Source organism: Zea mays, chromosome 5, assembly GCF_902167145.1.
Source record: "Zea mays cultivar B73 chromosome 5, Zm-B73-REFERENCE-NAM-5.0, whole genome shotgun sequence".
Taxonomy (NCBI): domain Eukaryota; kingdom Viridiplantae; phylum Streptophyta; class Magnoliopsida; order Poales; family Poaceae; genus Zea; species Zea mays.
Genome location: NC_050100.1, coordinates 152,583,733 through 152,727,911, shown reverse-complemented (window position 1 = coordinate 152,727,911; position 144,179 = coordinate 152,583,733). Strand labels below are relative to the sequence as shown.

At 42.7% G+C, this 144,179-nt stretch overlaps 1 protein-coding gene and 1 long non-coding RNA gene across 2 annotated transcripts; one reads left to right on the top strand and one right to left on the bottom strand.

Moving 5' to 3' along the window:
• The first annotated feature begins 40,789 nt into the window (after window positions 1-40,789).
• Window positions 40,790-107,003, top strand: LOC103628558 (endoplasmin homolog). The gene is made up of 6 exons (XM_020538128.2): window positions 40,790-41,016; window positions 106,254-106,298; window positions 106,391-106,544; window positions 106,625-106,705; window positions 106,792-106,903; window positions 106,965-107,003. Exons 1-6 carry the CDS (start codon window positions 40,790-40,792, stop codon window positions 106,991-106,993), a joined length of 648 nt encoding a protein of 215 aa, XP_020393717.2. The 3' UTR covers window positions 106,994-107,003.
• A 28,852-nt stretch (window positions 107,004-135,855) lies between these two features.
• LOC109939544 (uncharacterized) lies at window positions 135,856-136,227 on the bottom strand. Its single transcript, XR_002262025.1, has 2 exons — window positions 136,175-136,227; window positions 135,856-136,087 (listed from the first exon to the last, which is right to left on the bottom strand). It is a non-coding gene; the product is annotated as an uncharacterized lncRNA (long non-coding RNA).
• Between the last annotated feature and the right edge of the window lie 7,952 nt (window positions 136,228-144,179).

The following is a 144,179-nucleotide window of genomic DNA, read 5'->3' as shown; positions in this document are numbered from 1 at the left end:
ACTTCAATTTTGAAATTGGTGGTGGTGCGGTCCTTTTGCTTTGGGCTAATACTTTCTCCCCCTTTGGCATGAATCACCAAAAACGGATACTTGTGAGTGAAATATAAGCCCTTATTATCTCTCCCCCTTTGGCAAACAATATATAAGAGAAGATTATACCAAATTGGAGAGCTGGTGGAATACCGACAAGGAAGGATAATACCGAAGATGTAGAGTGGAAGCGATGTCTTTGCCGAATACTCCATTTCCCTTTCAATCTAAGACTTAATACACGAGATACTCATGAAAACATATTAGTCTTAGCCTTGGCACAGTAGAGATAGGAAATATGCAAATGTACCAAAGGAAAGAGACATGATTAATATGATATGTCAATTAAGCTTAAACAGTTCTATATAATATAGATTGCTCCCCCTAAATATGTGTCTTGAGGGAATACAGATTTTGGCCTTAAATGCCAAGTGCACATAACTAGGTTAATGAGAACATATCTTTATCATAGAAACTGTGAAGTGCAATGTGTCATAAGAAAAGTGTGATGCTCACGACAGACTATGCACTTATGAAAGCATGTTGGAATCTTAAGCATTTACCCTTAAGGATTTCAAAGAGACTTAAGGACCTTCCACCTTTGAAACAAAGGTAGCTTATCCTCGTTACAAGGTTAAGCTTTAAGCTCTATGACAATAAAATCACTTCACCTAGTTGCAACAAAAGTGCATTAATGCAAGAATGAAAATTTTGAGATGCTAAACTAGGTATGAAGCAGGGATATGCATGGACATGCTTTCTCTTCCTTTTATACAAGATATGCAAAAAATGTATAGAAAAGGAAGATTTAGGTACATGTAAAAATAAGAGGAAGTAGTTTTACCCTTATGTATCTTCACATAGAGACGCTCTCTTCAATGTGCTTTGTCCTTAGTCTTAGTTACTTAAGACCTAAATTCAAGATAGTGTATGGAAATATTTTGCACAAGAGAGGGTTCTACAACTAGTGATCCTTTTTAAGTCATTGTTATTATATATCAAGTAGATCACAAATTGCATAAATATATCATGAATTCTCCTTTTAACTTAGTGCATATCAAGAGAGATATCGATTGAAATTACATGAGGCACTAAGAAACATAAGTGTTAATTGAAGTCATTCAATGATCAAACATTCAACAGATGCGATCAAAAGAACATCATAGGCATTAGATCATTTAAACAAGCTTAAAATGGGAGAATCCAGTAAATATGCTACTTTAACAATGAAAGCTACAATCCTTGATAAAGGTGGCATTAATTTACCAAGAAGGATTGATATGTAGTAGCATACTTCATGAGAAAATTGTTCTCATACATGAGACTATATGAGATTACTAAGATAAAGTGTTAGTCTCAATATAATCAAGATATAGAAATATGCTCCCCCTAAAGACATGCATCAAGGTTTGAAAGAATTGGACTTACTTTTAAAGACAAATAGGGAGAAGCATTATTCATCTTGATCAAGGCTTATAAGATTTGCAATAAATAACTTATGCCTAGTTATTCTCACAATGAAAAAGATTTAGAATGCTTACAACCACACCATGATTGTTTTGAAGGTCTCATTATCCAATTTGGTGTTGTTGCTCTTGATGTCTTCCCTTTTCATTTGAGTGTCCTCCCTTTGTAGTTGTCTCTTTTTCCTTCCAAACTTATTGAAAATACTCAAGAGAGATGTTAATAGTACAAGGGAGTATATGATGAAGAATGATTTCTTTTAGATAAAGAATATAAACATTTCATCATTCACAAGTCATACAGACATGAAGTAAAATCCTTAACATTAGTGCACAATATTAGAAAAGAGGAATAAGCATCTTTTAAATATTTTGATCAATCATAGGAATTTTACTTCTTCATATTGAATTTATTATCATGACTTAAAAGCATATCAATATGAGAACAGATATAGCAAAGGCATGAATTAGATTCTAATGAACAAGTGCATTTTATGAGAATGAGATTGAATGCACATCTGGCTGACTTAAGTCCAATAAAGAATCTATTCTTCATAGGTAGAATATGATAATTTAGAGTAAATAACCATTGATGGGAACTATATTTGATTAAGAAGATAAGTTCACATACCTTTGCTTTTACCTTTCTTCCTTTGGGTGAAGATTAACCCTTGAGGCTTGTGGCTTGCATTTACTTTCTTGTAGATTTTCATAAGTAAGCTCAAGAGATATGTCATTAGTAACACAAGCACTAGTTTCCCTTTTTGTAATCATTTTTGACAAGGAATGGAAAGTAGATTACTAAAGCAAGGAAACTTTATAGTATGAACTAGATTCTTCCATGATGTATGCTCAGTTTTAACTTACAAAACAAGCATAGTTAATTCCTTAAGATTATGGAAACAAATCTAATTCATAACATGGAGAGCGATGAATGAAGAAGAATCATATCCAATTTAAGCAGGAGGCAAAACAACAAATCATTGGATTGACTTTTCTTCTCATGTTAGATTACGCATCTCCAAAGAGAAACTTATTCTCTACATGTGAGACTACTTAGGTTATTTAGACAAAAACATTAGTCTCATGATTTCTAGATATAAAGAGAGATTCCTTTTATAAGTGTCCTAATGAATTGAATTCCTTATGTGACACCTTATTCTTTTAAGAACATGGAATATCTCTCTATATCTAGAACATGGCAATAATAGGATGATTAGTGAAAAGCATGCCATGAGATACTTACAACAATTTAAAGCATGTAGATTGCCATGGTATAGAAATGATGAATATACAATCTACCATATGAGAGGAATTTCTTCAAAGAATGGTGACATAATTTAAAAACATTTGAAGTGCTTTCTTTTTCTATGTGACTACACAAGACACATAAGAAATGATAATTTAAGATACTTGCACTTAAAAGCATAATTGTTACCATCCTTTGGCTTCCTTCCATGTTGTAGGCCTTGACTTTTCGGCATAGGATTAATTCTTTATTTCCTAAAACATTGATATCTTCCCCGAGATGATATGAGTTTTAGATATAACAATTCAAAATAACTTTGGGTCAATCTTGGATATAGATCATTGAAGATTGATAGCTTGAGTTAATTGAATTGATTCTCTCAAGCACCCCAAAGCTTCATACCATCTCCTTTTCCTGCAAAGCTTGTCAAGCATATTTTGGTACCCATCGCTTGATGGGTCCATCAAGGTTCGTCAACAGAGATCTAGAAACCCAAAAGTCCTTTGTGTTAGCGCTTGGTAAACTCATTACCTTTCTAGCACAAGTTGCAATTTTGGGTTGCCTAGTTACATGTGAAATAATTGACAAGCTAGAAGTGGGTTTGTTACCAATGGGACAATCCTTGCATTGATGTCCCTTCTTTCGGCATATGTAGCAAAGGCGATCTTCAAGTCTTGAAGATTTCTTCTTTCCTTGTTTCTTGCTTGCTACATGGTTAGTTAATATTGTCTTTTCTAACACTATGCCTTTTTGTTTCAAATATGGACAAGTCTTAATTAAGTGTCCCTCCTTTGAGCATTTAAAACAAAGTTTATCATCCTTGTTAATAATCAAGTTATTTTTACTATAGGGACATGACTTAATCGAGTGTCCCTTTTCAAAGCATTCATTACACTTCTTACTTCTCTTAGTGTGAAGTGTGACTTGATTATTACCTTGGATGTTACCTTTTATGGAGGCATGGTTGAGGCTTTTGGAAGAGGTATTGATTTTCTTCTTTTGTTCCCTCCTCTTGGCAATCCTCAAGTCCTTGACATTTTCTTCAAGGGATTTAGTGCATGCCTCGGTTGTTCCCGTCTCAAGCTTCTTCACCATGTGATCACGGTTATCTTGAGAAGGTTGAGCAATGCACTTCCCTTTTAGTTGTGTCAAGCTCATTTTTAGCCTCTCATTTTTTTCTTTGAGCTTTTGATATGTATCTTCTTTTGTTCCTGCAACTTTTATCTCAAAGGAAGATTTGCTTGTCGATGGACAACAAGCATTAGCACATGGTAATATAGTTTCAATTTGAATACATGTGCATGATTGAGGTGGTTGTGATTTTAAGTTTTCTATTGCAACCTCATGAGCAATGTTTAATATGATATGATCATCCATAAGATTTTTATGAGAACATAGAAGCATATCATATTTTTCTTGAAAAGCTAGATTTTCATCTTTTAGCTTTTCTACTCGGTCCTTAAGCAAGGCATTCATACTTACTAATTGAGCGATACAATGTAAAGAGTTATCTTGCTCAATTGAAATAGTTTCATACCTTTGGACCAAATCAACATGAGAGCACTTTAACTCCTTATGTTCTTTAGTCAACTCGTCAAAGCTTAGCATTTTCATGGAGAGAACATCTTCTAGCATTTGACGAGCTTCGCTTTGCTCTCTCGCTCTTTTTAGAAGTTTGAGCATGACCACCTTATCTTCTAGGCTTAGATGAGCGTAGAGTTGCATGAAGCTTCTTTCATCCTCCTCATCCTCATTTGTGCTTCCGCTATCATTTTCATTAGCCACACAACATATGTGGGAATCGAAATGGGAAGACAAACCTTTTGGAGAGGTGGATTCATCGTTTGGTCTCCAACGTTCATTATCTTCTTCTTCCTTCAAAGGGTTAGTTTCACAAGGACTAAGGGAAGTAGAATCACAAAATGAACTATCTTGTTTGGACTCATCAAATTTATTTTTAATTCTAGTCCAAATATCATGCGCATTAGGAATATTTTCATTATAATTTATTATGAAGGCATGATAATCTTCTTTGCTAAGTGAATTACCTAAGATGTCAAAAGCAAGGTAATTTAAGCGAATACATCTTTGATCTTCCTCGGAAATATTTTTCTTATCGTAATTAGAGGGTATAATACTCTTATCTAGAATTTATTCCAATCGTGGGTCTATGGTCCTAAAAGCATTTATCACACTAGTAGACCATGAAGCATAATTGGAACAATCATTGAATAAAATCTCAAGAGTTACCTCCTTGATTTTCTTCGGAGGTGTCTTCTTGTTCTTTTGGGATCTTCCTTTAGCCATCACTTCGAGTTGTTAGACTCAATATGAAGTGCCTAGCTCTGATACCAATTGAAAGTCGCCTAGAGGGGGTGGATAGGCGAAACCTGAAAATTATAATTCTAAATACAAACTAGATCCCTTGATTAGTGGTTAGAACAAGATTCACAATTATCGGAGTACAAAACTAAGTCCTTTGCTTGCAACGAGTATTGTTTTCAAAGAGTGCGGAATTTAATCAATAGCAATACTACTAGAAATGTTAGTGGAGAATAATGCAAGAGGACTTAGATAATAAGAGAATAAACTCAAGTTCTTTCTTGCAAGGAGTTGCTTCTCTAAAAGAGAATTTAACTTGAAGCAACATAAAATAATATTAGCAAAAAGTAGCGCAAGAGAACTTAGAAAGGGAGAGAACAAACAAATCACAAGCAATAAACACAAGAGACACGGGTGATTTGTTTTACCGAGGTTCGGCCCTCGAAGGCCTAGTCCCCGGTGAGGAGTCCACTAAGGACGGGTCTCTTTCAACCCTTTCCCTCTCTCCACCGATCCCAAAGATCGATGAGCTCTTCTTCTTCTCAAGGATCAATTAAGATCCCGCAAGGATCACCACACACTTAGGTGTCTCTTGCTAGCTTTACAAGCCTCCAAAACTTTGGAGGATGTTCAATGGGAGTCAAAACTCCACGCACAAATGAACACAAGATGTAGCACACACTTTCTCTCAATGAATCTCACAAGGCACTAGAGCTAAACTCTCACACGAGGCTTTCTTTTGCTTGTTCTCTCTTTTGTGGCACTTGTGTGGTTTGTAGTGGTCTAAATCTTGTGTATAGGATGGATCAATGAATAGAGGTGGTTGGGAGGGCTTGGATATGTCAACTATATGACTTGGAATGTTGCTTGGGCTCCCGCACCTTGAAGTGGCCGGTTAGGGTGGTATTTATAGCCACCAACCAAATTGTAGCCGTTGGAGAAGGCTGCTGGCGAAGGGCGCACCGGACAGTCCGGTGCGCCACCTGACAGTGTCCGGCGCGCCGCCACGTCATCCTGTCGTTAGGGCTTGGAGCTGGTCGACCGTTGGAGGCCCTGTCCTCATGTGGCACCGGATAGTCTGGTGTCGCACCGGACAGTCCGGTGCCCCTCTGACCTGCTGCATTGACTTCTACTGCGTTCACTGTTCTGTACTGTTTACTGTCAGAGTCGACCGTTGCACGCAGAAAGTTGTTGCTCCACTGGTGCACCGGACAGTCCGGTGGCACATCGGACAGTCCGGTGAATTATAGCGGAGCTCCGCCTGGGAAACCCGAAGCTAAGGAGTTTGAGCTGATTCACCCTGGTGCACCGGACACTGTCCGGTGGCACACCGGACAGTCCGGTGCGCCAGACCAGGGAACACTTTGGTTTCCTTTTTGCTCCTTTCTTTTGAAGCCTAACTTGTTCTTTTTATTGGTTTGTGTTGAACCTTTGGCACCTGTAGAATGTACGATCTAGAGCAAACTAGTTAGTCCAATTATTTGTGTTGGGCAATTCAACCACCAAAATTATTTAGGAAAAGGTTTGACCCTATTTCCCTTTCACTCCGGCACCGAAGGTTCCCCAGGATCCATCACAGAACATCATCCAAGCTTCGGCGTCTTTGTTTATTTCTTCTTCCTGAGCCCCTGGCGTCCAATCAGCGATGAAATCTGCTAACGCTTGGGACTGAATATAGGATCTATGCACATAGTCAAGGGTGAATTCATTAAGTTCTGCAGCCCATTTCCTAATCCTTCCAGTAGCTTCTTTGTTCCTCATAATGTCCTTCAAAAGCTGTGACGAAGGAATAATTATATGATATGCTTGAAAGTAATGCCGAAGCTTTCTGGAGGCCATTAACACAGCATATAGCACCTTCTCCAATTCTGTATAATTTTTCTTTGACAGACTTAGAACTTCGGAGACGAAGTACACTGGAGCTTGCTTTTTGACTTGGTCATCTAGCTTCTCCTGTACAAGTGCCGCACTCACTGCAGAATGTGAAGCTGCAACATATAAAAGCAATGGAGCCCCTGGCGAAGGTGGAGTTAATGTTGTTAAATCAATCAAATACTGCTTCAACTCTTCGAAGGCTTTTTGCTGAGCTGGGCCCCATTGAAAGACTTCGACTGACTTCAGTATTTCAAAGAATGGGAGATTTCTTTCTGCCGATCTAGATATAAATCTGTTTAATGATGCTAGTCTACCTGCCAGTCGTTGAGCCCCTTTCTTTGTACTTGGCGGTTCCATCCAAAGGATAGCTTCAATCTTGCTTGGATTAGCTTCAATTCCCTTCGTTGATACTAGACAGCCAAGGAACTTGCCCTTCTTTACCCCAAAAACACATTTTTTGGATTTAACTTCAAACCAGCTTGCCTGAAATTGGCAAATGTCTCTTGCAAATCAGCAATGTGGTTTTCTTGCTTCATGCTTTCAACTATGATATCATCAACATAGGTCAGCACATTCCTACCTATTTGAGAATGAAGGACTCTGGCTGTCATTCTGCTGAAGCTTCCTCCAGCATTTTTAAGCCCCTCCAGCATCCGAAGATAGCAATATGTGCCACTGGGGGTTCTGAAGCTAGTCTTCGGCTCATCTTCCTTCTTCATTCAGATTTGGTGGTAGCCCGAGTAACAATCTAGTAGACTCATGAGCTCTTATGAAGCTGCTGCATCTACTAGGGAATCTATTCTTGGCAATGGAAACTCATCCTTTGGACAAGCCTTGTTAAGATCTGTAAAATCAATGCACATTCTCCATTTACCATTGGCCTTCTTCACCATAACCGTGTTGGCTAGCCACTCTGGGTATTTGACCTCTCCGATAACGCCAGCGCTAAGAAGCCTCTTCACTTTATTCCGAGCACCTTCAGCTTTGTCATCGGACAATTTCCGAAGCCTTTGTTTTGTTGGCCTGAAAGATGGATCCACATTGAGTGAATGCTCAATGACATCTCTGTTGACACTGCAAAGATCATTGGCTGACCAAGCGAAGACATCTTTATTGTTAAATAGAAATCTTAGCAAATTCTTTTCATGCTCTTCAAATAACTGAGACCCCAACAGTTCCTTTTGTTCTGCTATATCTTCACATAGAAGCATAGGCTTCGGCTGATCCGCCGAAGCAGCCTTCTCTCTTTTGTATCTATACTGCTCACAGGCTTCGGCTCCATCTATGTTATGGATTGCCTTTGAATCTGTCCAGTTTCCTTCGGCCTTCCGGGCAGCTCCTTGACTCCCATGAACAGCGATTGGCCCTTGTTCCGAAGGTATCTTTATGCATAGATATGCTGGATGAAGTATTGCTTCGAAAGCATTAAGTGTCCCACGACTAATGATTGCATTATAGGAATACTCCATGTCAACAATGTCAAAGACAACCTGTTCAATCCTTGTGTTATGAACAAAGCCGAAGGTCACTAGCATTGTGATTTTGCCGAGTGCTACAATCTGTCTTCCTTCGAAACCACATAGAGGATCATCATGAATCTTATCCTCTGGTTCTTGCATCTATCTGAAGGCCTTAGCAAATATAATATCCACTGCGCTGCCTGTATCAACCAGAACATTATGGACTAGAAATCCCTTGATGACACAAGATATGACCATAGCATCATTATGAGGATAATCTTTGAGCTGAAGGCCCTCCTGGGAGAAGGTGATTGGGATGTGGGACCATTTTGACTTGATGAAGGGTCCTTGCACCCCAACATGTTGTACCCTTCTCTATGCTTCCTTCTTCCGCTTCTTGTTAGCCGGCTCTGAACCTGAGCCACCTGTTATCGGAAGCACCAGCTTCGTAGCCGAAGATGCTTCGGCTTGGTTGCTGAACGAAGCCATCAGCTTAAAAGTGGAAGTGAGTTCACTAGAGGTGGGCGCCAATGTTGGGGACTTGTTCTCAAATGCTATGAATTAAGAACAAGGCAACACAAAAGTAGGTTAATGGTTAATGCCCTTCGTCCTTCGAAGTATTATTTCCCTAAGGATATAACAATCTTCGAACGAAGGTTATGAAGGACATACCTTCATCATCACAGCATATATCAATGAAAGATGGAGCATATGAAACATGAGAAATAACATGGATAATCATATGACATTATAATATATTTCTTATTATATAATCATGAACGAATAATAATAATACAAGGTTACATTTGTACCTTCGGCTTGACAGAAGGTATGAGAACAAGCGTGACGCACAAACAAGTATCAATCAGCGTGTATAGTACGGGGGTACTGTTCATCTATTTATAGGCGCAGGGCACAGCCTGTGTGAAATTACATTTATACCCTTTACAATTGATTACAATCATGACACAAACTTTCATGGGTCAATCTGTCTTTTCATCTTTAAGTCGGTGCAACCCTTCGTCTCAAGGCATGTCATTATGCCAAAGTTCCCTGGAAGGTAGCTTCGGCGTTATTTCTGTGCTGATCTTCCTAAGGTGTTTCTTCTTACAGGACCTTCGGCTACGAAGTAGACCCCCAACAGTATGTACAGGTACCTTCGGACTCGGAATAAAACTGTACACAATATGAAAAGCTTGGTCGAGACGAAGGTTGATGCTGCTCTGAAGCTACGCGCAAAGGAGCTTCGGCTCAGCGGCAAGAAAAGGATCCGACTTAAAGGGGATAAGGCTATCTAGTCCTCGTTGGATTGTCCTTAAGTCATTAGTAAACATAAAGGGCATGAATGTAATTTTACACAGGTTGTGCGTTGTGCCTATAGATAGATGAACAATACCCACGTACTGTTCATGCTGACTTGTATTCGCTCGTTCGTCACGCTTGGACTTTTACCTGCGGGTCTCTGATGCTCTACCTTGATCCTCTAACAACTGTCGCATATAGCCACATACTCTGCTTTCTCCCTTTTTATACTGTACCACCAGAATCTTTTCTTCAGGTCTTGGTACATCTTCTCACTACTAGGGTGTATAGAATATGTTGTCTCATGAGCTTCATTGAGAACCAGTTCCTGGATTGATTTGATGTGGGAACGCACAGTCTATCCTTGAACCATACAACTCCTTCTACGTCTTCACGAAAATCTGGGCCTTTCCCTTCTATGATCAGCTGTCATATCTCATTTGTTGGGGGCCTGCTTCTTCGTCGACGGTCCTCTAAGCAGAAACACCTTCTAAAGATCGGCATATAAGAAAACACAACGCGAAGGTACACGCCGAAGCTACGACCCAGGGAGCTTCGTCATAGTGACATGCCTTGAGACGAAGGGCTGCAACGACTTAAAGAGGAAAAGACTGATCAGTCCATGATAATTTGTGTCATGATTGTAATTAGTCATCAAGGACATAAATGTAATTTTGACCAGGCTGCGTCCCGTGCCTATAAATAGGTGAACAGTACCCCCGTACTGTTCACGCTGACTTGTATTCATTTGTGCGTCACACTTGGACTTTTGCCTTCTATCAAGCCGAAGGTACAAATGTAATTCAATACTATTCATGTTCATTTATGATGATATAGAAAAGATATATTAATGATATCATATGATTATTTATGTTATTTCTCATGCTTCATATGCTTCTGCTTCTGCTTTCATTAATATATACAGCTATGATGAAGGTACGTCCTTCATGACCTTCGTCTGAAGATCATTATATCCTAAGGGAAATAATGCTTCGAAGGACGAAGGATTTTAACCATTAACATTTTGTGTCGCCTTGTTCTTAACTCATAGCATTTGAGAACAAGTGACCAACATCGTTGATCTTCTCATCATCCTTTTGACCCTTCCTGATATCTTGCCCTAGAGTGGGTTCCATCTCGATTGTCACTCCTTGAGTGTTGTTCAGAAATTCGAGACTCAGCCTGTCGAATTCCTTTGCTAGCTCGTACGACATCGGGTGAGCAGCCAACATATTGACTTGACTCTTTTGGCTCTGAGCATCTACAACCACATTTGCTTTGCTTAGGTGATAATGTATCTCCAACTCATAGTATATGATTAGCTCTAGCCATCTTCGCTGCCTCATGTTTAGCTCTAACTAGGTGAATATGTACTTGAGACTCTTGTGGTCCATGTAGATATCACACTTCTGCCCATACAAATAGTGCCTCCAGGTCTTCACTGTATGAACCACTGCTGCTAACTCCAGATCATGAGTGGGGTAATTCTTCTCATGAATCTTCAACTGTTGAGACAAGTACGCCACTACTCTCCCTTCTTGCATTAGCACACATCACAGACCAGTGTACGAAGCATCACAATACACTGAGAACGGCTTGTGAATATCTGGCAGAATCAATACCAGTGTTGTTGTCAACTTATTCATCGTCTCAAAGGATTCTTGGCACGCTGGGGTCCAGTTGAACTCAACCTTCTTTGCCAGCAAAGTTGTGATTGGCTTGGTAATCTTGGAGAAACCTTCAATGAAACACCGATAATAGTCGACCTTTCCAATGAAACTCTTGATTCTCCGGACATCTTTTGGTGCTTTCCAATCTAGAATAGCTGCTACCTTCTTCGGATCTATAGCTAATCCATCTCGGTTTATAATATGACCCAAGAACAGGACTTCACTGATCCAAAACTCATACTTGCTCACCTTGGCATACAACTGACAATCTCGTAGCCTCTGTAGTACTTTCTTCAAATGCTCTTCATGCTCTTGCTCATTATGGGAATATACGAGGATATCATCAATGAACACCCCTATGAATTTATCGAGGTAGTCCATGAACACGCTGTTCATCAAGTACATTGTTGGGTCTATGCTTCGTCGCCGAAGGTCTTCAAGGGAGAAGCAGCTTTCGGCTGAAGCTGTTTGCATGAGATGGCCGAAGGTTCCTTTCCATGAAGCTTCGACAGTATAAACCGACTTAAAGATAGAATGACTTTTTAGTCCATGAAGGTTTGAGTCAATGTTGTAAGCTTTTATAAGGGGCATACTTGTAATTCCTCATAGGTTGCATCCTGTGCCTATAAATAGTGAACAGTATTCCGTTGCTGTTCACGGATTCTGGTAATTGCAATCACATATTCGGGAATTCAACCTTTTGCCAAGGCAGAGGTATTATTGTATTTAATGATTAAATATAAGAAGTAAATATAATATAATTCGTTCATGATTTATTTACCTCTTTTGTACCTTTTATTTTATTTTATGTCGTCTTACAATATCTATTGAAATTTTATTGCGAAGATTTAGGCTTCGTAATTTTATTCTCATCAACCTTCGTCCGAGGCCCATTATCCTCAAGGGAATAATGTTTCATGGACGAAGGACGTTAACATTTAACACTTTATGTTGCCTTGTTCTTAATTCATAGCACTTGAGAACAAGTTCCCAACATTGGCGCCCACCTCCGGTGAACTCACTTCCACTTTTTGAGCTGATGGCTTCGTTCAATGATCGAGCTGGGGCTGCTTCGGACCCGAAGCTGGTACTCCCGATTACAGGCGGTTCGTCCTCAGAGCCAGCCAATAAGAAGCAGAAAAAAGAAGCACAGAGAAGGGTACAGCATGTTGGGGTGCAAGGACCCTTCATCAAGTCAAGATGGTCTCACATTCCTATCACCTTCTCCCAAGAGGACCTTCAGCTCAAAGATTACCCACACAACGATGCCATGGTTATCTCTTGTGTTATCAAAGGATTTCTGGTTCACAATGTCTTGGTTGACACAGGCAGTGCAGCTGACATCATATTTGCTAAAGCCTTCAGGCAAATGCAAGAGCCAGAAGATAAGATTCATGATGCTACACATCCTCTTTGTGGCTTCGGAGGGAGACAGATTGTAGCACTGGGAAAGATCACCATGTCAGTGACCTTCGGATTCATCAATAACACTAGAACTGAGCAAATTGTGTTTGACATTGTTGACATGGAATACCCTTATAATGCAATTATTGGTCGTGGTACCCTCAATGCCTTCGAAGCAATCCTTCATCCTGCTTATCTTTGCATGAAGATACCTTCGGATCAGGGACCCATCGCTATTCATGGAAGCCAGGAAGCTGCCAGAAGGGCCGAAGGAAACTGGACTGATTCAAAAGCAATCCATAACATAGATGGAGCTGAAGCTTGCGAGCAATACAAATTCAGAAGAGAGAAAGCAGCTTCAGCAGATCAGCCGAAGCCCATGCTTTTATGTGAGGATGTAGCAGAACAGAAGGTGCTGTTGGGCTCTCAGTTATCCGAAGCACAAGAGAAAACCTTGCTAAGGTTCTTGTTCAACAACAAAGATGTTTTTGCATGGTCAGCCAATGATCTCTGTGGAGTTAATAGAGATGTTATTGAGCACTCGCTCAATGTCGATCCATCCTTTAGACCCAGAAAGCAAAGGCTTCGGAAAATGTCAGATGATAAAGTTGAAGGTGCTCGCAACGAAGTCAAAAGACTCCTCAGTGCAGGAGTTATCAGAGAAGTGAAGTACCCAGAATGGCTAGCTAACACTGTTATGGTAAAAAAGGCCAATGGCAAGTGGCGAATGTGCATCGATTTTACAGATCTTAACAAGGCTTGTCCGAAGGATGAATTCCCATTACCAAGGATAGACTCTTTAGTTGATGCAGCAGCTTCTTCAGAGCTCATGAGTCTGTTAGACTGTTATTCAGGCTATCACCAAATTTGGATGAAGAAGGAAGATGAGCCGAAGACTAGCTTCATAACTCCAAGTGACACGTATTGTTATCTTCGGATGCCTGAAGGGCTAAAAAACGCTGGAGGAAGTTTCAGCCGAATGACTGCGAAGGTTCTCCAATCTCAAATAGGCAGAAATGTGCTAACTTATGTTGATGACATCATTGTAAAAAGCACGAAGCAGGAAAATCATATTGCTGATCTGCAGGAGACCTTCGCCAGTTTCAGGCAAGCTGGCTTAAAGTTAAATCCAGAAAAATGTGTCTTCGGAGTGAAGAAGGGGAAATTTCTTGGATGCTTGGTTTCAACAAAGGGAATTGAAGCTAATCCAAGTAAAATTGAGGCTATACTTCGGATGGAGCCACCAACTACAAAGAAGGGGGCTCAAAGATTGACAGGGAGATTGGCATCTCTCAATAGATTCATATCTAGATCAGCAGAGAGAAACTTACCATTCTTCGAAGTGCTGAAGTCAGCTGAAGTCTTCCAATGGGGACCAATCCAGCAGAAGGCTTTCGAAGAACTGAAACAGTATTTGATAGACCTAACAACATTGACTCCACCAATGCCAGGGGCTCCTTTATTATTATATGTGGTAGCTTCGCACTCAGCGGTAAGTGCAGCACTTGTCCAGGAAAAGATCGATGGTCAAGACAAGAGGCAGGCCCCGATATATTTTGTTTCCGAGGTTCTTAGCTTATCAAAGAAAAATTATACAGAGTTGGAGAAGGTACTGTATGCTGTCTTGATGGCTTCCAGGAAGCTTCGGCACTATTTCCAAGCTTACAACATAATTGTTCCTTCTTCACAACCTCTGAAGGATATCATGAGGAACCGAGAAGCTACTGGAAGGATTGGAAAATGGGCTGCAGAACTCAACGAATTCTGCATTGAATATGTTCATAGATCTTCGATTCAGTCTCAGGCATTAGCAGATTTCATTGCTGACTGGACGCCAGGGGCTCAGGAGGAAGAAACAAATAAAGATGCCGAAGCATGGACAGTGTTTTGCGATGGATCTTGGGGAACCTTCGGAGCAGGAGCGGCTGCTGTGTTGGTTTCACCTTCCAAGGTTAAAACTTGTTATGCGGCAAAGCTTGACTTTAGTTGCACAAATAACATTGCCGAGTACGAAGCCTTGCTTTTAGGTCTTCGGAAGTTAAAAGCAATGGGAATAAGAAGGGCCATACTTAAAACTGATTCCCAGATTGTTTCGGGTCATGTTGACAAGAGTTGCAAGGCTAAGGACCCGAAGCTTGAAAAATATCTGGATATGGTTCGAAGAGTTGAAGCCTCCTTCGAAGGGTTTTCTGTCAAAAATATCCCTCGAGGACAAAATGAGCATGCTGATTTGCTAGCTAAGTCAGCAGCACAGGGGCTGCCTTTACCTTCGGATGTGTTCTTCGAAACAATAAAAGCACCTTCGGTGGAACTTCTTGAAAGAGCAGTCCTTAATATATCTCCTGTTTTTAGCGAAGATTGGAGAACTGAGATCATCTCTTACCTTCAGGGTAAATTCCTTTCAGATGACGAAGCTTACAACAAGAGGATAGAGGCAAGAGCTCGTCCATATGTCATAATAGAAGGGGAGCTGTACAAGCATGGAGTTTGTGCTCCGCTACTCAAATGTTTATCCAGAGCCGAAGGTATAGAGTTAATGAAAGAAATACATGCAGGCCTGTGTGGATCTCACATCGGATCTAGGCCGTTACTTGGAAAAAATTTTCGCCAAGGATTTTATTGGCCGAAGGCGGCTTCGGATGCAGCGGAGTTAGTTCAAAAGTGTGAAGGTTGTCAGAAATGTGCACGAGATCAAAAACAACCTTCGTCCTTAACACAACTCATACAATCCATTTGGCCATTGCAAAGGTGGGGCCTTGACTTGTTAGGTCCGTTACCGCCGGCCCAAGGGAACCTAAGATACGTTGTAGTGGCGGTGGAATATTTTTCTAAGTGGATTGAGGCAAAGCCTTTAGCTACAATAACTTCGGACACCGTCCAAAAGTTTTTCTGGCAGAATATTGTTTGTCGTTTCGGGGTACCAAAGGCTATCACTGTGGATAATGGAACACAGTTTGACTCCGAAGCTTTTAGGGATTTCTGTGATCAAATTGGTACGAAGATCCATTTTGCATCAGTTAGACATCCGGAGTCAAATGGACTTGTTGAAAGAGCCAATGGTATTATAATGACAGGAATAATGAAGTCAATTTTCAATCAACCAAGGGGAAAGTGGCCAGATCAGTTAACCAAAGTGGTGTGGAGCCATAATACAACAACATCAAGATCTACCGGCTTTACCCCATTCAAGTTATTATTTGGTGACGAAGCAATAACTCCAGAAGAAGCTAAAACCGGATCAATAAGGGTAATAGCTTCGGCAGCATCAGGTTCCGAAGCTGATTATTCTGTGGAAAAAGATGCTTTAGAAGGGATCAGGTTGCAAGCCGTGGAAAACATCAACAAATATCAAGCCGAAACAATTAAATGGCGAGATAGAAGGGTTCGACTAAAGAATATTGAGCCAGGACACTTGGTGCTTCGAAGAGTGGCCAACCCAGAAACAGTGGGCAAGTTACAATTGAAATGGGATGGACCTTTCTTAGTAGCATCTTCGTCAAGACCCGGTTCATACAGATTGAAGGATATGGACGGCAACGACATTCCTAGATCTTGGAATGCGGATGAGCTTCGGCGATATTATGTATAATTCGATGTAATTTTTCATATTTTTTATTTTTTTTCATTTTTTCTTTCATGGCACCCTTTTCCTTTTCGAAGGGGGAGAAAGGTTTTTAATGGGGCCATCACGTGTAATTTTCTTTTTTAGTTCTATAAGAGCAAAATCCCCCAAAGAATGTAAATGTAAAAGCTGAGAACGCACCATCGAGTGCCAAAAGTAAAGGCGAAGAAGCTCCAAAGTCGTTCCTAAGGGAATGCAGAGCTTACAGCGAAAAGTCAACGCTGATTCCGCCAAAAGTAAAGGCGAAGAAGCTCCAAAGTCGTTCCTAAGGGAATGCAGAGCTTACAGCGAAAAGTCAACGCTGATTCCGCCAAAAGTAAAGGCGAAGAAGCTCCAAAGTCGTTCCTAAGGGAATGCAGAGCTGAGGTGTGATTGTTCTTAAAATGGTTACGAATATGACTTCGGATACGTGTTTGGCCATGCATTTGCACATCACATTACATCATAACATTTGCATTCATAAACATTCATCTAGGCATAAGTAGGATAGTCATCTTCATGGCATAAATGGTTGCTTCAGCAAAAAGAGGAAAAAGAAAAAAAAGAGCTTCGGAAAGAAGGGAAAATGTTGTTCTCTATGCTTCGCTGCGTACGAAAAGAAGGGAAGGTGTTTTTTCGCCGACGGCTCAAAAAAGAAAAATTTCGTCCACATCAAAGCATTTCCTATACAGCAATGGGAGGGTAAGGATATATAATAAGGTATGAACAGAATTCATTAAAGACCTTCGGCATTGTTTACATTTACAAAAGTTACGTTTACAAAAGCTCTCAAAAGTTTCTCAAGCATTGTTTACAGTCTACTATCTAATCCCCAAGGAGCTTCGGCTTCGGCATCATTTTTGAGCTTCGACTTCAGCTTCGTCATCCTACATGAATAAGATCGTTGTAAGTCAAAATCGAGCTTACAAGAAAAGGTAAGCACAAGGTATGGTTTCTTACTGATTCAAGGTGGCTACGAGCTTCGTCTCCTGCTTTTTCTCGCCCACCTTTTGTCCATATCATTTTTATAAATCTATTCGAGATACTTCGGGCAAGATCAGGAATGTCGTCCAGGATTGATGGCGACAAAGTGAAATTTGGCCTATTCACAATCCTTCCATGCTCGCAGCCAGCCTTCAGGAAAGCCGCAGCAGTGCCTCGAGAAGCCACCCAGGCACAGAAGTCACCATGCCCAGCTATGACTTCGTCGAGCTCGTCAATCTCCCCCTCAATATGTTCGAAGGTTTTTGGTAGATCTTCAGCTGAGGGGGTAAATTTTCCACTGCTGGCTCCAACTGAGTAAAAAATCTTTTTTAACCGATGAATGCATCTGTGGCTGAATTCCAGGCAGTTTTCTTGAAGACTTGCCAGTAGTTTTTTCAAATCTGAATTATTTTGAGCTTCGGCTTTTAGTTTTGCATTAAGATCTTGTTTTTCTTGTTCGAACTGCTCAGACTGGCGGAGAAGCTTCGTATTCAGTTCTGTTATTTTTGCTTCAGCTTCCGCCAAGAGTCCTTCGGTTGCCTGGAGCTCAAAGTTCTTTTTCTCGAAGGCATCTGATTGTTCCTTTATTTTGCTTTCCAAATTTTCAATTATGACTTCGTGCTTTTTATCTTCAAAATCTTGTTGCATCTGCAAGGCTTTGCTCAGAAGCATACTCTGCACGAAAACAACCTTCGTCAGACATGTTTTCGTTCTTAGAAACAATAAAGGTTAAGGGAAAAGCAGTTCACCTTGAAGTTGGAATAAAATAAGCTGCCAACGACATGTTGTCGTCGGTAGCGGCTGATGTCCGTTTCTAGCTTCGGAAATCCGATATTCTTGGACAGAGTACTGATAATTTTGGCTCCAGTTTGATCTCGGATACAGCCCAATTTTTCATCATCAACGCCTCCGAAGAGGAGCGCTCCAGGCTGGTATCCGCAGGATTTGGCGTATTCTTTAAGCTCTTTTATTTCCGCTTTTGATAATTGTTCTCCGATTAAATTCCGGAACATGAAAGTTTCGTTCTCCGAAGCTTCATCAGCAATTTCTTTCCCTTTCGCCGACGCTACGGTCGCGGCCTCTTCGGCGGTGGTGGTAACTTCTTCTGTAGTCATGTCTAGCAGTATTTGGTCAATATGTTCAAATGTGCTCTCTAGGTTCAGATCTTCAACTGAGGCAGCTTCGGCGGCTGTGACCTCCGAAGGTGCAATTTCAATATTTGTCTCTTCCGCAGCCGCTGGTATTTTTTGAGCTGAAGCTCTTGGCGGTGTCTTGTCGATAACTTCTGTCACACCGATCATCCTCTGTCTTTTTACTTTAGATGTTTTCTTCATTCTTTCGGGCTCCTTTTCCTTCGGAAAAAATTTTGTCAGTCGAGGCCCTAGTGGACTTAGCTTCGCAGGCATGGATTCAGTCATTACCTGCAGAATGGCCTCTACATCAGTGGTAGAGGGTGATGCGGGGGATTTTTCTTCTTCAGATATTTTTTGTTTTGGAGAAGATGCTTTCTTCTTCTTTGGAATCTTCTTCTTCGGTGTCTCTTCTTCATCTTTGTTTGAAGCTTCGGTCATCCTCTTCCTTTTTTGGCCTCCGGCATTTTTGTTTAAATTTTCATAGTCTGGGTATTCAAACTTCAGAGCGTCCAACACTCGGTTTAGCCTTCGCTTCGGACGGGTGCCGAAGGCCGCAGTCATCAATTGATCTTCTTTTTTAGAGTAATTGCCAAGTATTTCATTGCACATTGCTTCAATCGTATCTAGCCATTCTTGGCAAGGTGCTTTAAAGTACTTTTTAAACTTGAAATAGTAAGGTAAACGTACGAGTTCACCTTCTTTCTTTTCCCCCTGTAGCTTCGGCATTTCCCATTCTTTTAAACTGGGAAAAACTTTGAATGCTAAAAACTCTTGAACCAGGTCCCTTGTGCTGATATGCTCTGCAATAATTCTGAATTCACTCATTGCTTGTTGGGTTGGACCTTCGGGTGTCATGTTGCAGCGAGGTCGGGTTTCTCCGAAGATTAATTCTAGCAGGCTTTGTACAAGCTTTTCCTTGTCGTCATCAACCTTGACATAGAACCACTCTGATTTCCAGCCTGCTGCCCACTTGCTTCGGTAGCTAATTACAGGGAACTTTGTAGTTTTCCTATAGGCGAAGTTATAGCAACCAAAATTATCGTGCAATCCATCTTTTCTAGCCTTTGTTTGATAATGCAGCTCATGAACCCGGCAGAAGCTGTCCGCAAATGGTTCCACTGCTTGGCTTCGGAGTGCCCAGATATAAACAATAAGCCTAACGATAGCGTTAGGGGTCAGCTGATGAAAATAGATACCGAACCTCTTCAGCACCTCTCCAATGATCCCATGTAGGGGGGAATCTTAATCCAGCCTTTAAAAAGCTCTTGAAAATAACAATTTCATCTTTCTCCGGTTTTGGGGTAGTCTCTTCTCCCCCGAAGCGCAAAAGCTTCTTCTGATTTTCAGTGAAAAAGCCCGATTTTACCATCTTGGACAGATCAGCCTTCGAAACAGTAGATTTCCCGAAGTCCAAGTGGCTCGGCTTGCTTGGCATGGCAATGCGATAATCATCTTCGGAATCAGTTTCCTCAATATCTTCTTCCTCTGCTTCAGCGATTGCTTGTTCTGCTTGTTCTGCATCATCATGAGGGATCTTTTCCGAAGTCACTAGACCCGATCGTTGCATGGCTTCGGAGATGGGGAGAGTCTCCGAAGCTTCAGTTTCCTCCCCCTCGCGCTCAACCCTGGCGGTAGAGCGGACTCTGGCCATTCAATTATGAACTTGTGAAACTTTAATATTTTCTTCCTCCGAAGCAGGTTTCAAACTGGAGCTTCGTTCGATTCTAACAGACAAGCTTCGGTGATGGTTAAAAATTTTGGCAGGAAAACAGTGCAAATAGCAATGAATGCTGTGGTAACTTCACACCTACTCGTCTGTTTATATAGTGCTGCAGGTAAGAAGGCGAAGTGCCAGAGTTTTTACACCAGGCGCACACCCGCTTGCGCTCGCTGCGCGGTGGACCGCAGGGACAAACAGTAAACTCTGCAAGGTGGGACCGCTACGAGCTGGGAAATTAAATCGTTTCTCGGCAACGAGCTCAGGGAAGGTGTTTTTTGGACCTTCGGCTCCCCGAAGCTTAAGAGACTTTTTTCACGGATCAAGCTCGTTACGAAAAACGATCTAGCACCGCGAAAGGGGCTACTGTTGGGTCTATGCTTCGTCGCTGAAGGTCTTCAAGGGAGAAGCAGCTTTCGGCTGAAGCTGTTTGCATGAGATGGCCGAAGGTTCCTTTCCATGAAGCTTCGACAGTATAAACCGACTTAAAGATAGAATGACTTTTTAGTCCATGAAGGTTTGAGTCAATGTTGTAAGCTTTTATAAGGGGCATACTTGTAATTCCTCACAGGTTGCATCCTGTGCCTATAAATAGTGAACAGTATTCCGTTGCTGTTCACGGATTCTGGTAATTGCAATCGCATATTCGGGAATTCAACCTTTTGCCAAGGCAGAGGTATTATTGTATTTAATGATTAAATATAAGAAGTAAATATAATATAATTTGTTCATGATTTATTTACCTCTTTTGTACCTTTTATTTTATTTTATGTCGTCTTACAATATCTATTGAAATTTTATTGCGAAGATTAAGGCTTCGTAATTTTATTCTCATCAACCTTCGTCCGAGGCCCATTATCCTCAAGGGAATAATGTTTCATGGACGAAGGACGTTAACATTTAACACTTTATGTTGCCTTGTTCTTAATTCATAGCACTTGAGAACAAGTTCCCAACATACATGAAATAAGCTAGCGCATTCGTCAAACCGAATGACATGATCGTGAACTCATACAGTCCATACTTGGTGATAAATGTTGTCTTTGGTATATCCGAAGGTTGGATTCTTAGCTGATGGTAACCTGACCTCAGATCTATCTTCGAGAACACATTGGCTCCTCTCAATTGATCGAACAGATCTTCAATTCTGGGCAGGGGGTACTTATTCTCGATCATGACTTCATTCAAAGATCTGTAATCGATGCACATCCTCTTTGTCCCGTCTTTCTTCTCCACAAATAGCACTGGGGCTGCTCAAGACAAAGTGCTTGGTCTGATGTGGCCTTTCTATTAGGGGCCTTCTTCCTCCAAAGGTCCTAAAAAATGTGACTGACCATGTGTTTTCAGTATGATATGGATTATTACAAGGGGGCTTCGGCTCCGGGATGAGGGGTTTCTCTTATAATAGGGTAAAGGTGTAGCCCGAAGGTGATAAGAATGGACGACGAAGCTGTAGCCTAAGAGCGTCGGTTTTGATATGATGACGAAGATCAAGTATGATAATGACTAAAAAGGGACAAAGACTATTCAGTCCTTAATGTTTTGTGTTATGATAATAGATGACTGTTAGGGACATGGATGTAATTTTACGTGGGCTACGTCTCGTGCCTATAAATAGATGAACAGTAACACCGTACTTTTCACGCTGATTGTATTCACTCTCTTGCATCCACACCTACAAGCAAGCCGAAGGTACCAATGTAATGTTAATCCTGTTATTATTCATACATGTTCTTATGGAATACAAACATGAATGAATTAGTAAAATGCAGTTACTATCTTCATCCTTATGCACTCTTATTCACATGTTAAATGATGAAGGTATGTCCTTGACCTTTGTCTGATGAGCATTATGCAGAAGTGGAGATAATGCTTTGGAAGACGAAGGTCCTTAATCTCTGACAATTGTGTTGCCTTGTTCTTAATTAACAGCATTTGAGAACAAGTGACCAACATTGGCGCCCACCTCCGGTGAACTCAAACGACCACCTTCGACAAGCATTCAACTTCACCATGCCGCCGAAGAAGACAACAGCGCCAGGGGCTGCTCTACAACCATTGGACACAAACCAGGAGACACTCTACCTGCGAGAAGCTAGAAGCCAGAAGAGAAAGGCTACCAGCCCAACACCTCAGGAGGAGGAATTGGATTAGGAGATCAGGGATCTAGAAGCCATTCACCAGCAAGTACAAAGGAAGAAGGAAAAGTTGCTTCGGCTAGCCGACCTTTAGAGGAAGATTGATGAAGCAGCTGAGGAAATGCGTCATCTCACTCAGGATGACCAAGACCGAAGGCCCCAATACACAGAGCTTCGTCAAGAGAGCCCATTCAATGAAGACGAATGGTACGACAATTTTCATCATGGTAACTTTGCTTTCGATGATGCTTCTCCTTTGGCAGCAGAGTTGCAGGCTACCCCGTGTCCACCATCTTACAAGCCACCTCAGCTCCCCATGTATGCTGGGAATTCAGATCCAAAATAGCTTCTGATGAGCTACGAGGCAACAATATCCTCGTATGGGGGCAATACTATTATCATAGTGAAGTCCTTCGTCATGGCAGTTAGAAGTGTGGCTCAGACTAGGTATTCTTCTCTTCGGCCAGGGATAATTATGTCATGGCAGAAGCTGAAGGACATGCTAGTACCCAGCTTCTAGGGCTTCCAAACGAAGCCAGTCACTGCCCAAGCTTTGTTCCAATGCACATAGGAACATAACGAGTACCTACAAGCATACGTCCGAAGGTTCTTGCGACTGAGAGCTCAAGCGCCTACAGTTCCCAATGATATTGTCATTGAGGCCATGATCAAGAGGCTTCGACCAGGACCCACAACTCAATATTTTGCAAGGAAGCCACCACAGACCTTGGAGAAACTCCTCCAAAAGATGGATGAATACATCCGAGCCGACAATGATTTCTGCCAAAGAAGGGAGGAAGCATACATGTATTCTGAGATGACTAGGGGCTTCAAAGGAAGACTTCACCCTAGGCATGTTAGATCAATTCAAAATCCCAATGCAAACGATGACAGGGCCAATAACGCTTAGAGTAGCCAGCACAGCTCAGAGTCTTTGGGCATGCAACAAACATCCTATAGGCCACCAGCCCCGAGAGGCAGAGGGGGATAAGCTTTGGAGGAAGGTATGGTATTCAGCCTAGGAAACTGTTCTACTTATTCTATGGAGAAGACAAGGGACACACCACAAGGACGTGCCAAGTCACGATCCAGAAGCAGAAGGAAACCGCTGAAGCCGAAGCACGACAGAATCAGTCGAAGTACGTGGGCAATCAATAGCCTACAACCTCTGTTGCTTCGGCAAGTCATTCTCAAGCTTCCTGGGCTTAGTTGCCACCACCACCACTGGCGCCTGCCCCAACTCATAATCAACAGCCACAAGGGCATCGTCAGGTTCAGCAACAGCATGACCTTCGGGACGAGTCCGAAGCTCGCATAGTTAACAGTACTGTGCCCGAGTCAAGGCATATCTACTGAAGGTGGCACAATGTTTCGGCCAAAAGAGAGCTTAGATTCAATATATTTTTAATTTTTTGCCTTTATATTTTCTTCTAAAAAGACAACACTGGGAAGTTTAACATTCAACTTGATGTAATAAGCTTGTGGTTGCACAATCGAGTGTGACAAGAATGAGTCAAGAAGCTCCAAAGTTGTTCCCAAGGGAGCGCAGAGTAAGTTTCAAAGCTCCAAAGTCGTTCCAAAGGAAATGCATAGCTAAAATGCCACCTAAATCAAAGGTGAAGAAGCTCCAAAGTCGTTCCTAAGGGGATGCAGAGCTTAAATGCCACCTAAATCAGAGGTGAAGAAGCTCCAAAGTAGTTCCTAAGGGGATGTAGAGCTTAGCTCCAAAGTCGTTCTTAAGGGAATGCAGAGCTGAAAACCCACCTAAGTAAAAGGTGAAGAGACTCCAAAGTCGTTCCTAATGGGATGCAGAGTCTGGGTGCGTATTTGAGTGGGTTTTTATCTTCAGTATAAACATCATTTTGCATCATACCATTGCATCATATCGCATACCATCCCATCATACATCATTTTGCATGAGCAAAAATATACGTCGAATCATGAAAGAAGGTGTTGTAGCACAAGGTATGCCTCCGGCAAAAATACTTCCATACAGGAAGGAAATCTTCAACAGTAGTATTACCATGTAACAACAGTGGCAAAATACTCAGTATTGAATTGATAAAAGGGGAATCTTTTCCTTCATGAAGCATGAAAAGAAGGGAAGGTGTTTTTCGCAAGCGGCTCAAAAACGGTATGTACGAAAAGTTTCATGCATCACAAAGAAGTATATTGCATTAATAAAAAGTGTTTACACATGTTTCTCACAAGACTACATTCAAGGACAGTGTGCTAGCAAAAAATACAAAGTTCTAATCTTCCTTTAGAACCTTTTCAGCAACTTCGTTTAGAAGCCCATTGACAAGTTCGTCAACAGCCTCATTGGCAATCCTAATGTACTCAAGTGACTCCCGCAGGGACGGGTCAGCCTCCGGATTGTATGGCTCCGGTGGGGGAGATAATTCAGCTGCACCAAAATACATGTTTATTAGTTTCGAAGCTAAAATAGTTCATGAAGATAAATCACATCAGATGTACCTATAAGTCTAGCGCGCTCTACAGCTTCTTCAGCTCTTTTGGCCTCTTCTTGAGCGTCGTGAGATTCTTTTTCATTTTTCCTAATATCTTCGTCAGCTATCTCACGTCCGCCCTTCATCCATACCTTGGAGTAAAATTTACCGCTTAACAAAGAGGCTGAAGGATTCTTAATGTCGTCGGCTGAGATAACAAATTCTGGCTGAACAACATCCTTCGCATGGTCAGAGTCGACCTTTTCCAAAATTGATACAGCCCCGCGAGCACCAGCAAAAGCACAAAAATCCCCTCGATCGCTAAGTATCTTGTAAAAAGCTTCGGCCTCCCCGCTGATCCACTGGATAACCCCGTCAGGGTCACTATGGATGAACTTCTGCTCAGAAGAGTATGCACCAACCTTTGCAAAGCTGTTCTTTAGATTCTTGGCACATTCCAAGGATATTTTGTAGCATCTCTCTTTGGAGGCACGGAGCTCTTAGGCATTCTTTTGTGCCCTTGATTTTTCAATTTCGCTTATCTTGTGCTTCACCATTGCAACTTCAAATATTACGGTTGCTTCTGTAACCTTCTTTAAATCTTCAACTTCGACTTTATGAGCTTCGGCTTGTGGAACAAGTTTGGCTTCGCTAGACTTTAGCTTCTCCACCAAGGAATGTAATATCATATCCTTTTCAAGATCTTCATTTCTCAAGGCTATAACTTTGGAACGAAGGTTCCCAAGATCTATTTGGCAGCTCTCATCATCTGCATCTTTTTGGGCCTTTAAAGCCTTGCTCAAAATCAAGCCCTGAAAAACGAAGAATGAGCATGAAGTGATGATAAGAAAAACCATAGAAACGGTTCATTGTAGAATGACAAACTAAAATATACACACCTTCAGACTATTCTAGGCAAGGCTGTCTGCGAGTTGGTCCTTCGATATTGCAGATAAGCCGAGTTCAAGCTTCGAATATCCTATACTCTCCTTCATTACCCGGCATACATGTATCTCTTTGTTGTCTAGCAGACAATAAAGAAAGTCTTCTTCATCATCGCCCCCAAACACCAAGGACCCTTGGGGGTACTTCAGATCCTTGGCATAATGTTGCACTTCGGCAACTTGCTCTGCTAATAACTGCTTCCCCGAAGCATGTCGCACAATGAATCCCAGCTCTTTGGCAGGTGCTTCAAAAGCAGGAGATTTGGATTTCTTAGAAGCATCCTCTTTTCTAGGATTATCGTTGTGCTCTTCGAAGGTCTGGCTTCGGCACGAACTTCTGAGGGTCCAGCTTCAGAAATAGTCTGCTCCATTCCGGCCTCATCAGATTTCTTTGAAACTTTAGCCTCCGTGCTAGGCGCTTTGGTAGAAGTAGGGGTTGATGTTTTTATAGACTCCATAATAGTATCTAGCACACTGGCCATTCTTCTTTTCCTTGGAGTTGTTGTGGGGATGTTTGATGCCTTCGGCAGTTCCATTGTGCATGATGGACTAAGTATTTTTTAACTGCTCTGCCATCATCTTCAGTTTCGACTCTTCAGCCGGTTTTGTCCTAGCTTTGACTGGCATACGACGACCTGGTTCTATGATAGGAGCAACCCCATCAATTAGCTTTGGCACGTTGGCCGTCTCAATATGCCTGGGTCGGTGTGTCAAAACTTTAACTTTTTTGACCTCGACGCACAAGAAGTTGCCGAGGTAGCAGCTTTCCTCTTTTCCCTTACTTTCATGAGGGATAAGAATAATCTAGGTATACAAACCCGATAACACCCTATTCAATCTCCTTTTGCCTCGAGCCTCGAATGCAGTTGTCATGGCTTCATTTTCGGCCTTTGAATATGCTCCAAGCAGCTCATCACTAGTCGCCTCTATAGCATCTAGCCAGTCATCGTTCGGTTCAAAAACTGGCTCCTATATCGAAAGGTGTACTTCAGATACACCAAACCATTTTGGCTGGAGCCAGCGGCAGCCCCCTTCAGCATTTCCCATCCATGAGAAAGTGGCCACTCTGTAAGCAATATGCTCTTGGACCAAGTCTCTTGTGCCAATGTAAGTACACACTGTATTAAAAGCTGTCTGGCATGCTTGCACGTCGTTTCCAACTGCAATGGCCGGCCTCCTGATGCCGAAGCGCGACCATATAGGGCATTGAATGACCCCTTTTATATCTTCCCTCTCACTCAGATCAACCTTCACATATAACCATTCTTGCATCCAGGAGCCTGACCACTTTTTCCGAAATGTCGAGACAGGATAGCTGGCTTTGGCACGATGTACGAAGCTGTAGCAGCCAAAATTGTTGTGATATTGCTCTTTCCTAGTTGCCTTCGTCTGATATAATAGCTCGTGCATATTGCAGAAACACCTAACATCTGGCTCTAATCCTTGGCTCCTCATGGCCCATATAAAAACCCCTACTTTGAAAATAGCTTTGGGGGTATGTTGATGAAGATAAATTTCAAAAGTTTTCAGAACCTCGACCAACATTTTGTCCAGAGGGAACCAAAGTCCGGCTTTCATGAAGCTTCTGAAAATCACCACTTCGTCAGCTTTGGGAAGAGGAACATTATTCTCCCCTCCAGCTCTCAGGATTGAAATATCACGAAAGTATCTTCCTCTCATTGCTTCAATCTGCCCTTGTTTAATAGTCGATTTTCCGAATACAACATGGCTCGGTCTCCATGGACGATCTTCGGCATCTTCATTTCCACTTTCTACATCGAAGCTCTGACTATAGCTAGAGTTTTCAGATATTCCATCTAACATCTCATTAGCGATCTTCTCCATATTGGTTTTTTCCATAGCTTCATAAAATCTGGCCAACGCCGGGTCAATGATCTTCTCCTCATCAGCCATTTGGACAATGATTGCTAGAATGCCGAAGCTCAAAATCCAATCAAACTCGACGAAGCAAGGAAGGTTAAAATGGAAAACACAATGCAAGCAAATAAAATAGCACGAAAAATACTCACAACACAGGCTTCTATTTATATACTCAGAACCCTGCAGACTAGTGGGTCCCGCAGGTCAGTGAAATTCTCTATTCTAGCGAAGGGAAGGTGTTTTTTCGAACCTTCGGCTAAAGGCCTTCGTTCACGTCACAGCCTAAATTTGTTACAAACAAACAAATTAATACTGCGAGGGGCTACTGTTGGGGCCTTCTTCCTCCGAATGTCCTAAAAAGCGTGACTAACCATGTGTTTTCAGTATGATATGGATTATTACAGGGGGGCTTTGGCTTCAGGATAAGGGGTTTCTCTTATAACAGGGTAAAGGTGTAGCCCGAAGGTGATAAGAATGGACGACGAAGCTGTAGCCGAAGAGCGTCAGTTTTGATGTGATGACGAAGATCAAGTATGATAATGACCAAAAAGGGACAAAGACTATTAAGTCCTTAATGTTTTGTGTTATGACAATAGATGGCTGTTAGGGACATGGATGTAATTTTACCCGGGCTACGTCCCGTGCCTATAAATAGGTGAACTGTAACACCGTACTGTTCACGCTGATTGTATTCACTCTCTCGCATCCACACCTTCGAGCAAGCCGAAGGTACCAATGTAATGTTAATACAAACATGAATGAATTAGTAAAATGCAGTTACTATCTTCATCCTTATGCACTCTTATTCACATGTTAAATGATGAAGGTATGTCCTTCTTGACCTTCGTCTGATGAGCATTATGCCCAAGTGGAGATAATGCTTTTGAAGACGAAGGTTCTTAATCTCTGACAATTGTGTTGCCATGTTCTTAATTCACAGCATTTGAGAACAAGTGACCAACACTTTCTCTAACAACTCATCAATCTGCTTCTTGAGTTCCACCAATTCTGGTCCGGACACTCGATAGGCTTTCTTGGAAATAGGGGTGGTGCCAGGTATAAGCTCTATGGCAAATTCAACTTTCCTTTTAGGTGGCATGCCTAGTAACTCCTTGAGAAACACATCTAAGAATTCTGGTACTACATTGATATCTTTTGATGGCTCGATTTTCTCAAGATGGGTGGTGATCTGGTGGCAGCTTCCTTTCCTTGGTTTAGACAATACCAACTCCACTAACACTTCATCTCCTGATATGGACACTAACTTCACCGTCCTCTTGTCACAGCTAAGACTTGCTTGATATTTGTTTAGCCAATTCATCCCTAGGATGACGTCTATAGTCGCTTCCTGGTTACCCATTATTATTAGGTCAGCGAGGAACTCAATCCCCCTTATTTGAACTATTGCACTGGGGCAAAATCTATCTGTTTGGGTTCTCCCACCAATTGAACTAACCCTCATAGGTGGATACATGGGTGCTACTGGTATATTGTGTGAATCTACCCATGATGCAGTCACAAAAGAATGTGTTGCTCTAGTATCAAATAACACATTTGCAGAATGGTACTCGATTGAGAACGTACCAAGTGCCACTCCTGTGGTCTCCTGGAATGTGTCGGCCTCCAGGTGGTTCACCTTTCCATACTGGGCACGAGGCTACTCACGGTTGTTGCCTCCATGTTGCGATGCATTCTGCTTGGCAGGGGCATTGGGAGCTGGTTGTTGCTGAGCTGCCTTCTTTGGGCAATGATTCGCCCAGTGGCCCAGTTCCCCATAGTGGAAACATGCATAGCCTCCTCCTTGCACTGGAGCTACTTGGTTGTTCTGGTTGGTTGTTGGGGCAGGAAGGTGAGGCACCTAGTTGCTCTGATGCTAGTACGGATTTCCTCCTTGCTGGTTGTTCTGACGGTACTGCTACTGCTGCTTAGGAAAATGCCTTTGGTACTGCTGCTAGTGTTGATGCTGATGCTGGTGACCTTGCTTGAACTGCTGAGGTGGGTTGACTGAGTAGCGGGGACGACTGCTACTCTCGGCTTGAGATCCACCAATCTTGTGTTTCCTGTCCTCCATCTCCTAGCTCTTCCTTTCAGTCATTATGGCTCTGCCGGTCAAATGCTGGAAAGTAGGGAAAGTGTGGTTCATCAGCTGATAGTGAAGGGGATCAACCAAACCTCTCAGAAAGCGGTACTGCCTCTTAGCATCCGTATTGACATCTTCTGGCACATAACGTGACAACTGCAGAAACTTGTCCATGTACTCACTGACAGACAGCGAACCTTGCTTCAATGCTAAAAGTTTCTCCTTCCTTACTATCATCAGTCCTTCAGGCATATGGTAACGGTAGAAGTTGTCCCTGAACTCCTCCCAGGTGATGGCTTTAGGGTCAGCATGGTTGGTGAGATAAGACTCCCACTAGGATTGTGCTACTCCCCTTAGCTGTCGGGGACCATACAACACCTTCTCACGATCATTGCACTAGGTAGTATGCAATTCACGCTCCATGGTACGCAGCCAATTCTTGGCGTCCATGGGGTCAGTAGAATGGGCAAAGACATGGGGGTGGCCCCTCATGAACTCTGTCCACTTATCTCTAGGCACCTATAGCATTTGGACTTGCACTTGAGGTTAAGGTGGGGGTTGCTGCTGCTGCACCTGCTGCATTGCTGCTAAAGTCTGACCAATTGCTTGGATTTCTTGGGTTTGCATCAGGAACATCTACTCAATGGTCATCTCGGGTGGCGGTGGCAACTGCTGCTGGGCTGCCTCCTCTTGGGGTGCCTGTTGCTCTTGCTGAGCACGCCTTCCACCTCTGCGCCTGTTCTCAGACATCTGTAGAAAGCACACACACATCAGATCTGATTCCATAGTCTTTTAGCATAAGAAAAGATATATGGAAATCTTCATAGCATTGAACAATTTATCATCTTCACTGACTCTCAACACAGCCAACACAAATTTTTAGATAAATAGGAAAGTGGGAATAAATAGGTTGCCCAACTAAACAACTGACTTTATTAATAACTACACCAAGTTGCAAGGGATGCCCACACCTTGGTGACAATCATTACAAAGATCCAAATTCATTACAAGTTCATCATGACAAGCATCAAAACAAATGATAAGCAAACTAACTCTAACTAAGACTGACTAAGACTAAAACATTGAATTAAGCATTATTATAGACTCCGACTCTGTTGATCTATGTCTCCAAATCTATCTGGGTCCTGCATTCAGGGTGTTGGGGGCCTTCGGCTTCCGAAGGTCCTCAAAAACGTAATTGACTATGTTCTCCAAAAGAAATATGTGAACAGGTACCTTCGAAGTCAAGTTGCGAGTATACAAAAGCATGGTTAAGACGAAGCTTAACTGAGCCGGCAATCACGACGAAGGATAAGACGATCACGAAGCTATGCGCAGAAGAGCTTCGACATAACGGCGGAAAGGGAAACCGACTTAAAGTGAAAAGCCAGATTAGACCTCGAAGAATTACTATAGAGTTATTGATAAATGTAAAGGGCATTAATGTAATCTTGCATGGGCTGCGACCCGTGCCTATAAATAGGTGAACAGTATTCCCGTACTGTTCACGCTGACTTGGTATTCACTTTTGCGCCACGCCTGTATTTTCTTTCCTTCAAGCCGAAGGTACATTTGTAATTTATCTTTGTTTACAAAAGTAATACAAATAGAAATAGATTAATAATAATGTTTATAGAAATTATGTTACTTTCTGTATTTTGTTTGAATGTTCTCCATTTTTTATCATGATCATAAAGGTACGTCCTTCATGACCTTCGTCCTAAGTTCGTTATATCCGAAGGGAAATAATGATTTGAAGGACGAAGGGCTTTTGATATTTAACATTTTATGTTGCCTTGTTCTTGATTCATAGCATTTGAGAACAAGTCCCCAACAAAGGGGTGCCGTAATCAAAGCGACCACCGGGCGGCGAGTGGTAAGGGTGCTGAATCTCGACGGGAGCGGGAGAAGCACCATCTTGATAGTGGCGCGCTGCACGCTCAGCACACAATTCCACAACCTCCACCCAAACCTTGCCCAACTCATCAAGGGCGTGGTCCAGCTCGGTGTTGAGCATGGCGACCAGCTTAACCATGCAGCTCAACCTGGGATTGCCCTCACCAATGGGCGAGACAATGACACCTCCAGCACTGTCGGTCGAACAACGAGGATAGTACTTCAGGTTGAGGCCGTCAGCTACCCCGCTGAACAAAGAGCAGTAGTATAAAAGTGCACGTCGTTGTCACACCCGGTTTTAGAAGGCAAACCGAATGTGAACCATGTACGTGCCAGGATCAGCAATTCACGTACACAGCAGTTACATAACTGGACATCATCACACAGTGCTCAAATAATAATATAAAGGGAAATAATAGTCGATTACATCACATGTCTGAGACATCCACATAGTCTTTAACAATAATCAAAGTGCGAAAACGAAACGTAGATACACGCGGCCTTCACAGGCAGCCGACTGAGGGTTGCCGCTAACCCACGCCTAGAACTCATCGTACTCTTGGAACCTCTGGAAGTCTTCCTCCACGGCTTCATCTTCTCCTGAGCAGTGGTTGCAACGTGGACAACCTGGGGAAGGGGGGTTTGGTGTGTAGAGCAAGGGTGAGTACACATCAACATACTCAGCAAATGTCCTGTTTGGCTGTAGTGGACTAGCTTTATGTGGGGGTAAGTCATGCAGTTGCTTTTAGTTGGTCAGATTATTATTACTAGTAGAGAGAGCCAGATTTAAGTATTAACCCAAGTTGTTAACCCAAAAGTACCCTTTCCAAACGGAAAGAATACCACTTACCATTACCATAGTCTTCTCATCACCACCTGTAATCTGAACATCTCTGATCAAGTATCTCTAATCAAGTATCTCTAATCAATGGAGCTCCCTTGGCCGCTCATAACCTCGAGCATGGCTGATATATCAGTTTTCATAACACTCTGCAGAGGTTGCGCACTTTACCCATAAGTCGTGATTCCCTTTCTGCCCGGAGATCATGACTCTCCATTGATCACTACTGAGGTGACCCAACAGGGTACCACTACGTAGCCTTTACAAAGATTCCCCGGGGCTATAGCCGCCCGTTAGGTTTCCTAAATGTACCGCACTCCTCCCCAAGGGGTAAAACCAACCTTGGCAGAGCGAGCCGCATATACCGAGCCCCATTAACGGCCCGACGACGAAGCGAACTACACCCCGGTTCCTCTAATTATTAAGCTAAGGGCGTCCCAATCCACCCTCATGGTTGCACTGTTTTCCTGGGCGGTCATCCAATGAATAGGTCCTTACGGAGAGGCACTCGAGAAACCGCTCGAGTCCCCTTAAATGCCACAAATATATCATCATAATAAAGAAGGGAAACAACGTATCATTGATAAATCTCATCATGTTCATTGATTAATGTGAAGCACTAGCATGAAGCTAAACCAGAATAATCCAACCCAAATAGGTAAGCAAGGACATGATAAACAAAAGCTAGTCAATCCTTAGGTATAAACTGTGTAAATGCGGAAAGTGAATTAAGGAATGTATAGGACATTAGTGGGTCAAGGGACACTTACCTCCACCAACCAACTGCTGCTCAGGGTCTTCTCCTGCGATCTCTTCGGACTCTGCAACCGGACCATTATCTATGCGAGCACAACCATACATTCACATCTCAAATCAGAAAGTAAACAGTACACCATACAAAGAGATGAGTCCAATAATCATACACCCGACATATGGCTAGCGCTTACGACTGTACGAGAAGTAAGTAAGAATAACATAACTGTTGGGGGCCTTCGGCTTCCGAAGGTCCTCAAAAACATGATTTAACAATGTTTCTGGAGTATAATACATGAACAGGTACCTTCGGACTTGGATCCTTCGGACTTGGGTCAAAACCACAGTGTAAAGAAGCACAAAGAATACGAAGGATGGTGCAGAGCCGAAGCTATGCGCAGGGGAGCTTCGACGTAATAGCAGATAAGGAAACCGACTTAAAGGGGAAAAGGCTATTCAGACCCCGATGGATTACTATAGAGTTATTAGCAAATGTAAAGGGCATGGGTGTAATTTTACATGGGCTGCGTCCCGTGCCTATAAATAGATGAATAGTGCTCCCGTACTGTTCACGCTGACTTGGCATTTGCTTTTGCGTCACGCTTGTACTTTTTCCTTCCCTCAAGCCGAAGGTACATTTGTAATTTGATATCATTCCTATTTTTCCATAATGATGAAATATAAATGATTTAATAATAATATGTAATATAATTGTTTATGTTGTCTCTTATACTTCGTATGATTTCTTCTCCATTTTTATGTTGTGCTTATGAAGGTATGTCCTTCATAACCTTCGTCCAAAAATCATTATATCCCAAGGGAAATAATGCTTCGAAGGACGAAGGACTTTACCGTTTAACATTTTCTATGTTGCCTTGTTCTCAAGACGAAGCATTTAAGAACAAGTCCCCAACATTGGCGCCCACCTCCGGTGAACTCTTCTCGACCACCTTCGGCAAGCATTGACCTTCGTCATGCCACCGAAGAAAGCTTCAGCGACAGGGGCTGCCGCTCTGCAGCCGCTAGATCCAAACCAGGAGACCCTTTCTCTTCGATAGGCCCGAAGCCAGAAGAGGAAGGCCACTAGTCCAACGCCCCAGGAGGATGAGTTGGACCAAGAAATCAGAAACATGGAGATGCTTCATCAACAAGTACAAAAGAAGAAGGAGAAGATGGCTCGACTAGCTGACCTTCAGAGGCAGATCGACAAAGCTACAGAAGAAGTACGCCATCTTGCTCAAGATGAGCAAGAGCGAAGGCCCCAACATAGGGAGCTTCATCGAGAAGGCTTCTACAACGAGGATGAATGGTATGAAGATTTCCATCATGGAAATTTTGCTTTTGATGATGCTTCTCCTCTGTCAGCAGAACTGCAGGCTACACCTTGGCCCCCATCATACAAGCCACCCCAGCTCCCCATGTATGACGGACACTTAGATCCAAAGCAGTTTCTGAGGTGAGCTACGAAGCCACCTTATCTTCATATGGAGGCAATACTGCAGTCATGGTGAAATCTTTCGTCATGGCAGTCAAGAATGTTGCACAAACCTGGTACTCCTCTCTTCGGCCAGGAACAATCACATCATGGCAGAAGCTGAAGGACATGCTGATCACCAGTTTCCAAGGGTTTCAGACGAAGTCGGTTACTGCTCAAGCTTTGTTCCAATGCACGCAAGATCATGAAGAATACCTTCAGGCGAATGTCTGAAGGTTCTTGCGTCTAAGGGCACAAGCGCCAATAGTGCCCAATGAAATTGTCATTGAGGCCATGATCAAGGGGCTTCGGCCAGGACCTGCAGCCCAATACTTCGCTAGGAAGCCCCCTCAGACCCTGGAGAAGTTGCTTCAGAAGATGGATGAATACATCCGTGCTGATAATGACTTTCGTCAAAGAAGGGAGGAAGCTTATAGATTCTTTGAGATTACCAGGGGCTTCGGAGGGAGGATCCATCCAAGGCATGTCAGATCAATCCATTCCACCCAGAATGACGACAAAGGAAGCCAGCAACAGAGGCAATAGTGTTCCTCGCAGGCTTCGGGGCAGCAACAAAGCTACCTTCGGCCGCCAGCTCCAAGGGGCAGAGGCGCCAGGGGCTTCGGAGGAAGGTTTGGGGATCAGCCCAGGAAGATTTATTGCCTATTCTGCGGTGAGGACAAGGGCCATACTACAAGGATGTGCCATGTCACCATCCAAAAACAGAAAGAGATAGCAGAAGCTGCAGCCCAACAGAACCAGCCGAAGCAAGTCATGCATACTGCTTCGTATCATTCACCGTACATACCAGAGTATGTGGGTAACCATCCTGCAGCTTCTGTTGCTTCGACAAGCCAACCTTAGGCATCTTGGCAACAGCCCCTACCTCCACCACCAACGCAACCCGCGTATCCCCGAGGCCAGCAGCCAGAAGGGAGCCAGCACACTCACCAGCACCGAGACTTCAAGGAGGAGTCCGAAGCTCGCACAGTCAACAGTACTGTGCCAGAATCGAAGCACATTTACTAAGAGATATCCTACCTCTGAAATAGTTTTTATCATTTTCTTTTTCAATAAGGAACAATCATTGAAAGCCTAGTTCTTTTGTTGTTTTCAATTTCTTGTAATAGCTTCGTTATTTTCATGATATAATATACCTTCTTCACAAACTGACGAAGTTTCAAAAGTTTTGCCGAAGAAACAAAAAGTCATTCTAAGGAACGCAGTGTAAGCTTTGCTGAAGCAACAAAAAGTCGTTCTTAAGGGAGCGCAGCGTAAGTTTTCTGCTCAAAAGTCATTCCAGAGGGAATGCAGAGCTTACAGCGAAAAATAAACGCTGATACCGCCGAAATATAATGCGAAGAAGCTCCTAAGGGAGGCTTACAGCGAAAAGTCAACGCTGATACCGCCGAAATAGAAGGCGAAGAAGCTCCTAAGGGAGGCTTACAGCGAAAAGTCAGCGCTGAGACACCGAAAAATAAGTGGTGAAGCCAAAAAATAAACAGCAAAGAGATTATGTGTTCTACTGTGGGAATGTGTGTGTATCTTCGGCACAAATATCATTTTGCATAGCATAACATCATCACATCATTCGCATAACATGATATCATACATCATATTGCATCAATGGCACAAGAAGGGGATACAATGTTGATCTTCGGAAATTGTTTCGAAGAAGTTGTGCCAAGGCACAAAATAAGTTTTGAAGAAGTACAACTTCATCAACTCTAATATGAAAGGAGATCTATTGCTTAAAAAATATAATGTTTTTACGGAGATTGGATGTATTTACGGAATATGGATATTCTTCACGAAGCATGAAAAGAAGGGAAGATGTATTTTCGCTAAAGGCTCAAAAAACGGTATGTACATAAAGTTTCATACATCGTAAAGAATTGAATTACAAACAGCTTATATATTACATTCAAAACTATAAGATATTACACACTTTGTTGAACAAAAATTACATTAGTATTTCAAGTGTTTTTACAATAATAGCTATTCTTCTTTTAAAACTGCTTCTGCAGCTTCGTTTAGTAGTTGAGTAACAGCTTCATCCATAATAGCTTCGGCCATCTTAGTAATTTCATCTTCCTTTTTTGCTTCGGGATCGGCCAGTGACTCGAAGGGCTCCGGGGGAGGAGATAGTTCGGCTGCGATAAAAAACATAAATAAGTCTGAAGTCACAAAAATAAAACATAAAGTCAAAAGCAATTAAGCAATACCTATCCGCCTTTCAAGTTCTGCAGACCTTTCAGCTGCCTTTGTTGCTTCTCTAGCATCATGAGTATCTTTTTCACTTTTCTTTATAATTTCATGAGCCATCCCTCAGCCGCCATTTTCCCAGATGTCGGTGAAAAACTTTCCACCAACTAAGCTTGCTTCGGCCGAGGGGTCTTTTGTATCTTCAATAGATAAGGCAGCTTCTGTTTGCGCCAAGTATTTTACATGTTCGCAACCTATCTTCTCCAAGATAGTTGCAACTCCCCTCGCGCCAGAGAAGGCGCAAACGTCTCCACGGCCATTTAAAATTTCCTCGAAAGCTTCGGCTTCGTTGCTGATCCAGTCAATTGGGCCCTCAGGATCTCCTCTCACGAAGTTGTCTTCGTTGGAGTATGCGCCAACATTGGCGAAGCTAGTCTTTATTTTTCCCACACATTCTATGGATTTTTCATAACATTTTTCTTTTGAAGAGCGAAGTTCTACAACTGTCTTCTCCCAATAATTCTTCCCGTAATCACTGGCGTCTCGGTCAGCTTCGGCGATAGCACATTTTAATTTTGCTTCAGCCAGCTGTTTCCGAAGGTCCTCAATTTTGCACTTCTGGGCTTCAGTTTGGGCTTTGGAAGTAGCTTCGTCTTCCTTTATTTTATTCACCAATGAGTGTAATATTTTATCTTTTCCAAGACCTTCATTCCTTAGTTCAATTACTTCGAAATGAAGGTTGTTCAAAGCTATAGTGCATCCTTCGTATTCAGCACTTTTTTGCGCCGTGAGGGCGTTGCTAAGAATAAGGCCCTGCAAAAAAGTGTGGTATTTAGTGTAAGCAAATAAAACAGATCTTGGTTTTTTAATACAAAAAGTTTATTCTCATACCTTTAAGCTATTATATGCTAAGCTGTCCGCCAGTTCATCTTTTGATAGCACCGAAAGTCCATCTTCTAGCATCGGGAATCCGAAGCTTTTGCCCATCTCCCGACAGACAGAAATCTCCTTGCTGTCTGGGAGACAATACAAGAAATCTTCTTCCCCGCTGCCGTTGAATATCAATGCCCATCTCCCGGCAAATTCGGGCACTATGGCTGGTTCAATATATTGCGGTCGGTGAGTAAGAACCTTCGCCTTTTTCCTCTTCGGCGCGGGCTCGCTTGGAGCAGCTGACGCAGCATCCTTCCCGGAAGTGGTACTCTTCCTCTTTTGCTCCCGTGGCGGGTAGCGGTAATCAGGGTACATGAACCCAATAGCATCAAAAACTCTATTTAACCTTTTCTTCTTCCGGCTTCCGAAGGCCGCAGATAACGCATTATCTTCTGCCTTTGAGTATGGCCCAAGCAGTTCATCGCTTGTAGCTTCGATGCATTTCAGCCAATCATCATCTGGCTCAACAAACTTACCTTCATACCTGAAGGTGAACTTCAGCCTAATCAACCCACCTTCGTCAGACTTGGTGATAGTCTCCTTTGGCATTTCCCACTTTTCTACAAGTGGCCACACTCTGAAGGCTATGTGCTCCTGGATTAAATCCCTTGTCCCGATGAAAGAGCAAACTACGCCGAAGGCCCTTTGGCATTCTTCAGCTGCCTCGTCAATATCCACCTTCGATTTCCGGAGGTCGAAGCGCTGCCAGATAGGGCGCATGATGATATCTTTAATATCTTCTTGTGCCTTTAAATCTTTTTTCATATAGAACCATTCCTTCATCCAATCTCCGGGCCATCTCTTCCAAAAAGTTGGCACGGGACAACTTGACCAGAGCGAGCACCGAAGCTATAGCAGCCAAAATTGTTATGATATTGCTCTTTGCCCCAGGGTTTCGTCACATATAATAGTTCGTGCATACTGCAGAAACTTTTTGCATTTGGCTCCAAGCCCTAGCTCCTCACGGCCCATATGAAGATTCCCATTCTTATGATTGCTTCGGGAGTAAGTTGATGAAGGTAGACCTGATATATCTTCAAAACTTCAACCACAAATCTGTTTAAGGGGAACCGAAGCCCAGCTTTAAAAAAGCTTCGGAAGATCACAACTTCATTCTCTTCGGGAGTAGGAACAGTCCTGACTCCATCATCTGCCCTCACAACAGACATATTTCGAAAATATCTTCCTCTCATGTTATCAACATGACTCTGTTTAATACTTGATTTTCCGAAAACTGTATGGCTTGGTCGCCAGGGTCGATCTTCGGAGTCTTCGCCGCCACTTTCCACATCATAATTGTCACTATCACCGGTATCTTCAGATAAGCCTTCTAAAATTTCTATAGTAATCTTCTCTGTATTTGTTTTCGCTATTGATTCAAGAAAGCCAAGATTCTTCTCCTCAGAAAGGCTCAGTTTCATTTTAGCAACAACTTTCTTATCTTGAGACATCTCTTCGAAAATGCTGAAAATGTGCTCTTAAGGCTGAAGCTAAAAAAATTTAAAAAGCTAGGCAAGCGTTTGTAGGCAAGAGCTAATTGAGCAGGCAGAGCAGATGGCAAAAAGCGTGCCAAATGAGCTCGCGGTGTGCTCTTATTTATACGCCTAGTGCGTTGCAAGTGGGAGGGTCCCGCTTGTCATTGACTATTGCTATTCTAGGAAAGGGAAGGTGTTTTTTCGGACCTTCGGCTTAGGGCCTTCGTCCATATCGCAATCTGAATTTATCATTCTAACAAATTAATGTTGCGAGGGGCTACTGTTGGGGGCCTTCGGCTTCCGTAGGTCCTCAAAAACATGATTTAACAATGTTTCTGGAGTATAATACATGAACAGGTACCTTCGGACTTGGATCCTTCGGACTTGGGTCAAAACCACAGTGTAAAGAAGCACAAAGAATACGAAGGATGGTGCAGAGCCAAAGCTATGCGCAGGGGAGCTTCGGCGTAATAGCATAAAAGGAAACCGACTTAAAGGAGAAAAGGCTATTCAGACCCCGATGGATTACTATAGAGTTATTAGCAAATGTAAAGGGCATGGGTGTAATTTTACATGGGCTGCGTCCCGTGCCTATAAATAGATGAACAGTGCTCCCGTACTTTTCAAGCTGACTTGGCATTTGCTTTTGCGTCACGCTTGTACTTTTTCCTTCCCTCAAGCCGAAGGTACATTTGTAATTTGATATCATTCCTATTTTTCCATAATGATGAAATAGAAATGATTTAATAATAATAATATATAATATAATTGTTTATGTTGTCTCTTATACTTCGTATGATTCCTTCTCCATTTTTATGTTGTGCTTATGAAGGTATGTCCTTCATAACCTTCGTCCGAAAATCATTATATCCCAAGGGAAATAATGCTTCGAAGGACGAAGGACTTTACAGTTCAACATTTTCTATGTTGCCTTGTTCTCAAGCTGAAGCATTTAAGAACAAGTCCCCAACAATAACCATTATTACGGTCGATAACTCATTATACTCATGCTAAGTGAAAGAATGAACTTAACCACTTAATTTAATGTAGTTCTACTAACAGACGTTTAATGTAGGTGTAAATAAATTTATCATCTAATCACAATTAATTCCACGCTTAGTTAACATGTCGCTTCCTGACACAATTCAATTAGCACTAGCACTTTTAAATGGTGAGGGGTGTCGTCGTGCGACAATTTGCACACAAAGGAAAGTAAACATGTGTGGCGTTATGCGCCATATGGGCGAGCGAGCAAGTCTCCATGCTAGCCGCGCTCATGCCGCAGGCGGGCTAGCTGCGCAGGCAGCGCAGGCGGGCTAGCCGCGCGCCATGGACGCGCCGGGGGGCGACTGCGCGCCATGGTCGCGAGCCAGGCCGTAGGGGACCACGCCGGGCCAGGGGGCGCTAGGGTGTGCGCCAGGGGCGCGCTATGCCGTCGCCAGCAGCGCCGGGCAGGGGCCGCGCTGGGTGCCACCGCGAGTAGCCACGCCGGGGGCCGAGCTGCGTGCCATGGACGCGCCAGGCAGCAGGGAGCCACGACGGGCATGGATGTACGCCGCACGGGGCCGCCGCGAGCAGCAGCGCAGGCGCGCCGAGAGTAGGCCGCGCGGAGCCGCTGCAAGCAGCCGCGCCGGGGATGCCGCGAGCAGGCCGCACGGGGCCGCCGTTAGCAGCCGCGCAGGGTGCGCGCCGCGGGCCGAGCGACACGCCAGGCCACGCGTGACCACGCAGAGGAGGTGAGGGGGAAAGGGAAGAGGAAAGGAGGGGGAGGATTCACCTCGACGGCGCAGGCGAGCTCCGCGGCGAGCTCCGGCAGGGAACGTTTTCGAAGCTCGATGCCGTGCGGTTTGGGGAAGAGGGTAAAACGCTTAGGACTCGAATGGGATTGTTTTGGGTGGATTGGCACTGCACAGCGAGGTCGTGGGCGATACTCCCGTCATGGGCGCGATTATCGCGGGTGACGGTTGAAGAAACGGCGGCCGGGACGCATGGCGGCTGTGCCAACCACGCGCCCATGCCTGGCTTCCATGCCGCGCCGCGCCTGGGAGGAGGCTGGACCGCACGGGGGGGGGGGAAAGGGGGTGGCTGGGCTGCGCCGAGCTGGGTCACCCAGTGGGCCCGAAGCGGTGAAAGGGGGGGCACTCTGAACCGGGCCGCCACGACGCCGGCCCACGACGCGAAGGGGAAGGGGAGGGAAAGGGGGGAAGCAGGCCACGGGGGAGGGGGTGTGCCAGGTGGGCCGCGGCTGCCCAAAATGGCCCAAGACGAGAGGGGGAGAGGGAGGAAGGGGGGCGGCTAGGTGGGCCGCGTCGCGGTCCCAAAGAGGCTAGGGCCGCACCACGGGCCAAAAGGCCAGCAGGAAATGGAGGGAGGGTCTTGGGGTTTTTTTCCTATTTTCTATTTAGCTCCAAACTCTTAATAAATGAATACTTCACGGAAACCAAGCAAATACACACAGAGGAATAGATACGTGGCTCAGCATGATGCAACAACCAAAGAAAAATCCCCTTCTAGGATTTATTAATACACGACATAGAGTTAACTCTCTTTAGAATTTCGAAAAGGGGCAAGGCATAATGAGAAGAAAAAAAGATAAAAGGAAGGTAACGCTCGAATTTGGGGAGTGCTGGAGAAAGAAAAATTTAACTCTCAAACTTAGGGCATTATAGTCGTGCAGCGTCTTGCATGGCTGCCTTGACAGAATCCCTCTCAGTAATAGAATAATGCTCTGAGAAGGCCTCTGCACCCCGGAGATGATTGTCCGGACGACGCGCCAAGCAAGTAGCCTCCCACTAGTCCAGGTATAACCCACGACGATGCTGGTAGACTACACAACGGTACTGAAAGGGAAATGTGCCCTTGGGCCATTTCTAAGTATTTTGGTGATTGAATGTCAACACAAGTGCTTAAATGTGCCCATGGTTGAACAAAGTGCAAATCACAAGTAAAGGTATGTTTCTAAGCCTTAGTACATTGGTTTTGTGTACTAATATCTTGTCTAAGTGTTAGAAACAGGAAGAAGAAGAAAAGAAAAGAAGTGGAGAGTGGCTGTGTACAGCCAAAGGCTGTTTCGGGCTGGGGCACCGGACTGTCCGGTGTGCACCGGACAGTGTCCGGTGCGCCAGACCAGCGTGGAGCAAACCAGCCGCTCTCGGGTTTTTCTCCGGCGACTTCGGCTAAAATTCACCGGACTGTCCGGTGTGCACCGGACTGTCCGGTGAGCCAACGGTCGGCCGGGCCAACGGTCGGACGCGCGATCGGCGCGCGACACGTGGCCGAGCCAACGGTCGAGAAGGGGCACCGGACTGTCCGGTGTGCACCAGACATGTCCGGTGCGCCAACGGTGCGCAGATCTGACTCAGACAGCAACGGTCGGATGCGCTGTTTATGGAAACAAATCGGGCACCGGACAGTGTCCGGTGTGCACCGGACTGTCCGGTGCGCCACGAGACAGAAGGCAAAGATGGCCTTCCAGATTTGTTCCCAACGGCTCCTAGCTGCCTTGGGGCTATAAAAGGGACCCCTTGGCGCATGGAGGAGTACACCAAGCATTCCTACAACTCTTCTAAGCACCAAGACATCAATCTCACGCATTCGTTTCATTGTGATAGCATATAGAGCTCTTGTGGAGTTGTGAACTCTTTGTGTTGCATTGCGAGCTCTTGTTGCGACTTGTGTGCGTGTTGTTGCTCTGATTTTCGAGTCTTGTGTGCGTTGCTCATTCCCACCTTACTCCGTATTTCTTTGTGAACTCAATTGTAAGGGCGAGAGACTCCAAGTTGTGGAGATTCCTCGCAAACGGGAAAAGATCAAAGGAAAGAAAAACACCGTGGTATTCAAGTTGATCATTGGATCACTTGAGAGGAGTTGAGTGCAACTCTCGTCCGTTGGGACGCCACAACGTGGAGTAGGCAAGTTTTGTACTTGGCCGAACCACGGGATAACCACCATGTCAACTCTGTGATTGCTTTCTTGTGGTTATCGTGTTTTGAGTTCTCTCTAGCCACTTGGCAATTACTGTGCTAACGCTTAATCTAAGTTTTGTGGCTATAAGTTTAAGTTTTTACAGGATCACCTATTCACCCCCCCTCTAGGTGCTCTCAATTGGTATCGGAGCCGTTCTCTTCACAAAGGGACTTACCGCCCGAAGAGATGGATCCTAAGGGGAAGGGAATTGTGATCAACGACAAGGAGAAGGAGTCCTTCGTGAACGAGCCAAGGGATGACAAGTCCAACGACTCGGGCTCGGGCCACAGGCACAAAGATGGGAAGAAGAAGAAGACAAGGCGCATCAAGGAGATCGTCTACTACGACAGCGACGAGTCCTCTTCTTCTCAAAAGGACAACGACGACCACGACAAACAAAAGACGGTTAACTCAAACTTTTCTTTTGATTATTCGCGCATTCCACATAGCTCAAATGCTCATTTGCTCCCCATTCCACTTGGCAAGCCTCCTCACTTTGATGGAGAGGACTACGGATTTTGGAGTCACAAAATGCGTACTCACCTATTTTCTCTCCATCCAAGCATTTGGGAGATTGTAGAAAGTGGAATGAAATTTGATAGCTCGGATAGCCCTTCATTTATTAATGAACAGATCCATAAAAATGCACAAGCTACTACTGTGTTGCTAGCCTCTCTGTGCAGGGATGAGTATCACAAGGTGAGCGGCTTGGACAATGCCAAGCAGATTTGGGACACCCTCAAGATCTCTCATGAGGGGAATGATGTCACCTTACTCACCAAGATGGAGTTGGTGGAGGGCGAGCTCGGACGATTTGCGATGATAAGGGGCGAGGAGCCGACACAAACATACAATAGGCTCAAGATCCTTATCAACAAAATAAGGAGCTACGGAAGCACGCGATGGACGGATCACGACGTCGTCCGCCTAATGCTAAGGTCATTTACCGTTCTTGATCCTCATTTGGTGAATAATATTCGTGAGAATCCCAGGTACACCAAAATGTCGCCTGAAGAAGTCTTAGGAAAATTCGTCAGCGGGCGAATGATGATCAAGGAGGCAAGGTACGTGGACGACGCCTTGAATGGACCGATCAACGAACCACAACCTTTTGCTCTCAAAGCAACAAGAAGTAAGGAGGCGCTACCTAGCAAGGTGGCACAAATTGAGGCGGTCGGACTTAATGATGAAGAGATGGCTCTCATCATCAAACGCTTCAAGACGGTGCTGAAAGGTCACAAGGGGCAGCCGAGCAAGACCAAGACGAAGGGGAAGCGCTCATGCTTCAAGTGCGGTAAGATTGGTCATTTTATTGCTAACTGCCCCGATAATGACAGTGACCAGGAAAAGGGAAACAAGAGGGAAAAGAAGAAGCACTACAAGAAGGCAAAGGGCGAGGCGCATCTAGGCAAGGAGTGGGACTCGGACTGCTCCTCTTCCGACTCCGACAATGAAGGACTCGCCGCCACCGCCTTCAACAAATCAACCCTCTTCCCAAACGAGCGTCACACATGCCTTATGGCAAGGGAGAAGAAGGTATGTACTCGCAACTCTACCTATGCTTCTTCAAGTGAGGACGAATCTAGTGATGGGGATGAAGTAGATTATTCATGTTTGTTCAAGGGCTTAGATAGATCTAAGATAGACAAAATTAATGAATTAATTGATGCCTTGAATGAAAAGAATATACTTTTAGAAAAGCAAGAGGATTTGTTATATGAAGAACATGATAAGTTTGTAGAGGCTCAAAAATCCCTTGCATTAGAAATTAAGAGAAATGAAATGCTTGCTTGTGAAGTGTCAACATGCCATGATTCTATTTCTAACTTAAAGAGCATAAACGATGATTTAAATGCTAAACTAGTAGAAGCAAATAAATCCAACTCTTGTGTTGAATATGTTGAAATTTGCACTAGGTGTAAGGATATTGATATTAATGCTTGTAGCGAACACTTAGTTTCTATTTCAAAATTGAATGATGAATTAGCTAGTCTTAATGCTCAACTTAAGACTAGCAAGAGTAATTTTGATAAACTAAAATTTGCTCGGGATGCCTACACGGTTGGTAGACACCCCTCAATTAAGGATGGGCTTGGCTTCAAGAGAGAAGTCAAGAACTTGACAAGCCATAAGGCTCCTATCTCCGCCAAGGAGAAAGGGAAGGCTCCTATGGCTAGTAGCACTAAAAAGAACCATGCTTTTTTGTATCATGATAGAAGTGCTTATAGGGGTTATAATGCTTATGATGATTTTGATGCTCATAGTTCTTCCTTTATGCATGGTAGAAATATGTCTAGGAAAAATGCTATGCCTAGAAAGAATGTTATTCATGCTCCTAGGAAAGTAGTGAATGAACCTTCTACAATTTATTGTGCTTTAAATGCTTCCTTTGTTATTTGTAGAAAGGATAAGAAAATTGTTGCTAGTAAGTTAGGGGCAAAATGCAAGGGAGACAAAACTTGCATTTGGGTCCCTAAGGATATTTGCACTAACCTTGTAGGACCCAACATGAGTTGGGTACCTAAGTCCCAAGCCTAAAATTGCCTTGCAGGTTTATGCATCCGGGGGTTCAAGCTGGATTATCGACAGCGGATGCACAAACCATATGACGGGGGAGAAGAAGATGTTCACTTCCTACGTCAAGAATAAGGATTCCCAAGATTCAATTATATTCGGTGATGGGAATCAAGGCAAGGTAAAAGGATTAGGTAAAATTGCAATTTCTAATGAGCATTCTATCTCTAATGTATTTTTAGTAGAGAGTCTTGGATATAATTTACTATCTGTTAGTCAATTATGTCATATGGGATATAACTGTCTATTTACAAATGTAGATGTGTCTGTCTTTAGAAGAAGTGATGGTTCACTAGCTTTTAAGGGTGTATTAGACGGCAAACTTTATTTAGTTGATTTTGCAAAAGAAGAGGCCGGTCTAGATGCATGCTTAATAGCTAAGACTAGCATGGGCTGGCTGTGGCATCGCCGCTTAGCACATGTGGGGATGAAGAACCTTCACAAGCTTCTAAAGGGAGAACACGTGATAGGTTTGACTAACGTGCATTTCGAAAAAGATAGACCTTGTGCAGCTTGTCAAGCAGGTAAACAAGTGGGAGGAGCGCATCACAGCAAGAACGTGATGACCACTTCAAGACCCCTAGAGCTGCTGCATATGGACCTCTTCGGACCCGTCGCCTATCTGAGCATAGGAGGGAGTAAGTATGGTTTAGTTATTGTTGATGACTTTTCCCGCTTCACTTGGGTATTCTTTTTGCAGGATAAGTCTGAAACCCAAGGAACCCTCAAGCGCTTCCTCAGGAGAGCTCAAAATGAGTTTGAGCTCAAAGTGAAGAAGATAAGGAGCGACAACGGGTCCGAGTTCAAGAACCTTCAAGTGGAGGAGTTCCTTGAGGAGGAAGGGATCAAGCATGAGTTCTCCGCTCCCTACACACCACAGCAAAATGGTGTGGTAGAGAGGAAGAACAGGACGCTAATCGACATGGCGAGGACTATGCTTGGAGAGTTCAAGACCCCCGAGCGTTTTTGGTCGGAAGCCGTGAACACGGCTTGCCACGCCATCAACAGGGTCTACCTTCACCGCCTCCTCAAGAAGACGTCGTATGAACTTCTAACCGGTAACAAACCCAATGTATCGTACTTTCGTGTATTTGGGAGCAAGTGCTACATTCTAGTGAAGAAGGGTAGAAATTCTAAGTTTGCTCCTAAAGCAGTAGAAGGGTTTTTGTTAGGTTATGACTCAAATACAAAGGCGTATAGAGTCTTCAACAAATCATCAGGTTTGGTTGAAGTCTCTAGCGACGTTGTATTTGATGAGACTAATGGCTCTCCAAGAGAGCAAGTTGTTGATTGTGATGATGTAGATGAAGAAGATGTTCCGACGGCCGCTATACGAACCATGGCGATTGGAGAAGTGCGGCCACAGGAACAAGATGAACGAGATCAACCTTCTTCCTCAACTATGGTGCATTCCCCAACCGAAGGTGACGTACAGGTACCTCAAGTGGAGGCGATTGATCAAGGGGGAGCACAAGGTGATCAAGTGATGGAGGAAGAAGCGCAACCGGCACCTCCAACCCAAGTTCGAGCGATGATTCAAAGGGATCATCCCGTCGACCAAATTCTGGGTGATATTAGCAAGGGAGTAACTACTCGATCTCGATTAGTTAATTTTTGTGAGCATTACTCCTTTGTCTCTTCTATTGAGCCTTTCAGGGTAGAGGAGGCGTTGCTAGATCCGGATTGGGTATTGGCCATGCAAGAGGAGCTAAACAACTTCAAGCGCAATGAAGTTTGGACACTGGTGCCTCGTCCCAAGCAAAATGTTGTGGGAACCAAGTGGGTGTTCTGCAACAAACAGGACGAGCACGGGGTGGTGACGAGAAACAAGGCTCGACTTGTGGCAAAAGGTTATGCCCAAGTCGCAGGTTTGGATTTCGAGGAGACTTTTGCTCCTGTGGCTAGGCTAGAATCCATTCGTATCTTGCTAGCATATGCCGCTCACCATTCTTTCAGGTTGTACCAAATGGATGTGAAGAGCGCCTTCCTCAACGGGCCGATCAAGGAGGAGGTGTACGTGGAGCAACCCCCTGGCTTCGAGGATGAACGGTACCCCGACCATGTGTGTAAGCTCTCTAAGGCGCTCTATGGACTTAAGCAAGCCCCAAGAGCATGGTATGAATGCCTTAGAGATTTTTTAATTGCTAATGCTTTCAAGGTTGGGAAAGCCGATCCAACTCTTTTTACAAAGACATGCGATGGTGATTTGTTTGTGTGTCAAATTTATGTCGATGACATAATATTTGGTTCTACTAACCAAAAGTCGTGTGAAGAGTTTAGCAGGGTGATGACGCAGAAATTCGAGATGTCGATGATGGGCGAGTTGAACTACTTCCTTGGGTTCGAAGTGAAGCAACTCAAGGACGGCACCTTCATCTCCCAAACGAAGTACACGCAAGATCTGCTAAAGCGGTTTGGGATGAAGGACGCCAAGCCCGCCAAGACTCCGATGGGGACCGACGGACACACCGACCTCAACAAAGGAGGTAAGTCCGTTGATCAAAAAGCATACCGGTCAATGATAGGTTCTTTGCTTTACTTATGTGCTAGTAGACCAGATATTATGCTTAGCGTATGCATGTGTGCTAGATTTCAATCCGATCCTAAGGAGTGTCACTTAGTGGCGGTGAAGCGAATTCTTAGATATTTGGTTGCTACGCCTTGCTTCGGGCTCTGGTATCCAAAGGGGTCTACCTTTGACTTAGTTGGATACTCAGACTCCGACTATGCCGGATGTAAGGTCGATAGGAAGAGTACATCGGGGACGTGCCAATTCTTAGGAAGGTCCCTGGTGTCATGGAACTCTAAGAAACAAACCTCCGTTGCCCTATCCACCGCTGAGGCCGAGTACGTTGCCGCAGGTCAGTGTTGCGCGCAACTACTTTGGATGAGGCAAACCCTCCGGGACTTTGGCTACAATCTGAGCAAAGTCCCACTCCTATGTGACAATGAGAGTGCTATCCGCATGGCGGAGAATCCTGTTGAGCACAGCCGCACAAAGCACATAGACATCCGGCATCACTTTTTGAGAGACCACCAGCAAAAGGGAGATATCGAAGTGTTTCATGTTAGCACCGAGAACCAGCTAGCCGATATCTTCACTAAGCCTCTAGATGAGAAGACCTTTTGCAGGTTGCGTAGTGAGCTAAATGTCATAGATTTGCGGAACCTGGATTGAATTGTAGCATACATGTACTTATGCTTTTGATCATGTTCCTTTTTGCATTTTGTTGCTTATTATGGTGCTCAAGTTGTACAAACACTCCCTGGACCTCACAAGTCCGTTGCAAAGTGATGCACATGTTTAGGGGGAGATGTGTTACAACTTGACCCTTTGAGACTAACCATGTGCTTGAGTTTGATGTTTTAGTCTCGAAGGAGGATTGAAAGGGAAAAGGTGGACTTGGACCATGAAAGACTTCCACTGCACTCCGATGAGAGGGTAACTTATTCCAAGTTCATCTCATGACATCTTATTGCCATTTGCTCTTAATTGAAGACTTTGGTGAGGCAATGGGGTTAAAAGGCCAAGATTAATCCCGTTTTGGTGCTTGATGCCAAAGGGGGAGAAAATAAAGGCCAAAGTGATAAATGGATCAGCTACCACTTGAGAGATTTTGAAAATAGTAGAATAGAGTTTTTGTTGTGTCAAAAGCTTTTATTGTCTTTTATTGTCTCTATTGTCAAAAGTTGGCTTCTTGTGGGGAGAAGTTTTGACTATGGGAAATAGGGGGAGTTTTTGAAATCTTTGATCAATCTCTTTTGGAATGACTCTCTTTATGCCTCAACATGTGTGTTTGACATAGAAATAGAGATTTGAGTTTGATTTGCAAAAACAAACCAAGTGGTGGCAAAGGATGATCCATATATGCCAAAATTGAATCAAAACCAATTTGAGTTTTTATTTTAAGTGATTTTGCACTTGTTCTAGTTGCTTTATGTTGTGTTGGCATAAATCACCAAAAAGGGGGAGATTGAAAGGGAAATGTGCCCTTGGGCCATTTCTAAGTATTTTGGTGATTGAATGTCAACACAAGTGCTTAAATGTGCCCATGGTTGAACAAAGTGCAAATCACAAGTAAAAGTATGTTTCTAAGCCTTAGTACATTGGTTTTGTGTACTAATATCTTGTCTAAGTGTTAGAAACAGGAAGAAGAAGAAAAGAAAAGAAGTGGAGAGTGGCTGTGTACAGCCAAAGGCTGTTTCGGGCTGGGGCACCGGACTGTCCGGTGTGCACCGGACAGTGTCCGGTGCGCCAGACCAGCGTGGAGCAAACCAGCCGCTCTCGGGTTTTTCTCCGGCGACTTCGGCTAAAATTCACCAGACTGTCCGGTGAGCCAACGGTCGGCCGGGCCAACGGTCGGACGCGCGATCGGCGCGCGACACGTGGCCGAGCCAACGGTCGAGAAGGGGCACCGGACTGTCCGGTGTGCACCGGACATGTCCGGTGCGCCAACGGTGCGCAGATCTGACTCAGACAGCAACGGTCGGATGCGCTGTTTATGGAAACAAATCGGGCACCGGACAGTGTCCGGTGTGCACCGGACTGTCCGGTGCGCCACGAGACAGAAGGCAAAGATGGCCTTCCAGATTTGTTCCCAACGGCTCCTAGCTGCCTTGGGGCTATAAAAGGGACCCCTTGGCGCATGGAGGAGTACACCAAGCATTCCTACAACTCTTCTAAGCACCAAGACATCAATCTCACGCATTCGTTTCATTGTGATAGCATATAGAGCTCTTGTGGAGTTGTGAACTCTTTGTGTTGCATTGCGAGCTCTTGTTGCGACTTGTGTGTGTGTTGTTGCTCTGATTTTCGAGTCTTGTGTGCGTTGCTCATTCCCACCTTACTCCGTATTTCTTTGTGAACTCAATTGTAAGGGCGAGAGACTCCAAGTTGTGGAGATTCCTCGCAAACGGGAAAAGATCAAAGGAAAGAAAAACACCGTGGTATTCAAGTTGATCATTGGATCACTTGAGAGGAGTTGAGTGCAACTCTCGTCCGTTGGGACGCCACAACGTGGAGTAGGCAAGTTTTGTACTTGGCCGAACCACGGGATAACCACCGTGTCAACTCTGTGATTGCTTTCTTGTGGTTATCGTGTTTTGAGTTCTCTCTAGCCACTTGGCAATTACTGTGCTAACGCTTAATCTAAGTTTTGTGGCTATAAGTTTAAGTTTTTACAGGATCACCTATTCACCCCCCCCTCTAGGTGCTCTCAGGTACTCAATAGACCAAGTGTGTTGGTCGAAGGCCTGATGCAGCAAGGTATCGAGAGCATCGTGGAAGTGACACCCACGAGTGGTGTCGCGAGTGATGGGTCTAACGATCCATCCCTCTAGCTCCTGCTCCTCCGAGAGCTCGGTGCTGTGGCTCGAACTGCCACCAGTGTCATCGTCGTCGTCTCTGTCAGGGTCTCTTCCAGTAGCCGGGATGCCCTGTGGTGGTGCAAGGGGCATCTCTGGCTGAGGTGCAGGGGAAGGCTTCCTCCCAGACTCCACCTCCTACTGAAGCGAGGGGGAAGAGTCATGCTACTCCTGCTCCTTGTGCAGGCAACGATGCAGTCTCTCCAAGTGACTAGACTGACTAGTCACCGTGCGGCGCAGTGGGCGCTCCGCAAGGCGAGAGGGCAAAAAGGAAATCACTGACTTACGTGCAGTGCATCTAATATGGGGCATTTACAAAAGTCATCGTAAGCACAAGAGTGAGAGTAGAACTATAAGACCAGCAAGTAAACAGAAAATGAGGTGAGATAAAAATATATAAGATGAGAATATAGATAGTAATATAACATAGAATTGGTCAAGATGACCAACTTTTGAAATGACACCAAGGTCAAGGTAAGAGTGGGGGTCCATAGTCCTTAGGGCGACCATTCTAGTCTAGGTTAGCGGTCCTACTGTAACACCCTGAATTTGGGGGTATAAAATTTCTTTGCTCATATTCACAAATTCAGGTGTTACTTCCCTTTTCTCATCCTTCCTCATTCTTTTCTTTCTGATTTCTATAGGAGAAAAGTGCTTATTTTATTTGTATTTATAGTTTAATAGGTTAAACCCTAAGGGAGTATGAATTGTTGCATCATGTTGAACCCTAGATTTCACTTTTGCTTGGTGCATAATTCTTGGAAAGTCTAATTTGAATTTGTGGCTTATTTGGATTTGAATCAAATAGAGAAAATAAAAAGAAAAGAGAAAACAAATTTCAGAATAAAAAGAAAAGGAAAGAAGCCCAACCCCGCCGCCCCCTCAGCCTTTCGGCCCAGCTAGGCCCATCCCCCGCGCGCGCGCTCTCCCCCCCGCTCTCTCTGCCCTGGCGGGCCCGCCCGTCAGCGCGGCCGCCTTCCGCGCGCCCGCCCCCGCTTTCCCCTCTCTCTCTGCTCGCGGGCCCGGCCTGTCAGCCCCGTCGTCCTCGCGTAACCGCCGCCCGAGCTGCGCGCGGCCGCCTTGTCCGCGCCCACGTCGCGCGTGGAGCTCGCAACCGCCCCGCCCCTGGCCACTTGAGCCAGGACCCCACTCGCCCTCTCCCCCTCCCTCATTTGCGCACCGACAGACCCCTCTCTCACCTCCCCCTCGCTGCGCGCACGCCAGAGCGCCGCCGCCATAAACCCCCGCCGTCCCGAGCTCGTTTCCCCGTCGCCGTTGGAGCTCCGCCGTGCCCTTTGCCACGGTGAGCTCCGCCTCGACGTCCGCAACCCGGGACGCGCCCCAATTCCCTCTCCCCCTCCCTATTTATCTCTGCCCGCGCTCACCCGACGTCCTCTGTGCAGCCGCGGAGATCCGCCACCGTCGCCCCGGGCCACCGTCGCGCCATTGCCGCCGCCGAGGAGTCCCCGAAGCCCGCCTTGAGGTAAAGAACCTCTCCCGCCCCCTCCAAACCCGTGTATTGCCTTCTGTTGCGCTTAATTCCTCGCCGGAGTTGTTTTATGCCACCGCCGAGCCGCTCCGCCGTGAACCGCCCCCCTCCGGTGTCCCTGCCCCGACCCAGCCCCCACCGGGCGATTCCCCGTGCCCTCCCCAACCTTCCCGGCCGCTCAGGTCGCCCCAGAGACCCGCCGAGCGCCCGCGCCCCTCGTCTCCGGCGAGCCCTCCACCGCGGGGACGAGCGCCGCCGCCCCAGCTAGCCGTAGGAGAAGCCAAGGCCGGCCACCCGATCCCCACCGTCCGTCCCAGATCGGGCGGCCCCGTTTTAATTAGGCCAAGCCCAATCCTGGCCGTCCGCCGGAGATCCAGCGGCCCAGGCCCGCTTCCCCAACACCCCGCCTCCCTGCCGTTTGGGCCCCGCCTGTCAGCTCGCCCGCGCCCGCGCTGCCCACCCGGCCCCGCCTGTCAGCTCGCCCGCGCCCGCGCTGCCCACCCGGCCCCGCCTGTCAGCCGCCGCGCACGCGCTGCCCGCCCGGCCCCGCCTGTCAGCCGCCCAGGCCGCCGCGCGCTCGCGCGCCCGCCCGCGGATCTAATCCTGGTCGTCCGCCTGAGATCCGACGGCCGTAGGAGCCCGATACCCCTTCGCCCGCGCGTTTTCTTAAAGAGACCCCCGGTTTTCTGGAATTTAAACCCGCCGTCCCTGGTTTCTCTCAGTTAGGTCCTCGGACCTTTTATTTAATTCAAAATAGGTATTTAGGGTATATTTTTAACCCCTAAACTTGTAAAATTCATAACTTTGTCATATGGACTCCAAATTAGGTGCTTCAAATTGCAAAATGCTCATGATGTTTTTGTCTATCTATTTAAACAATGTTTCCCTGCTGTTTCCATGTACCAATTAATGGTTAATCATTAGGATAGGATTAAGGTTATTGGAACCCTATTTGAGATAATTAGAAATTGGTAGACTTTAATAAAAGTTGGAGTACTTAAGTTTATGGACTTAAACACCTAAGTTTAGGAACTTAAAACCAGGTAATAATTTAATCCCACCACTGACTTAGACCTAATTAGTGGATAATGAATCACTTTGTATAGTTCTCTACCCCAGACCTAGGGAACACCAGAGTGCCTATCCCTTTTCTACTATGAACTTGTGATCTCTCTGCTGCATATGTTTGGTATGTTGCTTTTTGTTTGTTATCTTCCCAAGTGCATAGTGTGAATGATTACTTTACGTAGACAACGAGCAGTCTGTGTTTCCCGAGGAGGTTGCAGAGGAAGTCCCTGATCAGCAGTTTGGTGAAGGCAAGTGTCCTCTGACCCATTATGTCCTATTCATTCATAACTTACTATCCCGCATTACTTACTTGAAACCTAAGGATTGACTAGCTTTACACTTTACTTTATCCTTGATGACCTTATGGGCTGTTATGGTTAGCATTCTGCTATTGCCTTAACTTAATCAATGAACATGATGTGACTATTTATGATACTGTTATCCTGATGATGTTGATGATCTTGTGATACTCTAGGGGGCTCAGGCTGTTTCCTGAGTACCTCTCCGTAAGGACCTGTTCGTTGAGAGACCACCCGGGATAACAGTGCAACCATGAGGGTGAAATGGGATGCCCTTAGCTGATTAATTAGATGAACTAGAGGTGTAGTTGCTTAGTCGTCGTGCCGTCAATGGGGTCCAGGCACAGTGCTTGCTCTGCCGAGGCTGAGTGCCGAGGTTCTTTCGTTTTGCTCTTTGTTAGTCACTCTCCTGCGGGGAGGGGTACTGTGTTTATCAAACTGGAGAAACCTAACGGGCAGCTATGATCTCTAGGGAATCTTTGTAAAAGCTACGTAGTGATGCCCTGCCGGACCACCTAGGTAGTGGTCAATGGGGATTAGCTCTCCCCGGGTAGAAAGGGAATCATGACTCATGGGTAAAGTGTGCAACCTCTGCAGAGGGTAGTGAAACTGATATATCAGCCGTGCTCACGGTTAAGAGCAGCCTTGGGATCCTCTTTGATTAGAGATACAGGTGGTTCGAGATACAAGGATTATGTTATGGTTTTGGTTCGACTATGATGATGATGTTCCTCGATGAGGAAATGGTTTACGGGTTGGTTAATGCTAAAATCTGGCTTCTACTAATGATAAATACCTGACCAACTAAAAGCAACTGCTTGAGCCTAACCCCACATAAAGCTAGTCCACTTCAGCCAAACGGGACATTTGCTGAGTACGTTGATGTGTACTCATCCTTGCTTTACCACAAAACACCAGGTTGCCCGCACTGTAACCACTGCTCAGGAGAAGGTGAAGCCGTGGAAGGAGACTTCCAAGAGTTTCAAGACTATGACAAATTCTAGGTGTGGGTTGGCGGCAACCCCCAGTCAGCTGCCTGTGAAGGCCTTATCTTTACTGCGTTTCGCTAGTACTTTGATTTACCTGTTAAGACAATGACTATGTGGATGTCTATGACTCTGTGATGTAATAAGTTAATACTCTTTTATGTCATTATTCGAGCATTGTGTGATGATGTTCATTTATGTAATCGCTGTGTACGTGAGTTCTGATCCTGGCACGTACATAGTTCGCATTCGGTTTGCCTTCCAAAACCGGGTGTGACATAAGTGGTATCAAAGCCGTGCTGACTGTAGGACCGCTGACCTAGAGTAGCACTGGTCGTACTAAGGACTATTGACCTTCCCCCTCACCTTGACCTCTGATGTTACTTCAAAAGTCGGTCACCTCGACCAACCCTATGTTTTACTACATATATATATACTATATTATACCTTGTTAAAATTTTTATCTTGTTCTGTCTATGGTTTATTCACTTGTCATATTAGTTCTGCTCTTACTCTTATGCTTACGGTGTCTTTTGTAGATGGCTCGTCTTAGACACACTGCACGTAAGTCGGTGATTCCTTTCTTGCCGTCTCGACTTGCGGAGCGTCCTCTGCACCGCACCGTGTCCGGACAGTCGAGTCACCTGGAGAGACTGCACCACCGCCTGCGTGAGGAGCAGGAACGCCGGCGCCAGCACAGAGAGCAGCAGGGCTCTTCCTCCCCACCCCAGTGAGAGGTGGAGTCCGTGAGGCCCCGTTCCTCTGTTGCCCAGCTGGAGGCGCCCCCTGCACCACCGCGGGACGCCCCGACTGTTGGAGGAGCTACTGGAGGAGATCCTGGAGGAGACCCCGACGACGATGACTCAGACCATAGCACGGAGTCTTCTGAGCCGCAGGAGGCGGAAGGGTGGGTCGCCCGACCCATCACCCGTGACGCCGCTCGCGGTTGTCACTTCCACGACGCACTCGACACCTTGCTGCGCCAGGCTTTCGACCGGCACACCTGGTCGATCGAGTATCGTTGTGTAGTCTACCAGCACAGTCGCGGGAGGTACCCAGACCGCTGGGAGGCTACCTGCCTAGTTCGCCGTCCGGAGGATGACCTCCGGGGTGCGGAGGCCGTTTCGGAGCACTACTCCATCTCCGAGAGGGACACTGCAGAGGCGGCTATGCAGGATGCAGCACGGCGTGCACTCTCCCAGTACTGTTCTTTGTTCGGTGGGGTGGCCGACGGTCTTAACCTTCGGTACTACCCCCGCCGCCCTACTGGCAGCACTGAGAGTGTGGTTGTCTCACCTGTTAGTGAGGCTAACCCTAGGTTGAGCAGCACAGTCAACCTAGTCGCAGTGCTTAACACTGAGCTGGATCACTCTCTGGACGAGCTAAGCAGGGCTCGAACGGAGATTGCGGAGTTGCGTGCTGAGCTGGCAGAGCGCCATCACCAGGAGGGTGGTTCTCCCGCACCTGTTGGGACTCAGCACCCATACCGCTCGCCGCCACGTGGTCACCACACTTATGGTTCCCGTGCCTGTAAGACCAGGATAGATCTGGATCCTTAGATCGTTAGCGTCGAAGTTTGTAATAATTCTTGAGTCAGATGTCTCAGTCTTAGGTAGTCAGTTTAGTTTGCTTATCAGTCGCTTCCATTTAGTTTAGTTTGCCTATCAGTTGCTTTCATGCTTGTTATGATGAACTTGTGCTGGATTCGAATCTTTGTAATGACTGTTGCCAACCTGTGGGTTTCCCCTGCAGTTTGGCCTAGCTAGTAATGTTAATGAAGTCAGTTGCTTAGTTGGGAAACCATTTACTTCTACTTTCCTTTCTATCTGAGAAGCTGTGTTGAATCATAATGAGGATCAGTGAAGCTCTTTGTTCACTCAGTGTCATGAAGAATTCTGTATTCTCTTTTCTTATGCTGAAGGGTTGTAAGATCAATGCTGATGTGTGAATGTCTTCCACAGATGTCTGACAACAGGCGCCGATGCAACAGGCGTGCTCAGCAAGAGCAGCACGACCAGCAGGAGGAACAACAGAGGCAACCTCCCCCACCACCCCCGATGTCAGTGGAGCAGATGTTCTTGATGCAGACTCAGGCAGTGCAGGCCATTGGGCAGACTCTGGCAGCTATGCAGCAGGCTCAACAGCAACCCCAACCCCAGCTGCAAGTGCAGATGCCCCAGATGCCACGGGATAAGCGTGGTGAGTTCATGAGAGGGCACCCTCCTACCTTCGCCCATTCTGCTGACCCCATGGATGCAGAAGACTGGTTGCGTGCAGTGGAAAGGGAACTGCGCACCGCCCAATGTGACGACAGGGAGAAGGTTCTGTATGGTCCCCGTTAGCTAAGGGGAGCAGCCCAGTCCTGGTTGGAGTCCTACCTCGCCACCCATGCTGACCCCGAAGCCATCACCTGGGAAGAATTCAGCGAGAGTTTTCGCAGGTACCATGTGCCGGAGGGACTGATGATCGTGAAGAAGGAGGAGTTTCTGGCTCTGAAGCAGGGACCCCTGTCTGTTAGTGAATACTGAGACAAGTTTCTGCAGCTGTCTCGTTATGCACCTAAAGACGTCAACTCTGATGCTAAAAGGCAGTACAGGTTCATGAGAGGTTTGGTGGATCCCCTGCATTACCAGCTGATGAATCACACCTTCCCCACCTTCCAGCACCTGATCGATAGGGCAGTTATGACTGAGAAGAAGCGTAAGGATATGGAAGATCGGAAGCGCAAGATGAGTGGACCCCAGACCGGAAGCATCAGCCGTCCCCGTTTCTCAGGCAGTTCATCTCAGCAAGGCAGGCCTAGCCACCCACAAGGATATCAGAATCAGAATCAGCGTCCGCATCAGCAGCAGTTTCAGAGGCAGTACCCACAGCAGCAGCAGCAGTATCGTCAGCACAGCCAGCAGGGAGGTAATCAGTATCAGAAGCAGAACAACCAGGCACCTCGCCTTCCTGCCCCAGCAGCAAATCAGAGCAACCAAGCAGCCCCAGCCCAAGGAGGAGGCAGAGGATGTTTCCACTGTGGAGATCAAGGCCACTGGGCGATGCAGTGCCCAAAAAAGATGGCCCAGCAGCAGACCAACCCCAATGCTCCAACAAGGCAAGGTGTACTGCAGCCGACAGGAGGCAATCGTAACCAAGCGTACAACCGTGGAAAGGTGAACCACTTGGAGGCCGAGGCGATCCAGGATGCACCAGATGTGGCAGTAGGTATGTTCTCAGTCGAATCTCATCCCGCAAAAGTGCTATTTGATACTGGTGCAACTCATTCATTTGTCACTGCAACATGGGTAGAATTGCATAACATCTCAGTAGAGGCAATGATGCCGCCCATGAGGATTAATTCGGTTGGTGGCAAAGTGCAAACAGATAAAATATGCTCAAATACAATGGTGGAAATAAGGGGGATAGGATTCCCCAGTGACTTAATAGTAATAGACACCCCTGGGATAGATGTTATTCTAGGGATGAATTGGTTAATGAAGTATGAAGCAAATGTTAGTTGTGACAAGAGGACCGTAACATTGAAGTCCCCGTCAGGAGAAGAGGTAGTGGCCGAGCTAAGGATGCCTAAATCAGCGGAGGGAGTCTGTCACCATATTTCAGTTGATAGTAAGGAGCCTAACCCGCTCGAGGCTATCAAGGTTGTGTCGGACTTTCCGGATGTGTTTCCCGAGGAGCTAACGGGCATGCCACCCGAGAGAAAAGTCGAATTTGCCATAGAGCTTATCCCTGGTACCGCCCCCATTTCCAAAAGAGCCTATCGAGTGTCTGGACCAGAATTGGTGGAACTCAAGAAGCAGATAGATGAGATGTTAGAGAAGGGTTACATCAGGCCAAGCACCTCGCCTTGGGCCGCTCCAGTGTTGTTTGTAGAGAAGAAAGATGGTACCAAAAGGATGTGCATAGACTACAGAGCCTTGAATGAAGTCACTGTCAAGAACAAGTACCCCCTGCCAAGGATAGAAGATTTGTTCGACCAGCTCAGAGGTGCCAGCGTATTCTCGAAGATAGATCTGAGGTCAGGCTACCATCAACTCAGAATCCGACCCTCAGATATACCGAAGACATCATTCATCACCAAGTACGGGTTATATGAGTTCACAGTTATGTCCTTTGGTTTGACAAATGCGCCAGCCTTCTTTATGTACCTGATGAACAGTGTGTTCATGGACTATCTAGACAAGTTCGTGGTAGTGTTCATCGATGATATTCTCATATACTCTCAAAGTGAGGAAGATCATGTAGAACATTTGAAGATGGTATTGCAAAGACTTCGAGAGCATCAGTTGTATGCCAAGCTGGGCAAATGCGAGTTCTGGATTCATGAAGTCTTATTTCTAGGTCACATCATAAACCAAGATGGGTTGGCAGTAGATCTAAAGAAAGTAGCAGATATCCTGAACTGGAAAGCACCGAAGGATGTTCGTGGGATCAAGAGCTTCATTGGAATGGCTGGATATTATAGGCGTTTCATTGAAGGCTTCTCAAAGATTGCTAGGCCAATGACAGCGTTGCTAGCGAAGAAAGTTGAGTTTAAATGGACTCAAAAGTGTCAGGAAGCATTTGAAGAACTGAAGAATAGATTGACTACAGCTCCTGTGCTAGTCCTGCCTGATGTTCACAAGCCATTCTCAGTGTATTGCGATGCTTCTTACACCGGATTGGGATGTGTGCTAATGCAAGAAGGAAGAGTTGTAGCATACTCATCTCGACAGCTGAAGATCCATGAGAAAAATTATCCCACACATGACCTAGAGTTGGCAGCAGTGGTTCATGCTTTAAAGACCTGGAGACATTACCTGTACGGGCAGAAGTGTGATATCTACACAGATCATAAAAGTCTGAAGTACATATTCACCCAGTCAGAGTTAAACATGAGGCAGCGAAGATGGTTGGAGCTGATCAAAGACTACGAGCTGGAGATACATTACCATCCAGGCAAAGCCAATGTTGTTGCAGATGCTCTGAGCAGGAAGAGTCAAGTCAATATGTTGGCCACGTACCCGATGCCGTATGAGTTAGCCAAAGAGTTCGACAGACTGAGCCTCGGTTTCCTGAACAGTACGCAAGGAGTAACAGTGGAATTAGAGCCCACCCTAGAGCGGGAGATCAAAGAAGGGCAGAAGGACGATGAAAGCATCAACAAGATCCGGCAGCTGATCTAAGAAGGAAGAGGCAAAGACTTTCGAGAGGACGAAGAGGGAGTAATATGGTTCAAGGACCGATTGTGTGTTCCCGACCTCAAACCTATTCGGGAACTGATCCTCAAGGAAGCTCATGAGACAGCCTACTCCATACACCCAGGGAGCGAGAAGATGTATCAGGATTTAAAAAGGAGGTTTTGGTGGTATGGCATGAAAAGAGAAATCGCAGAATATGTCGCCATCTGTGATAGCTGTCAAAGGACCAAAGCAGAGCATCAGAGGCCTGCCGGATTGTTGCAGCCATTGCGGATTCCTCAGTGGAAGTGGGATGAGATCGGGATGGATTTCATAGTTGGCCTACCTCGTACCCGGGCCGGCTATGATTCCATCTGGGTGGTTGTGGACCGCTTAACGAAGGTGGCCCATTTCATACCTGTGAAGACAACATACACCGGAGCAACGTTAGCTGAGTTATACATGTCACGGATAGTCTGCCTTCATGGTGTGCCGAAGAAGATAGTGTCAGATCGAGGAACGCAGTTCACATCTCATTTTTGGCAGCAGCTACAAGAAGCTTTGGGCACACATTTGAACTTCAGCTCAGCTTATCACCCGCAGACAGACGGTCAGACTGAAAGAACTAATCAGATACTAGAAGATATGTTGAGAGCCTGTGCGTTGCAAGACAAGTCAGGATGGGACAAAAGATTACCTTATGCAGAATTCTCCTACAACAATAGTTATCAGGCCAGCTTGAAGATGTCGCCGTTTCAGGCACTCTATGGACGGAGTTGTAGGACTCCGCTGCATTGGGACCAGCCTGGAGAGAGACAGGTGTTTGGCCCCGACATCTTGCTTGAAGCCGAAGAGAATATCAAAATGGTTCGGGAGAATCTGAAGATAGCCCAGTCAAGACAGCGAAGCTATGCGGACCGAAGGAGAAGAGAACTGAGTTTTGAAGTGGGAGATTACGTCTATCTGAAGGTGTCACCTATCAGGGGAGTCAGAAGGTTTGGAGTTAAAGGCAAGTTAGCACCCCGGTACGTTGGACCATATCAGATTCAAGCAAAGCGTGGAGAAGTGGCTTACCAACTCAACCTACCAGAAAGTTTGTCGGCAGTGCACAATGTGTTCCACGTGTCGCAATTGAAGAAGTGTCTGCGAGTACCAGAAGAACAGTTGCCAGTGGAGGGTTTGGAGGTCCAGGAGGATCTGACCTACATAGAGAAGCCAACGCAGATTCTGGAGTTTGCAGACAGAGTCACCCGGAGGAACACCATCAGAATGTGCAAAGTCATATGGGGTCATCACTCGGAGGAAGAAGCAACCTGGGAACGAGAAGATGATCTGAAAGCCAAATACCCCGAACTCTTTGCTGACCAACCTTGAATCTCGGGGCGAGATTCTTCTAAGGGGGATAGGTTTGTAACACCCTGAATTTGGGGGTATAAAATTTCTTTGCTCATATTCACAAATTCAGGTGTTACTTCCCTTTTCTCATCCTTCCTCATTCTTTTCTTTCTCATTTCTATAGGGGAAAAGTGCTTATTTTATTTGTAATTATAGTTTAATAGGTTAAACCCTAAGAGAGTATGAATTGTTGCATCATGTTGAACCCCAGATTTCACTTTTGCTTGGTGCATAATTCTTGGAAAGTCTAATTTGAATTTGTGGCTTATTTGGATTTGAATCAAATAGAGAAAATAAAAAGAAAAGAGAAAACAAATTTCAGAATAAAAAGAAAAGGAAAGAAGCCCAACCCCGCCGCCCCCTCAGCCTTTCGGCCCAGCTAGGCCCATCCCGCGCGCGCGCGCTCTCCTCCCCGCTCTCTCTGCCCTGGCGGGCCCGCCCGTCAACGCGGCCCCCTTCCGCGCGCCCGCCCCCGCTTTCCCCTCTCTCTCTGCTCGCGGGCCCGGCCTGTCAGCCCCGTCGTCCTCGCGTAACCGCCGCCCGAGCTGCGCGCGGCCGCCTTCTCCGCGCCCACGTCGCGCGTGGAGCTCGCAACCGCCCCGCCCCTGGCCACTTGAGCCAGGACCCCACTCGCCCTCTCCCCCTCCCTCATTTGCGCACCGACAGACCCCTCTCTCACCTCCCCCTCGCTGCGCGCACGCTAGAGCGCCGCCGCCATAAACCCCCGCCGTCCCGAGCTCGTTTCCCCGTCGCCGTTGGAGCTCCGCCGTGCCCTTTGCCACGGTGAGCTCCGCCTCGACGTCCGCAACCCGGGACGCGCCCCAATTCCCTCTCCCCCTCTCTATTTCTCTCTGCCCGCGCTCACCCGACGTCCTCTGTGCAGCCGCGGAGATCCGCCACCGTCGCCCCGGGCCACCGTCGCGCCATTGCCGCCGCCGAGGAGTCCCCAGAGCCCGCCTTGAGGTAAAGAACCTCTCCCGCCCCCTCCAAACCCGTGTATTGCCTTCTGCTGCGCTTAATTCCTCGCCGGAGTTGTTTTATGCCGCCGCCGAGCCGCTCCGCCGTGAACCGCCCCCCTCCGGTGTCCCTGCCCCGACCCAGCCCCCACCGGGCGATTCCCCGTGCCCTCCCCAACCTTCCCGGCCGCTCAGGTCGCCCCAGAGACCCGCCGAGCGCCCGCGCCCCTCGTCTCCGGCGAGCCCTCCACCGCGGGGACGAGCGCCGCCGCCCCAGCTAGCCGTAGGAGAAGCCAAGGCCGGCCACCCGATCCCCGCCGTCCGTCCCAGATCGGGCGGCCCCGTTTTAATTAGGCCAAGCCCAATCCTGGCCGTCCGCCGGAGATCCAGCGGCCCAGGCCTGCTTCCCCCACACCCCGCCTCCCTGCCGTTTGGGCCCCGCCTGTCAGCTCGCCCGCGCCCGCGCTGCCCACCCGGCCCCGCCTGTCAGCTCGCCCGCGCCCGTGCTGCCCGCCCGGCCCCGCCTGTCAGCCGCCGCGCCCGCGCTGCCCGCCCGGCCCCGCCTGTCAGCCGCCCAGGCCGCCGCTCGCTCGCGCGCCCGCCCGCGGATCTAATCCTGGCCGTCCGCCTGAGATCCGACGGCCGTAGGAGCCCGATACCCCTTCGCCCGCGCATTTTCTTAAAGAGACCCCCGGTTTTCTGGAATTTAAACCCGCCGTCCCTGGTTTCTCTCAGTTAGGTCCTCGGACCTTTTATTTAATTCAAAATAGGTATTTAGGGTATATTTTTAACCCCTAAACTTGTAAAATTCATAACTTTGTCATATGGACTCCAAATTAGGTGCTTCAAATTGCAAAATGCTCATGATGTTTTTGTCTATCTATTTAAACAATGTTTCCCTGCTGTTTCCATGTACCAATTAATGGTTAATCATTAGGATAGGATTAAGGTTATTGGAACCCTATTTGAGATAATTAGAAATTGGTAGACTTTAATAAAAGTTGGAGTACTTAAGTTTATGGACTTAAACACCTAAGTTTAGGAACTTAAAACCAGGTAATAATTTAATCCCACCACTGACTTAGACCTAATTAGTGGATAATGAATCACTTTGTATAGTTCTCTACCCCAGACCTAGGGAACACCAGAGTGCCTATCCCTTTTCTACTATGAACTTGTGATCTCTCTGCTGCATATGTTTGGTATGTTGCTTTTTGTTTGTTATCTTCCCAAGTGCATAGTGTGAATGATTACTTTACGTAGACAACGAGCAGTCTGTGTTTCCCGAGGAGGTTGCAGAGGAAGTCCCTGATCAGCAGTTTGGTGAAGGCAAGTGTCCTCTGACCCATTATGTCCTATTCATTCATAACTTACTACCCCGCATTACTTACTTGAAACCTAAGGATTGACTAGCTTTACACTTTACTTTATCCTTGATGACCTTATGGGCTGTTATGGTTAGCATTCTGCTATTGCCTTAACTTAATCAATGAACATGATGTGACTATTTATGATACTGTTATCCTGATGATGTTGATGATCTTGTGATACTCTAGGGGGCTCAGGCTGTTTCCTGAGTACCTCTCCGTAAGGACCTGTTCGTTGAGAGACCACCCGGGATAACAGTGCAACCATGAGGGTGAAATGGGATGCCCTTAGCTGATTAATTAGATGAACTAGAGGTGTAGTTGCTTAGCCGTCGTGCCGTCAATGGGGTCCAGGCACAGTGCTTGCTCTGCCGAGGCTGAGTGCCGAGGTTCTTTCGTTTTGCTCTTTGTTAGTCACTCTCCTGCGGGGAGGGGTACTGTGTTTATCAAACTGGAGAAACCTAACGGGCAGCTATGATCTCTAGGGAATCTTTGTAAAAGCTACGTAGTGATGCCCTGCCGGACCACCTAGGTAGTGGTCAATGGGGATTAGCTCTCCCCGGGTAGAAAGGGAATCATGACTCATGGGTAAAGTGTGCAACCTCTGCAGAGGGTAGTGAAACTGATATATCAGCCGTGCTCACGGTTAAGAGCAGCCTTGGGATCCTCTTTGATTAGAGATACAGATGGTTCGAGATACAAGGATTATGTTATGGTTTTGGTTCGACTATGATGATGATGTTCCTCGATGAGGAAATGGTTTACGGGTTGGTTAATGCTAAAATCTGGCTTCTACTAATGATAAATACCTGACCAACTAAAAGCAACTGCTTGAGCCTAACCCCACATAAAGCTAGTCCACTTCAGCCAAACGGGACATTTGCTGAGTACGTTGATGTGTACTCATCCTTGCTTTACCACAAAACACCAGGTTGCCCGCACTGTAACCACTGCTCAGGAGAAGGTGAAGCCGTGGAAGGAGACTTCCAAGAGTTTCAAGACTACGACGAATTCTAGGTGTGGGTTGGCGGCAACCCCCAGTCAGCTGCCTGTGAAGGCCTTATCTTTACTGCTTTTCGCTAGTACTTTGATTTACCTGTTAAGACAATGACTATGTGGATGTCTATGACTCTGTGATGTAATAAGTTAATACTCTTTTATGTCATTATTCGAGCATTGTGTGATGATGTTCATTTATGTAATCGCTGTGTACGTGAGTTCTGATCCTGGCACGTACATAGTTCGCATTCGGTTTGCCTTCCAAAACTGGGTGTGACACCTACAGTCAACAAGACTTTGATACCACTTATGTCACACCCAGTTTTGGAAGGCAAACCAGATGTGAACTATGTACGTGCCAGGATCAGAACTTCACGTACACAGCGATTACATAATTGTACATCATCACACATTGCTCAAAGTAAAATAGCAGAATAGGTACTTTATTACATCAAGATGTCCAAGACATCCACAGAGTCTTTAACATAACATAGTCATTAACATTATCAAAGTGCGGAATACGAAACGTAGCAGATAAGGCTTTCACAAGCAGCTGACTGGGGGTTTGCCACTAACATAACTAGAACTCGTCGTAGTCCTAGAACTCCACAAAGTTCTCCATGTTGCCTGCATCTCCTCCTTTGCACTAAATACAGTGGGGACAACCTGGGGTGGGGGTGGTTTTTAAAGCAAGGGTGAGTACACATCAACGTACTCAGCAAATATTCCGTTTGGCTAAAGTGGACTATCTGTACGTGGAGTTAAGGTTAAGTAGTTGTTTTTAGTTGGTCAAGTATTTATTACTAATAGTAGAGCCAAATTTTAGTAATAAATTGTAGCACTACCAAAACCATCAACTAGAAATAATATATTTAGTTTATTAATGGTAAAAATGGTAATGAATCTTTCATTCAAGTGTTTGATATTTATTTGCATTTAGAATAGTTTTGTTTGCTCATAATTGATTTTTGGATGTTTACTAGAAATTCTTTTGTATTGAAAATCCAATTAAATAATTTAGAAACATTGGTCTAAAAATAAATATTAGAATGATGTGATTTGGTAACCCAAAATTGGATATATTTTTGAAATCATGTTTTGAGTTAGTTTATGAATTTTGTGAATTATTGTTGTAATATTAGAATGATGTGATTTGGCAATTCATGTGTATGTGAATTATTGAGTATATATGTGTGAATTGTTATTAGGCATGTTATTTGTTCGCACCAATTTTAGAATATTGGATTAGAAAGAATGACAAAATTTGGTAGACATGTGGTAAAAAAACTAATAAGTGATTTTATAACTAATTTTGTTTAGGATGAATTTTAATGTTTATTTAGAAGTTATAATCAATAGGTTCATTTAGGCTCACTAAATAAATAATGGAAATTCTTGAACACGGAATTAGTAAGTGGTGTAGAATTTATTATAGTGCAAAAATTATAGGTTAATCATTGGTCTAATTTGTTTATTAGATGTTTTGACCTCTAATTATTATTAATGATACTTTCTGTTGGGGGCCTTCGTCTTCTGAAGGTCATCAAAAACATGATTTAACAATGTTTCCCAAGTGTAATGTATGTACAGGTACCTTCGGACTCGAAATAAAACAGTACACAATATGAAAAGCTTGGTCGAGACGAAGGTTGATGCTACTCCGAAGCTACGCGCAAAGGAGCTTCGGCTCAGTGGCAAGAAAAGGAACCGACTTAAAGGGGAAAAGGCTATCTAGTCCTCGTTGGATTGTCCTTAAGTCAATAGCAAACATAAAGGGCATGAATGTAATTTTACATAGGCTGCGCCCTGTGCCTATAAATAGATGAACATTACCCCCGTACTGTTCACGCTGACTTGTATTCGCTTGTGCGTCACGCTTGGACTTTTACCTTCTGTCAAGCCAAAGGTACAAATGTAATTCAATATTGTTTCTGTTTATCCATGATAATAGAAAGAAGAGATATTGATAATATCATATGATTATTCATGTTGCCTTTCATATTTCATATGCTTCTTCTTTCATTAATATATACTATGATGATGAAGGTATGTCCTTCGTGAGCTTCGTCCGAAGATCATTATATCCTAAGGGAGATAATGCTTCGAAGGACGAAGGGTATTAACCTTTAACATTTTGTGTTGCCTTGTTCTTAACTCATAGCATTTGAGGACAAGTCCCCAACATTGGCGCCCACCTCCGGTGAACTCATTCGACCACCTTCGGCAAGCTGTGACCTTCGTCATGCTGCCGAAGAAAGTTTCAGGACTAGGGGCTGCACTGCAGCCACTAGACGTCAATTAGGACACGTTGCACGAAGCCCGAACTCAAAATAGGAAAGCTACAAGTCCAACCCCCAAGAGGAGGAGCTGGATCAGGAAATAAGGGATCTCGAAGCTATCAAACAGCAGGTCGAAAGGAAGAGAGAGAGAAGATGTTTCGTCTTTCCGATCTTCAGAAGAAGATCGATGAAGCTGCTGAAGAAATACGTCATCTTACTCAAGGTGACCAGGACCGAAGAGCTTCGTCAAGATAATTCCTACAATGATGATGATTGGTATGACGATTTCCATCATGGAAATTTTGCTTTTGATGATGCTTCTCCTCTATCAGCAGAACTTCAGGCTACCCCATGGCCCTTATCATACAAGGCTCCTCAGCTCCCCATGTATGATGGGCACATAGATCCGAAGCAGTTCCTGATGAGCTACGAAGCAACTATATCTTTGTACGGGGGCAATACTGCAGTCATGGCGAAGTCCTTCGTCATGGCAGTTCGGAGTGTGGCCCAAACATGGTACTCCTCTCTTCGGCCAGGGACAATCACGTCATGGCACAAGCTTAAGGACATGCTGGTCACCAATTTTCAAGGGTTTCAGACGAAGCCAGTCACTGCTCAGGCCTTGTTCCAGTGCACTCAAGATCATGAAGAGTACCTTCAGGCATATGTCCGAAGGTTCCTGCGCCTGAGAGCACAAGCGCCTATAGTGCCCAATGAAATCGTCATTGAGGCCATGATCAAAGGTCTTTGGCCAGGGCCTACGACTCAATACTTTGCCAGGAAGCCCCCCCAGGCTCTGGAGAAGCTGCTTCAGAAAATGGATGAGTACATCCGGGCTGACAACGACTTCTGCCAAAGAAGGGAGGAAGCTTACAGATTCTCTGAGATGACTAGGGGCTTCGGAGGAAGAATCCACCCTAGGCATGTCAGATCAATCCACAGCTCTACTCAAAATGATGACAAAGGAAGCCAGCTTCAGAGGCCACAGCACACCTCACAGTCTTCGGGACAGCAGCAAAGCTTCTTCAGGCCACCAGCTCCAAGGGGCAGAGGCAATAGGGGCTTCGGAGGAAGATATGGGGATCAACCCAGAAAATTTATTGTTTATTCTGAGGTGAGAACAAGGGCCACACTACAAGAACGTGCCAAATAACCATTCTGAAGCAAAAGGAGATTGCCGAAGCAGAAGCTAGGCAGAATCAGCCGAAGCAGGTCTTACACACTGCTTCGTGCCACTCTCCTTACATAGCAGAATACGTGGGCAATCAACCTGCAGCCTCTATTGCTTCAGCAAGTCATTCACAGGCTTCTTGGCCTCAGCTTCCACCGCCACCACCACTACAACCTACTTATTCCCGAAGCCAGCAGCCAGAAGGGCGCCAGCACCCCCAACAGCAACGTGACTTCAGGGAGGAGTCTGAAGCTCGTACAATCAACAGCACTGTACCAGAATCAAAACACATATACTAAACAATATCCTACTTCTAAAATACTTTTATTTTCTATGCCATTTTGCTTTCTGTATAAGGAACAAGATATGAAAACTTAGTTTTAATTTGTTGTAATAATTCTGCCTGTATCAAAATGAAATATACCTTCTTCATAGATTTACGAAGCTCGAAAGTCGTTCATAAGGGAATGCAGAGCCAAAATAGACGAAGCTATGAAAAGTCGTTCCTAAGGGAGCACAGCTTCAGTTTTTTGCTCAAAAGTCGTTCCTAAGGGAATGCAGAGCCAAAATTGATGAATCTACAAAAAAGTCGTTCTTAAAAGAGCGTAGCGTAAGTTTTCTGCTCAAAAGTCGTTCCAAAGGGAATGCAGAGCCAAATACCGTCGAAATATAAGGCGAAGAAGTTCAAAAGTCGTTCCTAAGGGGATGCAGAACTTATACCACTGAAATAGATGGCGAAGAAGTTCAAAAGACGTTCCTAAGGGGATGCAGAACTTATATCACCGAAATAGAAGGTGAAGAAGCTCAAAAGACGTTCCTAAGGGGATGCAGAGCTTGTGTGTTCCAGTGTGGGTGTGTGGCTGTATATCTTTGGCATCCTCATCATTTTGCATCATATCATCACATCATTTCACATAGCATTACATCATACATCATACTGCATTACCGACATAAGAATTGAATACGAAGAAAATCTTCTGCAAATGCTTCGTCAAAATGAGAATGCGCTAAGGCATGAAGTAAGCTTCGGGAAATACAGTTGAATCAGCCTTATCATAAGGGGTCTCTTTCTTTACGAAGCATGAAAAGAAGGGAAGGTGTTTTTTCGCCGAAGGCTCAAAAATGGTATGTGAGTAAATTTCATGCATCGCAAAGAAATAAATTGGAATAATTTACATATTCGATTCAATGTTGTATACATCAAATGTTACACAGTTTCGTTACAAAAAGAGGTCTAATCTTCCTTTATTAATTTTATACATCAAGCTTCTCGAAATGATTATTACAATAAAACCTATTCCTCTCTAAGGACTTTTTCTGCAATCTCATTCAGTAATTTGTTGACAACTTCATCGACAATAGATTCAGCCGTGCTTATGATATCCAATGATTCCTTCATCTCTGTATCAGCAAGGGGATCGTACGGCTCCGGTGGTGGGGATAGTTCAGCTGAAATAGGTAATCACATTTAGTTCGAAGCCATAAAACAAGTTCCGAAGCTAGATAATCAAGATATAATACCTATACGCCTTTCGCGTTCTGCAGCTTCTTCAGCTCGCTTTGCTTCTGCCCGGGCATCGTGGGTGTCTTTTTCATTCTTTTTTATAATTTCATGGGCTAGCTCTCGGCCGCCGTTCACCCATACATCATTATAGAATTTTCTCCCCATTAAAGTTGCTTTGGCCAAAGGATCCTTCGTATCATTTACGGAGAAAGTAGCTTCGGCCTAAGCTATGGTCTTAACGTGATCGCAGCCGGCCTTCTTTAGAATAGCCGAGATTCCCTGCGCACCGGAAAACGCACAAATATCCCCGCGATTACTTAAGATTTCTTTGAAGGTTTCAGCTTCTCCATTTATCCATTCAATAACACCATCGGGGTTGCCTCGTATGAAGTTTTCTTCGGCAGAGTAGGCACCCACTTTGGCGAAGCTAGTTTTCAATTTCTTCACACAATCCAACGATTTCTTGAAGCACCTTTCCTTGGATTTGTGAAGTTCTTCAACATTTTATCTAGATGATTTTTCAAATATTCGCTTATTTCTTGATTAGCCTTTGCGAGCATGTAGTTTTCCTTAGCTTTGGCCAGTTGTCTCTGAAGGTCTTCAATTTCGATTTTCTGGGCTTCAGCCTGAGCCTTGAAGTTAGCTTCGTCTTCCTTTACTTTGTTTACTAGTGAGATTAAGATTTTGTCTTTTTCCAGACCTTCGTTTCTCAGTTCAATCACTTCTGAACGAAGGTTATTAAGGGCCATTGTATAGCTTTCGTCTTCAATATTCTTCTGCGCCCTTAGGGCATTACTAAGAATTAAGCCCTGCAAAGAGGAGGAAACAATTGAGCATGGCAAATAAAATACTCCATTCTAAAATTCAAAGTTAACTTCTATACCTTTATACTGTTGTATGCTAGTCTGTCAGCAAGTTCATCCTTCGACAAAATCGAAAGGCCGTCTTCCAGCTTCGGGAATCCTATGCTCTTACCTATCTCCTGGCAAACGGATATTTCTTTGTTATTCGGGAGACAGTACAGAAAATCTTCTTCGTGACTACCATTGAACACTAAGGCCCACTTCGGATATTTCAATCTTTGGGTGTAGTGTCTGGCTTCTAGTATTTCTTCTTGGGATAGTTTCTTTCCCGAAGCATGACAAATGATGTAGTCAACGTTTTTGTTCGAAGCTTCGGGAGCAGAAGCTTGGATCTTTTCAGGTGCAATCTATTTTGTTGTTCTTTCCTTAGGCATGGCAGGCTCCGTCTCGGTGGGCACTGAAGGCCCAGCTTTGGCTTTAGCCTGAGCTTGCGTAGCTTCGGTTTCTGCTTGCCCAGTTTCGGCTTCGGCTTGCGTTTTGGCAGCTTCAACAATTTTCTTTGTAGGAGTAGGGCTCAAGGCCTTTGTAGTCTCCAACACAGCGTCTAGCACGTAGGCCATCCTCCTCCTCTTAGGAGTTGTGGAAGAAGTTTTTTGTATCTTCGGCAAATCTGCATTTGCCGGTGGGCTCAGGATATCTGGCACTTGTATCACTTCTTCCGCCTGTGGCTCTTCGACCTTATCATCTTTAGCTTTACTTGATTCGACTGTAGGCACCTTCGGCACTATAGTCAGCTCTTCAGCACTCTGCGCAATCGGAGCAGTTTGTTCTGCTTTGGCAGCTGAAGAAGTTCCCTTGCCAAATTCAGGCACCGCTGGTTCAATGTATCACGGCAGGTGAGTCAGAACCTTCACCTTTTTACTCTTCGGCTCAGCTCGGGTGGCCGAAGCGGTAGTCTTTCTCTTTTTCCCTTGCCCTCGAAGAGGGTAGTGGTAGTCAGGGTATACGAAGCCAATTGCATCAAATACCCTGTTCAATCTCTTCTTGCCCCGACCCCCAAAAGCTGCGGACAAAGCATTATCTTCGGCCTTGGAGTATGATCCGAGTAGATCATCACTGGTAGCATCAATACACTTCAGCCAATCATCGTCTGGCTCATCAAATTTCTCCCTAAATCTGAAGGTATACTTCAATCGGACCAGACCACTCCCATTGGAATCGGCGGTGGTCTCCTTCGGCATATCCCAGTTCTCCACAAGTAGCCATACCCTGAAGGCTATGTGCTCTTGAATCAAATCCCTCGTTCCAATGAAGGCACACACAGTGTTGAAGGCCTTCTGACAGGCTTCAACATCACCATCAATTTCCACCTTCGGCCTTCGGAGGCCGAAGCGAGACCAGATGGGGCGCTGAATGATTCCTTTGACGTCTTCCCTTGCCTTTAAATCATTTTCAACGTAAAGCCACTCCTCCATCCAGGCCCCGGGCCACCTTTTACGGAATGTTGGCACTGGGTGGCTTGCATTGGGGCGAGCAATAAATCCACAACAACCGAAGTTGTTGTGGTACTGTTCCTTGCCAGTAGCCTTCGTCTAATATAAAAGCTCGTGCATACTGTAGAAGCACTTCGCGCTTGGCTCTAGCCCCTGACTCCTTAAAGCCCAAACAAAAATCCCCATTCTAATTATAGCTTCGGGGGTAATCTGATGAAGGAAGATCTGGTATATCTTCAGCACTTCAACCACAAACTTGCTCAGTGGGAACCAAAGACCTACCTTTAAGAAGCTTCGGTATATCACAACTTCGTTTTCCTCCAGAGCAGGGGCAATATTGTCTCCTCCAACTCTAACAATAGACAGGTCACGAAAATACCTCCCCCTCATGGCATCGATATGACTCTTCTTGATAGTTGATTTCCCGAAGATAGTATGGCTTGGGCGCCACGGTCGATCCTTAGAATCTTCATCCCCACTTTCTACGTTATAACTATCACTGTCATCAGTATCTTCAAACAAACCTTCTAGAATCTCTTTAGTAATCTTCTCTGTGTTTGTTTTTGACATAGACTCAACAAACGCGGCGATAAAAGGATCCACAGTTTCCTTTTTTTCAAACAACTTTGTTTCCTCAGTTACCTTCGTTTCCGTAGCCATTTTCTTTCCCTCAGTCATCTTCTCCCCAGACATGGTGAAAACACGTCCTTAAACCGAAGCTTGAAAAGCTTGAAAATCAGGCGAGAGCTAGTGAGCAAGAGCTAAAAAGTTTGAGAAAATAATGCAAATGGTGGAAACGGTGTATCAAATGCTGCCGCTGTGGTTTATATTTATACGCTCAGTACGTTGCAACTTGGTGGGCCCCATCTGTCATTGGCTATTGCTATTCTAGCAAAGGGAAGGTGTTTTTTCGAACCTTCGGCTTAAGGCCTTCGTTCATGTCGCAGTCTGAATTCGTTGTTATAACAAATTAATATTGCGAGGGGCTACTGTTGGGGGCCTTCGTCTTCCGAAGGTCCTCAAAAACATGATTTAACAATGTTTCCCAAGTGTAATGTATGTGTTGGGGACTTGTTCTCAAATGCTATGAATTAAGAACAAGGCAACACAAAAGTAGGTTAATGGTTAATGCCCTTCGTCATTCGAAGTATTATTTCCCTAAGGATATAACAATCTTCGGACGAAGGTTATGAAGGACATACCTTCATCATCACAGATATATCAATGAAAGATGGAGCATATTGTTGGGGGTATGCTTCGTAGCCGAAGATCCTAAAGAAAGAGAACACCTTCGGCGGATCCTCTTAGAAGCAACGCCGAAGCTATCGCCTGTAAAGCTTCGGCATGATGACAGATCTCAAGACGAAGGGGTGAACCGACTTAAAGATGAAATGACTTAAAGACCCATGATGTTTTGTATCATAATTGTAATCGATTGTGAAGGGCATAAATGTAATTTTACATAGGCTGCGCCCTGTGCTTATAAATAGAAGAACAGTACCCCTGTACTGTTCACGCAATCTCGTAATCTTTGACACCTTACGCTAGAATTATTACTTCTTGCCAAGATAAAGGTATAAATGTACCTAAATATTATGAGTTGTATAATAAAATATGTGAATAATCTTATGTGTTTTAATATATCATTTCCTTATGTTTCATATCTTCTATATTTCATATTGCATTGTTTTATAACTCTGATTACGAAGGTATGACCTTCGTAATATTTTGCTCATGGCCTTCGTCCGAAGTTCATTAGATCCTTGGGGAGATAATGCTTCAGTGGACGATGGGCATCAATATTTAACATTTTATGTTGCCTTGTTCTTAATTCATAGCATTTGATAACAAGTCGCCAACATTGGCGCCCACCTCTGGTGAACTCACTTCCACTTTTTGAGCTGATGGCTTCGTTCAACAACCAAGCTGGAGCAGCTTCGGCTTCGAAGCTAGTACTCCCGATAACAGGCGGTTCATGCTCAGAGCCGGCCAACAAGAAGCAGAAGAAGGAGGCACAGAGAAGGGTACAACATGTTGGGGTGCAAGGACCCTTCATCAAGTCAAGATGGTCCCACATCCCAATTACCTTCTCCCAAGAGGACCTTCAGCTCAAGGATTACCCTCACAATGATGCTATGGTTATTTCTTGTGTTATCAAAGGATTTCTGGTTCACAATGTTCTGGTTGACATAGGTAGTGCAGCGGATATTATATTTGCTAAGGCCTTCAGACAGATGCAAGAGCCAGAGGATAAGATTCATGATGCTACACACCCTCTTTGTGGCTTCGGAGGAAGACAGATTGTAGCCCTCGGCAAGATCACGATGCCAGTGACCTTCGGATTTGTCAACAATACAAGGACTGAGCAAGTTGTGTTTGATATTGTCGACATGGAGTACCCCTACAATGCAATCATTGGTTGTGGGACACTCAATGCTTTTGAAGCAATTCTTCATCCAGCATATCTTTGCATGAAGATACCTTCGGATCAAGGGCCTATTGCTATTCATGGAAGTCAGGAAGCTACCAGAAAGGCTAAAGGAAACTGGACAGATTCAAAAGCAATCCATAATATAGATGGAGCTGAAGCTTGTGAGCAATACAAATACAGAAGGGAGAAGGCTGCTTCGGCCGATCAGCCGAAGCCCATGCTCTTATGTGAAGATATAGCAGAGCAAAAGGTGCTGCTGGGATCTTAATTGTCTGAGGAGCAGGAGAAAACCCTAACAAGGTTTCTGTTCAACAACAAAGATGTCTTCGCATGGTCAGCCAACGATCTATGTGGTGTCAATAGGGATGTCATTGAGCACTCGCTCAATGTTGATCCATCCTTTAGACCCAGAAAGCAGAGGCTTCGGAAAATGTCTGATGACAAAGCCAAAGGTGCTCAGAACAAAGTGAAAAGACTTCTTAGTGTTGGCGTTATTAGAGAAGTAAAGTACCCAGAATGGTTAGCCAACACTGTTATGGTAAAGAAGGCCAATGGTAAATGGAGAATGTGCATTGATTTTACTGATCTCAATAAGGCTTGTCCGAAGGATGAGTTTCCATTACCAAGGATAAATTCTCTAGTAGATGCAGCAGATTCGTCAGAGCTCATGAGTCTACGAATGCCTGAGGGGCTCAAGAATGCTGGAGGAAGCTTCAGCAGAATAACAGCGAAAGTCCTTCATTCTCAGATAGGCAGAAATGTGCTAACGTATGTTGATGATATCATAGTAAAAAGCACGAAGCAAGAAAATCACATTGCTGATCTGCAGGAAACATTTGCTAACTTCAGGCAAGCTGGTCTGAAGTTGAATCTAGAAAAATGTGTCTTCGGAGTAAAGAAGGGAAAATTCCTTGGTTGTTTAGTTTCAACAAAAGGAATCGAATCTAATCCGAATAAAATCGAAGCTATCCTTCGGATGGAACCGCTAAGCACAAAGAAGGGAGCTCAGCGGCTGATAGGAAGACTGGCATCTTTGAACCGATTCATATCTAGATTAGCAGAGAGAAATATACCATTCTTTGAAGTGCTGAAGTCAACCGAAGTCTTTCAATGGGGATCAGCTCAGCAGAAAGCCTTCGAAGAGCTGAAGCAGTACCTGATAGACCTAACGACGCTAACTCCACCCGTGCGAGGGGCTCCTCTGCTATTATATGTGGTAGCTTCGCACTCTGCGGTAAGTGCGGCACTTGTCCAGGAGAAGCTCGAGGGACAAAATAAAAAGCAAGTCCCAGTATATTTTGTCTCCGAAGTATTGAGCTTGTCAAAGAAAAATTACACGGAGTTGGAGAAAGTGTTGTATGTTGTATTAATGGCTTCCAGAAAGCTTCGGCATTATTTCCAGGCTTATCACATAATTGTTCCCTCATCACAGCCTCTGAAGGATATTATGAGGAATAGAGAAGCTACTGGAAGGGTTGGAAAGTGGGCCGCGGAGCTCAATGAATTCACCATTGATTACGTCCATAGATCTTCAATTCAATCGCAGGCGCTAGCAGACTTCATAGCTGACTGGACACCAGGGGCTCATGAAGAAGGGACAAGCAAAGATGCCGAAGCTTGGACGGTATTCTGCGATGGTTCTTGGGGAACCTTCGGTGCAGGAGCAGCTGCAATTCTAGTCGCACCTTCAAATGTCAAAACGTGTTTCGCAGTCAAATTGGATTTCAGCTGCACAAATAATATTGCTGAGTACGAAGCACTTTTATTAGGGCTTCAGAAGCTAAGGGCAATGGGAATAAGAAGGGCCATCTTAAAAACTGATTCTCATGTTATCGTTGGTCATGTGGATAAAAGTAGCAAGGCACGAGATCTGAAGCTTGAAAAATATCTGGATGCAGTCCGAAGGTTGGAAGCTTCCTTCGAAGGTTTTTCCGTCAAAAATATTCCAAGAGGTGAAAATGAGCATGCCGATTTGCTAGCCAAATCAGCGGCTCAGGGGCTCCCTTTACCCTTCGAAGTATTTTTTGAAACAATAAAAGCACCTTTGGTTGAGCTCATGGAAAGAGCAGTGCTCACTATTTCTCCAGTGCACAGTGAAGATTGGAGAACTGAAATAATATCTTTCCTTCAAGGAAATTGTATTTCAAGTGACGAAGCTTATAATAAATGAATGGAGGCAAGAACAAGACCATATGTCATGATAGAAGGGGAATTGTATAAACATGGAGTTTGTTCACCAATCCTCAAATGTCTATCAAGAACCGAAGGTATCGAATTGATGAAGGAGATACACGCCGGTCTGTGTGGATCTCACATTGGATCTAGACCCTTGTTTGGAAAAAAAATTCATCAAGGATTTTATTGGCCGAAGGCAGCTTCGGATGCAGCGGAGTTAGTTCAAAAGTGTGAAGGTTGTCAAAAATGTGCAAGAGATCAGAAGCAACCTTCATCTCTCACTCAATTAATACAACCCACTTGGCCGTTGCAAAGGTGGAGCCTTGATTTGCTAGGCCCACTTCCACCAGCACAAGGAAATCTAAAATATGTTGTGGTGGCGGTAGAATATTTTCCAAGTGGATTGAGGCGAAGCCTTTAGCCACAAGAACTTCGGTCACTATTCAAAAAATTTTCTGGCAAAATTTTGTTTGTCGCTTTGGAGTTCCGAAGGCAATTACTGTGGACAACGGAACACAGTTTGATGCCGAAGCTTTCAGAGTGTTCTGTGAACAAATTGGCACGAAGATTCATTTTGCATCGGTTAGACATCCGGAGTCAAATGGACTTGTCGAAAGAGCTAATGGCATTATAATAACAGGAATAATGAAGTTAATCTTCAATCAGCCCAAGGGAAAGTGGCCAGATGAATTAATCAAAGTGGTGTGGAGCCACAACACAACAATGTCAAGGTCAATAGGCTTTACACCATTCAAATTGTTGTTTGGTGACGAAGCAATAACCCCAGAAGAAGCTAAAGCCGGATCAATAAGAACAGTGGCTTCGGCAGAGGACGAAGCTGATTATTCTGTGGAAAAAGATGCTATAGAAGGGATCAGACTTCAGGCTGTGGAGAATATAAACAAATATCAAGCCAAAACAATAAAATGGCATGACAAAAAAGTTCGGTTAAAAAATATCAAGCCAGGGCACTTGGTACTTCGGAGAGTTGCTAACTCAGATACAGTAGGCAAGCAACAGTTAAAGTGGGAAGGACCTTTTCTGGTAGTATCTTCGTCAAGACCCGGTTCTTATAGATTGAAGGATATGGACGGCAACGACATTCCTAGATCTTGGAATGCAGATGAGCTTCGGCGATATTATGTGTAGCTTGATGTAATCTTTTTTATTTTTTCCTATGGCACCCTTTTCCTTTCCAAAGGGGGAGAAAGGTTTTTAATGGGGCCATAGCATGTCATTTCTCTTTTTCTTATTTCAGCTCTACAAGAGCAGTATCCCCCAAAGATGTAAATGTAAAAGCTGAGCATGCACCATCGAGTGCAAAGAGAAAAGAAAAAACAGGGAGAAGCTCGAAAGACGTCCCTAAGGGGATGCAGAGCACGACGGAGCTACAAAAAGCCGTTCCTAAGGGAGCGCAGCATAAGTTTTCTGCTCAAAAGTCGTTCCCAAGGGAATGCAGAGCTTACAGCGAAAAGTCAACGCTGATACCGCCGAAATAGAAGGCGAAGAAGCTCCTAAGGGAGGCTTACAGCGAAAAGTCAACGCTGATACCGCCGAAATAAAAGGCGAAGAAGTTCCTAAGGGAAGCTTGCATCAAAAACAGATTTCAGTCATTCCTTAGGGAATGAAGATTGTGAATGAAGCTTCGTATGTGTGTTTGGACATTCATTTGCATGACATTACATCATACATTTGCATTCATAAACATTCATTTAGATATACATAGGATCATCATCATCATAACACAGGCAGTTGCTTCGGCTCTAAAGACAAGGCTTCGGAAAAAAGAAAAAGAAGCAGTTTTATGCTTCGTTGTGTACGAAAAGAAGGGAAGGTGTTTTTCGCCTTCGGCTCAAAAATGCTAATTTCGTTCACACCAAAGCATTTTCTACATTGATGGAAAGGTAAGAATATATTACAAGGTATGGACAAAGTCCACAAAGTAAAATTTAATTACATCATTCTTTACATAAGTTATTACAAGAGTTTTTAGAGTTTTTTACAGACATCTATTCAAGCTTCATCACTATCCAAGGAGTTTCGGTTTCGGCTTCGTCATACGTTAAGCTTTGGCTTCGTCTCCTTACTCCTCAGCTTCGGCTTTAGCTTCGTCATCCTGTGTGAATCAAAGTATGGTAAGCAAAATTTAAGCTTGAAGGAAAAAGTAATGTACAAGGTATGATTTTGTTACTGGCTTAAGATGGCTTCGAGCTTCATCACCAGCTTTGCTTCGTCCACCCTTTGTCCATACCAATTTTATAAATCTATTTGCTATACTTCGGGCAAGGTTGGGAATGTCATCCAAATCTGCTGGTGATAAGCTGAAATCGGGTCTATTGATAACCTTTCCGTGTTCGCAGCCAGACTTCAGGAAGGCAACAGCTGTGCCCCGAGAAGCTACCGGGGCACAGAAGTCACCATGTCCAGCTATAACTTCGTCAAGGTCATCAATTTCACCTTCGATATGTTCGAAGGCCCCTGGCAGGTCTTCAGACGAAGGATTAAATTTTTCGCTGCTGGCTCCAACCGAATAGAAGACCTGTTTCAGCCGTTGAACACATCGATTACTGAATTCCAAACATTTGTCTTGAAGGCTTGTCAATGATTTTTTCAAATCTGAATTTTTCTGGACTTCAGCCTCAAATTTTGCATTAAGCTCTTGCTTTTCTTGTTCAAAGTGTTCTGATTGGCAGAGAAGCTTCGTATTCAATTTTGCTATTTTAGCTTCAGCTTCTGCTAATAAGCCTTCGGTTGTCTGAAGCTCGAAGTCTTTCTTTTCAATAGCAGCTGATTGCTCTTTTATTTTGCTCTCTAAATTCTCAATTATAACCTCATGTTTTTTATCTTCCAAATCCTGCTGCATTTTCAAAGCTTTGCTCAGCAGCATACTCTGCACATAAACAACCTTCGTTAGAAAATAACTTCGCTATTAAAAACATTAAAAGTCAGGAAAAAGTTTACCTTGAAATTGGAATAAAATAAACTACCGACGATGTGCTGTCGTCGGTAGCGGCTGATATCTGTTTCGAGATTCAGGAAACCGATACTCTTTGATAGAGTACCGATAACCTTTGCATCGGTCTGATCCCGGATGCAGCCCAACCTTTCGTCATCAATGCCACCGAAGAGAAGTGCTCCTGGCCGATATCCGCAAGATATAGCATATTATTTTAGCTCTTCTTTTTCTGCCTTTGTCAGCTCTTGACCAACTAAGTTTTGAAAGTTAAAAACTTCATCTTCTGAAGTGTCTTCAGCTATTTCTTTCTCCTTCTCAGGCTCTAGGGTCGTAGTCACTTCGGTAGCTGCGGCAGCTTCTTCTGCGGCCATGTTTAGCAGTATTTTATCTATATCAGCGATCGTGCTTTCTAAATGAATATCTTCGGCTCTGGTTGCTTCGGCATCTGTGGCTTCCGAAGGAGCAGCTTTAGTAGCTGTCGTGCTTTCAACAGCCGGTGTCTTTGGAGCTGAAGCTCCTGGTGGTGTCCCTTCGATGACTTCTGTCACTGTAATGATTCTTTGCTTTTTTGGCCTAGCTTCCTTCTTCGTTTTTTGGGCTCCTTTTCCTTCTGAAAAAGCATCGTCAGATGTGGCCCTAGTGGACTTAGCTTGACAGGCAAAGATTCAATCATTACCTTTACTTCGGTAGTAGAGGGTGTTGCAGAAGTTCCTTCTTCTTCATCGAGTGCTTTTTGCTTCGGAGTTGTAGCTTTTCTCTTCTTCAAAACACCGGTTTTTGGCTCAGTCTCTGGCTTTTTCTTCTTCGGTTGTTGTTCATCGTCTTTATTCAAAGCACCGGCTACTCTTTTCCTCTTTTGACCTTCGGCATCCTTGTCTAGCCGCTCGTAGTCGGGGTACTCAAAATCTAGGGCATCCATGACTCGGTTTAACCTTCGCTTCGGACGAGTGCCGAAGGCCGCAATCATCAATTGATCTTCTTTTTTAGAATAATTACCAAGTATTTCATTGCGCATTACTTCAATCGTGTCTAACCACTCTTGGCAAGGCACTTTGAAATGTTTCTTGAATTTATAATAGTAAGGCAACCGAACAAATTCCCCCTTCTTCTTTTCCCCTTCAGCTTCGGCATTTCCCACTCCTTCAAAGTTGGGAACAATCTGAAGGCCAAAAATTCTTGCACTAAGTCCCTAGTGCCGATATGCTCCGCAATAACTCGAAATTCGCTTATTGCAATTTGGCTTGGACTCTGCGGTGTCATGTTGCACTGAGGCCTGGTTTCTCCGAAGGTCAATTCCAGTGGACTTTGGACCAGCTTCTCCTTTTCTTCGTCAACTTTAATGTAAAACCATTTGGTCTTCCAGCCAGCTAGCCATTTGGTTCGATAGCTGATAACTGGAAACTTGGTATTCTTGCGATACGCAAAGTTGTAGCAGCCGAAGTTTTCATGTAGCCCATCTTTTCTAGCTTTTGTTTGATAATGAAGCTCGTGTATTCGGCAGAAACCTTCGGCAAATGGTTCTACCCCCAGGCTTCGGAGGGCCCAGATGTAGACACTAAGCCTAACGATGGCGTTAGGCGTTAGTTGATGAAGATAAATTCCAAATTTCTTCAGAACATCAGCAATCATCCTATTCAAAGGAAATCTTAGTCCTGCTTTGAAGAAGCTTTTGAACACCACTACTTCATCCTTCCCTGGCTTCGGAATAGTCTCTTCCCCACCGAAACGAACCAGCTCTTTCTTCGCTTCACTAAAATATCCCAAATTCATCATCTTCGGCATGTCACCTTCGGAAATGGTGGATTTCCCAAAATCTAAGTGGCTAGGTTTAGTTGGCGCAGCGCCATAATCATCTTCAGACTCAGTCTCTTCAACATCAGCTTGCTCTGTTTTAGTGGTAGGTGCTTCCTCCGATGCTACCAGCCCTGAGCGCTTCATCACTTTAGAGATTGGGGCAGTTTCTGCACCTTCAACTTCTTCTCCGTCATGTGTAACCCTAGTTATGGAACGTACTCTGGCCATCTGATGATTGAATTTCTTGTTTTTTGAATGAAGTTGAAATTTTTTTCTTTACTTTCCTGAAGCTCTTCCTTGATTACGAAGCTTGAGAAAAGAAAATAGCTTCGGTTGAGGATGCAACAAACAAGCTTCGGCTTTGGTCAATATTTTGGCAGCAAAACAGTGCAATAGCAATGAATGTTGTGGTAACTTCACACCTACCCGTCTGTTTATATAGTGCCGCAGGGGGGAAGGTGAATCGTCAAGGTCTCCCGCACCGAACAAATAGTCACCCGCACTCACTGAACGGTGGGCCACAAGGTCCGAGAAGGTGAATCGCCAGGGGGCGCGCAACTGCTGAAAGATGAGGCCACCTCGCGCGCGGATTATTTTAATCGTTTCTTGCCAACGAGCTCAGGGAAGGTGTTTTTTGGATCTTCTGCATCCCGAAGCCTAGAAGACTTTTTCACGGATCAAGCTCGTTACGAAAAACGATCTAGCACCGCGAAGGGGCTACTATTGGGGGTATGCTTCGTAGCCGAAGATCCTAAAGAAAGAGAACACCTTCGACGGATCCTCTTAGAAGCAGCGCCGAAGCTATCGCCTGTAAAGCTTCGGCATGATGACAGATCTCAAGAGGAAGGGGTGAACCAACTTAAAGATGAAATGACTTAAAGACCCATGATGTTTTGTATCATAATTGTAATCGATTGTAAAGGGCATAAATGTAATTTTACATAGGCTGCGCCCTGTGCATATAAATAGATGAACAGTACCCCTGTACTGTTCACGCAATCTGGTAATCTTTGACACCTTACGCTGGAATTATTACTTCTTGCCAAGACAAAGGTATAAATGTACCTAAATATTATGAGTTGTATAATAAAATATGTGAATAATCTTATGTGTTTTAATATATCATTTCCTTATGTTTCATATCTTCTATATTTCATATTGCATTGTTTTATATCTCTGTTTACGAAGGTATGACCTTCGTAATATTTTGCTCATGGCCTTTGTCCGAAGTTCATTAGATCCTTGGGGAGATAATGCTTCAGTGGACGAAGGGCATCGATATTTAACATTTTATGTTGCCTTGTTCTTAATTCATATCATTTGAGAACAAGTCCCCAACACATATGAAACATGAGAAAAAACATGGATAATCATATGACATTATAATATATTTCTTATTATATAATCATGAACGAATAATAATAATACAAGGTTACATTTGTACCTTCGGCTTGACAGAAGGTATGAGAACAAGCGTGACGCACAAACAAGTATCAATCAGCGTGTACAGTATGGGGGTACTGTTCATCTATTTATAGGCACAGGGCGCAGCCTGTGTGAAATTACATGTATACCCTTTACAATTGATTACAATCATGACACAAACTTTCATGGGTCAATCTGTCTTTTCATCTTTAAGTCGGTGCAACCCTTCGTCTCAAGGCATGTCGTTATGCCGAAGTTCCCTGGAAGGTAGCTTCGGCGTTATTTCTGTGTTGATCTTCCGAAGGTGTTTCTTCTTACAGGACCTTCGGCTACGAAGCAAACCCCCAACAGTAGCCCCTTCGCGGTGCTAGATCATTTTTTGTAACGAGCTTGATCCGTGAAAAATTGTCCTAGGCTTCGGAATGCCGAAGGTCCAAAAAACACCTTCCCTGAACTCGTTGTCGAGAAACGATTAAAATATTCCAAGCGCGAGGTGGCCCCACTATGTGGCGGGTACGCGTGATCTGTCGATTCATCTCCCACGTGTCGTGGTCCACCGTTTAGTGGGTGCGGGTGACTATTGAGTAGGTGCGAGCGACTTGACGATTCACCTTTGCACCTGCAGCATTATATAAACAGACGGGTAGATGTGAAGTTACCACAGCATTCATTGCCATTGCACGGTTGTGCTGCTGAAAAATTTAACCATAGCCGAAGCTTTCTCATCGCACTCTCAAGCAAAGCATCATTTTGATCTAGCTTCGGCATAAGAGGGAGCTTCGTCAAAACTGTAAAAATCATCAACATTCGTGAGAACTGCAAGAAATTCAACATCCGATGGCCAGCGTATGTTCAACTGCTAGGGTGACTCGTGACGGAGAGGAGGCCGAAGCCACAGAGACTGCCCCGATCTCTCAAGTGATGAAACAATTAGGAATAGTTGTGACAGAGGGAGCTGCTGACGAAGGTGCATATGCTGCCAAAGTTGAATGTGCTGACATCGAAGAAGATGTTGTTGATGAAGAAGAGGAAGATTATAACACTCTTGTGCCATCCAAACCCAGCCACTTGGACTTTGGAAAATCTACCGTTTCTAAGGCTGATATGCCCATGATGATAAAGCTAGGCTACTTCGGAGAAACTGAGAAGAAGCTGATTCGTTTTGGCGGGGCAGAAACCACTCCAACACCGGAAAATGATGAGGTGGTAGTTTTCAGGAGTTTCTTTAGAGTGGGATTAAGGTTTCCTTTGAATGAAATGATTGGGTAAGTTTTGTAAAATTACGAAATCTATCTTCATCAGCTGACTCCTAATGCTATCGTTAGACTCAGTGTCTTCATCTGGGCACTCTGTAGCCAAGGAATAGACCCGAATGCCGAAGCTTTCTGCCGAGTGCACGAGCTTCACTATCAGACAAAGGCCAGAGAAGATGGTCTTCATGAGAATTTTGGTTGTTACAACTTCGCTTACCATTAAGATATGAAGACTCCAGTGGTTAGCTAACGCACCAAATGGCCAACCGGTTGGAAAAATGAGTTGTTTTATGTTAAGGCCGATGAGAAGAAGAGGGAGAAGCTCAAGACGCTAGTACTGAGCCCGCTGATCTTAAGCTTCAGGTTGACTAGGCCCCTGTGCTGCATGTTGCCTGGGTCACCATGCTGAGAGGCTGTGGGAGAATTCAAGGTGGTAGCTGAGCAGATCAGCACCAGAGATCTAGTCCAAGAATATCTGGCCTATAAGGTGTTCCCGACGCTGAGTGAATGGAACATGCCGAAGCTAAAGGGGACAAAGGAGAAGAATGAACTTGTGCGACTGCCTTATCGGTTCAAATTTGAGAAACAGTTTAAAGAGCCATGCCAAGAATTGTTAGAAATGATAGAATCCATGTGCAATGAAATTTTGGGTAATTATACTAAAAAAGAAGATCAGCTGATGACTGCGGCCTTCGGCACCCGATCGAAGCGAAGGTTGAATCGGGTGATGGATGCATTGAATTTTGAATATCCTGACTATGAACGATTGAACAAGGGTGCCGAAGGCCAAAAGAGAAAGAGGATTGTTAGTGTTCTGAACAGGCAAACTGTTAGGATGGTGAGAGAAGATGAAGAAATTATAAAAAAGAGAAAATCCAGTCCTGAGCCGAAGGTGGCTGCTACGAAGAAGAGGAAAGCTGCGGCTCCGAAGCCAAAAACAACTGAGATAGAGGGAGAGACTCCTTCAACACCTGCTGTTGCTGACGTAGAAGATATTCTAAAGGTAATGACCGAATCCTTACCTATCAAGCTAAGTCCACTGGGGCCGCATCTGACGAAGCTTTTACAGAAGAAAAAGGAGCCTTGGGTAGCCAAGAAGTCTGCTGGGCCAAAAAGGCAGAGGAATATTATTGTTATTGAAGCTATTGAAGAAACACCACCGCCAGCCTAGGCGTCAAAGATAACACCTACTACCGAAGTTGCTACAGCTACCGAAGCTGCTCCCACCGAAGCTACAACTACCGAAGTTGCAATGGTCGAAGATACAAATCTGGAGAGCACATTTTCTAATATTGATAAAATGCTGTTGGATATGGCAGCGGAAGAAGCTGCTGCAGCTGCCAAAGAAACCCTAGCCACAGTGCCTGGAAAAGGGAAGGAGATCGCCGAAGATATTTTGGATGGAAAGGACTTCAATTTTCAAAATATATTTGGTCAAAAGTTATCTAAGGTTGAGAAAGAGGAGCTGAGAAATTATGCTATATATTGTGTCTACTAGCCAGGAGCGTTGCTCTTTGGCGGTATTGATGAAGAAAACTTAGGATGCCTCTGAGACCGAACTGGAGCGATGGTTATCAGTACTCTATCAAAGAGTGTTGGTTTCCCAAAGCTCGAAGCTGACATCAGTCGCTACCAACGACAGCATATCGTCGGTAGTTTATTCTATTCTAATTTCAAGGTAAAATTTTTTCCTTCGGCTTTTCACTGCTTTTTGCGACGAAGGTGTTTTCTGATGAAGGTTGCTTTGCACAGAGTATGCTACTAAGTAAAGCCTTGAGGATGCAACAGGACCTCGAAGATAAGAAACATGAGGTTATAATTGAAGGCTTAGGGAGCAAAATCAAAGATTATGAAGCTACTCTTGAAAAGAAGGATTTTGTTCTTCAAACAATGGAGGGTTCACTGGCAGAAGCCCAAGCCGAAATTGCCAGATTAAACAGTGAACTACTCCTAAAATCAGAAAATTTTGAGCAAGAAAAGAAGAACCTCGATACGAAACTTAAAACTGAAGTCGAAAAGAGTTCAAATTTGCAGAAATCATTGAAGGAGCTTCATGATAAATGTCTAGACTTCGGCAACCGATGCGTGCAATGGCTGAAATAGGTCTTCAACCCAGTTGGAGCCAGTTCTGAGAAATTTGAACCTTTAGTTGAAGACCTGCCAAGCACCTTCGAACATATTGAGGGCGAAGTTGATGCACTTGACGAAGTTATAGCTGGGCATGGTGACTTCTGTGCTCTTCTAGCTTCTCGGGGCACAGCTGTTGCTTTCATGAAAATTGGTTGCACGCATGGGAAGATCGTCAATAGACCTAACTTCAGCTCATCACCGAAGCATAGGAAATAGATTCATAACACAAATCTGGACGAAGGGTGGCCGAAGCTTAGCTGGTGATGAAGCTCGAAGTCACCTCAAGCCGGTAATAAACTCATACCTGGTGCTTACCTTCTCCTTGAAACTTTGAGTTTACCTTATAACACTTTGTTATGTACAGGATGACAAAGCCGAAGAGCAATGATCTGAAGCTTGGCAGATAGTGATAAAATGATGAAGCTGAAGACACTGCTATGAAAAAACTCTAGAGAAATTCTTGAATTAACTTTGTAAAAAATATTGTAATTTAGGAATGAGACACTACTCTGTAAATTTGTCCATACCTTGTAATATATTTTTACCTTTCCATCCATGTATGAACTGCTTTGATGTGGACGAAACTTGTATTTTTTTAGCCGAAGGCGAAAAACACCTTCCCTTCTTTTCGTACACAACGAAGCATAAATTTGCTTCTTTTTGCTATCGCCAAAGCCTTGTCATTAGGGCCGAAGCAACTATCTGTACTTCTGTGATATTATGATGATGATCCTACGAATGTTTAAATGAATGTATATGAATGCAATGAATGATGCGATGTATTGTGCAAATGAATGTCCAGAGACACGCTTACGAAGCCACATCAGACTCTGCATTCCCTTAGGAATGACTGAAATCTCTTTGTCGTTTATTTTTCTGCTTCACCGTTTATTTTTCGGTGTAAGTACTGCATCCCCTTAGGAACGTCTTTTGAACTTCTTCGCCATATATTTCGGCGGTATAAGTTCTGCATCCCCTTAGGAATGACTTTTGAACTTCTTCGCCTTATATTTCGGTGGTATTTGGCTCTGCATTCCCTTAGGAACGACTTTTGAGCAGAAAACTTATGCTGTGCTCCCTTAGGAACGACTTTTTTGTAGCTTCGTCGTGCTCTGCATCCCCTTAGGGATGACTTTTGAGCTTCTCCCTGGTTTTTTTCTTTTCCTGCACTCGATGGTGCATGCTCAGATGTTACATTTTACATTCTTTTGGGGATTTTGCTCTCGTAGAGCTGAATAAGAAAAGAAAAATTACAAGCTATGGCCCCATTAAAAACCTTTCTCCCCCTTTGGAAAGGAAAAGGGTGCCATAGGAAAAAATGAAAAAAGATTACATCAAATTACACTTAATATCGTTGATGCTCATCCGCATTCCAAGATCTAGGAATGTCGTTGTCGTCCATATCCTTCAACCTGTAAGAACCGGGCCTTGACAAAGATACCACCAGAAAAGGTCCTTCCCACTTCAGCTGTAGTTTACCTACTGTGTCCGGATTAGCCACTCTCCGAAGCACCAAATGCCTTGGTTTAATATTTTTCAACTGAACTTTTCTATCGTGCCATTTTATTGTTTAGGCTTGATATTTATTGATATTCTCCACAACCTGAAGTCTGGTCCCTTCTATAGTATCTTTTGCCACGTGATAATCAGCTTCGTCTTCTACCGAAGCTGCTGTTCTTATTGACCTCGCTTTAGCTTCTTCTGGTGTTATAGCTTCGTCGCCAAATAACAACTTGAACAACGTAAAACCTGTTGATCTTGATATGGTCATATTGTGACTCCACACCACTTTAATCAACTCATCTGGCCACTTTCCTCTGGGCTGATTGAAGTTTAGCTTCATTATTCCTGTCATTGTAATGCCATTTGCTCTTTCGACAAGTTCGTTTGACTCTGGATGCCTGACTGATGCAAAATGAATCTTTGTGCTAATTTGATCACAGAATTCCTTCAAAGTTTCGGCATCAAACTGTGTTCCATTGTCCACAGTTATAGCCTTCGGCACACCAAAGCGACAAACAATGTTTTGCTAGAAGAACTTCTGGACTGTGACCGAAGTTATTGTGGTCAAAGGCTTTGCTTCAATCCACTTAGGAAAATATTCTACAGCCACCACAACATATCTTAAATTGCCTTGTGCTGGTGGAAGTGGGCCTAACAAATCGAGGCCCCATCTTTGCAACGGCCAGGTGGGATGTATTAGCTGAGTGAGAGATGAAGGTTGTTTCTGGTCTCTTGCACATTTTTGACAATTTTCACATTTTTGGACTAACTCTGCTGCATCCGAAGCTACCTTCGGCCAGTAAAATCCTTGTCGAAACACTTTTCCCAGCAAGGGCCTAGACCCAATGTGGGATCCACACAGACCTACGTGTATCTCCTTCATTAATTCAATACCTTCAGCTCTTGATAAACACTTGAGAAGTGGAGAACAGACTCCATGTTTATACAATTCCCCTTCTATTATCACATATGGTCTTGTCCTGGCTTCCATTCTCTTATTATAAGCTTCGTCATCTGAAAGACAATTACCTTGGAGGAAGGATATAATTTCAGTCTTCCAATCTTCACTATGTAATGGAGAAATAGTAAGCACTGCTCTCTCCATGAGTTCAACCGAAGGTGCCTTTATTGTTTCAAAAAATACATCCGAAGGTAGAGGGATCCCTTGAGCGACCGATTTGGTTAGCAAATTTGCATGCTCATTTTCACCTCTTGGAATATTCTTGACAGAAAATCCTTCGAAAGAAGCCTCCAATCTTCATATTGTATCCAGATATTTTTCAAGCTTCGGATCTCTTGCCTTGCTACATTTGTCTACATGGCCAGAAATGACTTGATAATCAGTTTTCAGGATGTCCCTTCTTATTCCTATTGCCCTTAGCTTCCGAAGCCCCAACAGAAGTGCTTCATACTCAGCAATATTATTTGTGCAACTAAAGTCAAGCTTGGCTGCATAACATGTTCTAACTTTTGAGGGTGCCACTAGGACACCAGCCGCTCCGTGAAAGTCGTCTAGAGGGGGGGTGGATAGGCGAAACCTGAAAATTATAATTCTAAATACAAACTAGATCCCTTGATTAGTGGTTAGAACAAGATTCATAATTATCGGAGTACAAACCTAAGTCCTTTGCTTTCAACGAGTATTGTTTTCAAAGAGTGCGAAATTTAATCAATAGCAATACTACTAGAAATGTTAGTGGAGAATAATGCAAGAGGACTTAGATAAGAAGAGAATAAACTCAAGTTCTTTCTTGCAAGGAGTTGCTTCTCTAAAAGAGAATTTAACTTGAAGCAACACAAAATAATATTAGCAAAGAGTAGCGTAAGAGAACTTAGAAAGGGAGAGAACAAACAAATCACAAGCAATAAACACAAGAGACACGGGTGATTTGTTTTACCGAGGTTCGGCCCTCGAAGGCCTAGTCCCCGGTGAGGAGTCCACTAAGGACGGGTCTCTTTCAACCCTTTATCTCTCTCCATCGATCCCAAAGATCGGCGAGCTCTTCTTCTTCTCAAGGATCAATTAAGATCCCGCAAGGATCACCACACACTTAGGTGTCTCTTGCTAGCTTTACAAGCCTCCAAAACTTTGGAGTAAGTTCAATGGGAGTCAAAACTCCACGCACAAATGAACACAAGATGTAGCACACACTTTCTCTCAATGAATCTCACAAGGCACTAGAGCTAAACTCTCACAAGAGGCTTTCTTTTGCTTGCTCTCTCTTTTGTGGCACTTGTGTGGTTTGTAGTGGTCTAAATCTTGTGTATAGGATGGATCCATGAATAGAGGTGGTTGGGAGGGCTTGGATATGTCAACTATATGACTTGGAATGTTGCTTGGGCTCCCACACCTTGAAGTGGCTGGTTGGGGTGGTATTTATAGCCACCAACCAAATTGTAGCCATTGGAGAAGGCTGCTGGCGATGGGCGCACCGGACAGTCCGGTGCGCCGGCACGTCATCCTGTCGTTAGGGCTTGGAGCTGGTCGACCGTTGGAGGCCCTGTTCTCATGTGGCACCGGACAGTCCGGTGTCGCACCGGATAGTCCGGTGCCCCTCTGACCTACTGCTCTGACTTCTGCTGCGTTCACTATTCTGTACTGTTTACTATCAGAGTCGACCATTGCACACAGAAAGTCGTTGCTCCGGTGGCACACCGGACAGTCCGGTGGCACACCGGACAGTCCGGTGAATTATAGCGGAGCTCCGCCTGGGAAACCCGAAGCTGAGGAGTTTGAGCTGATTCACCCTGGTGCACCGGACACTGTCCGGTGGCACACCAGATAGTCCGGTGCGCCAGACCAGGGAACACTTCAGTTTCCTTTTTGCTCCTTTCTTTTGAAGCCTAACTTGTTCTTTTTATTGGTTTGTGTTGAACCTTTGGCACCTGTAGAATGTATGATCTAGAGCAAACTAGTTAGTCCAATTATTTGTGTTGGGCAATTCAACCACCAAAATTATTTAGGAAAAGGTTTGACCCTATTTCCCTTTCAATCTCCCCCTTTTTGGTGATTGATGCCAACACAAACCAAAGCAAATATATAAATGCATATTTGAACTAGTTTGCATAAGGTAAGTGCAAAGGTTGCTTGGAATTAAACCAATTTACATTTCATAAGATATGCATGGATTGCTTTCTTCATATTTAACATTTTGGACCATGCTTGCACCACTTGTTTTGTTTTTGCAAATTCTTTTGGACATTCTTTTCAAAGTCTTTTTGCAAATAGTCAAAGGTAAATTAATAAGATTTTGAGAAGCATTTTCAAGATTTGAAATCCCCCCCTGTTTCAAATTCTTTTCCTTTGACTAAACAAAACTCCCCCTCATGAAATTCTCCTCTTAGTGTTCAAGAGGGTTTTAGATATTAATTTTGAAAGGGGTTATACCAATTTGAAAATTCTATTAAAAATAAGATACCATTTGAAAAACCTTCTTTTAATACAAATTTGAAAGACTTCAATTTTGAAATTGGTGGTGGTGCGGTCCTTTTGCTTTGGGCTAATACTTTCACCCCCTTTGGCATGAATCACCAAAAACGGATACTTGTGAGTGAAATATAAGCCCTTATTACTTTCTCTCCCCCTTTGGCAAACAATATATAAGAGAATATTATACCAAATTGGAGAGCTGGCGGAATACCGACAAGGAAGGATAATACCGAAGATGTAGAGTGGAAGCGATGTCTTTGCCGAATACTCCATTTCCCTTTCAATCTAAGACTTAATACACGAGATACTCATGAAAACATATTAGTCTTAGCCTAGGCACAATAGAGATAGGAAATATGAAAATGTACCAAACGAAAGAGACATGATTAATATGATATGTCAATTAAGCTTAAACAGTTCTATATAATATAGATTGCTCCCTCTAAATATGTGCCTTGAGGGAATACAGATTTTGGCCTTAAATGCCAAGTGCACATAACTAGGTTAATGAGAACATATCTTTATCATAGAAACTGTGAAGTGCAATGTGTCATAAGAAAAGTGTGATGCTCACGACAGACTATGCACTTATGAAAGCATGTTGGAATCTTAAGCATTTACCCTTAAGGATTTCAAAGAGACTTAAGGACCTTCCACCTTTGAAACAAAGGTAGCTTATCCTCGTTACAACGTTAAGCTTTAAGCTCTTTGACAATAAAATCACTTCACCTAGTTGCAACAAAAGTGCATTAATGCAAGAATGAAAATTTTGAGATGCTAAACTAGGTATGAAGCAGGGATATGCATGGACATGCTTTCTCTTCCTTTTATACAAGATATGCAAGAAATGTATAGAAAAGGAAGATTTAGGTACATGTAAAAATAAGAGGAAGTAGTTTTACCCTTATGTACCTTCACATAGAGACGCTCTCTTCAATGTGCTTTGTCCTTAGTCTTAGTTACTTAAGACCTAAATTCAAGATAGAGTATGGAAATATTTTGCACAAGAGAGGGTTCTACAACTAGTGATCCTTTTTAAGTTATTGTTATTATATATCAAGTAGATCACAAATTGCATAAATATATCATGATTTCTCCTTTTAACTTAGTGCATATCAAGAGAGATATCGATTGAAATTACATGAGGCACTAAGAAACATAAGTGTTAATTGAAGTCATTCAATGATCAAACATTCAACAGATGCGATCAAAAGAACATCTGTCACACCCGGGTTTCGGGGCACCAAGACCCAGGCACGAACATAATCACCAGGTGTGCTGGGACCAAGTCTCACACATATGATGATTCATGGCACAGGATCGAATGTCACATCTTTACTACATAACAGGAGTTCTATACAAGATAAATAAATAATTACATTAAATGGAGACAATGGTCCAGCAACCCAAAGTTGACTGGGAGACGACGACCTAGACCTCTCACGAACACATCGCAGCATCCTCCACGTGCCTCATCGTGCGGTACCTGTTCTTGACCTGTGGGGGGGTGTGAGACAGCAAGAGTGAGCTCACATACGTTCATCGCTCAACAAGTTGTGGGGAATAATGTGCATGAACTCGCCAAAGGTGGGAGCTCACGTGAAGTGTAAGGCTTACCAAAGAGGATGGTTAGAGATGAGCATTGCTTTTAAAGATGGTCAAAATTTTATTAGCAATTACTAAGTATAAGTAAATACCAGCCCAAGTAAGTAGTAGAACAAAAGTAACAACCTCACCTGCGATGCAATGCATATGACAAATTGAGTTTAAGTTCCATAATTTAATCATGTGAGTGTCCGAGCTGCTCATGACCGTGAGCACGGCTAGTATACCAGTTTTACACTCTGCAGAGGTTGCACATCTTTACCCACAAGTCATGTTACCCATCTGCCAAGGGATCGCGACTTCCCATACACCTCTACCGAGGAGGCGAGGCAGGGTAACACTACGAGGCCTTTACAAAGTTCCACTAGCTTCAGAAAACCCGCTACAGTTTATAGGAAGCTCCAATGCAGGGTTCTTGCCTGACCGCCATCGCAGCAAAATCAACCAAGGACCTCCCTACACTGACCACTCCCCTACTGCCCTTGCCCCTTTCGGGTAAGGTAGTCCTCCACTAGCTTTCCTAATTAATCAGCCAAGGGCGTCCATAAACCCTTGTGGTAGCACTGTTTTCCCGGGTGGTTCTCCATGTTCCAATTAACATAACGATCTTATCAAAAACAGTAAATAACAACTGATAATAAAAGTATAATCATGAATAAAATGTATCTCCATACCCATAACCACATAAAGAAATAGCAGGTACTACCCAAAAAGTGTGGTGGTAATCAAGGTATAAAGATAATCAAACTGGGGTAACCTATTGGGTCCCATCAAAATTAACCTATGCAGATCATTATGATTAATTAGAACATGAGTGGGTAAAAAGAAGTGATCAAGGGCACAACTTGCCTGGGACTTGAGATTCCAGGTACCAGGATGATCTTCGGGTGACTCGTGACCTTGCTCTAGTCGTAGCAATACAAACAAACATTATATAGACAAAAATTAACATTACACCAAACATAAGAACAAAATACATATTAATAATCTACCTATTAAAATAAAGTCATAGGAACAGGAACCATTAATTTTGGAGTTATATATTTTAAGTTATGAATTTCCAAAGATTTTATGCATTCAATATAGGGTTAAGTGAGAAATAAATTTTAATTTGTATTTCTTGTAAAAACAGTGGTACTATTTGATGAACAATAATATTACAAAATTATAGGAACTAGAATAGATCAATTTGGAGTTCATATGAATTTTCTATCAATTATACAAATTCTAGGAATTGTTTTTATATTAAAAACTCATTTTCTAATTCATTAACCTGATTTTATAACTCTCTGGACGGGGCCTCATTTTCTGGAAAACATAGGGGTCTCGGGGTAAGTTTTCCTGAGACACAGAAAACAACTCTACGGACCGCGGGTTGATTACAATAGAAAAGAGGGGCCTAATAGCTAAACCGTCCAGCCGAAGGGTACGGGCGGACGCTGACCGTCCGATCACAAACCGACGCGCAAGATTAGATTATCGCGTTATAAAACAGATAATCCGCCCCGATCGTCCGATCCAGAATCAACGGACGAAGGTCGATCCTACCCCGATCTAATCTAACCCGCCCGCCATGAATCCTACGGACACGGTTTAGTTGTGCAAAGGTTACCCTATCCTCTAATCTCGATCGTCAGCGCCGGATCCAACGGACCACGACGTTCTTCTTCCCCACGGCGGTCTGGACAGCTGTGCCGCCCACCCACGGTGGAGCTTCGCCAGCGGACGCGCAATCCGATGCCCGGACGCCCCTAACCTAAAATTGGTCGGTGATAAACCTAGAGGGGGTGATGGCGAACTCGATTAGAGCATGTACCGCAGATGGAGGTCAACGGGACGAAGAGGCCACGGCGAATGGCGGCTCGCAGGCTACGGCAAGAAATTTGCACTGCACCCGGGTTCTTCACGAAGCACATGAACCGAGGAGCGAGGCGATGCCAGGGTTTTATACACCGCCAAAGGAAGTCCGCGCCCGGGGAAAACGGTTGATTCCAATAACCCAATACAGTCCGCAACAACATGCTCCGTTGGCGGCGGTAATAGCGGGGGTGCGTTGCCCCGAGCGCGACATCCGCGGAGACGGTTCTGACACGGGGCCCAGCTGTAATCGAGACAGGGAGTTGTGATGGAGGGACGACCGCGTGGAGGAGATCCCTGGGCGTAGCCCGCCATGCTCGGGATGTGGTTGACGGGGCGGATGGACGGAGTCCACACGCCCGAGCTCGTTCCGAAGCTTCTGGTGTTGAAGATGGACCTGACAGCGGGCCCCAATCCGCAGTGAGCAAAGGGACACGCGGGAGGTTGACAGTTGGGCCCCGCCTGTAAGTTGGCCGCGCGCGGGTGTATTAGGAGCTCGGCCGCGCGGGGCAAACAGATGAAATGGGCCGAATTAGGTCTAGCCGGCCCAAACGGGGTTTTTGGTCTTTTCTTTTTATTTTCTCTTCCTTTCCCTTTCTATTTTCAAATCCAATTCAAATTTTGAATCCAACTTAGTGCCGAATTTATTTTCAAATGATATTGTGAAATCTAAAATCCCAATTTTAGAAATATAATTATATATATTATTTATATCACCTTTCTCTCTTTCTTATTTATAAAACCCTACCTTCAAATTTAGGGTTTTAATTCCACTTCTAATATTTATTATCTTATTGTTATTATCCTTTTTATTTTTATTTAATGCACAAACATATAACTCCAACATGATGCCATTTTTTTATCATTTGTTTGACTTAATCTCTAAATTGTGTGTGTGCTCTTTTCTTATGATGCAAGTGAGGCACATAAAATAAGGAAATCACTGTGTATTCCTTGTATACAATTTTGGAGTATTACAACATCATAGGCATTAGATCATTTAAACAAGCTTAAAATGGGAGAATCCAGTAAATATGCTACTTTAACAATGAAAGCTACAATCCTTGATAAAGGTGACATTAATTTACCAAGAAGGATCGATATGTAGTAGCATACTTCATGAGAAAATTGTTCTCATACATGAGACTATATGAGATTACTAAGATAAAGTGTTAGGGCATGTTTGGTTCGTGGCTAACTGTGCCGCACTTTGCCTAAGGTTAGTCGTTCGAATTGAAGAACTAACCTCAGGTAGAAAAGTTAGGCAAAGTGTGGCAAGTTAGGCAGCGAACCAAACAGGCCTTAATTAGTCTCAATATAATCAAGATATAGAAATATGCTCCCCCTAAAGACATGCATCAAGGTTTGAAAGAATTGGACTTACTTTTAAAGACAAATAGGGAGAAGCATTATTCATCTTGATCAAGGCTTATAAGATATTGCAATAAATAACTTATGCCTAGTTATTCTCACAATGAAAAAGATTTAGAATGCTTACAACCACACCATGATTGTTTTGAAGGTCTCATTATCCAATTTGGTGTTGTTGCTCTTGATGTCTTCCCTTTTCATTTGAGTGTCCTCCCTTTGTAGTTGTCTCTTTTTCCTTCCAAACTTATTAAAAATACTCAAGAGAGATGTTAATAGTACAAGGGAGTATATGATGAAGAATGATTTCTTTTAGATAAAGAATATAAACAATTCATCATTCACAAGTCATACAGACATGAAGTAAAATCCTTAACATTAGTGCACATTATTAGAAAAGAGAATAAGCATATTTTAAATATTTTGATCAATCATAGGAATTTTACTTCTTCATATTGAATTTATTATCATGACTTAAAAGCATATTAATATGAGAACAGATATAGCAAAGGCATGAATTAGATTCTAATGAACAAGTGCATTTTATGAGAATGAGATTGAATGCACATCTGACTGACTTAAGTCCAATAAAGAATCTATTCTTCATAGGTAGAATATGATAATTTAGAGTAAATAACCATTGATGGGAACTATATTTGATTAAGAAGATAAGTTCCCATACCTTTGCTTTTACCTTTCTTCCTTTGGGTGAAGATTAACCCATGAGGCTTGTGGCTTGCACTTACTTTCTTGTAGATTTTCATAAGTAAGCTCAAGAGATATGTCATTAGTAACACAAGCACTAGTTTCCCTTTTTGTAATCATTTTTGACAATGAATGGAAAATATATTACTAAAGCAAGGAAACTTTATAGTATGAACTAGATTCTTCCATGATGTATGCTCAGTTTTAACTTACAAAACAAGCATAGTTAATTCCTTAAGATTATGGAACAAATCCAATTCATAACATGGAGAGCAATGAATGAAGAAGAATCATATCCAATTTAAGCAGGAGGCAAAACAACATAAATCATTGGATTGACTTTTCTTCTCATGTTATATTACGCATCTCCAAAGAGAAACTTATTCTCTACATGTGAGACTACTTAGGTTATTTAGACAAAAACATTAGTCTCACGATTTCTAGATATAAAGGGAGATTCCCTTTATAAGTGTCCTAAGGAATTGAATTCCTTACATGACACCTTATTCTTTTAAGAACATGGAATATCTCTCTATATCTACAACATGGCAATAATAGGATGATTAGTGAAAAGCATGCCATGAGATACTTACAACAATTTAAAGCATGTAGATTGCCATGGTATAGAAATGATGAATATACAATCTACCATATGAGAGGAATTTCTTCAAAGAATGGTGACATAATTTAAAAAACATTTGAAGTGCTTTCTTTTTCTATGTGACTACACAAGACACATAAGAAATGATAATTTAAGATACTTGCACTTAAAAGCATAATTGTTACCATCCTTTGGCTTCCTTCCATGTTGTAGGCCTTGACTTTTCGGCATAGGATTAATTCTTTATTTCCTACAACATTGATATCTTTCTCGAGATGATATGAGTTTTAGATATAACAATTCAAAATAACTTTGGGTCAATCTTGGATATAGATCATTGAAGATTGATAGCTTGAGTTAATTGAACTGATTCTCTCAAGCACCCCAAAGCTTCATACCATCTCCTTTTCCTGCAAAGCTTGTCAAGCATATTTTGGTACCCATCGCTTGATGGGTCCATCAAGGTTAGTCAATAGAGATCTAGGAACCCAAAAGTCCTTTGTATTAGCGCTTGGTAAACTCATTACCTTTCTAGCACAAGTTGCAATTTTGGGTTGCCTAGTTACATGTGAAATAATTGACAAGCTAGAAGTGGGGTTGTTACCAATGGGACAATCCTTGCATTGATGTCCCTTCTTTCGGCATATGTAGCAAAGGCGATCTTCAAGTCTTGAAGATTTCTTCTTTCCTTGTTTCTTGCTTGCTACATGGTTAGTTAATATTGTCTTTTCTAACACTATGCCTTTTTGTTTCAAATATGGACAATTCTTAATTAAGTGTCCCTTCTTTGAGCATTTAAAACAAAGTTTATCATCCTTGTTAATAATCAAGTTATTTTTAATATAGGGACATGACCTAATCGAGTGTCCCTTTTCAAAGCATTCATTACACTTCTTACTTCTCTTAGTGTGAAGTGTGACTTGATTATTACCTTGGATGTTACCTTTTATGGAGGCATGGTTGAGGCTTTTGGAAGAGGTATTGATTTTCTTCTTTTGTTCCCTCCTCTTGGCAATCCTCAAGTCCTTGATATTTTCTTCAAGGGATTTAGTGCATGCCTCGGTTGTTCCCGTCTCAAGCTTCTTCACCATGTGATCACGGTTATCTTGAGAAGGTTGAGCAATGCACTTCCCTTTTAGTTGTGTCAAGCTCATTTTTAGCCTCTCATTTTCTTCTTTGAGCTTTTGATATGTATCTTCTTTTGTTCCTGCAACTTTTATCTCAAAGGAAGATTTGCTTGTCGACGGACAACAAGCATTAGCACATGGTAATATAGTTTCAATTTGAATACATGTGCATGATTGAGGTTGTTGTGATTTTAAGTTTTCTATTGCAACCTCATGAGCAATGTTTAATATGATATGATCATCCATAAGATTTTTATGAGAAAATAGAAGCATATCATATTTTTCTTGAAAAGCTAGATTTTCATCTTTTAGCTTTTCTACTCGGTCCTTAAGCAAGGCATTCCTACTTACTAATTGAGTGATACAATGTAAAGAGTTATCTTGCTCAATTGAAATAGTTTCGTACCTTTGGACCAAATCAACATGAGAGCACTTTAGCTCCTTATGTTCTTTAGTCAACTCGTCAAAGCTTAGCATTTTCATGGAGAGAACATCTTCTAGCATTTGACGAGCTTCGCTTTGCTCTCTCGCTCTTTTTAGAAGTTTGAGCATGACCACCTTATCTTCTAGGCTTAGATGAGCGTAGAGTTGCATGAAGCTTCTTTCATCCTCCTCATCCTCATTTGTGCTTCCGCTATCATTTTCATTAGCCACACAACATATGTGGGAATCGAAATGGGAAGACAAACCTTTTGGAGAGGTGGATTCATCGTTTGGTCTCCAACGTTCATTATCTTCTTCTTCCTTCAAAGGGTTAGTTTCACAAGGACTAAAGGAAGTAGAAGCACAAAATGAACTATCATGTTTGGACTCATCAAATTTATTTTTAATTCTAGTCCAAATATCATGCGCATCAGGAATATGTTCATTATAATTTATTATGAAGGCATGATAATCTTCTTTGCTAAGTGAATTACCTAAGATGTCAAAAGCAAGATAATTTAAGCAAATACATCTTTGATCTTCCTCGGAAATATTTTTCTTATCGTAATTAGAGGGTATAATACTCTTATCTAGAATTTATTCCAATCGTGGGTCTATGGTCCTAAAAGCATTTATCACACTAGTAGACCATGAAGCATAATTGGAACAATCATTGAATAAAATCTCAAGAGTTACCTCCTTGATTTTCTTCGGAGGTGTCTTCTTGTTCTTTTGGGATCTTCCTTGAGCCATCACTTCGAGTTGTTAGACTCAATATGAAGTGCCTAGCTCTGATACCAATTGAAAGTCGCCTAGAGGGGGCTGGATAGGCGAAACCTGAAAATTATAATTCTAAATACAAACTAGATCCCTTGATTAGTGGTTAGAACAAGATTCACAATTATCGAAGTACAAAACTAAGTCCTATGCTTGCAACGAGTATTGTTTTCAAAGAGTGTGGAATTTAATCAATAGCAATACTACTAGAAATGTTAGTGGAGAATAATGCAAGAGGACTTAGATAAGAAGAGAATAAACTCAAGTTCTTTCTTGCAAGGAGTTGCTTCTCTAAAAGAGAATTTAACTTGAAGCAACACAAAATAATATTAGCAAAGAGTAGCACAAGAGAACTTAGAAAGGGAGAGAACAAACAAATCACAAGCAATAAACACAAGAGACACGGGTGATTTGTTTTATCGAGGTTCGGCCCTCGAAGGCCTAGTCCCCGGTGAGGAGTCCACTAAGGACGGGTCTCTTTCAACCCTTTCCCTCTCTCCACCGATCCCAAAGATCGGCGAGCTCCTCTTCTTCTCAAGGATCAATTAAGATCTCGCAAGGATCACCACACACTTAGGTGTCTCTTGCTAGCTTTACAAGCCTCCAAAACTTTGGAGGAAGTTCAATGGGAGTCAAAACTCCACGCACAAATGAACACAAGATGTAGCACACACTTTCTCTCAATGAATCTCACAAGGCACTAGAGCTAAACTCTCACAAGAGGCTTTCTTTTGCCTGCTCTCTCTTTTGTGGCACTTGTGTGGTTTGTAGTGGTCTAAATATTGTGTATAGGATGGATCAATGAATAGAGGTGGTCGACCGTTGGAGGCTCTGTCCTCATGTGGCACCGGACAGTCCGGTGTCACACCGGACAGTCCGGTGCCCCTCTGACCTGCTACGTTCATTGTTCTGTACTGGTTACTTTCAGAGTCGACTGTTGCACGCAGAAAGTTGTTGCTCCACTGGTGCACCGGACAGTCCGGTGAATTATAGCGGAGCTCCGCCTGGGAAACCCGAAGATGAGGAGTTTGAGCTGATTCACCCTGGTGCACCGGACACTGTACGGTGGCACGCCGGACAGTCCGGTGCGCCAGACCAGGGAACACTTTGGTTTCCTTTTTGCTCCTTTCTTTTGAAGCCTAACTTGTTCTTTTTATTGGTTTGTGTTGAACTTTTGCACCTGTAGAATGTATGATCTAGAGCAAACTAGTTAGTCCAATTATTTGTGTTGGGCAATTCAACCACCAAAATTATTTAGGAAAAGGTTTGACCCTATTTTCCTTTCACTCTGGCACCGAAGGTTCCCCAGGATCCATCACAGAACACCGTCCAAGCTTCGACGTCTTTGTTTATTTCTTTTTCCTGAGCCCCTAGCATCCAATCAGCGATGAAATCTGCTAATGCTTGGGACTGAATATAGGATCTATGCACATAGTCAAGGGTGAATTTATTAAGTTATGCAGCCCATTTCCTAATCCTTCCAGTAGCTTCTTTGTTCCTCATAATGTCCTTCAAAGGCTGTGACGAAGGAACAATTATATGATATGCTTGAAAGTAATGCCGAAGCTTTCTGGAGGCCATTAACATAGCATATAGCACCTTCTCCAATTCTGTATAATTTTTCTTTGACAGACTTAGAACTTCGGAGACGAAGTACACTAGAGCTTGCTTTTTGACATGGTCATCTAGCTTCTCCTGTACAAGTGCCGCACTCACTGCAGAATGTGAAGCTGCAACATATAAAAGCAATGGAGCACTACTAGAGATATGCTTATTTAAGACGCACATTTTAAGACATATATCAATGCATTTTATAGAAGCGTCTTTTATCATATGGTCATGAGTAAGGTAAGAAGGTTGGTTGGAGATCCGTCTTTAATAAAGAAGTGTTTTAAGACAGTTACATCGTAAGAAATGTCTTATATTGATTTAAGACAGATTGTTATTGAAAACCGTCTCAAATAAATATATCTTTTGAGTCATTAAGATTGCAAGAATTGTATTAGATTTTGGTTAGTATATTAGACACTTTTATATATGAAACCATCTCAAATAAAGATATTATTAGAGTCGTATAGACTATAAGAACTGTCTTAGATGTTAGTGAGTATACTAGATACGTCTAAATATGAAACCATATTCGTATGATATTTCTGATATGGCGTATTGTGAAAAATTGTAGTAAATAGTGAATTCGGCTTAGTTTGATGATATATATGATATAAAATGTAAAAGTTATCTCTGCAACTTGATATTGATGGTAAAATGAATCTACATGTGACTCGATCATTAATGTGTCACACAACAGACCTAAGTCATCATTTTGTTTTAATTCCTATCATTTATGTAGCAAGGGGTTTAGAAAGGTATATACATCCTATGTTGAATATATCAGTGCTTTAACATTTACATTGTCAAACTCTAAAAATCCAGCCACTTCAAAGATTCGGAATAAAAAATGCAGCATCTAAATAATTCCTTCTTTCTTCTAATATCTTTTTATGAAAAGGCCATCGGCTTTGCCCTCAAGAGGCTATGCCAGGGACGAGTTTCTCGCTCGAGAAACACCGGTTACCGGTAGAATTTCGCGTTTCCGCTACTGACCAGAAAACGAAAATAGATTTGGTTTTCAGTGTATTTCGATTTAAAATTTAAAAATATAAGAGTTAAATTTTGGTCAATAAAACAATATCAAAAAATGTAAAACGAAAATGTAATCCCGGGCTAGCCATTTTTTGTGCTAACATGTCGCCTCTCGCCTGCCAACGCTCCTCAGCCACCCTGTGTGACGATGTTGCAAAAAAACCCCTAACTGATATTATGAAAATAAAAAACGCTCCTTCGCATCTCAAACCTAGGCTTCTCAGATTTCCTCACCCCTCATCTCTCCTCCCGTGTCGTCGCCTCGCATCGTCCTCTTCCTCCGCGTGCCGCCGCTACCGCGGTCCCCTGCCTGCTCGCCTCCACGGCCACACAGAGGCCCCCCATGTTGCTCTCGGTTCTCACTCCTCTCTATTTCCTGTGTTGTCACCCCGCCCCATGGTCTTCTTCCTCGCGCCAGCACCGGCCCTATGCCCCCCTCCTTGCTCACCTCCATGGCCTCGCGGAAGCGGACTTTGCCGCGAGTGGTTCTCAGTTCTCACTGCCTCCTCTCTCCTTTCAGGATATGCGCTGCCACCGCCGGTGTCGCCGGCGCCGGTCGTCCACGCAACCCTGACGCGGGAGTTGCATAAGGTGAACGGAACTAACCCTGTAATTCTTCAAACTTTTGCCAACCTTGCCTCCCATCTTTGTTGATATCAACCAACTGCTTACAATCCAAACGACAATCAACCACATAGTGTCCTGAACCGATCTTGAACAGATGGATAACTGAAGCATGAAACTTGCAATGACAATGAGGCTAGCCTGACAGATTACTGCACACATGCAAAAAAACGAACCAATTGGATCCAATAGGGACATAGGGGCTCGTTCCTTATCACCCATCTGAACATCAGTCTGAGCATGAGACAATTCTTTGTTTGTTTTTTTAAAAAAAAGATATCCAGTTTATTTGTTTGTTCGTGCAAGAGAGACAGACAAATAGAAGGGGCATAGGTTCAGTTCATTTGTTCAGCTCAGTTCAGTTTATTTGTTTTTTTAAAAAAGATATCCAGTTCATTTCAGTTCATGTCGTCAAGTCAATTCATTTGTTCAGAAAGATATCCAATTCTTTGTTTTTAGCTTTGTTTCTTTATCCACATCAGCCTACTTTTGCAGCGATGATGAGTCAAACAGTTGCCCTCCATTGTATCATTTTTTTAAAAAACAATTGATTACTAAAATTTGCTATTTGCTTGTTGCTAAGATATTTTTTGTAGATTGTCCCCCACCAGCATTGCAGGTCTATGGTTGCAATACAACAGAAACACCTGCATTGCAGGTCTAAGAACCGTAGTGTTACTTGTCATACCCCCTGGCATCGCGCCTCTAGTGTTACTTGTAAGAACTCTAGCATTAGTTGATGGTGGGTATGCTTGTCATGATCTGTTAGTTGTCAAAACGTGTCTTGTGAGATTGCTATGATTTCCTATCATTTGAGTAGTGTAGTCTTAAGCAACTACCTTTCACGCGACATTGAAAGCTATTAGTATATTATAATCTTGATGTATTTATTATTACATGCAAGTTAGGTTTTGTACAAATCAAGCATATTTGTCATTAAGCTACAATCATGTATGTATATATGTATTTGTGTGATTTGGATGAACGATGTCGTGTGTCATGTATACTATACAATACTATATAAGAACCTGGACACAAGTGCATAGAATGCATGGTTATGATCCCTGTCTAACCGAATAGCAAGAGTGACAGGATGGGATTGAAGGCTAGAGGGAAATTATCTCTAGGGTTTGAAGTGACATGAAAGGGATTCACTCATTCCCCAAGTGGAACAAATCAGCTTGGGGAATAGATCCCAAGCTACCGAACAAAGCCTTATGGGGAATGTTTTAGATGCATCCACAGAGGGTAGTCTAAGTGACATGAAGTCAAAAACTCTGAAGGTATGCCTTCAGAGGCTTGGTAATATTTTGGTTTTGATATCTGCACTCTGTCGCAAACACTACTGCTGAATTTTGTGATGTTGCAATTTCATCTTTTTATTTTGATTTTTAGGGTCATGCAAAAAAACCAAACTCAAAAGTCTACTAAAGGCCATAAATTAAGCAATGTTGCTGCTTCAAGAAAAAAATTATCAGCTTATTCCCATCTAACCTTTGATGGGATTTGGTTTAGCATTAAGGAATTCACAAAATCAAAATAGCATGTACTTGTCATGATTTCTCCTTGTTTCTTTGAGGTATTCACTTTTCTATTTGAAGAACATCACTAATCGAGTTTATTTTTCTTAGTTTCAAGTGCCAGATGATGCAAGGCTTTCAGCCAGAAGTGTAGTTGTTCTCAGAACTCTTTGCCATAAGGTTAATTTCATTCTGCCTTGCATGCTACCTGTTTAGCATGATCGTTAGTTTATTCGCTAACAAAAAAACTTTGCCGAATGGATGACTTCCTTCTGAGAAGACTGAACTGAATAATTATGTCAAAGTTGTTTTAGTAGTTTGTCCTAATCAGTATTGATCTATGGTGTCTAGTCTACAGGTTGTACTATATGGTTGATTGTTCTGATTTCGGGCTTGGTTAGTCTAATGCTCATTGAGTGATAAATGCCGCTGCGTAATCATCTTTTGAGTGGAATAGTTCACCATATTCACAACAAGTGGTGTATCCTTATACAATTTTTTTGAGCCACTCTGCTGCTGGATCAAATACTGCAATAAGCTGATTTCTAGAGAGGTGGACTGAAACATTAGCAATGGCGCTTGCTTCTGCCAAGGATGGACAATAACCTGTTTTTCCAGAGATGACAACTTAATAGCAAGTTAGCAACCTAGATAAACCATTTTAAGAGTTTGTTTGAAACAAACAGTTAGGGAACATAATCAGTACCTCAAATAAACCATCCGTAGAAAGGTGGGGGTTTTGTGCAGCCTAAATTTTTTATAGGTGCTACATGTGCTTCTTGATACTAAAGTAGTGAAGCTGATTGTGAAGGGATACTCCTATAAATTCAGGTTGAATATTTCTTGCATGTAACCTAAAACTTCTATGCTATGATCTTTCACCTGCATATGGTCAACGAAGAGCAAAGGTGCGATTTTGGTTGGCCTAAAATCATACTAGAAAAGTGTGCTGCTTTGGTCTACAAGACTGAAACTATATTATTGTTGTATGGATGTGCTTCTTACTGCAAAATTATAGTGATAGGTGTGCTGACATGGTGCAGCAAAAGCTTGAAGAGGTCGACCAAGACAAGTGCAGGATAATACCAAGTTTATCCTATGGGCCAATGGGGATCAGGAGTAGACAAAAGTGTTGCAAACCTGTATGCTCTCTACCCACCTCTGCTCTTCATTTTCTTTGCTTCAGTTTGGCCCAACAGTTTAAGGCTCACATGAAATTTGATAAATGTAATCCTCACATTTGAACCATAGTAGTGCAGTACCACAAGAATAGTTTCATTCGTTATCTGCAAAGTTGTCCCTTATAGTTGTCAATGAACTATCATGTGAAGATAGAATAAGAACTTTGCGATTCTCATATTTGCAATTGCTTGTTTATTTATGAGACTGAATAAGAGCGTTACTACAAAATATTTGTCATATCTTGGCAATTTTCTTTCTTATGTAATCATGGCCTAGATGTTTAGATTACTGATTAGCAGTTTTTCTATGAATTATTCTGAGTTCGTAGATAATAGACATGGGTGTCTTTTGATATTGATTTTCAGGTCAAAGGTCAGTTTTGTGGAAAACATATAGTATGTTGGTATCTTCAATAGCACAAGATCATATACCATATGTCGACATCAATACTGACTATTTCCTTTGTTATTTTCAATAGGAGGGGAGAGTGTCGAATGCGTCTTCAGATACTATTTCTAGGTCTGTTACATCTGCTTGACCTAAATGCAAATTTTGCTCAAATGTTTCAGTGTTGTCCCTCGTGGCCTGTCCACCGACTCTGAGGTTGCCCAGAGGTGCGCATAGCCTTCTGCCAATCAGTGCTGGTTGTTACTGTCTTGTCATATTATCGATACTTTTATGAACAATATGATTTTGTTGCGTGCAGGGAAGCCGAGTCTATCTCTAGGAAGACTCTCAGGAGCTCAACCGAGAAGTTTGAGTTCCAAGCTGAGGTTTCCAGACTCATGGACATCATCATCAACTCACTCTACAACAAGAAGGATATCTTCCTGAGGGAGCCTATATCTAATGCCTCTGATGTATGTATTACATACTGATCCCTGTGTTTGTTCTGCATTGTGGATGCTCGAAATTAACTGGGTGTTTTGCATGTTTGTAGGCGTTGGATAAGATTAGGTTCCTTTCCCTTACTGATAAGGAAGTTCTGGGTGAAGGGGACACTGCAAAGCTTGAGATTCAGGTAGATTTCAATGTTGACAGTTGTTTTTTTTTGTTGGGCAATGCTTTAGAATCAGACCTCAAGGCATCTGGTCTATGCTTATGCAGATTAAGTTGGACAAAGAGAAGAAAATCCTCTCCATTCGAGATAGGGGTATTGGTATGACCAAGGAAGATCTTATTAAGAACCTTGGAACAATTGCTAAATCTGGCACTTCAGGTACTGCCTTTTCATCTTTCCAGCTGATTACTGCACTCATAATATTTGTTTATGAGTGCAGGAACAGGAGCTGCTCGAGTCTCTTGTTGAAGCTGATACGGTGAGTTCTCTCTGATGATTGGTCTCAGTATTGTACTGGGTTTCAGTGTGTCTGTTCAGATTCTTAGCCCGTTGAATCCATAGTTTGTCTGTTTTCCACCAGGGATCGACTGTATAGGATGTTCTCTAACCAATGGTCAGGCCAATGCTCGTTGTGGTTTGAAACCATTGTTCGATATATAGTCTGAACTCTGAATTGATGCAGAGAAGGCAGGAAAGAGCTAAAAAGATGGAAGAAAAGAAAGTGTATCTGCAACTGTACGAAGCAATGGAGGCGCTGGTCCACATCTGCCGGGAAAACATAGAATAAAATTCAAATTTGGTGGTCGCAAAAGTGTGGAGACTTTATTTCATATAAAGTTAGGCTTAACATTAGTGCAAACAGTTGTATTTTAGTTTAGATTTAGAGTACACTTATGTATGCTTTGTTTGACAATGTTTATTTATGATATATTGAATGGTACTTATTTATATTATATTAATTATAATGTTGTTAAATATATGTGTATGTATATTTCTCTTTCAAATTATTATAACATGATATCTGAAAAAATGATTATAAATTGAAGAATGTACCGCCGTGTAAGTCATTTCGTTTAAATCTTATTAAGACGGTTACCAAAATGTCTAATATCAGTCTCCTAAATAAGACAGTTAGTCACCTAAATAAGATGGTTTTTATATTGTAATCGTCTATTATTGTAGGATATTCGAGACGGTTTGATAAATACTTTATGACTTTTAATGTTTGTATTCTCTACGATTCTTTAGAAGCAGTGTCTTAAAAAAACCTAAATAAAGACGGTTTATCGGACGAAATGACTTAAACAAATACCTTTTTCAGACGGTTTATCGGACGAAATGACTTAAACAAATACCTTTTTCAGACGGTTTATCGGACAAAATAACTTAAACAAATACCTTTTTTAGACGGTTATAAATTAAAAACTGTCTTATATAATATCTTTTAAGACGGTTTATAACCATCTTAAATGTGGGACATCTTTTGTGACTCCATCAAAATTGGACACTTTATAAGCGTAGTAATAACTAAAAATTAATTGTCTCATATAGCATGATCTGTAGTAGTGGAGCCCCTGGCGAAGGTGGAGTTAATGTTGTTAAATCAATCAAATACTGCTTCAACTCTTCGAAGACTTTTTGCTGAGCTAGGCCCCATTGAAAGACTTCGGCTGACTTCAATATTTCAAAGAATGGGAGATTTCTTTCTGCCGATCTAGATATAAATCTGTTTAATGATGCTAGTCTACCTGCCAGTCGTTGAGCCCCTTTCTTTGTACTTAGCGGTTCCATCCGAAGGATAGCTTCAATCTTGCTTGGATTAGCTTCAATTCCCGTCGTTGATACTAGACAGCCAAGGAACTTGCCCTTCTTTACCCCAAAAACACATTTTTTGGATTTAACTTCAAACCAGCTTGCCTGAAATTGGCAAATGTCTCTTGCAAATCAGCAATGTGGTTTTCTTGCTTCATGCTTTTAACTATGATATCATCAACATAGGTCAGCACATTCCTGCCTATTTGAGAATGAAGGACTCTGGCTGTCATTCTGTTGAAGCTTCCTCCAGCATTTTTAAGCCCCTCCGGCATCCAAAGATAGCAATATGTGCCACTGGGGGTTATGAAGCTAGTCTTCGGCTCATCTTCCTTCTTCATTCAGATTTGGTGGTAGCCTGAGTCACAATCTAGTAGACTCATGAGCTCTTACGAAGCTGCTGCATCTACTAGGGAATCTATTCTTGGCAATGGAAACTCATCCTTTATACAATCCTTGGTAAGATCTGTAAAATCAATGCACATTCTCCATTTACCATTGGCTTTCTTCACCATAACACTGTTGGCTAGCCACTCTGGGTATTTGACCTCTCTAATAACGCCAGTGCTAAGAAGCCTCTTCACTTTGTTCCGAGCACCTTCAGCTTTGTCATCGGACATTTTCCGAAGCCTTTGTTTTGTTGGCCTGAAAGATGGATCCACATTGAGTGAATGCTCAATGACATCTCTGTTGACACCGCAAAGATCATTGGCTGACCAAGCGAAGACATCTTTGTTGTTGAATAGAAATCTTAGCAAATTCTTTTCCTGCTCTTCAGATAACTGAGACCCCAACAGTACCTTTTGTTCTGCTATATCTTCACATAGAAGCATAGGCTTTGGCTGATCCGCCGAAGCAGCCTTCTCTCTTTGTATCTATACTGCTCACAGGCTTCGACGCCATCTATGTTATGGATTGCCTTTGAATCTGTCCAGTTTCCTTCGGCCTTCCTGGCAGCTTCTTGACTCCCATGAACAGCGATTGGCCCTTGTTCCGAAGGTATCTTCATGCATAGATATGCTAGATGAAGTATTGCTTCGAAAGCATTAAGTGTCCCACGACCAATGATTGCATTATAGGGATACTCCATGTCAATAATGTCAAAGACAACCTGTTCAGTCCTTGTGTTATGAACAAAGCCGAAGGTCACTGGCATTGTGATTTTGCCGAGTGCTACAATCTGCCTTCCTCCGAAACCACATAGAGGATGTGTAGCATCATGAATCTTATCCTCTGGTTCTTGCATCTGTCTAAAGGCCTTAGCAAATATAATATCTGTTGCGCTGCCTGTATCAACCAGAACATTATGGACCAGGAATCCCTTGATGACACAAGATATGACCATAGCATCATTATGAGGATAATCTTTGAGCTGAATGTCCTCCTAGGAGAAGGTGATTGGGATGTGGGACCATTTTGACTTGATGAAGGGTCCTTGCACCCCAACATGTTGTACCCTTCTCTGTGCTTCCTTCTTCTGCTTCTTGTTAGCCGGCTCTGAACCTGAGCCGCATGTTATCGGAAGCACCAGCTTCGTAGCCGAAGATGCTTCGGCTTGGTTGCTGAACGAAGCCATCAGCTTAAAAGTGGAAGTGAGTTCACCAGAGGTGGGCGCCAATGTTGGGGACTTGTTCTCAAATGCTATGAATTAAGAACAAGGCAACACAAAAGTAGGTTAATGGTTAATGCCCTTCGTCCTTCGAAGTATTATTTCCCTAAGGATATAACAATCTTCGGACGAAGGTTATGAAGGACATACCTTCATCATCACATCATATATCAATGAAAGATGGAGCATATGAAACATGAGAAATAACATGGATAATCATATGACATTATAATATATTTCTTATTATATAATCATGAACGAATAATAATAATACAAGGTTACATTTGTACCTTCAGCTTGACAGAAGGTATGAGAACAAGCGTGACGCACAAACAAGTATCAATCAGCGTGTACAGTACGGGGGTACTGTTCATCTATTTATAGGCACAGGGCACAGCCTGTGTGAAATTACATTTATACCCTTTACAATTGATTACAATCATGACACAAACTTTCATGGGTCAATCTGTCTTTTCATCTTTAAGTCGGTGCAACCCTTCGTCTCAAGGCATGTCGTTATGGCAAAGTTCCCTAGAAGGTAGCTTCGGCGTTATTTCTGTGCTGATCTTCCTAAGGTGTTTCTTCTTACAGGACCTTCGGCTACGAAGCAGACCCCCAACAGTATGTACAGGTACCTTCGGACTCGGAATAAAACTGTACACAATATGAAAAGCTTGGTCGAGACGAAGATTGATGTTGCTCTGAAGCTACGCGCAAAGGAGCTTCCGGCTCAGCAACAGGAAAAGGAACCGGCTTAAAGGGGAAAAGGCTATCCAGTCCTCGTTGGATTGTCCTTAAGTCATTAGTAAATATAAAGGGCATGAATGTAATTTTACATAGGTTGTGCCCTGTGCCTATAAATAGATGAACAGTACCCATGTACTGTTCATACTGACTTGTATTCGCTCGTTCGTCACGCTTGGACTTTTACCTTCTGTCAAGCCGAAGGTACAAATGTAATTCAATATTGTTTTTGTTTATCCATGATAATAGAAAGAAGAGATATTAATAATATCATATGATTATTCATGTTGCCTTTCATATTTCATATGTTTCTTCTTTCATTAAGATATACTGTGATGATGAAGGTATGTCCTTCGTGACCTTCGTCCGAAGATCATTATATCCTAAGGGAGATAATGCATCGAAGGACAAAGGATATTAACCTTTAACATTTTGTGTTGCCTTGTTCTTAACTCATAGCATTTGAGGACAAGTCCTCAACACTTTCTTTTAGAAAGAAAGGATAAAACTAAAATAATATCATTAGTCATAATGAAAATACATTTTTACTAGTCAGAATAAATGTGTTCATAAGTATAGCACTTAATTACTTAGAATTAGTAAAATACTTGTTTATGTCATAATAACCATGTCTATGTTATTCAAAGTCCAATTAGTAATTTACAATTAATTCTTAGAATATTAATGTTAGATGAGTTATAGATAAACAACTTTTAGCTATACGTATAATTTCTATTTACAAAAGAAAGGAGAAAACCGAAAGAATAGAATTTTATAATAATATTAAAATGACTTAATTAGGCGCTTATACATTCCTAATAAAGAAAATGATAGTTATGTTGTTAAACATAGGTTTCTTACTAATGAATTAGATAATTTGTTTCTAATGACCTTTCCAATAGATATCATGTTCTCATAATTTAATAATGTTTATTATAGTTGTTTAAGTATAGCTTTCTTAAATAAGAATTTAAAAGAAACTGTAGACCATATGTTTCTTAATAAAAATAAAATATAGATATATGTCCAATTACATTTCCCATAAAATTTAACTTAACCTTATATTCAAGTTCTTATAAATGATGATATATTATGTCTCACAATGTTTAAAAGTAATATAGGGCTTTTTCTAATATAAACGTTAAAATGGATTAATTAGTGTCCTTGCTTTTATAAACTAAAATGATAGTTTATTGTAATATCCCAAAAAAATATTGACCAAAAGTTGATCTTCGGTGCGTGGATGAGGGAAAGAGTTGTGGGCCATTAGATGCAAAGTCAGGAGACATCGGAGGCGTCGTTTCTTTCTCCCACAAAACCCTAGTAGTCGCCCCCCTCCCTTTTTCCCTTTTCTTGGCCGCCAACCCCCCTTTTCCCCACTCTTGGCCGCCCCTCCCCCTTCCCCTTGCAGCCGCCCTCCACTGCTTCCTCCTCCCTCTAGATCTCCCCCACGCAGCAAGGATCAAGAAGAGGAGGAGCAAGATGGATTGAAGAGGAAGAGAGGATCAAGGAGATGTTCTATCCCCATCTCTTGCAGATTTTCTTGGGGAACCCTAGGTAAGGATGGGATCCTTGTTCCTCCCTATAATTATGTGCTTTTGGAGGTTATGGATCATGTGGATTGAAGGATTAGAGTTTGGATTAGATGTGGGGTTAGGTTTTGATCTCGAATTTAATTTCTGCAGAATGGCAGATTCGACAGTTTCTGTTTATGCCAGTTTTTCGTGGTCTTAGTGGCCTCAAAAAAATAAAAAGTCTATATATGAGTCGTAGATAATTTGTATATCTTTCTGTGGCCGCGAAGAACACCTCAATCGGACATCAGAACAGAAAGTTATTGCAGTTTGACTATAGCAGCTTTTCAGTCTCATAATTCTGTGCAGAATCTGTTCTCTTAAAAGTTAGTCAATTTTATCAACAGAATTAAACTATGGGTTGGTAAAAGAAGTTGTAGATAATTTCATAAGCTTTCCAGATTGTTAAAGAGTGCATTCATATGATTTATAAAACTCCAGTTATGTTTGTTTTACTGTGGTTGTTCCTGTTTGCCTCACAAAAATGAGTGGGTCTGTTCACTGGTGGGTTTCATCTAGTAAATGGCCGAATTGGCTATTCCAACTATAGAGACTTTTGTAGAGGGATAAAAGTTAATACTGTCAGCAGAATTTCATAATTTTTGGTTTAGTGGTTTGGGAGATATCGAATTTTGAAGTTAACTAGGCTGCTGTCTAAAACAGATTCAGTCAGTTATCTTGTCAGATGTTTTACAACTTATTGATGGCAGAATTTAATTATGCATTGAATACCGAAGTTGTAGAGTGTTTTCGGTAGATACTTCTAGATTATTTTTTTGATATCACCACTGTTTTAATTTTAAAGATACAAAATTAACAAACAGTGTTGCTGCTGTATGGCATGTGGTTTAGGGTGGTAGTCTTTCCACTGGGTCTTGGTTTCAAGTGTAGGAGTGTTTTGTTGATCGTTGGCAAATGTTTGTGAAATATTTGTACTAAGTTTTATACCCACTAGCAGGTGGCTACACTCCAGATCATGCCTAGTACATTTTTCTTCTTCGATGAAGGCAAGTGAATGTAGCGGTGGTTTCTTCTGTTCTGACCTGTTATTTCTATTGCCTACACTCTAATATTCAGAAGTATTGGATTCTTTCATAATTGGACTCTATGGTGATGCTTTACTTGCTTGCATTATACTGATGCTCAATCATATATTGATGATGATTATGATTCGAGTATGACTCATGAGATTAATTCACACCCTTGAAGGTAAATGAAGTATTATTTGAGGTTGGTATTGTATCTGAAGGTGAATGAAATATTATTTGAGGTTGGTATTGTATCTGAAGGTAAATGAAGTATTATTTGAGGTTGTATTGTATGTGAAGGAAGTCAAGTATATTGATAAATGCAGCATGCCATATACATTGCATGATTCACTTGCATATGAAGTTGGGTCGTGACCTATGGTCCGACCGTACCGGTACAACTTAGCATCGTACGTTGCCCAAGGAGGGGTATGATGCGGCTTCATACCCTTAGAGGTATGAAGGCAGAGGACATATGCATTGCATTCATATGCATTCATTGAAGTGATATTTGCAGATGATGTGGTTTTATACCCTCAGAGGTATGAAGACAGAGTACCTACACTTTGCACTCCTATGCATACATTGAAGTGATATTTGTAGGTTTTGTTGATGCAGGGAAGTGTTATAGAACCTAGTGTGGTTATTCGAGGAAATGAGATGGTATTGGTTATATTGGGACTACTGAGTTCTATATCTACAAGTATTTCTGATCTTAATTGTGATTCTTTTAAAATGTTGATTAATTAAATTTGTGGTTTAAATATCTCGTCAGAACGATTGGCTTGCTGAGATGTTTCATCTCACTCTTGCATTACTCAATACAGGTGCTTGTTGCTCATCCAGGGAAGTGGGAAGTAGCAGCACATCCACCTTCACTCTCATAATAACGCTGGTTAGGCGCAGTCATGATTTAATTAGAAGCTTCTTGTCAAAGGATGTTTGTTTCTAACTAGTTGTGCGCACTGGTTAATTTAGTTCATGTTGTTATGGTTGTCTTCCCATTGCTAGCAGATTATTAATGTCGATTATGTTTTCTTATCATGATATCTATTTATACTTTGTTGCTTCCCCGTTTATGCAATTTTCAAAGGAGATGTTGTCGAAATTTTATATACGAATGTTAGAAGTGTAGTTTAGTAGCATTCTGGGGTGTTTGTGGATCCCGGGGTGTTACAGTTGGTATCAAAGCTTAGGCTTTAGATTCTTGGCAATTTGAAGATAAATTTGACACACTTGCACATATAGGAAGGGTATGGGTTCAAGTATCTTTGATATATATTAGTGACTTTGAAGTGCAGATGACAATAATTTCACCCCTCCCGATTCCTTTACGGTGATGTGGTAAGTTGTTTATGGCTTAATGCTTGATATAATTTATTTCTGAAAAATTGTTATTGTTTTATTAATGCGGTTGATATCGCTGGTCATTTGTGAGATTGAAGTTGTTACTATGCTTGTGATATACAAGTATGCATATGTTGTTTTCACCATGTTTTTCATGGTTGAGTTTTATTACAATAATATTGTTATATATGCTTGATTGAGGATGTTTCTAAGAGGAGTGTGAATTGTGTGTTTTGGGGTACAAGGTAATCATCAATTTGAATTTAAGTTGTTGAGTGGTTGGTGGATAGCTCCAACTATCTTTGCAAAGAATGATTGTTTATGTCGAGAAACCAGTTCTGAAAGAAATGAATATTGGTTCTTTTATATGGATTTTGGGGGAAGTCTTTACATAGCCAGAATGGCTTACATGTCTCTCCTCTATCGTGTGTTTTAGTAGCCACAAAGCCTAGATGTGGTTTAAAGTGGTTGCATGTTAGTCATGCTAATTGTAGAATAAAATCTTTGATTTTCTTGATCCATTGATTATGTATTAATACGTTGAGGATCTGATGGTTCTCTCCCCGATGCATGTTTGTGGAGCCATTGTTGGACCACTTATCTATTGGTTTGAATGAAGTCATTGCCTAGCCTAGAGTTGGTTGTGTGTGGTTAGTCACCTATTCCTAAATGATGTGGTTTTTACATCAGCTTGAGATGTTTGCCAAATGTGTGAAGGATTACGGGATTAGTATTGACCCTTTAGGTTTGGTACTTTGAGTGCATCATATGATAGAATGAAATGTACGTTTCTGAACTACAATAGATGAAGACTTATATTATGTGTAGGTTAACCTTACTAGTTGGATATTTTTCTTAGTTGAGATTCTGAATGAAGTATAGTGACATGGGTTAAGCAAATATTGTGTTGTTGTTGGGCTGCCAGTGCTCTATGTAGAGTTTTTGGCATTTCTTTGATGAACTGTGCCGCGCAAGATTTTATTGGCTTCTTGTCGGCTTTATTGCTCCATTAGTTCTGTTGATTTTCTCCCTTTTGGTGGGGTCCAAAGTATGTTAGATTACATGATTATCTTTTCATTATGGCAAGAACAAGGTTTAGGAAGATTAGGAGTTTTGTTTCAATAGAACTACTTGTTTTGTGGTGCTGTGAGGTGAGGTGTTTGGTCTTCTTATACATTCATCTGGTGTGGATGTTTCACCATTGACTTAAAATGAATTGTTGAAGTTGGTAAAGGTTGTGCTTAGTGCATATTACCCCTTCATAAAAGAGTGTCGTTTTAAGACATTGATGCTGATGTATGGCTGCATCCAAATTCGATGTTGTGAAATCGTAGTGTTGATTGCATCTATGACTTGGTTTGAGCTTAATTACATGTTGGTTCATGCTTGATGTCAGGTTGTGTAGTTTCCTTAGACAATTAGTCCAATGTAGAAGTTCTTGTGTTAATTAAGAACAATAATGGACCCATGTTTCGAATGGTGGTGCTATATGGGGTACCTTGAGTGTTTTGCTTGGAGTGGTCGAATTCGAGGACGAATTCTTTTTAAGGGGGATAGAGTGTAATATCCCAAAAAAATATTGACCAAAAGTTGATCTTCGGTGCGTGGATGAGGGAAAGAGTTGTGGGCCATTAGATGCAAAGTCAGGAGACATCGGAGGCGTCGTTTCTTTCTCCCACAAAACCCTAGTGGTCGACCCTCCCTTTTCCCCTTTTCTTGGCCGCCAACCCCCCCCCCCCCTTTTTCCCCACCCTTGGCCGCCCCTCCCCCTTCCCCTTGCAGCCGCCCTCCACTGCTTCCTCCTCCCTCTAGATCTCCCCCACGCAGCAAGGATCAAGAAGAGGAGGAGCAAGATGGATTGAAGAGGAAGAGAGGATCAAGGAGATGTTCTATCCCCATCTCTTGCAGATTTTCTTGGGGAAACCCTAGGTAAGGATGGGATCCTTGTTCCTCCCTATAATTATGTGCTTTTGGAGGTTATGGATCATGTGGATTGAAGGATTAGAGTTTGGATTAGATGTGGGGTTAGGTTTTGATCTCGAATTTAATTTCTGCAGAATGGCAGATTCGACAGTTTCTGTTTATGCCAGTTTTCCGTGGTCTTAGTGGCCTCAAAAAAATAAAACGTCTATATATGAGTCGTAGATAATTTGTATATCTTTCTGTGGTCGCGAAGAACACCTCAATCGGACATCAGAACAGAAAGTTATTGCAGTTTGACTATAGCAGTTTTTCAGTCTCATAATTCTGTGCAGAATCTGTTCTCTTAAGAGTTAGTCAATTTTATCAACAGAATTAAACTATGGGTTGGTAAAAGAAGTTGTAGATAATTTCATAAGCTTTCCAGATTGTTAAAGAGTGCATTCATATGATTTATAAAACTCCAGTTATGTTTGTTTTACTGTGGTTGTTCCTGTTTGCCTCACAAAAATGAGTGGGTCTGTTCACTGGTGGGTTTCATCTAGTAAATGGCCGAATTGGCTCTTCCAACTATAGAGACTTTTGTAGAGGGATAAAAGTTAATACTGCCAGCAGAATTTCATAATTTTTGGTTTAGTAGTTTGGGAGATATCGAATTTTGAAGTTAACTAGGCTGCTGTCTAAAACAGATTCAGTCAGTTATCTTGTCAGATGTTTTACAACTTATTGATTGCAGAATTTAATTATGCATTGAATACCGAAGTTGTAGAGTGTTTTCGGTAGATACTTCTAGAGTATTTTTTTGATATCACCACTGTTTTAATTTTAAATATACAAAATTAACAAACAGTGTTGCTGCTGTATGGCATGTGGTTTAGGGTGGTAGTCTTTCCACTGGGTCTTGGTTTCAAGTGTAGGAGTGTTTTGTTGATCGTTGGCAAATGTTTGTGAAATATTTGTACTAAGTTTTATGCCCACTAGCAGGTGGCTACACTTCAGATCATGCCTAGTACATTTTTCTTCTTCGATGAAGGCAAGTGAATGTAGCGGTGGTTGCTTCTGTTCTAACCTGTTATTTCTATTGCCTACACTCTAATATTCAGAAGTATTGGATTCTTTCATAATTGGACTCTATGGTGATGCTTTACTTGCTTGCATTATACTGATGCTCAATCATATATTGATGATGATTATGATTCGAGTATGACTCATGAGATTAATTCACACCCTTGATGGTAAATGAAGTATTATTTGAGATTGGTATTGTATCTGAAGGTGAATGAAATATTATTTGAGGTTGGTATTGTATCTGAAGGTAAATGAAGTATTATTTGAGGTTGTATTGTATGTGAAGGAAGTCAAGTATATTGATAAATGCAGCATGCCATATACATTGCATGATTCACTTGCATATGAAGTTGGGTCGTGACCTATGGTCCGACCGTACCGGTACAACTTAGCATCGTACGTTGCCCGAGGAGGGGTACGATGCGGCTTCATACCCTTAGAGGTATGAAGGCAGAGGACATATGCATTGCATTCATATGCATTCATTGAAGTGATATTTGCAGATGATGTGGTTTTATACCCTCAGAGGTATGAAGACAGAGTACCTACACTTTGCACTCCTATGCATACATTGAAGTGATATTTGTAGGTTTTGTTGATGCAGGGAAGTGTTATAGAACCTAGTGTGGTTATTCGAGGAAATGAGATGGTATTGGTTATATTGGGACTACTGAGTTCTATATCTACAAGTATTTCTGATCTTAATTGTGATTCTTTTAAAATGTTGATTAATTAAATTTGTGGTTTAAATATCTCGTCAGAACAATTGGCGTGCTGAGATGTTTCATCTCACTCTTGCATTACTCAATACAGGTGCTTGTTGCTCATCCAGGGAAGTGGGAAGTAGCAGCACATCCACCTTCACTCTCATAATAACACTGGTTAGGCGCAGTCATGATTTAATTAGAAGCTTCTTGTCAAAGGATGTTTGTTTCTAACTAGTTGTGCGCACTGATTAATTTAGTTCATGTTGTTATGGTTGTCTTCCCATTGCTAGCAGATTATTAATGTCGATTATGTTTTCTTATCATGATATCTATTTATACTTTGTTGCTTCCCCGTTTATGCAATTTTCAAAGGAGATGTTGTCGAAATTTTATATACGAATGTTAGAAGTGTAGTTTAGTAGCATTCTGGGGTGTTTGTGGATCCCGGGGTGTTACATTTATACATTTTCCTTTCAAATGATTTAGATCATATGTTCCTAAACTGAAACTAAATATAATCAATAGATTATTTATATTTTCTCACAATTTATTAATTAGACTTACATTTCAATTTGTCCATAACTAGTAATATAAGCGTGATTAATCCGTTCGTCAAATTGAATCCATATTATTTATATATATCATTTAGTTTTTCCTAAAGAATAAAATAAAGAAATTAATGTTCATGTTCTTTTTATAATTAAAATGTTAGTTTACATATTGTTTTGTATATAGCTTTCTTAATAAAGAATATAGACCATGTACCTTCTAATAAAAATAAAAGATAGTTATTTGTTCATTATCTTTTTCATGAAAATCCACTTAAGGCCTATAACCTAACTCTTCGTAAATAGGTGTTTAATAATATAATTAGGATCTTTTCACATAAAAAGTTGTTTAAGCTATTTATGAGCTTTTTATAAAAGTAATGTTTAATAATGTGTTTCATAACTCATCAACCTTAGATATATAACATTTATTTTCTAAAAAGGTTTAATAATGTTTAATAGTGTATTTTATAATGCTTCATAACTAAGTGTTGAATAAATGTGTTTTATAATCCTTTAGCCCATAGCCTTAGTTACTCTATATAACTTTTTCTAAAAAGATTAAATTGGTTCGCCTAATGGTTATAAATTTATAATTAAGATATTTTCAAGCTTAAGTCTTGTTTTATGAAATATGAACCAAACCTTTTTCAAGAGAGTGTCTTCTTGTTATAACCATTACTTGCGATGTTTTTTAATAGCAAATGGTCTTTTCGTTAAGCTTTCTTTTAGCTTTATGTATGGTGAATGTTGTATGTTATTGAGTGGTGTTTTGTTTCTTCTTGTTTGTTTGTGTGATATTCAGTGGTTGATCAAGTAGTTAAGAATCAAGATATATTCCGATCCGTGGAAGAATCTTAAGTTTTCAATAAGCAAGGCAAGTGGACTTCTCCCTCTGCAAACTCTGTTTGATCCCAAACAATACATTTAATAAAGTTTATTGTTGGATATATATGCATAATTTGATGGGTTACCTATTCAGATACACATAACCTTTCCAACCTTATTCCTTGTTAACCTGGGTTTTGATCTAATCAAGTAGCTATGCTATTTCTATGACTTTAACTTTATGCTGGTACTCCTATTGATGATATTAATGTTCCAAATGGTAAGTTTACATTGTTGTTGTTAATCCGATGGTTAAGCAAGATCATATTGTGATAATTGGAACATGGAGTGACCACCCAGGAAAATAGTGCAACCACGAGTGCTATCATGGCTCTGGCTTTGGTAATTAGCTTTTATGCTTAGTGCCTAGCAACCTTACTTGAAATATGGGCAAGAGGGGGAGCGGCAGTGGTGGCAGCTTACGTTAACATGGGGATGTATTCTTGGCTAAGGTACCTCACCCAGAGGGCCTCCACTCCGACATGGAAACCTTAGCGGGTTGCTTTGTATTAAGTGTATTCTGTGAAAGCCTCATAGTGGATCCCTAGCCATTCACCTCAGAAGTATTTATGGGTTTGGCCGACCCAGGCTAGAGGGGAAATGCGGCTTGTGGGTAAAGTTGTACCACCTCTGCAGAGTGTAAAACTGATATATCAGTCGTGCTCACGGTTAAGAGTAGCCTGGACCCTCACATGATAATCAAACTTGAAGATGAAAATAAATTGTGGTCCTTTTTGGATCAAGTGGTTTGAGCTTATGATGATTATGAATTATGCTTAATTGGGTTTGGTATATACTTATACCTAGTAATCAGGTGTTGATAATAAAATGTTGACCAACTAAAATGCCAATCGCATTAAACTTTAGCCTTACCTTGTTACCTTGCATTTTCACCCCACTTGCTGAGCCCCAACCATAAGTGAGCTAACACTTGTTTAATTTTGATCAGAAGTTTGCAGATGAAGATTATGATGGTGAACTTGATGGATGCTAGTCTAGTGATACCCCCGGTCATCTTCCTCTGGATGGATGTCCATGTTTCGCTTTACTTTGATGAATAAAGGTTAAGACATTATGTTTGTTCGAAGTGTAATATGTTAATATAATCTTTATTTACGCTTTTATGCATTGTTCTTTTGATATATTACACTTGTGACGTCAACATATGTGTGGAAATAGATCCTGGCATACATATGCTATGCATTCAGTTTTGCCCCTAAAACCGGGTGTGACAGAAGTGGTATCAAAGCAATGTGACTGTAGGTCGCTAGATTAGTTAGAAATGGAAAGCCCAGTCAGTCTTTCAAAACTTGACTTATTTGTCTCCATAAAAACTTACTTTATATCAAAACTCGTCTCTTTTAGCTTCAACTCTTCTAGTCCGATTTTTGGTCTATCAAAAGGTTCTAATGAGAAGCATTGCAAGATGATCAATTAAGATTATGGAACTTGAAGCAAAACTTTCTAGAAGTAACCCTTTTGAAGCTATTAAAGATACCTCATTTCTCTGGCTTATCCCCACCCTGCAAGAGGTTTCGTTATGGATCCCATGGATCTATTACCAGATTTCTTGGTTAGGTTGATAGGATTGTTCTTTAGTATTGAGATTTTTGACTAGATCGGTAAGGACGATGTTATATTGTAGTTGTTTTCTAATCCATAATATTGCTATATAACCCTTGATTTCTTCTATTCTTGTTTTCTTGCCATTGTATTGTCATCCTTGGACAATATCTACCTCGATATATTGAACCCTTTGTCCCTCTACTTCTCTCCTTGATAACACCTCTCTATTTTGTATCCTTGATAAAACTTTCCTCCTAACTCATTTCATAATATTTGGTTGTATTATTTATCCTTGCTTCAGTAGTTTATGGTGATACTATTTCACTCTTGTCCATGAAAAAATATGTCTTGTCTAACTCCTTGTTATTTCCAATTTGATTCCTTTATTTTATAATCTCTCTTTCTTATTCCCAACCTTATCTCTCCTTTAAAAAAACTATGTTAAACTGTTCTCTTTAGGAAATGTTCTCTTTTTGGTTGATCATATATCATCGAGTTGTGTTATGTTAGTGTGCTTGAGTTCCTGTTAGTTGTCTTTGTGCTCATGTTTGATTTGCATCTTTGTAATGATTGTTGGTGTATTGTGTGACTTCTGTCCACATTGACATCAGTTACTAGGTAAAACCTTAGATAGTGGGTTCTCTCTACTCTTTATAGTTTGTCCTAGCTCAATCTTTTTGTCCCTTCCTTGCTTACTATATCCATACAGATGTTAGACCTTGGAATGTCAACTACAAGTGATGTCACTAAGTGCAAAGAATACATTGTGTTGGCAACTCCTCCAGCTAAGTCTCAGATGGAACAGTTCAAGAAGGCGCATGCACAGTTTCTGCAAGCAACCTCTCAAGTGGTAGCTAGACTCCAACAAGTTGATTTAGCAGAATTTATAGCACATGAGCAGACTACCGATAACCATATGACATCAACCACAACATCACCCTCGATAGTTGACTTAGAAAAGTTGTTACATGCACAAGCTCTGATAATACAGAAAGCATCTCAACTCACCTCCTCATACCAGCAAGTGTTGGCAAGTTGAAACGTCACTAGAAATGAAACAACTGATGAAGAGACACAACATGATGCACACCAACAGACAAGTGATCTTGGAACATGTTGTTGTGCGTACTATGGAATTCCTTGTCGCTAGATCAGTACAAACGAAAGTGAAACTACAAAATAGAAGAACCGGATTTTGTTTTCTGGCATAAAAAGACAATGGTCTCCCCAAGAACAACTAATAGCAGATTCTTGAATACCTAATGCACTGTCAGTCGATGAATTGTCAGGTATTCCAAAAAGGAAACATCACAAGGATGCCCAGCTCCAAAAAGAAGCACATGAGTGTTACATTGATGGATGGACTATCACCTGCACACAGTTTCAGCCTCGTCGTCGCATCAGGTCCAAGAAACAAAAATGGAAACATGGAAAAAGTCAAGAAATAACTTCAAGAGAAGCTTGCTATCTATGTGGACGTGAAGATCATTACCTTCGTAACTGCCCTGAGAAGAGTTCACTACCGGACACCTACGAGATAAAGCTATCTCAGTCTCCAAACATGGAATATGAACAAAAATGCACAGAAACTTCTATATACATCATGAAGAACAACAAAAATAGGAAAAAGTTTGAAGTCCCAAAACACATGGATACCCAAACAGAAGAATCAAGTCAGGCTCAGCCATGTAAGATATAGACACCCAATCAGCCACCATCTGTTGTCAATCAAGCAACGTTGACTCGCAAAGAACTCAAAGCAAGAGGTGCTTGCTACTACTGCAAGAACGAAGGACATATTATTCATCAATGCCCTAAGACGCGACTTGACTGACTAGAGAAGAAGATTGCAAAGCATGACCTAAGCAGTAACCCAGAAGATCAACCATTTGATAAGTACGATAATGAAGGTCACTTGATTAGTATACATTGCGAAGAAAAGAAGAAAATAAGTTCCTTAAGTTTGGAAGAGTCTGGTGTGAACCAAGAACCTACGAATAACCATGTATCACCTTTGCTTTCTTGCTAGCCTTCCCTAATCTCGAGGACGAGATTCTTTTAGGGAGGTAGATTTGTAACACTACCAAAACCATCAACTAGAAATAATACATTTAGTTTATTAATGGTAAAAATGGTAATGAATCTTTCATTCAAGTGTTTGATATTTATTTGCATTTAGAATAATTTTGTTTGCTCATAATTTATTTTTGGATGTTTAGTAGAAATTCTTTTATATTGAAAATCCAATTAAATAATATAGAAATATTGGTCCAAAAAATGTTTTAGTTATAAATATTTTTGGAATAATTATTATGACTTTTGAATTATTTAAAAATATATTTATTTATATTTTAAAAGAAAAGAAAGAAAGAAAAAAACGCGGTGCTCGGCCAAGCCGAATTCGGCCAGCCGAGACCTAACCCTAACTGGCCCATTTTGGCCCAACCGCGTCGCCGCCACCTATTCCCATCCCGCCTCCTCTCTCTACCAATGGGGCCCACCCTGGCCCCGGCTTCCTTCCCCCGCCCTGGCTCGCTCGCGCGACGCGCAGCGCCGCCACCGTTCCTCATGCTCGGCCGCGCGCAGGCGCGCCAGCGCCCCGCCTCCCTGCCGCGCCCCTTGGCGTCCGCACCGAGCACACCACGCCCCCATTCAAGTCGTGGCTACCGTTTCCCCTTCCTCTCCCCCACTCTCTTCCCTAATGAAGCTGTTGCCATTAAGGTGAGTAATGGTCGGCCAGCGCCCCTTCCTCTCCCCTCGATGCCCTCTCTCCTTCCCCTCTCCCTCTATAAAACGACAAGCCGACCCTCTCCCACTCCCTTGTCGAGCTCGCCCTCATCTCCCATTCCAAGCCGTCGCCGTTGCTCTCCCTCTTAGTCGCGCCCACGCCGGAGCTCGCCGGACCATTCGAGCCCTGTTCGGACCGTCCACGGTCGCGCCGAGCCTCGCCGAGTCGCGCCGCGCTGAGCCCTTCGCCTCATCACGTGCCTAAGCCCACCATCTCGCCTCGCCGTTTGCTGGAGCCGAACCGTCCGTGCCCGCCTCAGCTGAGCCCCGTCCACCGCCGTCCGTTCGTCTAAGGTTGAAGACAACCCAAAATTAGATTTATTTTTGAAATCATATTTTGAGTTAGTTTATGAATTTTGTGAATTATTGTTGTAATATTGGAATGATGTGATTTGGCGATTCATGTGTATGTGAATTATTGAGTATATATGAGTGAATTGTTATTAGGCATGTTATTTGTTCGCAACGATTTTAGAATATTGGATTAGAAAGAATGACAAAATTTGGTAGACATGTGGTAAAAAAACTAAATAAGTGATTTTATAACTAATTCTGTTTAGGATGAATTTTAATGTTTATTTAGAAGTTATAATCAAAAGGTTCATTTAGGCTCACTAAATAAATATTGGAAATTCTTAAACACGGATTTAGTAAGTGGTGTAGAATTTATTATAGTGTCAGAATTATAGGTTAATCATTGGTCTAATTTATTTATTAGATGTTTTGATCTTTGATTATTATTAATGATACTTTCTATTAGAATGAAAGGATAAAACTAAAAGAATATCAATAGTCAAAATAAAAATAGATTTTTACTAGTCAGAATAAATGTGTTCATAAGTATAGCACTTAATTACTTAGAATTAGTAAAATACTTGTTTATGTCATAATAACCATGTTTATGTTATTAAAAGTCTAATTAGTAATTTACAATTATTTTTTAGAATATTAATGTTAGAAGAATTATAGATAAACAATTTTTAGCTATGTGTATAATTTCTATTTAGAAAAGAAAGGAGAAAACCGAAAGAATAGAATTTTATAATAATGTTGAAATGACTTAATTAGACGCTCATACTTTCCTAATAAAGAAAATGATAGTTATGTTGTTAAACATATGTTTCTTACTAATGAATTAGATAATTTATTTCTAATGACCTTTCCAATAGATATCATGTTCTCATAATTTAATAATGTTTATTATAGTTGTTTAAGTATAGCTTTCTTAAATAAGAATTTAAAAGAAACTGTAGACCATATGTTTCTTGATAAAAATAAAAGATAAATATATGTTCAATTACATTTCCCATAAAATTTAACTTAACCTTATATATAAGTTCTTATAAATGATGATATATTATGTCTCACAATGTTTAAAAGTAATATAGGGCTTTTTTTAATATAAACGTTAAAATGGATTAATTAGTGTCCTTGCTTTTATAAACTAAAATGATAGTTTATACATTTTCCTTTCAAATGATTTAGATCATATGTTCCTAAACTTAAACTAAATATAATCAATATATTATTTATATTTTCTCACAATTTATTAATTAGACTTACATTTCAATTTGTCCATAACTAGTAATATAAGCGTGATTAATCCGTTCATCAAATTGAATCCATATTATTTATATATATATCATTTAGTTTTTCCTAAAGAATAAAATAAAGAAATTAATGTTCATGTTCTTTTTATAATTAAAATGTTAGTTTACATATTGTTTTGTACTAGGTTCGTGCCCGTGCGTTGCCACGGGAGTAAAAAATTAGTATGAAACATATATACGAAATAAAAAACATCACTTGGGTGGTAAGGTAGAACCTCGGCGTCACCCTCATTTGGACGTCACGGGGAGACTCGCCGCTGGTCGGCGACGCCATCGCCAGTGATGGTGCCTCATGGTCGGGAACGACGGTGGCTGCTGCTACTGTTGCGAGTCCAAATCTGGACCTGAGGCCGATGCCGGCGTTGCGGGGTGGCGGCGAAGCGGAACCTCAGCGTCATCTTCATCTAGGCGTCATCGAGCTTGTGGAAGAGCGTGTGGTGGGATGACACTCGAATACTCGACCGTGAGTTGTTGGCCGGTTAGGTTAGTGAGGAAAGCTCCCACCAATTATTGGAACCAATCGCCATTCGGTAGTGGCAGCTACAGGAGAAGCCGGTGCAACCTTATCTAGGCGGGTGCCCTCCTTCTTGCGGGTGGAGAAGCGGGCGGGAGTCTGTTGTGGAGTGGGCGAGTGGGACGCGGCGACTGACATGGCATGGAGGTTGCAGATGGCGTGAAGACTGGCGACTGGCGTGGAGGTCATGGTTTGCTGGCGGAGGAAGTTCGTTGTGAGAGCCAATCAGCGCGAAACGCGAGAAGCGGGAGGCTGGCTGGGGCATGTCGTACGGAGGGTGCGGGAGGTGACACGGGTGTTGGCGAGCGTGTGCGGGCCTGGGGGTGGAGTCATGGTCTGCTTGTGTATGATAGAGGTGAGTTGGTGTGCATTTTGGTGCGAGCTGGAGTATGTTGTGGAGTGGGCGGGTGGGACATGACAACTGACATGGCATGGGGGTTGCAGATGGCGTGAAGACTTGCGACTGACGTGGAGGTCGTGGTTTGTGGGCGGAGGCAGTTCGTTGCGTGAGCCAATCGGCGCAAATGCGAGAAGCGAGAGGCTAGCTGGGGCGTGTCGTGCGGAGGGTGCGGGAGGCGACACGAGTGTTGGCGAGCGTGCGCAGGCCTGGGGGAGAGTGGAGTCATGGTCTGCTTGTGTACGGTAGGGGAGAGTTGGTGTGCGTTTTGGTGTGAGTGTGTGCATACATGAAGAGATACTACAACTGTACTTGTAAGTGAGAGGCAATAAAAAATCCATTGCACTGCTCGGGAGACTTGCCGCCAGCTACACACTACTGGGGCTGGGTTGTTTTTGCACTTATTAAACTCAACTACCACTTCTACGTGTATGTCGTTGTTGCTAATTGTTCCCGGGCTGTCGAGCTACCAAGTGTACCGAACTGAAGCTAGTTGTGTTGGGCTTGGGCCTCCGATGAAAGGTTGTCATGCTTGGGCCTCGAGACCGGAATGGCCAATAGAGGCCACGACGGGCCGCATATCTGCCGGTGGGGTCTAGGAAGAGTGAAGTCATGGTAGTGCCGTGGTCTACACTATTGACTTAATAGATAGTAGAGATATAGCTTTCTTAATAAAGAATATAGACCATGTACCTTCTAATAAAAATAAAAGATAGTTATTTGTTCATTATCTTTTTCATGAAAATCCACATAAGGCCTATAACCTAACTCTTCGTAAATAGGTGTTTAATAATATAATTAGAATCTTTTCACATAAAACATTGTTTAAGCTATTTATGAGCTTTTTATAAAAGTAATGTTTAATAATGTGTTTCATAACTCATCAACCTTCGATATATAACATATCTTTTCTAAAAAGGTTTAATAATGTTTAATAGTGTATTTTATAATGCTTCATAACTAAGTGTTTAATAAATGTGTTTTATAATCCTTTAGCCATATCCTTAGTTACTCTATATAACTCTTTCTAAAAAGATTAAATTGGTTCGCCTAATCGTTGTAAATTTATAATTAAGATGTTTTCAAGCTTAAGTCTTGTTTTATGAAATATGAACCAAACCTTTTTCAAGGGAGTGCCTTCTTGTTATAACCATTGCTTGTTGTGTTTTGACAAGCAAATGCTCTTTTCGTTAAGCTTTCTTTTAGCTTTATGTATGGTGAATATTGTATGTTATTGAGTGGTGTTTTGTTTCTTCTTGTTTGTTTGTGTGATATTCAGTGGTTCATCTAGAAGTTAAGAATCAAGATCTATTCCGATCCGTGGAAGAATCTCAAGTTTTCAATAAGCAAGGCAAGTGGACTTCTCCCTCTTCATACTCTGTTTGATCCCAAACAATACATTTAATAAAGTTTTTTCTTGGATATATATGCATAATTTGATGGGTTACCTATTCAGATACACCTAACCTTTCCAACCTTATTCCTTCTTAACCTGGGTTTTGATCTAATCAAGTAGCTATGCTATTGCTATGACTTTAACTTTATGTTGGTACTCCTACTGATGATATTAATGTTCCAAATGGTAAGTTTGCATTATTATTGTTAATCCAATGATTAAGCAAGATCATATTGTGATAATTGGATCATGGAGTGACCACCCAGGAAAACAGTGCAACCACAAGTGCTATCATGGATCTGGCTTGGTAATTAGCTTTATATGCTTAGTGCCTAGTGTTGGGATCATGCTTCGTCGCCGAAGGTCCTGCAGGAAGGAAACACCTTCAGCAAATCTGTTTATATGAGATACCGAAGCTACAACTCATAAAGCTTCGACGCTATAGCGTATCCAAAGACGAAGGATCGAACCGACTTAAAGATGGAATTACTTTTTAGTCCATAAGAGTCTGAGTTATGATTGTGATCTTCTGTAAGGGGCATGATTGTAATTTCTTACAGGCTGCGTCCTGTGCCTATAAATAGGTGAACAGTACTTCTTTGTTGTTCACTCAATCTTGTAATTGCTGACGTGCTACTCTGGAATTAACGTTCTCTGCCAAGGCGAAGGTACAAATGTGCCTAAACATTATATTTTGATATTTAAGTTCACATTACGAAATAATCAAATAATATTGTTTATTCTTCCTATTTTATAACGTTTTATATTTTATTTTGCATTATTTTATCTTTGATCATGAAAGCGCCTTAGTAATATATTATTCAAAACCTTCGTCCGAAGTTCATTAAATCCTTGGGGAATAATGCTTCAGCGGACGAAGGGCCTTAACATTTGACATTCTATGTTGCCTTGTTCCCAATTCATAGCACTTGAGAACAAGTCCCCAACATTGGCGCCCACCTCCGGTGAACTCACTTCCACTTTTTGAGCTGATGGCTTCGTTCAAAAATCAAGCTGGAACTGCTTCGGCTCCGAAACTGATTCTCCCGATAACAGGCGGTTCATGCTCAGAGCCGGCTAACAAGAAGCAGAAGGAGGCGCAAAGAAGAGTACAACATGTAGGGGGTACAAGGACCCTTCATCAAGTCAAGATGGTCTCACATCCCAATTACCTTCTCTCAAGAGGATCTTCAACTCAAGGATTACCCACATAATGATGCTATGGTTATCTCTTGTGTGGTCAAAGGGTTTCTGGTCCACAATGTCTTGGTTGATACAGGCAGTGCAGCGGATATCATATTTGCTAAGGCCTTCAGACAAATGCAAGAGCCTGAAGACAAGATTCATGATGCTACGCACCCTCTTTGTGGTTTCGGAGGGCGGCAGATTGTAGCGCTTGGTAAGATTACCATGCCAGTGACCTTCGGATTCGTCAACAACACAAGGACTGAGCAAATTTTGTTTGACATTGTTGACATGGAGTATCCTTACAATGCTATCATTGGTCGCGGAACACTCAATGCTTTCGAAGCAATTCTTCATCCAGCATATCTTTGCATGAAGATACCTTCGGATCAGGGACCTATTGCTATTCATGGGAGTCAGGAACCCGCCAGAAAGGCCGAGGGGAATTGGACTGATTCAAAGGCAATCCACAACATAGATGAAGCCGAAGCTTGTGAGCAGTACAAGCATAGAAGGGAGAAGGCTGCTTCGGCCGATCAGCCGAAACCCATGCTTTTATGCGAAGATATCGCAGAGCAGAAGGTGCTGCTGGGATCTCAATTGTCTGAGGAATAAGAGAAAACCCTGATAAGATTCTTGTTCAACAACAAAGATGTCTTTGCATGGTCGGCTAATGATCTTTGCGGCGTCAACAGGGATGTTATTGAACACTCGCTCAATGTTGATCCATCCTTCAGGCCCAGAAAGCAGAGGCTTCGGAAGATGTCTGATGACAAGGCCGAAGGAGCTCGAAATGAAGTAAAAAGACTCCTCAGTGCCGGAGTCATCCGAGAAGTGAAATATCCAGAATGGCTGGCTAACACTGTTATGGTAAAAAAGGTCAACGGCAAATGGAGGATGTGTATTGATTTCACTGATCTCAACAAGGCTTGTCCGAAGGATGAGTTTCCATTGCCAAGGATAGACTCCCTAGTTGATGCAGCAGCTTCATCAAAACTTATGAGTCTCTTGGACTGTTATTCAGGCTATCATCAGATTTGGATGAAGAAGGAGGATGAGCCAAAAACCAGTTTCATAACCCCTAGCAGAACATATTGTTACCTTCGGATGCCTGAGGGGCTCAAGAATGCTGGAGGAAGCTTTAGCAGAATGACAGCAAAGGTTCTTCATTCTCAGATAGGCAGAAATGTGCTAACTTATGTCGATGATATCATTGTAAAAAGCACAAAGCAAGAAAATCACATTGCTGATTTGCATGAGACTTTCGCTAATTTTAGACATGCCGGTCTAAAACTGAATCTAGAAAAGTGTGTTTTCGGAGTAAAGAAAGGGAAATTCCTTGGTTGCCTAGTTTCGACAAAAGGGATTGAGGCTAATCCAAATAAAATCGAAGCTATTCTTCGAATGGAACCACCAAGCACAAAGAAGGGGGCTCAACGATTGACAGGAAGATTGGCATCTCTCAACAGATTCATATCCAGATCAGCAGAGAGAAATTTACCATTCTTCGAAGTGCTGAAATCAGCCGAAGTTTTTCAATGGGGACCAGTTCAGCAGAGAGCCTTCGAAGAGCTGAAGCAATATTTGATAGACTTAACGACTTTAACTCCACCAACGCCAGGGGCTCCTCTGTTGTTATATGTGGCAGCCTCGCACTCAGCGGTAAGTGCGGCACTTGTCCAAGAGAAGCTTGAAGGGCAAGTCAAGAAGCAAGCTCCAATATACTTTGTATTTGAAGTTCTTAGTTTATCAAAGAAAAATTATACAGAATTGGAGAAGGTGCTATATGCTATTTTGATGGCTTCCAGAAAGCTTCGACATTATTTCCAAGCATACAATATAATTGTCCCTTCTTCACAACCATTGAAGGACATTATGAGAAATAGAGAAGCTACTGGAAGGATTGGAAAGTGGGCTGCGGAACTTAATGAATTCTGCATTGATTATGTGCACAGATCTTCGATTCAGTCCCAGGCGTTAGCTGACTTCATTGCTGACTGGACGCCAGGGGCTCAGGTAGAGGAGGCAAGTAAAGATGCCGAAGCATGGATAGTATTCTATGATGGTTCTTGGGGAACCTTCGGAGCAGGAGCAGCCGCTGTGTTGGTCGCACCCTCCAAAGTTAAAACTTGCTACGCAGCAAGACTTGATTTTAGCTGCACAAATAACATTGTTGAGTACGAAGCTTTACTTTTGGGTCTTCGAAAGTTAAAGGCAATGGGAATCAGAAGGGCGGTTCTTAAAACTGATTCCCAGGTTATCTCTGGTCATATTGACAAGAGTTGTAAGGCAAGAGACCCGAAGCTTGAGAAGTATTTAGATACGGTCCGAAGGATTGAAGCTTCCTTTGAAGGGTTTTCTGTAAAAAATATTCCTCGAGGAGAAAATGAACATGCTGATTTGCTAGCCAAGTCAGCAGCACATGGGCTGCCCTTACCTTCGGAAGTATTTTTTGAAACAATAAGAGCACCTTCGGTTGAACTCCTTGAAAGAGCGGTCCTCAATATATCTCCTATTTATAGTGAAGACTGGAGAACTGAGATCATCTCCTACCTTCAGGGTAACTTCCTTTCAGATGACGAAGCTTATAACAAGAGAATAGAGGCAAGAGCTCATCCATATGTAATAATAGAGGGGGAGCTGTACAAACATGGGGTCTGCTCTCCGTTACTCAAATGTTTATCCAGAGCCGAAGGTATAGAATTGATGAAGGAAATACATGCAGGCCTGTGTGGATCTCACATTGGATCTAGGCCTTTGCTGGGAAAAGTTTTTCGCCAAGGATTTTATTGGCCAAAGGCAGCTTCGGATGCAGCGGAGTTAGTCCAAAAGTGCGAAGGTTGTCAGAAATGTGCAAGAGATCAAAAACAACCTTCGTCTCTAACCCAGTTAATACAACCCACTTGGCCATTGCAAAGGTGGGGCCTTGATTTGTTAGGTCCGCTACCACCAGCACAAGGGAACTTAAGATATGTTGTAGTGGTAGTGGAATATTTTTCTAAATGGATTGAGGCAAAGCCTTTAGCCACAATAACTTCGGTTACTGTTCAAAAGTTTTTCTGGCAGAACATTGTCTGTCGCTTCGGAGTGCCGAAGGCCATCACTGTGGACAATGGAACGCAGTTTGATTCCGAAGCTTTCAAAGAATTTTGTGAACAAATTGGCACAAAGATCCATTTTTCATCAGTTCGACATCCGGAATCAAATGGACTAGTTGAAAGGGCTAATGGCATCATAATGACAGGAATAATGAAGTTAATATTCAATCAGCCAAGGGGAAAGTGGCCAGATGAATTAATCAAAGTGGTGTGGAGCCACAACACAACAGTATCAAGGTCAACAGGTTTTACACCATTCAAATTGCTGTTTGGTGATGAAGCAATAACCCCAGAAGAGGCTAAGGCAGGATCAATAAGAACAGTGGCTTCGGCGGAAGACGAAGCAGATTGTTCTGTGGACAAAGATGCTATAGAAGGGGTCAGGCTTCAGGCTGTGGAAAACATCAATAAATACCAAGCCGAAACAATAAAATGGCGTGATAGAAAGGTTCGGTTGAAGAACATTGGTGCTTCGAAGAGTCGCCAATCCAGACACAGTGGGCAAACTACATCTAAAGTGGGAAGGCCCCTTTTTGGTAGTATCTTCGTCAAGACCCGGATCCTACAGATTAAAGGATATGGACGGCAACGACATTCCTAGATCTTAGAATGCGGATGAGCTTCGGCGGTATTATGTGCAACCTGATGTAATCTTTTTTATTTTTTATTTTTTCTAGTTTTTTCTTATGGCACCCTTTTCCTTTCCAAAGGGGGAGAAAGGTTTTTAATGGGGCCATAGCATGTAATTTCTCTTTTTTCTTATTTCATCTCTATAAGAGCAATATCCCCCAAAGATGTAAATGTAAAAACTGAGAATGCACCATCGAGTGCAAACAAAAAAGAAAAGAAAACTGGGAGAAGCTCAAAAGTCGTTCCTAAGGGAATGCAGAGCTTACAGCGAAAAATAAACGCTGATTCCGCTGAAGTAAAAGGCGAAGAAGCTCCTAAGGGAGGCTTGCAGCGAAAAATAAACGCTGATTCCGCTGAAGTAAAAGGCAAAGAAGCTCCTAAGGGAGGCTTGCAGCGAAAAATAAACGCTGATTCCGCTGAAGTAAAAGGCGAAGAAGCTCCTAAGGGAGGCTTACAGCGAAAAGTCAACGCTGATACACCAAAAATAAACGGTGAAGCCGGAAATAAGCGGCAAAAATATTTGGGTCATTCCTAAGAGAATGAAGTTTATGATTATGACTTCGAATATATATCCGGATATTCATTTGCACGATACATCACATCATGACATTTACATTCATAAACATTCATTTAGACATACATAGGATCATTATCATCATATCATTCAGAAAAGATAGATGCTTCGGTTATGAGGATAAAGCTTCGGAGAAAAACAGAAAGAAGGAATTTTCATGCTTCGTTGTGTACGAAAAGAAGGGAAGGTGTTTTTCGCCTTCGGCTCAAAAGAAAATTTCGTCCACAGCAAAGCAGATTGTACATGGACAAAGGGGAAAGGTATATTACAAGGTACGCACAAATTTACATAAGTTTCTTTACAATTATATTACAAAATTTTCTCTAATATCTTGTGCAGCAGAGTCTTTCGGGATATCTGTTAAATCTTCAGCTTCTCATTCTTTAGCTTCATCATCCTGTACATGTTAAAACGGAATGAGAAAACCGCAGAGTTCAAGGAGAAGGTAAAAGTAACAAGTATGAGTTTCTCACTGGCTTGAGGTGGCTCCGAGCTTCGTCACCAGCCATTTTTCGCCCGTCGTTTATCCAAATCTGGGTCATGAATCTGTTTCCTATGCTTCGAGCTAGGCTGGGAATGTCAATTAAATCTGTTGGTGACAAGCTAAAGTTTGGCCTATTGACAATTTTCCCATGCGTGCAACCAGCCTTCAAGAAAGCAGCAGTTGTGCCTCGAGAAGCTAGCAGGGCGCAGAAATCGGCATGCCCAGCGATAACTTCATCAAGTGCATCAACTTCGCCCTCAATGTATTCGAAGGTGCTTGGCAGATTTTCAGCTGAAGGTGTAAATTTATCAGAGCTGGCTCCAATTGAGTGAAACACATCCTTCAGTCGTTGCACGCATCGGTTGCCGAAATCTAAGCATTTTTCCTGAAGCTCTTTTAGTAATTTTTGCAAATTTGAATTCTTCTCAATTTCGGCCTTGAGACTTGTTTCAAGATTCTTCTTTTTCTGCTCAGATTTCTCTAATTTTATGAGCAATTCGTTGTTTAATTTGTCGATTTCAGCTTGAGCTTCAGCTAGCGAGCCTTCCATAGAGTGGATCATGAAGTCCTTTTTCTTCAAGGCAGCCTCGTGATCTTTAGCTTTATTTTCAAGTTCTTGAATGTCGAAGTCCTTTTTCTTCAAAGTAGCTTCGTAGCTTTCGACTTTATTTTCTAGATCTCTGATAGTAGCTTCGTTTTTTTCGTCTTCAAGATCTTGTTGCATCCTCAGCACTTTACTTAATAATATACTCTGGTAAAACAACCTTCATCAGAAAACATCTTAATTCAAAAAACAATAAAAGTTGAGAGTTTTTACCTTGAAATTAGCATAGAACAAGCTCCCGGCGATATGTTGTCACTGGTATCTGCACAAGTCCGCTTCAATCTTCGGCAGCCCAACGTTCTTTGAGAAAGTTCTAACAACTTTAGCCTCGGTTCGATTCCGAAGGCATCTCAGTTTTCCTTCATTGACTCCGCCAAACAGCAGAGCCCCTGGTTTGTATCCATAGGATATAGCATATTTCTTTAGTTCTTCTTTTTCAGCTTCTGATAACTCTTGTCCAAGTATATCTTGAAAATTAAAGTTTTCTTCTTCCAAAGTGTCTTCAATCTGCCCTTTTCCTTTCTCAATCGTCGTGTCCACCGCGACCGCAGCAGCTTCTTCTTCGGCCATTTTCAGAAGTATGTTATCAATATCACCAAGTGTGGTTTCTAGATTAGGATCTTCGGTGATCTCAGTTTCGGCTCCGGTGGCTTCAGCTTTGGCGGTCGCTCCAGTGGCTTCGGCTCCGGTAGTTTCGGCTCTGGTGGCCGTGGTTTCGGCAGTAACAGCGCTTTCAATTATTTTCGCCGCCGATGTTGGTGGTGGTGTCTGATGAATAACATCGGCCACTTGCATAATTCTTCTTTTCTTCTTTGGCTTGGCAGGACTTTCTGTTGCCGAACACTACACGACGGTTCACTTACAGCGACCTACGGTTGGTTGCTAAAACGGCCTTCAGCGACCTATGGTTGGTCGCTAAAAACTTTTAGCGACCCATAAGGATGGTCGCTGTAAGTGCCATCGCTAAAGGCTTTAGCGACCGACATCTTTTTAGCGGCCGACCGTCCATTGCTAATATTGTATATTTAGCGACCAACCGTGGGTTGCTGTACTATAGATTTAGCAACCAACCGTAAGTCATCATACTATACATTTAGCAACCAACAGAAAGTCGCTCTTTTTACGGTTGCTATTAATAATAATATATATTTAATTAAGCAACACACATCACAGATTTTTATACACAAATCATAAAGACATACACAGTTAATCAGTATACCACAGTCATAGATCCATCACATAAACACAAAAGCACCACAATTATATATTCACAAAAGCATCACAATTATAATATCATTCACAACTAGATCATTTACAGTTTGTTGAAATGGGAGTACAACGCCACTAGACTGAAGACGAGTTTGACTGATGCATTCTAATAATAGGTTCAAAAGCACCACAACGACATCACTCCCGCACTGATTGATAATCACAAAGAACTGAATCGGTTCTTTCCCCTCATAAAAGCGCGCCTGATTAGAAAGCAAGCATAAATTAGAGAAGACAAAAGGGTCTATATCCAGTTTAACAATTCTAATTAAATAAAATCAGTAAGTTACCTGGACAGCCTGAAACTTAGCAGATTCAACCATCTTGCTTGCAAGTGAAACTGTTATTAGCCTATCCTCCTGGATAATAATTTGAAAAAAGCCTTTATTGTTCAAGTTGATTTAACAAGATAATTGAAGACTACATAATCAACAAGCATAAGGTTATCCAGAATCTCATTAATATGCACAACCAGCATAGGTAACCTTTTGGTTTTAGTTCACACACCAAGAACATGAAATCGGTGTTATCTGGTACTTCAAATCTTTCAGATCTTATTTACAAACTTCAAAGATGACAACTAAAATAAGGCAACTATGGTCTAGAAAGTCAGAGATTTACAAACTTCAAAGATGACCAGCTTAAGGATCGAGATGAACGCCTTTTACTCCTAAACTAGTAAACCTATGGTCATGAAATTTTTACACAAGTAAGATAAAGAAGTTATGTACAACTTTCTTATATAACATGTCTACAGAAAACATGGTTTACTTTACTCAATTATTACCACAACGGAGAGGATGTGTGCAGCAAAATTTAGCTCAGGGACAATCAGATTCCCTATGCAAGATTATGACAAAACCTAACCAGTACTCAGTTCTGCACCCTCATACTTAATCCTAAAGCTTCTAATTGACATCACGGCACAAATCAAGCTTTCCAAGAAAAATGCATGAACTCAATCTCTTCTAATCATTCACAAGTTCTTCTTTTAATTAGATAATAGATATTATTTTAACACTTTATGGAAACATTCAATTTTGGACTAGTATTTTTATGAGTGATAGGTGATAACCAATCATGGTTAAGGCACAAATTTCACATGATCATGTTCTATATATTACTTACCCTGGAAGAGATAATTTGATAAAGAAATCAAGCATGTGAGAGCGAGTTAATTCCAGACTCCATACCTTTTTAAACGCATGACCATTCTAAGTGTCATTAGGCTACTACAACATCATGCAAAACTATAAGAACACCATTTACTATTTTTAAACATATACACTATTTATAAATCATTTCAATTACTTAATAGGTATCGATCCAGTTAAACCATTAACCTCTCACCACAAATCATGAAATCTGAACCAAACATTAAGACTCACACAAAACTAACTATTTAACAAAGCATACGCCAATTCAAGACAAACATTGGTTGAGAGTTTTTTTAAGCATAATTAGTATTGTGTTTAACTCGACCTAACAAATGGGAGAACAACGATGATTATATGCTTAGAATAGAACAAGTATACGGTTCATGCATTTTATCAAACACCTAGAACGCATGTGCCGGATTACTGAGCAAAGCACACTATACTACCCCATAGGAAAATAATATACCAGCAACTACACACAAGAAAACATAGCTCATCGTCATAGAGCATCACATCAAAATCCTATGAAATGTTGCGAAAACAACGACGATTAACGGCTCACCATTAAACCTAACATCTGACGGGCGCTGCACAAATTTCACTTCTCTTTTCTTCATCCAACAGACTTCTGAAATCTCTCACCTACGGCCACATGTTTGTTGGGGAATGACAGCAAGCTCTGGCTGATGCTGGGAGTAACCGACCGCCAAGGAAACTCGACCGGCGGCTAGGGAAGAAGACCAGGCGCCATAGAAGGGGATCCTGCAGGGGGAGCTCGACCATGGAGATCCAGGACGGCCATGGCTGGTGAAGGCTCTGCGCGGTTGACAGCGTTGGGGGAAACTCGCGAGCAACCACCAGGGAGCGACTCGACGAGCATCAGAGGGCAGCGTTGGCATGAAGAGGGACGAGGGAGGGACTGGCGCAGGAAGGGAGAACCGAAGACAAGGGAGGGCGAGCTCAGCTGGCGCTGCTGGCGGCCATGGGAGAGGGAGCGCGCACAGGGAGGGATTCAGGGGGAGCCGCCATGGGGAGAGGAGGAGATGGGGGCGAGCTGCAGGTGGAGGAGAGCGCGGCTGTGAGGGAGAGCGCTGGGAGACAGAGCTTGGGCGAGCTCCATGCCTGGGAGCTGAGGGCGAGTGCAAGCAGGCAGGGAGAGAGAGCGACGTGAGCGAGTTTGGCTTCTTCACGTAGGAACAGAGAGGAGATTTCCAATGTTCCATGGTTACTGCTGCTGCCCGCAAGGGTGAGGGCACTCACACCGGAAGGACACCAGAGGAGAAGCAGCAGAGGTCGTCGAGCACCAACGACGAAGGGAGCGACCGTGGACGGACCTAGGTGTTCCACCACCATGTGACCATGGCTGAACAAGGACGGCCGGCGTGAAGGGGATAAGGAACTTTGGCCCAAACGCCATCGACGAGCTAGGGCTGCGTCTACCATAGGGAGAAACGCTGAGCACCACAGGGATGGGCACCGAGCGCAGGAGCAGAGAGGGAGGCGCTAGGAAGTTCCTGACTGGACTTGGGCGGCGCAGGAAGATGGAGCAGAGCTGAGCATGACTGGCGAGCTGGAGGGCAGCGAGTAGGGAGGGCGCGGAGGGGGCGAGCTCGAACCTCCCTGGTGGCTGGCGCTAGAGGAAGATGGGGAGGGGATGGAGAAGATGAGGTGCGTGCAAGAGATAGGGCTGGGCGGACGGCTGAGTTATGGCGGCGACACCCGCCATGGCTGAGGGAGGGGGTGGCCATGGGAGTAGTGACGGCGGCTGCGCGCGTGGAATAGGGTTTTGTTTGTTTGTTTAGCAGGCTTTTAGATGGGCTTTGGTGAGTAAATAAGAAACACAAAAATCACATACCTCTATAGCGACCCACCATCAGTCACACACTTATCTCTATAGCGACCGACCATAAGTCGTTAAATTTCTAGACTTTTAGCGACCCAGAGACCGTCGCTATAAACGCATTTAGCGACCAACCGTCGGTCCATAACTTTTAGCGACCAACCGTCGGTCCCAAATAAGGGTCGCTAAAGATCAACCGTCGTGTAGTGGAAGGTTCTTTTTCCTTTTGGAAAAACTTCGTCAGTTCTGGCGCCAGCGGACTTAGCTTGATAGGCAAAGGTTTAGTCATTACCTTTAGAATCTCCTCCACTTCGGTAGCAGAAGGTGTTGCAGGAGCTTCCTCCTCTTGGGCTGGCGTCTTCGGTTTTGGGGATGCAGCTTTTCTTCTCTTTGGAGCAGCTATCTTCGGCTCAGGGCTCAATTTTCTTTTCTCAGAATTTTCTTTGTCCTTTTTAGCCAATTTAGTGCCTTCTTTATCAAGTACGCTGGCAATCCTTTTTCTTTTCTGGCCTTCGGCATCTCCGCTCAGTTGCTCATAGTCAGGATAATCAAAATTCAAGGCATCCAGCTGCCGATTCAATCTTCGTTTCGGGCGAGTGCCGAAGGCCGCAGTCATTAACTGATCTTCCTTCTTAGAATAGCAGCCAAGAATCTTCGTTTCGTTGGGAACACTTTAAAAGCCAAAAATTCCTGCACTAAGTCCCTAGTGCCGATATGATCTGAAATCACTCGGAATTCAGCCAAAGCAATCTGACTCGGGCTCCCCATTATCATGTTGCATTGGGGCCTCGTTTCTCCGAAGGTCAGTTCTAGCGGACTCTGGACCAATTTATCCTCATCTTCGTCAACTTTAACATAAAACCATTCAGATTTCCATCTGGCTGGCCATTTGCTTCGATAGCTTATCACTGGGAACTTCGTAGTCTTGCGATAAGCAAAGTTGTAACAGCCAAAATTCTCGTGCAGACCGTCTCCTCTGGCTTTAGTTTGGTAGTGTAATTCATGAACTCGGCAGAAACCCTCACCAAACGGTTCCACTCCCTGGCTACGAAGGGCCCAAATATAAACGCTCAACCTAACGATAGCATTAGGGGTCAGCTGATGAAGGTAAATCCCAAACTTCTTTAGTACAATAGCAATCATCTTGTTAAGGGGGAACCTTAAACTAGCCTTCAGAAAACTTTTGAAGACTACTACCTCATTCTTTCCTGGTTTTGGGATAGTTTCTTCTCCACTAAAACGAATTAATTCCTTCTTGGCCTCGCTAAAATAACCTAGCTTCACCATCTTAGGAAGATCACCTTCAGAGATGGTGGACCTTCCAAAGTCCAGATGACTAGGTTTACTTGGCATCCCGAAGCTGTACTCATCCTCGGAACCAATTTCTTCAACAACAGCTTGTGCTGCTTCGGCAGCAGGTGTGTCCTCTGATGAAACGAGCCCGGAACGCCTCATTGCTTCGGAAATCGGAACAGCTTCAGTGGCTTCGGCCTCGTCTCCCTCACGCTCAATCCTGGCAGTGGAGCGCAATCTAGCCATTTGATTATGAATTCCTAAAGTTTTTTGAAATTAATGACCTTTTTTTCGGAGCTCTTTTTGTGACGAAGCAGAGTCTGGAGTGGTGCTTCGTTTGAGTGCAAAGGTCAAGCTTCGGCTATGGTGAAATTTTTGGCAGCAAAACAGTGCAATTGCAATGAATGCTGTGGTAACTTTACACCTACTTGTCTGTTTATATAACGCTGCAGGTAAAAAGGTGAATCGTCAAGCCTCCTACACCGGACGGACACGCGCCCGCACTCACTGAACGGTGGGCCACAAAACCCGAGAAGGTAAATATGCATGATGGGACTACTCCATGCTCGGAAGTTGTATCGTTTCTCCGCAACGAGCTCAGGGAAGGTGTTTTTCGGACCTTCGGCTACCCGAAGCTTAAGAGACTTTTTCACGGGTCAAGCTTGTTACGAAAAACGATTTGGCGCCGCGAAGGGGCTACTGTTGGGATCATGCTTCGTCGCCGAAGGTCCTGCAGGAAGGAAACACCTTCAGCAAATATGTTTATATGAGATACCGAAGCTACAACTCATAAAGCTTCGACGCTATAGCGTATCCAAAGACGAAGGATCGAACCGACTTAAAGGTGGAATTACTTTTTAGTCCATAAGAGTCTGAGTTATGATTGTGATCTTCTGTAAGGGGCATGATTGTAATTTCTTACAGGCTACGTCCTGTGCCTATAAATAGGTGAACAGTACTTCTTTGCTGTTCACGCAATCTTGTAATTGCTGACGTGCTACTCTAGAATTAACATTCTCTGCCAAGGCAAAGGTACAAATGTGCCTAAACATTATATTTTGATATTTAAGTTCACATTACAAAATAATCAAATAATATTGTTTATTCTTCCTATTTTATAACGTTTTATATTTTATTTTGCATTATTTTATCTTTGATCATGAAAGTGCCTTCGTAATATATTATTCAAAACCTTCGTCCGAAGTTCATTAAATCCTTGGGGAATAATGCTTCAGCGGACGAAGGGCCTTAACATTTGACATTCTATGTTGCCTTGTTCCCAATTCATAGCACTTGAGAACAAGTCCCCAACACCTAGCAACCTTACCTGAAATATGGGCAAGAGGGGGAGCGGTAGTGGTAGCAGCTCACATTGACATGGGGACGTATTCTTGGCTAAGGTACCTCACCCAGAGGGCCTCCACTTCGACTTGGAAACCTTAGCGAGTTGCTTTGTATTAAGTGTATTCTGTGAAAGCCTCATAGTGGATCCCTAGCCATTCACCTCGGAAGTGTTTATGGGTTTGGCCGACCCAGGCTAGAGGGGATACATGGCTTATGGGTAAAGTTGTACCACCTCTACAGAGTGTAAAACTGATATATCAGCCATACTCATGGTTAAGAGCAGCCTGGACCCTCGCATGATAATCAAACTTGAAGATGAAAATAAATCGTGGTCCTTTTTGGATCAAGTGGTTTGAGATTATGATGATTATGAATTATGCTTAATTGGGTTTGGTATATACTTATACCTAGTAATCAGGTGTTGATAATAAAATGATGACCAACTAAAATGACAATCGCATTAAACTTTGGCCTTACCTTGTTACCTTGCATTTTCACCCCACTTGTTGAGCCCCGACCATAAGTGAGCTCACCCTTGCTTAATTTTGATCAGAAGTTTGCAGATAAAGATTATGATGGTGAACTTGATGGATGCTAGTCTAGTGATACCCCCGGTCATCTTCCTATGGATGGATGTCCATGTTTCTCTGTACTTTGATGAATAAAGGTTAAGACATTATGTCTATTCGAAGTGTAGTATGTTAATATAATATTTATTGACGCTTTTATGCATTCTTCTTTTGATATATTACACTTGTGATGACAACATATGTGTGGAAATAAATCCTGGCACACATATGCTATGCATTCGGTTTTGCCCCTAAAACCGGGTGTGACATAAACCCGGTTATTACCCAAATGTATTCGCTCCAAGAGGAAATACCAGAGATCATAGTTATATTCATCATTGTTAACCATCATCATAAAAGTATCCAACGTTCTTCTAATCAAAGAGGATCCCAAGGCTGCTCTTAACCGTGAGCTCGGCTGATATACCAGTTTCTAACACTCTGTAGAGGTCGCACACTTTACCCACGAGTCGTGATTCCTATTCTGCCCGGAGATCATGACTCCCCATTGATCACTACCAAGATGACCTGGCAGGGTCTCACTATGTTGCCTTTATAAAGACTCCCTTGGTGCATAGCAGCTCGTTAGGTTTCGCCAGACATACAAACACAGTACACCTCCCCAATTGGGTGACTAACAAAACCAAATCGAATGAACCTCTGCACCCCCCTTGGCAGAGCGAGCACTACGCCCCGGCCTCCATTGACGGCCCTCCGGCAAAGCCAACTACACCCCTAGATTCATCTAATTATTCAGCTAAGGGCATCCCATTACACCCTCATGGTTGCATTGTTATCCTGGGTGGTCACTCAACGAACAGGTCCTTACGAAGAGGTACTCAGAAAACAGCCTGAGTCCCCTAAAGTGCCATAAGAACATCATCATAATCATAATAACAACATCATATCATAAATGTTCGCATCATGTTCATTGATTAAATTAAAGCAATAGCATAAAGCTAACCATAGTAACCCAAAAAGGTAAACAAGGATAAGGTAAATACAGACTAGACAAACCTTAGGTTACAATAATGTAATGCGGGACGGTGAATTAAAACTGAATGGAACATAATGGGTCAGAGGACACTTGCCTTCACCAGGTTGTTGCTCAGGAAGATCTTCGACAACACACTCAGGAACCACGGGCTGCTCGTCGTCTAAATAAAGTGATCATACATTCAATACACTTGGAAAAGGACAAATGAACAGCACACCAATCATGTACAAACAATGGAACACATCTCAAAAGGAAAAATATAAACTCAAAAAGGGAGGTGGAGTCTGGGAGGCAGCCTTTAGTAGTTTGTTATTCTCTAAGTGTTGTCTATCTCCATGATACAGAATCTGATTCTACTCATTTTAATGAGACATAAAAGTTAAACCAGGGATAAATCCATATGTTACATATTATTGATCTCACAAGGTTAAATATCTATTTACCACTAGGGTTTCCTTTTTATTTATCTTATTAAACAAATAAATTATTACATAACTAACATATAGCCTATACATAAAATTAGAATACACAGATAGTGAATGATCATAATTTATTTGGACAGAGAATAAACATATGAACATTTTACAATTTGAATCACTAAATTTGGAGCTCATATGCAAAAGATATGAAATAAACATGTTTTGATGTTTAAAATACAAAATTAGGCCTAAATATGTGATTTAACGAAAGTCCAGGGTTCAATCTGCAAGATTATAGGGGCCTATGCGCGATAACTAGGGATAACGGGTTGATATCTGGAAACCCGAGGGGTTTTTACCAAGTTTTATAAACGAACGGGTATCGACTGATCTCGGTCGCATGATCACAGATCAATGGGCAGGATTAGATCTGAGCGCGAGCATAACGGGAGCATGCAGGCAAGCACTGACAAGGGGGCCAGGGGTGTCAGCGACTGGGGAGGGAGGCGGGCTGACCAGCCGGGCCCAGGGGCAGAGTGCGCGGACGCGAACCGATGTCCACAGATCTGAACCGTTGGATCAGGTACGGACGGATGCGATGGGGCGCGCGGGGGTTTTACAGCTCGATGACCGGCGTTGCTCCCTCCGCAGCGGCGAGGTCGCTGGAGGCGAGATA

What these genes read in the sequence shown, in the direction of transcription:
- LOC103628558 (XM_020538128.2), top strand. Translation starts at nt 40,790, where the DNA reads ATGGACGCGCCAGGCAGCAGGGAGCCACGACGGGCATGGATGTACGCC. An exon ending in GACTCTGAGGTTGCCCAGAG is followed by an intron (nt 106,299 to 106,390) that starts GTGCGCATAGCC and finishes TGTTGCGTGCAG; the next exon opens with GGAAGCCGAGTCTATCTCTA. An exon ending in CTGCAAAGCTTGAGATTCAG is followed by an intron (nt 106,706 to 106,791) that starts GTAGATTTCAAT and finishes ATGCTTATGCAG; the next exon opens with ATTAAGTTGGACAAAGAGAA.